At 45.5% G+C, this 139,640-nt stretch overlaps 4 protein-coding genes across 7 annotated transcripts; 3 read left to right on the forward strand and 1 right to left on the reverse strand.

Moving 5' to 3' along the window:
• Window positions 1–9,794: 9,794 nt before the first annotated feature.
• TOR1AIP2 (torsin 1A interacting protein 2) lies at window positions 9,795–14,514 on the reverse strand. The gene is made up of 5 exons (XM_086463439.1): window positions 14,481–14,514; window positions 12,440–12,742; window positions 11,961–12,281; window positions 11,393–11,557; window positions 9,795–10,561 (listed from the first exon to the last, which is right to left on the reverse strand). Exons 1-5 carry the CDS (start codon window positions 14,512–14,514, stop codon window positions 9,795–9,797), a joined length of 1,590 nt encoding a protein of 529 aa, XP_086319565.1.
• A 6,190-nt stretch (window positions 14,515–20,704) lies between these two features.
• LOC104354347 (uncharacterized) lies at window positions 20,705–33,106 on the forward strand. Its single transcript, XM_086462821.1, has 6 exons — window positions 20,705–21,110; window positions 21,408–21,476; window positions 25,434–25,553; window positions 26,898–26,954; window positions 29,463–29,522; window positions 30,615–33,106. Exons 1-6 carry the CDS (start codon window positions 20,705–20,707, stop codon window positions 31,415–31,417), a joined length of 1,515 nt encoding a protein of 504 aa, XP_086318947.1. The 3' UTR covers window positions 31,418–33,106.
• Window positions 33,107–49,454: 16,348 nt separating this feature from the next.
• CEP350 (centrosomal protein 350) lies at window positions 49,455–116,646 on the forward strand. Of its 4 annotated transcripts, none has more exons than XM_086463442.1 (38): window positions 49,455–49,527; window positions 51,133–51,176; window positions 52,110–52,224; window positions 52,996–53,128; window positions 55,375–55,988; window positions 56,523–56,633; window positions 60,387–60,500; window positions 64,430–64,573; window positions 65,404–66,059; window positions 66,737–66,858; window positions 68,357–69,420; window positions 70,730–70,883; window positions 72,048–72,211; window positions 72,288–72,477; window positions 74,042–74,262; window positions 74,371–74,534; window positions 75,199–75,309; window positions 75,555–75,686; window positions 77,889–78,025; window positions 78,398–78,517; window positions 80,266–80,432; window positions 80,971–81,167; window positions 81,717–81,901; window positions 82,778–82,865; window positions 83,272–83,418; window positions 84,224–84,381; window positions 88,035–88,157; window positions 91,787–91,986; window positions 93,548–93,759; window positions 95,040–95,184; window positions 98,450–98,610; window positions 99,091–99,230; window positions 100,025–100,107; window positions 100,802–102,885; window positions 103,910–104,308; window positions 104,396–104,542; window positions 105,713–105,835; window positions 112,531–116,646. In XM_086463442.1, the coding sequence occupies exons 1-38, from the start codon at window positions 49,455–49,457 to the stop codon at window positions 112,693–112,695; spliced, it is 9,507 nt and encodes a 3,168-aa protein (XP_086319568.1). In that variant the 3' UTR covers window positions 112,696–116,646. The 4 variants fall into 4 exon arrangements, with proteins under 4 accessions (XP_086319568.1, XP_086319567.1, XP_086319569.1 ...); XM_086463441.1 differs by having other exon boundaries at window positions 65,407–66,059; window positions 75,199–75,357; XM_086463443.1 differs by lacking the exon at window positions 88,035–88,157 and having other exon boundaries at window positions 65,407–66,059.
• Window positions 116,647–123,509: 6,863 nt separating this feature from the next.
• QSOX1 (quiescin sulfhydryl oxidase 1) lies at window positions 123,510–134,047 on the forward strand. The gene is made up of 12 exons (XM_086463206.1): window positions 123,510–123,774; window positions 125,977–126,077; window positions 127,423–127,471; window positions 127,652–127,754; window positions 128,546–128,636; window positions 128,879–129,024; window positions 129,492–129,626; window positions 129,821–129,950; window positions 132,116–132,238; window positions 132,352–132,496; window positions 132,730–132,909; window positions 133,311–134,047. Exons 1-12 carry the CDS (start codon window positions 123,510–123,512, stop codon window positions 134,045–134,047), a joined length of 2,205 nt encoding a protein of 734 aa, XP_086319332.1.
• Window positions 134,048–139,640: the final 5,593 nt, after the last annotated feature.

The following is a 139,640-nucleotide window of genomic DNA, read 5'->3' on the forward strand; positions in this document are numbered from 1 at the left end:
GCTCCATCCTGGGACGGGTGGGAGGGAAACATCTCGCAGGACGTGGAGAGCTGCGCTTGCTGGCGCGGTAGGTGAATCGTGCCCGCACGGTGAGCCAGCCTGCTGACCTGGCCCTTGCCAAGAGAGGATATAGTTGCCTAGAGGCCACGGTTTGTTAAGGCACATACCAAAGCCCAGCTTAAGCCTCACGTGAAAGTTGTTCCCCACCACCTCCGTTCGTGCATCCTGTCTTTACGCTGCAAAATCAAACCGTTTCAACCTACTTGCACACTTCTTTGCTCAAGGGAAGCCCTCTCAGAGGACGCAATGGCACTTCAGGAGGCGCCATAAGCTCCCTGAGACCTTCCAGGCTAAAAAAAATCTGACAATCCCTGTCTTCAGGTGCTGCTTTCAGGCTGGCACACTGTCAACTGTGCAACTTAAAAGGGATGAATTTGCTTGCTGGTACCTTCCCCCCTCCTTTCTGGATCCCCGCTTGCTGTGCTTGTGAGCAGAAGTCAGGTCTTGGCGAGATGCTGTGAGTTGCTGTGTTGGCACACCTTGGCCCTCCCAGGAGCTGGCTGCTGTGAGCCACGGACAGAGGCTGTGCAAAAATGGCATCAGGTGTCCCCAGCCTGGGGCGGGCACCTGGGGAGCTGCGGTTCCTGCCTGCCAGATGTGCGGTAATTAGTGTGGGAAGGTGATCTGAGCCCTCTGCCTCTCCCCCACCGAGGGTTTCAGCCTCAAGGTGAAGGGAGGAGAGAAGAATGATGGAGGGGTGTCAGCAGGGGGGAGCGACTGGGGACTCCTGATCAAAGCTGTTTGCTAGCAGGCAGGGGGCAAGGGGAGGAGGGGGGTGATCTGCTTCTGACCCGTCCAGAGAAAATGAGGGTGAGGAGCACTGACAAATAATGTGGTTGCGCCATGAGCTGCCTTCTAAAAGGCTGGGGGAAAAAAGCTTCAGAGTCAGTTCTTGGCTTTCCTGCCCTGCTGCAGCCCTGTGTAATGTTCCTCTGGAGCCAGCTCCTGCCTTGTACATAAGCAAAGCTGCGGAGAGGCACAGAGGTGGGGGACAGGCTGTGCTTAAGAAGAAAAGGGGGACTGGGTCCAGCTGAGTGAGGGAGTCAGTACCAGCGTGGGTCCCACACAACATTCAGTGTGTCTTATCTTCTTCAGCCCTTCTCAAAACCAGTGTCTGAGCTGGAGCCCTGGGAGTCAAAAGCAGGCTGTTGAGTGCTGCTCAGTGCAGTGACAATTTGGGGAGAGGGATCTGCATGTGAGGCATTAAGGGAGCATGACGGGGCAAATTCAGGTGGCCGCAATGGTCTCCTCTCCAGGGTCCCTCTGTGCCCCCTCTCCTCTGACCTTTCTTGCTAGTCCTGCTCCCCTCCTGCAAGCACAACTCCTGAGCTTCCTCTGCTCACAGGGGTGATGCAAATGCAGTGCAGAAGGCAGCAAAAGAATGTTAAAATGATCCTTGCCATTTTACATCCCAAGTTTAAGCAGTGTGTTTTGTTGATGTTCAGAGACTTTTAATACTCTCAGTATTTCAATACTCTGTCTCTCAATGTGGCAGCAAGGGTATGGGAGACAAAGATTCCCTCATAGTCTTGAGACCCCCCCCCCAGGTAACCAGTGTATGGAAAGGTTTGATAGTGCTGTTGAACTAATTAATACACATAAAACCATCACCAGGCAGCATAACCAGCTTTGTCTTGTAATCGTTTGTAATCCACCTCTCCCAATTTGTATTTTTTATTTAGACCGTAAAGTTGTCACTTTCTAATTGGGCCAACTGATTCTGCTGTGGGCTGTATTATGTGCATGAGCAGGCTGAGCTCTGCATATGCAGCAGCGCTTTGTGGTTTTGCATTTAGGCCTACCTCTACGAGGGGCTTTTCCCCTGTTGCTTCCCAGTTTCATGTGCCCTGTTAACAGAAAGTGGTCTGTGATACCACCAGGGAATGTTTAAAAGATTCACAAAGGTTGAACATCTTTTCTTTATTACTGTCCGAGCGCCAGAGCCACGTGGTTTCATCCTAACAGTGTCTCCATAACCAGAACTGAGCCGGGGCCAGCCAGCGTGTTTCGTTGTAGGTGCCAGCCACGTTGAGACAGCGGGCTGCTTGCAGGGGACTGGTTCGTACTTATCCACTGCCCTTTGGAAGTTGCATAGGATTATTGCAATTATTGAATTGGGTTTCATAAGTCAAGCGTTTCTCTGAAAAGCTTCCAAACACAGTCAGGAGGGGAATCAAAGCATATTGCCTCTAGAAAGGAGGACTGGTGTTTGTGGCTGCTGTTGCAGAAGGTCCTGCAGGACTGGAGTAGACCATCCTCTAACATGATCTGAAAGGATTTATTCTGCTCACAACTCACTTGCAGATGTCACAGATGGCAGCTGTCTTCCTGTGGGCGAAGTCCTGGGATCGTAATTAGAGAGGCTGAGAGTTTAGAAAAACGCATGTGAGAGACTGGCCTGGAGTGTAAAGGTCTTTGGACACCTCTTTATTTGTGTGTGTGGAGCGAGCCCATCTTTTATAGCAGTCTTGCAGAATGTTGCACTGGTTTTTCAATCCATCCCTCTGGCTGAACAGTCCCAGTGACTCAGGCAGCTTTAGCCAGTGCTTGTCCCAGCACAAACGCCCCTTCCTGGCCCTGGGAGCAGAAACAACAACTGGACTTTGCTCTCCATATGAGAAGTAACCTGTGTGGTCCAAGGCTCTGCCCTGCTGATACAAGCTCTGACCAGGGAAATGGCTGGTCCTTCTTTCTAGTGCTCTGAGCAGCTCCAGGAGTTCAGCTCCATTAATGCAGAGAAAACAGTGGCTTCGTTCAGCTCAAGCTGTAATTGTGGGAAGAGGCCAGGTCTGCTCCTCTGTGGGGATCACCATGACCAGAAACTGCTTCCCGGACATGTCTAAGTGGTCCCTGGGCTGCTGGGGCAGAGGATGGAGCAGATGTCAAAGGACATGTGGTGTGGGGAGGCTGTTTCCATCCCTCCTGTTGACCCATCCTGCTGCCTCTGCCCTGGCTCTGAGGGGATCCTCGGTTCTCGAGTGCCCTCGCGAAGGATCTGCAGAGCCCTCTCCTCGGCCTGAGCATAACCGTGCTGCCTGGCCAGAGCGGGGAGAGGCCAGCGGGAGCTGACAGCTTTGCCCCCTCCCCGTGCAGGGAACACACTTGCAAGCTGTGTTCTTTGAGCCTTTTCATGGCAGGCTCTTGGATCTGTGTCCCGCAGGCTGAGGCCAAGCTCCTTTGTGCAATTCATTGTACGGCTGCTTCCCCTGCAGAGGCGAAGGAGGGAAATAAAAAAAGTTTTAATCTCCCAATATCTGCAAATCTCTCTTACAATGGAGGTTTTGTAGGCCTGAAAGTGACCCCTTGGGGATCAGCCCTCCAGCAGCGGAGCCTGCCCATGCATGGAGCTGCAGGAGGGTTGAGCTGTGGACGAGTTCCCAGAGGTTAAAGCTCAAGAGGAGAGACGTGGCTCAGCTGGGTTCACTACCAGTCTCTTTGCGTCCTGCCTTCTTCCAGCTTTACTCCGTGCTGGTGCAAAGGGGTAAAAAGAGATGTGGCACGATGTGCCTGTCGCAGGGACAGGGATGCTGCAGGCAGAGCAGGGTGGCATGCCAAGCCTGTGCAGCACCGGCTGGGCCACTCGCCTTTAAATGCTGGTGATGACAAGTTATGTCAGCTTGCAAGGCAGCAGCACACTCGCACATATAATCAGAACTAATTTTGTGGTGGAGCAGTCCAGGCTGGCCTTCCAGAACTGGTTTTGTCTGTCAGCTGAGCTGCTGTGTAACTTTCAAGGTAATTTTTAGGGTTGTTGAGCGCCCTGTGGCAGCACATCCTTCCCTGCAGAACTACTGCGGCAGAGAGCAGGACTAAAAAAAAAACGGAAAGGTAGTTGGGGAGGGGGAATGCATTGTTTAATAGGCCAAGTAGAACAATATTTTTTTTTTTTTTGTAGATGAGGAATTGAAAAATAATTTAGTTTTAGCATTGACGTAAAAGCAGGCAACTGATAAGCTCTAGTCAAACCCATGCTGTGCCACACTTGGGCAAAGTGTGTATCTGCAGGAAGAGATGCACCCGGAGACATTATGAACTAGGTGTGGGGGACAGTTGATGAGTGCCTGGGAGGATAATTTACCTATGATGCCGCAGACCTGGACCGCGTCCTGCTCCATCCTGGTCTTGCTCTGACCTGTCACAGCCATCAGAGAGCTGGTGGGAAGGGGGAGCTTTAGTTCCTCCATAGCTACTGTAGGTGCATCCATTCTCGGCAGTGCCCCACGTCCTCTGCAGCGGTGTCCCTCGCTGGGGTCTCTGCAGGTGCTGCACCCGTGCCCTGGGGAAGCACACACTGGAGAGCAGCTGTGGTGGGTTGACCCTGGCTGGAAGCCAGATGCCCACTAAAGCTGCTCTATCACTCCTTAGCTGGACAGGGGAGAGAAAATATAGTGACAGACTCATGGGTCAAGATAAGGACAGGGAGATCACTCAGCAATTACCGTCATGGGCAAAACAGACTCAACTTGGGGAAATTAATTTAATTTATTACCAATCAAATCAGAGAAGGGTAAAGAGAAATAAAATGAAATCTTAAAAACACCTTCCCCCCCACCCCTCCCTTCTTCCTGGGCTGAACTGTATTCCTTATTTCTCTACCTTCTCCCCCCAAGCAGCGCAGTCGGACAGGGAATGGGCGTTGCAGTCAGTTTGTCACACGTTGTTTCTGCTGCTCCTTCCTCCTCAAGGCCTCCCCTCCTCTTTCCCTGCTCCAGCGTGGGGTTCCTCCATGAACTTCTCTAATGTCAGCAGTGTGCCCAAGTGGACAAAAAAGCCAATGGCATCCTGGCTTGTATTAAGAATAGTGTGGCCAGCAGGAGTAGGGAGGTGATCATCTCCCTGTACTCAGCACTAGTCAGGCCACACGTCGAGTACTGTTTTGGGCACCTCAGTGCAAAAAAGACATTGAGGTGCTGGAGAGAGTGCAGAGAAGGGCAACAAAGCTGGTGAAAGGCCTAGAGAACAACTCTTATGAAGAGTGGCTGAGGGAACTGGGGCTATTTAGTCTTAAGAACAGGAGGCTGAGGGGAGACCTTACTGCTGTCTACAACTATCTGAGAGGATACTGTTGAGAGGAAGGTGCTGGTCCCTTGTCACAGGTAATTAATAATAGAACAAGAGGGAACAGACTTAAGCTGCACCAGGATGGGTTTAGGTTAGACATTAGGAAAAAATTTTTCACTGAAAGGGTTGTCAGACACTGCAATAGGCTGCTCAGGGAGGGGGTGGAGTCGCCATCCCTTAACATGTTTAAAGGTTGCTTAGATGTGGTGCTTGGAGATATGGTTTAGGGGTGTACTTGGTAGAGCAGGGTTGATGGTTGGACTTGAGATGATCTCAAAGGTCTTTTCCAACCTGAATAATTCTACGGTTCTATGAATGTGAGTCCTTCCCACAGGCTACAGTTATTCACAAACTGCTCCAGCATGGGGCCCTTCCATGGGGTGCAGTCCTTCAGGAACAGACTGCTCCAGCGTGAGTCCCCTACGGGGTCACAAGTCCTGCCAGCAAACTCACTCCAGTGTGGGCTTCTCTCTTCACAGGGCCACAGGTCCTGCCAGGAGCCTACTCCAGCGCGGGCTTCCCACAGGGTCACAGACTCCTTCGGGCATCCACCTGCTCCAGGATGGGGTCCTCCATGGGGTGTAGGCAGTCATCTGCTCCACCACCCACGGGCTGTAGGGGAACGGCCTGCCTCACCATGGTCTTCACCACAGGCTGCAGGGGAATCGCTGCTTAGGTGCCTGGAGCTCCTCCTCCCGCTACTTCTTCACTGACCTTGGTGTCTGCAGAGTTGTTTCTCTCACGTATTCTCATTCCTCTCTCTGGCTGCGATTGCTCCCGCACAGTAACTTTTCCCTTTCTTAAACACATTATTGCAGAGGCGCTACCACCGTCGCTGATGGACTCAGCCTTGGCCAGTGGCAGGTCCATCTTGGAGCCGGCTGGCATTGGCTCTGTTGGACATAAGGGAAGCTTCTAGCAGCTTCTCACAGAAGCCACCTCTGTAGCCCCCCACCCCCCACCCCCCCCCACCCACCCCCTCCCCGCTACCAAAACCTTGCCATGCAAACCCAGTTCAGAAGTGTTTCTGAATTAACTCACAGTCTAGGAAGAAGAAGGGAACCCAAACCCCTTGCTGGGAGAAACGTTGCCAGAGGTCCGCTGAAGTGACCCTAGGGCTAGCCCCACCAGGGTGTGGGAGGAAGGGGATGGTGTGGAAATGCTACAGCTCAGCACGGCCGGTGGGAAGGTCGGCCTCGTGCCTCTGCATCTGCATCCTTCCCTTTCAGGAAAGCACTGCTCAGCCATTTCAGGACTCAACAAGAGGCTCTTGCTTGGTACATATTAAAGATCCTTTCTCTTAACAGGCTGCAGGTTTAGCCCCAAAGCTTATAGAGAGCCACAGTCACTGCTGAGCAGCCTCTGGACTTGCCTGCCCTGGTTTACTTACCTCTCTTCAACAGCAGGCAGCATTCCAACTGTCAGTTCAACCTGTTTTTTGGAGCAGATACGAGGATGATGATACTGTTCACCAACACAGATCATGGTGAACACATCATCTAGAGGAAAACCACTAGTGCAGCCTTCTGCCTGGAGACACTCTTGGAACTTGTAATTCAGCTGCTCCCTTCAGACTCACTTTTGAATTCATGTACAAGACTGAAAAAACAGCCTGGCTTTGGCATCCAGCAATCACTGTGCCTGGTGACACTGGATTGTCACCTGAATCTTTGGGCTAGGACCAAATCTTATCCTCTCACATCAGACAATAGGAGGTGAGTGATGTTTACTTCTGGCAATCAATCACATGAACACCTATTTGAAGACAGATGCCAATGTTATGACTATTTAGATTGCCAGGACCTGGACAGGGACTGAAGAAAATCCAGACTAAGCAGGTAAATCCTCTTCTTTTCAGCCCTCTCTCTGTTTAGGCCAAATCTTGGCAAAATAATTCACCACAAACATAAAAACTTGTGTGTGCTAAGGTGGTGTGACATTGCGTGGAACTGATCTGATCAAGGGTGTTGAAATTAGAAATATTTCCTTTCTGTATTTCTAAAATATTTCAGTTGTCAGTGGATTTCAGTTTCATTATTATCATGAATTACTATGCAAACCTCAGTATGTTTCAGCCTGTGTTGAATTCATCAGCTGTTTGGGGGGTTGGTTTTAGTTTTGCCTTAGTTGAAAAAGCTGTGAATGTTTGCCCCAAACAACTGAGAAAAAGGTTGTTTAGAGTTATTCTGGAAAAACAAATATTCACTTTGTTTGCACAACTACAGCCCTGACATAATTAAACTCTGCCCAATATGATGCTCTCTTTTGCTTGATGAACTGAAAATAACTAGAAAAAGAACCCCAGAAGCTAAATAGCTAAAAAACCGCAAACAAACCAGTAAGACTCCAGTCTCATCTTGAAGACTTTGCTGTTTTCTTTCACAATCTCATTATGTATTTTTAAATAGAAGTCTTGTTTCAAAAGCAAGAAGATATTTTGTCTTTAAAAGGTCATAAAAATATCTCTGTATTAGAACAGCTTGGGTGGATGATGCTTACAGCTATGCATTACACACACCGTACGTAACACTGAGAGCAAGATAACATTAAAATACAGATTTCCCTCAAGATAATGACATAACATGATTAATGCTTTGCCAGTTCTTACATCAATGTTCATACTGAACTGTGCAGAGCAGAAACAGTGTTTTCTGTTACCAAAGTAGTGTACAGCAATAAAAAAGAGGGTGGAGAAGAAACAATCCATATCTTGTACAAAACCATGCCCTGGACTACCCTGCTGATGCTGGGCTCCAGCAGGTAATTCTCACATCTAGCCCAGTGTTTGTCACAGTTAAAACCCCTGTAGTCTTGTCTTCATGTCCCCTACCCACCAAAAAGTCTGTTCTTTAGTTAGAACATGAACAAATAACCCACTCCTCTTCCTTCATTTTGTCCCCTCCTCCAAGTTAATGGCCATAAATCTGAGAACAGGTCAAGGCACATGGCAGGAAGAATGAAGAGACAGGCTGTGGTTTTAGGGTGCAGGTCTGCGCCTCACTCAGCTGAGCCATCAGTGGGGCAGATCAGCAAGGCACTGTTGGCAGGAGACCCCGCCAATGCCAGGATCCAGCTGCTGTAAGGAGTACACAGGTGCATGGCTTGTAAAAACACCATAGAGTTCTTGATTTGTGTCTTGTTTGGATACACAGCCTGGGTCTGCGAGGCCCCAGCCTGTGCTGCTTCAATGGAAATAAGCCGTGCGCTGCTAACAGCTGCTCCTCCTCTGGCAGGCAGCATCGTAGGCACAAGGGGCTGACACCTGGGGCTGACTGTTGGGTTATTATAAACGCTGTAACCTGCACCTACCCCTGAGGTGTTCCCTGAGTTGGCTCCTCTATCCCAGAGTGTTTGTAGAAACACAGTGCCCAGGGGCACCACAGTGTTTCCACGACTCAGATTTCTCTTCCTGGGATGCAGAAGATGGGGCACGGTAAGAAACCAACCAGCTTCATTGAGGATTTTTAGTGTTAATGCCAGAGATTTTGTCTTTACCAGCTAATCCCAGCCCTGCTCCTAGTTGCTTTAGTATATGCCAGAGCACCAGCTGCCTAGCAGGAAACCAAATGTACCTCTGGAGGGCAAAGACCTGGTGTGCTACCCTATGTGGTTTGAAATAAGTATCAACGTTAACATCTACATTCATCAATAAAAGTTAGCTGGGGAGAGGCAGGCAGCTGGCTCCCTGCCCTACACACTGATCAGAGATCTGGGTGAAGAGCAATCTATCATGTAGGACCAAAACTGATGCACCAGCCCAAAGAGACAGTCATAGCCTTGTTGCAGCAAAGGGATCAAGTGTGGGCTCTTTGAAAGAGGTAGCATTAAGTTAAGTGTATTACTCATACTTTCACCTGTGCAATCCCTTGAGGTTTCACACTATCAGAGCAACAGTAAGGCTGTTTCTGTTTCATTGCTGTCTTTGAAGCTTATTCTCTGGCATATGGGATCCCCCCCCCCTTTAGTGCAGTGTTTAAGTGCTGGCAACCTGAAGTTTCTTGTAGTTGATGTTCAGGGGATTTCTGAATTGCAGGTTTGTTATATACATCCTATATTTAGGATCTGGTCTTTGCTGGGTGTCGTTCGGTCTGTGCAAGTGGGACTTTTATCAGGACTGACTGGTCAAACCCTTGAGTAGCAAACTGGTTTTCTTTTTGAAGCATGCCTTCAAAGTGTTGGGCTTTGGGGAATTTGACCTTCCCGTGTTCCCGCAGCTCTCTGCAAAGAGAGAAATCTTCTAGATAAAGTACATATTGAGATTGATGTACATGACATTGGCAAACTGAGGGACACGGAGAAATGAAAGAGCTACTGAACTGAAGTAGCTTTCTGGCACAATAGTTGTGTATGATGTCATTTGTGTATTTCCTTATAGAAATGCTACCTGAAAAGTCCTGATTTCCCTCCTGCCTCCCCACACAGCAATGTTCTCCTGTGCTATTAACAGTCTAAAATATCCACTCTTCCCATATGCCAGAGGGAAGCGTGTGATGTACCATGTCCAGGATGCAGCTAGGCAAATGGCCTGGATCAACTTGTACCTGTCAAACGCTTCCCAGGAAGATACGAAAAACAAAATGAAGAGAAATAGCACTGTTTGTGTCTCCACCTGCACCAGGAGTCAGCCAGGACCATCTTTCCAACCCTTCCCGGGGTTCTAGCAGCCTTTGCCCCTAGGGTTTGGTATGGACATAGCAGCCCCCCTTCTCGATGGTCTGCACCGGGTGGATCGGTAGGACCAGGTGGGAGATGCGGCTCCATAGCCCACTCAGCTTATCAGAGTCCATGTGGTCATAGGAGCTGGGGGTCCTGGTGTTGGTGAACTTGGCCCAGAGGAAGTCACGGACCCTCTCTTCCACCTGCTGGAGGCTGATGTGGGTCTCCAGTGTCTCCTCCTCCAGCAGCACAGTCAGCAGCAGGGCCACGTCCTTGAAAGCAGCACTTTCATGGTCGCAGTACTTGTAGAAGATGAGGGTGGCTCCTGCTGGCAGCAACTCAAAGCGGTGTATCACTGCAGCACGGCCCCCAGCCTGGAAAGCTAAGCTCAGCTCTGAGTCCAACTCCAGCTTTGCCCGGTCACTCTGGAGCCTGGATTTATCCATGCCATCGATCTGGACCGTGCTGGCCTGCAGGGCAGCTGAGTAGGTGTCAGCCACATGGGTGCTGAGGCATTGCAAGGTCCGCTTGCCCTTGCGGGCAGCTGTGAAGATGATGATGGCTGGCTGCGTGTGGTGGGATGCATTGAGGTGCTTCTGCAGGAACTTGCGCCCACGAAGCCACAGGTGGGGACTCTGCCCTGGAAACCGGTCCTGCAGCTGGTTGAACTGGGACAGGAATGCCTCCACTGTGGGGTTCCTGGGGACTTGCTGGGACTTGGAGGTCAGGTGGCCGAAGCAGAATATGCAGAAGCTAAGCAATACAAGGCTCACAACGACAAGCCCTGTTCAACAGGGGAGAGACCCAAGACAGGGAACATAAGTCAGTCCCAAGTGACCTGCAGTGATACACTGGAAAGTAGCTATAAGGGCTCTTTTTCTGCTCTCAGACCTTCCCCCCTATGCTAGGAAAGTGGTACAGGTTGGCATGTTCTCTGGGGGCCCAGGAATGGCGAAGAGGCTGCTTGCTCCATCTTGTGAGACCCATGCTCCTACACACCAGACGGGGGGGCTACAGCGCCAGAGATGGAGGCAAGGCTACAGCTTTGTTGCCGAGGTGCAAAATTTCCTGAGGAAATCGCAGCTGGCCACAAGTTTTCTTTTCTTTCCCCCTCCTCTGTTTTATTTAAGGTTTGTGGCCATTCGGAGCACCCACCTCCACTTACGGAGGCGTCTGACCTAGCTAAAGTGTTGTGTTCACGGCCTTCCTCCTAGCTATGCTGGGTGAACAAAGGCTACTGTGCTTCTGGCCAGAAAAGGAAGACAGTGAGGTCCAGACACAACTGTTTGCATCCCTCTCCATGGCAAAGTGGGGTCTCTTTATACCAGGAGAAATGTGTGGTGCAGATCAGCATCACAGCTCCTGCTTGAGGCCCTATGACATAGAGAGGGACTGGGAAGGGGGACCACCAGTATAAGACCTCCCAGGGCACGCCAGGGTACTCCCAGCATGCTGAACGTGATGTGCCTGCTTTAGAGGCTGAAGTGCTGGAGGGACGCCTGCTACTATAGGCTCAAACTGAGCCTATTTTTAAGGGGATGGGTTTTCCCTCAAACCCTCAGAAAAGGCTGTGAAAGGTCCTGAGAGAGAAAAGGAATTAAATGTGCTTCATTACTTGTTCCTGGAGGATCAGTGCCTTCTGGTCGATGAGTAACGTGCAAGGGAAGCTTCTTTTCCTCACCTTTCAGCAAAAGAGACTTTTTGGCCTTCTCCTGGTCTGTGTTTTGGGTGGTGGCATTCTGCAAGCAGGACTGAGCCTCTGGCTTTGGGGCTGTGTGCCCTACAGTAAGAGAAAAAAATGTGCCACTCACTGTTGAGGGAACAGGTAAATTGAGCTGTAATAAGAAAAGCAACAGAGCTGTCAGGAGCTCCCAGCGGAGGGAGAGTTAAAGTGAGTACTGCTTTGCATTAATACTGCTTTGAGTCTTGGCTCTCTCTGCACTTTGGGCAGGGGAAGGAGGAAGATGATGCAGACTGCAGTGTGGTTTCATACCTTTCAAAGCTGGACAGTAGTCAAAGGAGAAAGAAAGAGAGAAACCAGTTAATTTCTTATACCTTCTTTCCTGCTCGACTCTGGAAAACTGACAACAGGCACTAGAGGTCTCACACCATTTTTCTAATGCTTATGGAAAGTGTAGGCATGTGCACAGTGGAAAAGCAGCAGTCTGCAGCCACCAGCTCACCTGCGGTCCCGTGTCTGTTCCTTAACATGCCTTGGGACCCGCTCTCCTGTATTTCTTGCTCTATGTGCTCTTCTGGCTCCTGATCTAGGAGAGGGGCACTGGTGCTCTTCTCTGCCGAGAGGCTCTTGGTGACATCTTCTGTGGCAGTCAGATCCAAATGTGTCATTTTACTGTCAGAGCTCACCGACTTGCTTCTTGATGAAGCATCTTGCTCTGCTGTGTAGGAGTTTCCATGTTGCTTGCTTGTCTCCTCGTCCTCCTGTATTTCCTGGTGGACAGGGCTGTCTCCTTTGCTGTCTGTTTTATCATGGGCCAGCCTGGCTGTAGGGAATAAAATTCACAGACCTATGCTTAGTCTCTTTCAGCACAAGAACCAACAACCCTTTCTCCTGCTCTGCCTCCTCTAAGCAAAGGTCCAGGTTATCAGCATTTTGGAAACAAATGTATACATTTGTATACACAGAAGGGAAGAGACTCACCTTCATCCAAGTCATCTTCTTCCTGGGATCTTTCTGAGACACCATCTCTCGTCTTCCCAGATTCTTCCAGTGATACTTCAGTTTCCTGAAGAACCTTCTCCTCTACTGTAGGGCCAGCTAAATCTGACAGTGTTGTCTCTCCTTCATCAGCAGTTGGTGATTTACACACCGAAGAGTCCTCCTCTGGTTTGCAGGAGGTCTCAGGCCATCTGCTTGTCACTTGGTGCTCAAGTGTTTCTTGGATAGGCTCTTGGTTCACAGGATGCTCTGCTGTGCTCTCCACCGCATCTTGAGCTGGGCTGGCTGTTGGGATCAGAGTTCAGAAGATCAGCTAGCCATGCAGGAGTCAAGAATACCCAGTGCTTTACCACCATCCTGTAAAACTCACAGTTCTGGCATTTCGGAAACATCTACCCCCAGTGACACGGAGAGAGAATAGGGTGGCCAAAAGTGAGAAAACTCATGGGTCGAGATCAAGACATCTGAATAGGTGAAGGAAAGGAGGGGAAATCACAAGCGATGCAAAGGCAACCGCTCACCACCTCCCACAAGCAGACTGATGCCAGGCCAGTTTCCAAGCAATGGCCACCTCAGAAGCCAACCCTCCCCCCTTCTTCTTCCTGTACCCCAGTTTGTGTTGCTGAGCATGATGTTATACTGTATGCAATAGCCCATTGCTCACCTTGGGTCCCCACACAATCTTCTGCCCACCCCAGTTTATTTGCTTGGTGGGGGGAAGTGGGGAAAAAGAGAAAGCCTTGACACACTGTGCCAGCACTGTTCAGGAACAGCCAAAACACTGCCGTGTTATCAACACCTTTTTTTTTTTTTTTTTTTTTTTTTTAATCCAAAACACAGCACTGTACAGAGTGCTATGAGGAAAGTTAACTCAATCCCAGCCTATGTCCCATGCTGTCCTGTGTGGGGTGGATAGGCAAATCTTTCATCAAGTGGTAGGATATGAACCACATTTCCACAGATAGTGGGTTTTCCTAGGCTGGTAAATTAAGGTGATGGACTAGAAGAATTTCTAAGGCTGATGCTGAGTACTGGCCAGAACAGTTATGCCAACGTACTTCAAGTATCTGTCTGAATATAAATGTTGTGTCTGCTTGCGCTCCTTCTCTGCTCCTGTTCTGGAGCTGCTCCTCCAAACAGCTGTGGTAATGTGTAATAAAAAGCCAACACTGGAGCATAACTCAATAGAGAAATTCTGAGGGTGAACATAAGCATTTGCAACCTATTCTGAATCTTACAAAACAAAACAGTGCGGCTCAAATTTCAGGCACTATTTGTGAAAAATTGCTTATGAACGATCAAGCACTACAATGACATAGAAATGATTATGCTAAAATTAGAATAAAGATAAAAATGACAAGGAACTCCCTACTAATTTGAAAGCAGAGAAAAAGCTGCACTTGCCACATGTTGGAACATGCTGTCTTTTGGAGCATGATTTTTACATTCCTTGTTGCTGATTATTACGGGGACACCTCTGACCACATTGGAAGATCTGAGCTGGCTACAGCATCATGATATCACTGAAATACTCATATGTAGAAGTCATGATAAGGCACTTGGAGAATGTAAGTACATGGTAGAAACGTAAATATGAGGAACCTGGAGGTATCCTGCTGTTCAAGCTGGGCACAAACAGTACTCCTTGCCCTGCCTCCTCCAGAGGTTTCCCATCCACAGGTGGTGGAAAACTGGCTTATTATTTAGGCTTCTGTAGATGAGAAGCACTTAGATTCAGGGAAGAAAGCTCTCCCAGTCTGGAGCTCCATCTTTAGCCTTCCTTGTGCTTTCTTGCTTCCCATAAGCAACACAGAGTCTAAACCTGTTGCTTACGGGAAACCCAAACTGGAAGTAACTAGTTAATCTTTCAGCCTTGAAAAAAAAGATAGCAACTTGCTTTTCTTGGCCTGGAAAAGACAGGATTCTTTTATTTTTCATTTTATTTTGCCTAGGTTTACCACTCTTGAAATCTTCTTGCAAAGGGATTTTCCTAGTAGATGGAGTAAGTTTAGGATTCACTTACCTCCAGAGAGATCCATGCTTGGATTCTCTTCCATTTTCTTTCTCCCCTGGAGCTCTGGCTTCTGCACCCGTTTTCTTTCACTTTCTCCTTCGGTCATGAGAAGTATCTGCCCACTGTTTGAGTGGCTGACCAAATCCTACCGCCCCTCACAGACACCATCCCGTCTTGGTCTTGGGAGTTGCAACTGAACGCCCGTAAACCTGATAAGCAGACACACAGGAGCAGTGATTCATGGTGGAGAAGGAGGCTCCTCCCTCCATGACTACCAAGGTGGTGTGAGAATGGATGGATGCCACTGATAACCACCAACCTTCAGCCCACGGGCTATTAGCTATTTTGCTTCCCGGCAGGCTACAAGCAGTCCAAGGGCTAACGCAAACCGCAGCTCTCTCGGGACATGCCGGTGGGGTGAGGCACTGGTTTCTCACCCGGATGGGCCTTGCGGGGCTCCGAGATGGCAGGCCTGGAAGGCTGGGGCTCGGCAGGCTGCCCCGTGTGCTTTTGGGCACCCGGTGTCTCACGGCCAGGCCCATACGGAGCGGTGAGCCTGCTCCACCTTACCTTCCCACCTCCGGCATACCGGATCGGCGGACGGCGGTGTCGGAAGAAGCCGCTGTCAGAAACACGGCGGGCCCCTGTGCACAGCGCTACCCGCGTCCGACCTCGGGCCCGTCCGAGGGGGCCGAGCAGTGCCCTGGCGGGGTGCTCTGACCTGGAGCCGCAGGCTGCCCCCCCCCCCCGCCCGCCCGCCTTCCCCCGCTAAAGCGCTCTGGGACCAGACGGCCCCGCAGCACCCGCGGAAAACTCCCGAGAAACTTTCCCCGCTGGCGAGCGGCCGGTGCGGAATTCCGTACCCCAATCTCAAGCCCAGCCTTCCCAGCAGCTCTGCTAGCCTAGGGGGGCACCTTCCCCCACCCGCGCCGTCCCTACAGATGAGTTTTCTCGCGAAATTCAATTCCTGGAGGCGCGGGGGGCACAACTGCTGCCCTGCCCTTCCCGCCCGGCTCCCGGCTCCCGTCCCCCTCCTGCCCGTCCCCTGTCCCCGCGCTGCTCCTGCTGGCGACGCTCCAACAGAAAGAAATTAGCGGAACGAAGGGGCTGCGGGAGCCGGACGCTTACCCGGGCAGGCTCGGAGCCGTACGAAGCAGAGGGGTGGCAAGAGGAGGCCAAGGGCGACGCCTCCGCCCGCCCTCCGCAGGCGCCCGCCGGCTGTGGGGGCGGCGGGGCAGCCGGGGCCCAGCGCACGGCCCGGCCCGCCGCAGCCTGCCCGCCAACCGTGCCCTGCCCCGGGCGGCCGCAGGCTGCTGGGAGCTGTAGTTTGCCTTCCCTCCCGCTCGCCGAAGGCGTTCTGGGAACCGTTGAGGGAACGAGAGCTTCTTTTTTTTCGGTCTGTATTTCTGAAACTCTGCGGTCGTGCAGGCAAAGTGGCTGACTGGCTTCTTCCTGCGCCAAGTAACAGCGTTGCGGGTTTAAACAGCTAAATGGCAGCGAGGAGGGAACTGTTTTGAGAGCTGGTTTCTGAAGATGAAAAGCACCGCAAAGAAAAACGATCCGAACACGCAGCAGGCAAACCCCAGGCTCTGGAAATGTCCTGCTGTGCTAGTGCAGGGAGGCTGGGGAGCTGCGTGCTGGGAAACGGGGTGTCTTTAGCATCGGCCGGGGGGGGGGAAGGGGTGGGGAGCTCCCCAGTGCTCCCCTTCCAGTGTGGTCCACAGACTGCAACAGGGGGAAGGTCAGAGTGTGTATAGCTGCTCCTGGCCTCATTTGGGCAATGGTTTTCCAAAAAATGATGATCTGCCTTGCTGTGCCCACACCAGGGAACAGGTGTGGTTCAAGCCCTTCCCTGTTCCCCCCGCTGAGGACATATTTCATGGGAAGCAGCAGCATGGAGCAGGGCATGCCAGGGGAAAAGCATCAGCACAAGGAGCAGCAGCGTGGAGACTGCAACCCCTCTCAAACTCGGCTTACAGCCTTTTCACTCACATCCACAGAGGAGCCCAGTGGGAAACGGGAAACGGCTGAGAGGCAGCACAGGGAAAAGCAGCTGAAGTGGTGCCTGTAGGGAGCAGGCACTAAGTGGCTGAGTCTCCTCAATTTGGAAAGCAGAAAGCTGAAGGGGGGCATTTGACTAATGTGTTCACTAAATCCCCCAATAACGGGACTTGAGACACTTGTAAAACAGGTAAGCAGTTGGGTTCAAACAGGCAGAAAAAGTTATTCTTTATGCTGTGTGCAGGAAACCTTACAGGCACAGGGGCCACAGAGGCAGAGTGTCAGAACGTTCAAAAAAGGATGACTCTCATTTGTGGACAGCAGGTCGATAAGCATTTTGTACAGGACCAGGCAGGGCTGTACCTGGCAATGGGAGATGCCATTTAGGTGAAGTGCGTGAGCCCAGCCCCGTCCCGTGCTCTGTTCAACTTATGCTCCTGCAACACCCAGCGCTGTCCCAGTGGGGATGCTAAAGCTGAAAGGGTCTGTGTGTGCTGCCTTGTTTGTGCCCCCCTGGGCAGGACTGGCCAGAGGGTGCCCTACTTTCTCTCTGTCTCTCCCCAGACCTCCAGGAGCTGCCCCCTGCCTTATGGCCAACTTTGCATCCGTCCCTTCACTATATTGTAACTGCTCAGTTATGAGTGTTGTGGTTTAAGCCCACCCACCCAGCAACAAAGCATCATACAGCCGCTCACTTACTCCTACACACAACCCCCACACCCCTCCACGGGTGGGATGGGGAGGAGAAAGTATAACCAAAAGGCTTGAAGGTCGAGACAAAGGACAGGGAGGTCTCACTCACCCATTATGGTCACAGGCAAAAGACAGACTCGGCTTGGGAAATGAACATCAGTTTCATTTAAACACCACCACCAATTTATCAACCAAATCAGAGTATGATAATGAGAAATACAAGCGTATCTTTAAAAAACCACCTTCCCCCCACTCCTCCCTTCTTCCCCGGCTCAGCCTTGCTCCTGAGTTCTCTACCTCCTCACCCCAGCAGCGCAAGGGGATGGGGAATGGGTGTTGCGGTCAGTTTGTCATGCATTGTTTCTGCTGCTCCTTCCTCCGCAGGGAGAGGGGTCCTCACAGTGCTCCCCTGCTCCAGCGTGGGATCCCTCCCACGGCAGACAGTCCTCCACAAATTTCTCCAAAGTGAGTCCTTCCCACGAGCTGCAGCTGCTCACGAACTGCTCTAGTGCAGGTCCCTTCTGCTGGGTGCCGTCCTCCCAGCAATGGACTGCTCCAGCACAGGCCTCCCTTGAGTCACAGCCTTCTACAGGTGCAGTCACCTGCTCCGGTCTGGGATCCTCCACAGGGCTGCAGATGGGCATCTGCTCTGCCACTGATCTCCATGGGCTGCAGGGGCTCAGCCTGCCATCCCACCATGGGCTACAGGGGAATCTCTGCTCCGGCACAGCTCCCCCTCTCCTTCCTCACTGCTTTGGGTGTCCGCAGGGCTGTCTCTCTCACATCCCCCTCCTCTCTGCTTTCAAAACAAAGAGACTTGCCCAACAGGTTTTCCCCTCTTAAATACGTTTATTTGAAGAGGTGCTGACTGGCTTGGTCAGAGGCGGGTCAGAATTGGATCTGGGGGAGCTTCCAGAAGCTTCTTACAGGAGCCACCCTCGTAGCCTCTCTCTCACTACCAAAACCCCACCAGACACCAACCCACCACAGTGTGTCAGGCTACACAAGGGGTGAGCATGTGCATGAGTATTGGTACCAACGCTGGTCCTATCAGGAAGGTGAGAAGGTGTGAGGTGTGCACGGGCAGATCAAGTCAAATGCTTCTTTGGCCTGGATGGGAGATGGACGGCAACCAAGAGCACAGCGTGTGTGGCCATAGCAGGACTGCACCTTCTCTCTAGCAGTGCAGAACGGCAGCAGCTTCCTCTGTGACCTGCAGAGCCACCCTGCTGGTGGTGGCTGGGAGGGGACAGAGTCCACCTCCCTCCCTGGCAGATTCAGCACATTCCTTTGTCTTGGCCAAACTCTCGCCAGGAGCAGAAGAGGCTGTAAAACCAGGGAGAATGGCAAAGCAGTAAGGAAAAAGTCCAAGCAGCTGATGGACAGAGGCCAAGATCTCCCTGAGGGCCCTGCTCTTGGTTGCCATCCATCTCACATCCTGGCCAAAGGCACATTTGACTTCATCTGCTTCTAGCCATGAGTAAGGAACAGCTGAGATGGCCAAAGTGGACAGAAGCTGCAGGCGTCAAGGGCTTTGTGAAAATCAAAGTATTTTACATCCCTCTGTCCCCACAACCAGGCCCAAGGCAATCAGGAGTGGGCAGAGGGACTACCCTGTCCACAGAGCACAAGTGTCGTGAAACTGATGGTGGAACTCCAGCTCAGCAAGTGAAAGAGGTGTGACAGAACCTGGAGGTAGCTTCAGCCTGCACAGTTGAGAACCTGGCTATCAAAAAGCGGCTTGGCAGGAGAATCGGCTGTTCGATCTAGGACATGAAGTCATCCACCATGACAAAACTGTTACAAATCCCATCGTGACATTTTGTAACGATGTTTTTCTTCCTTTAGCATTCACAAAGTCACAGGATATGAGCTGGGATGTAGGACTGTAACTTAACAAATCTGGTCTTTTCTAACTCAAGTTTGAGGCAGGATTTTATTTAAATAAGAATAACATTTTCTCTCAATCTGCAGAAGAATCATCAGTGACTAGGTGAATTACAAAGGACGCGCTATGTAAATATTTACACAAGGTAATCATTCGGGAACTTTCTTTGCAAACTTGCAGACAGAGCGACCGCTACTTGTAGCTGTAGTTCTACCGGGTCAGAAATCACAAGCCAGTCACTGGCAGGTCTTTTTTTACTCGATTTGAGCAGAACAGATGGGTCGGCTGTATTTTGCAACCCTGTGATGTGGTGTTTGTTACATCCTCTTTTATTTTTGCTTTAGAAAACATTGCTCAATGTCTGCGTTCTGCTTTTACATCTCAAAAGAATGACAATATTTACTCTACTGCTGGTGCGGGAGGAGGCATGCATAATTTATCTCACAAATATTCACTAGCTTCTGGATGAAACTAGAACATTTGCGGTATGCTAGTATAGTGTTAAAATCGTTTTTATTTTTAAATATATGTACAGACATGTATTTTAAATAGATGTGCAGAAGTGAAGACTGAATGGCACTTCCCTCACCCAGCCTTCTTGTTTGGGTGCCCGGAACACACACACACACCTACCCCGTTTACAACCCTGTAAAACAAACAGCATCACACACACGAGCACACATGTTCTGAAGCATTGTAAATTAAGATATGTCATTACAGATGTTGGCATCATCTTGTCTCAATCTTGTCTTCTTCAGTGTGTAGAAACCCTTTAGAAAGTTTAAAAGGCCTCCATTTGCTCAGACTTGTTTCCAAACTGGCCCTAAACCGTTCACTGCCCTGGTAAGCATCTGCATGGCAGCCACAGAAAATGTCTGTCCGCTGACGAAAGATAGGAAAACCAGGCACACATCGCCGTGAGACAGGTCCAAGCGCAACCCTTGTGCGTGCCATGTTGCAGCAAATAGCGACCGTACAGCGCGGGCGCTTTTCACTTGGAGCACAGGGCACCCCTCTGACCGCTGCGGGAGAGAGCCCCGGGCGGGCGGCCTGCAGAGCGGGGCCAACGGCGATGTCCCTCCAGTGGCCCCCTCCCGGCTCGGGGCTCAGCGCACCCGCCCGCCCGCCCGCAGCAGGCAGCGCCCGGGACCTCGCGGAGGGTGACCCGAGGCGGGGGGACTCCGCCGGCTGCCCGAGCCCTCGCCCGGCCCGGCCCCTCAGGTGCGGGAAGACAAACCGCCTGCCGCGGCCGCCGCGCCTCGCCCTGCCCCGGGCGGCCGGGCCACCTGCGGGAGCGCGGCAGCGGGCCGAGGCCCGTCCGGAGGGCTCGCCGGGCCCGGCCTTCCCTCGGGGGCCGCCCCCGCGGGGCCCCGCCGGGCTGGGGCGGGGGAGGCCGCGGCCGAGGGGGAGGCTCGGCGCGCCGGGCGCTCCCTCATTTTTTTCACTGGAGGGCAGCCTCGGCGCAGCCGGGCCGCGGGACGGCCGCTCCCCGGCGCTCCCCCGGCCTCCTCCCGCTGGGAGGCGGCGCGGCGGCGGCAGGCTCCGACGGTCCCGCTCCCTCAGCGGGGCGGCGGGCGGGCAGGCGGGGCGGGGGGTTGCGGGGCGGGGGGGGGGGGGGGTGGTGATCTTGGGGGGCAGCGGCGTGCGGGCCATGGCGGGCCGGCCGCTGTACCACGTGACGCCGCGGCGCCCCCTGCGCGCGCAGGCGGGGGAAGGCGGCGACGCGGCGGAAGCTGCAGGGGCTGGGACCGCCCCGCGGCGGGGCCGGCGGGAAGTGAGGTTTGCGGAGACGCCCCCGCCGCGGGAAGGCGGCAGCTTCAGTCCCGCGCGGCGCGGAGAGGCGGCAGCGGCCGGCCGGGGCAGGGGACGGCGGCGGCGGCGCCGCGGGGCGGCAGCGGGCAGGATGGTGGGGGGCAGCGACGGGCAAGCTCCGCCGGACGCCACCGAGCTGAAGCGCAGGCGGAAGAGCCCGCGGTTGGCGGCGGCGCGGGCGGAGGAGGCTGAGGCCGCTGAGGCAGAGGCCGCGGCCGAGCTGGGCCCCGGAGGAGCGCTGGAGGGTGAGCGGCGTGGGCGGGCCCGCGCAGCGCCCCGCGGTTGAGGGCGCGGTGGGGCGGTGCGAAGTGGGACGGGCGGTCCAGTTCTCCTTCCCTGCGGCCGCGCAGCCTGCGGGGTAGAGGCAGCCCGGGGGGGGGCGTTCGGACTCGGGGGTGGGCGTGTGTTCTCCCGGACAGCCCCGCTGGAAACACTGGGCTGTCCCAGTGAGCCTGAAAGGGGTGCTTGGTGCTCCTGAAGGCCGTCGGGCTTGCGGTGAGCTGCCCGGCCTTGCCGTGCCCTTCACCTGTTTCTCGTTTCAGGTGATGAGCGTCACTTTGGGAACCCAGACTCCCTGACTCGACCCCCTATCAAAGCTTGTAGGTCGCCAGGTAGGTTTTCAGCTCAGAGAGGTTATTGTGCACACTGCTGGCAAAGGTGCTGAAATGCACAAGAACTGAGGAAATGGAGTTTCTTGGCTTTTAGCTCCTTCGCAGGTTTTACCGTGGGTCTGGCATACAGGTGAGGAAATCCTGCTGTGGTTTCTAGTCCGTACGTAAGAGATGAGGAATGCTTCCAAAAGGATCGATATGTGTAGAGGGTGCTGAAGCCCTTAGGTGGCAGTTTTCCCTATTGCATCACTGAAATATATTTTGTTGGGATGTTAAAATGGGGAGTAACTGATTTTGCTAACACTGCCTGGTTTTTAAAGGCTGAATTTAAATGAAGTCTCTTGAGCTGCAAAAATAGATCAGTGTGAGACTGCTCTGTGCAGTGAGCAATGCTGCTTATGAGGAAGTGCATAATTGGGGCTCGCTTGTTCTTTGAGGCACCAAGCATACATTGGTGGTGTTGGTGGATGCTGGGCTGGACAAGCTGTTGTGTTAGCTCTGTGTGGCAGCATCTTGTTTCTTTAGTTAATCAAAACTGTATCCTTCAGAGAAGTGCTAACTGTGTTAATATGGTCACGGGGCTTTAGCCTGTGTTTCCATCAGAAAACTGCAAGCAAATTGTCCATATTTCCTTCCTTTTTAGTTTGTTCATCTATTTTGAGTTGGACTGTATACGTTATTAGTATGTGGCAATTCTCAGATGGATGAGGGTGGCAGTACTGGAACAGGCTGCCCAGAGAGGCTGTGGAGTCTCCTTCTAGGAGACATTCAAAACCCACCTGGACGCGTTCCTGTGTGACCTACTCTAGGTACTCCTGCTCTGGCAGGGGAGTTGGACTAGATGATCTTTCGAGGTCCCTTCCAACCCCTAACGTTCTGTGATTCTGTGGTGAGTTGGGTAGCCCGAGACTATTCTCCATTCCTGTCTATTCTTGCAACAGAGCTGTCACCAAGCTCTTGTTACAGCCGCAGTGAGTGGCCTCAATTAGGTGGCACTGCCCTTAAAAAGGGATGCCAATATTATGCTTTAGAAGCAGAATTTTCCAGGAGGTGTGGAAAAAAAATCTTACCTTGAGGCAGGAAGTGAAGAGGTTATGAGCATTTCTCTGGGAAAGTACAAAGATTTATCTGTGAAATAAAGCCATGGGAAGCTATTACTCCCAAATGATGGCTAACAGGGTATTAACATGCTTAGTACTTTAAATGTGACTGGGCTGCTTTAGGAGGTACAGCTGAGTGTTTGGGGTTTTTTAATGTCAACATCTCTAAAAATGAGGCTGGGGGTGAGATGTCCTCCCCCCACTTCCCTGAGCTCTTCACAGTGATATTTGGTTATAGTCACAACAGGCCTAAAAGTATGATGTTAAAGAGACCTTAATGCTTTATATAGAAACAAAGGAGGAATTTCCCCCCTCACAGTCGTGCTACCTGTTGGGTTTTTTTCTGCAGAGTTTAGCGGAATTCAAGGTCTGTGAGGCAGTGGGACAAGCAGGGTGGATTTTTATAAGGATGTAATTGTTATGCTTCCCTGAGAGCAAAATGGCAGCAAAACCACAGCTTGAGAAACTGGTTTCTGGCTTCTGCTTAGAGGTTTTAAATATAGATTAGGCAACTTGCTTCTAGAGCTAAAAAGCTTTAAGAGCCCACAAACCCTGCTTGGAATCAGGCATCTAGATCAGCGAGCTAAAGATACATAATAGCAATCTCTGTTGGAGTTGTCTTAAAATATGCAAGTAGAGCGTACGACTGTGTGAGTTAAAGGCAGGCACTAGGTGGCTTTGGCGCTTGAGTTTGTGCTGTCTGCAGTTGCTGTGCAACATTACAGCAAGTGTCGCAGGCTTATCTCTGTGTTGAAAAAGATTGAACCCATGGGGATAGGTACGTACTAGGCTTAGAAGAAAAAGTTCCACTATGTGGCTTTATATTTTGGTTTATAAACCTCTAGTTTATGAACTCACAGATTTCTAATCCCTTTGATTAAACTGGTGTATGAAATGGGGATAGTAAGAAGATCAGTCTCTCTTGGCAGGTGACTCTGCAGTAGGTGGCTGGCTAGCAGATTTAAGGTAGATTGGAAAATCCTCAGTAGCTGCCTGGGTGGCAGGAATGATCCTTTGGGTAGGAGGCTTAAGGCCTTGTAAGGAAAGAACAGGCATGTCTGGACTGGAATTTATATTCATATATATTTCTAGGCAAGTTAAACTTCATAAAGGGGGAGTTTACTTTTCCCTGTAGGAGACCATGTATGCTGTCTGCTTGCACTAATACTCTTCCTGTTGGTGATACCTGCAGTTACAGAAGGTGCTGCTTCACAAGCTGTCTTCATGTGAGAAATGAAGTAGTGTATATTTAAGTCTTTCCTTTTTGGAACAACTTTTAAGAACGCTTTGAGAGACATAGAGTACTGATGGATGCAAAGAAGGGGAGAGGAGTTAAAAAGTGTGGACTGCATGAGTAGCCCTCTTTAGATTCATAGATCTTTCTGGCCTTGTGATTATTAGCCACTGTTACTAGTGAGATTTGTCCTTGCAAAACCTCAGTACATGGTGAAATACTAGGGTATGTTGTTTGGCATTCCTGAAGATCAAGTGATTTGTTGGTGAGTATCTTCATTCTTGGCTTGGTAGGAAATAGGTCACTTAACAGCTTTTTAAGATGGTTTTGAAAACATAGTATCCCACTCACTGTGTTCAAATACTTTACTTTTGTACCTGTGACTTAATATCATAGTTTAAAACTTAGGGTTTTCTCCCTTGTTTGTATTTTGGGTTTGTTTTTTCCTCCTTTGTATGCTTCACATACACTGGCATGTTAAAGCTGCCAGAACATATTAGAAAAAGGCTAGGTTTTCTTTTCTTGAAGTAAGACTAATAAACGCTAGGTGGCAAGCTTATGGTAAAAGAGCTTTAGAAGTACATTAAACTGGGAGAACCCAGTACTGTTAAGAAAATAAAAAGGCCTGGTGTGGATGTTGCAGAGAAAAAGTTTTACCGATTGTATTCTTCCCTCTGCTGTTTCCTCTGCTTATGCCCTTCAGCTTCATCGCTGAGTCACGGCCTCTGTTCCGCAGCTGCACTACAGCTTTCATTCCATACCTGGACTTACCCCCTGCCCTCCCTTGAATCTGGGCAACCATGTGGTTGCACTTTATCCTTTCAAACCTCTTTTCCTGGTGTTCTGCTTTTGACTGGCTTTCCAGCCCTGACCTTTGCTTTGTGACTCCTGTCATCTTACAGGGCTTTATTCTTTCTAGTTAGTAACATTAACTGAGTTTGGTTCCAGTGCCTGAATGGCTGTGTAATTCGGCAAACAATCTAAAGGTGTTGGTTTAGATTCTTCCCAGCTACTTGAGGGGATTAAGTTAGGAGCATGGGTTCACTAGATTGCTGTTGTGGTTAATGTGTGAGAGAAAGAGACCCAACTAAAAGATGGCTTGGACTACATTAGAAGGGGACTTAGGTTCTACATTTGCTTCGTTCTCTTTTCCCCTCTGCCTAATGCTATGGAAGACAGCACAATTATTGTAAGTTCCCAAACCTGTAGGAAAAGTTCTCTTCATTCCCATGTTTGTGTATTTAATAGTTTACACTGAATCCCTTTAATGTAAGGCATTTCTTGGCTCTTAGCATTTGGTGTCTTGATGTCTGGGTTGTTTTTTTTCCAAGTGTTTTTTAAGCCAAGGACTCCTAAAAATAGGAAGAAAAAAGAAAAGCATATGGTGGTGTAGACACCTATATTTGTAGTGAACTCAAATTTACCATAAGCTTTTCAAGTCTTAGTTGCTTTTGGTTACATTTTAAGAAAATAACTCTTGGGAGATCACAACTTGAAAATCACTGATTTAGATCACCTATGTTCTGAAACTGTGTCTTGTCCTTCAGTTTTGTGATGTTACGAGCATAGATGTTATTGCACCTATACCAACCCCTTTTTTTTGCCTCTTTTGCCTCCTGACAGGCAGTTCTCAAATCTACGTTCTTGAAGAGAATCCAATAAAGGAAAAAGCAAAGGCTTATGACAGTAATGAACCTGAAAATCCAGTAGGGTATCAACCAAACCTTTATACACCATTAAAAGGTAACAACACTAGTTTTATCATTATCTTTTCCATGATGTAACAAATGATTGCTTAAATGTGCTAAAATGACATTTTTTTCAGTTCTATTACAAAAAGGGAAGTCGTTGAGTTGAAATCTGAGTGGATGAAGAAGTTTAAAAAACAATAACAAATTTTCAGGGTATACTCCTGCCCATGAGTCATATTAAAACTGACTGTAGTATGACAGTCATCTGCTTTGGTGTAAAACCTTAAAGTTCAAGAAAGCGTAGGTTTAAACTTTGATAAATACATAACTGTCTGGTTTTTGAAAAGCAAACAAAAAAGAATGAGTGGTATCATACCTGCTTCAAAAACTGTTGTGAGAGTAGATCTTTAATTGCCTCAGGCAAAGCAAAACAATCCTTTTTTTTTTTTTTTTTTTTTCAAAAAAGATGTGTTACTTTTGACTTTAGCAGAGGGAAGCTGACTATACCAAGTGATTTCAGAGTGAGGGAGCACTTTTTCTGTTGATTGCTTAGAGGTTTTTCTTGCTGTGTTACAAAAGCAGTAGGGAAATTCAATGAGGAAGAAAATGCGGCATACTTTTTAGCCCAGCAGAAGGTAGTTATGTTACTACAAGTAGTCTGAATACATCCAAATAGGTAAGCTGTGTAAGGGAGGCTTTTAGGAGAGCTGGTAGCCGGCTGGAGAGAGTGAGGTAGTGGCTTGCATTCATTCAGGCAGTGACATCCCTAATCACACAGTGTTCAGGGGAGAGCACTGAAAGCAATTGTGAGGGCAGACTGACAAAACACAGACATGAGCCAGGTAGCGGAGGTGGGCACAGGCACACTTCTGTGTCAGCCCGCTGTTTCCCAGGAGCATGGGCAGGCGGTTTGCTGAGGCAGCTGAGAACGTGCCCGTGTTTGCTGGAGTCTGTCCGTACCCCCCCCACACCCCAGCTGACAGCTGTGTTGTTAAGGTGGTAGCTTTACACTGTTTATTTTTGGTTTTCCCTCTTGCTGAATTGTTTTGGTTTCAGAAGTGACAAACCCTCCATTAGCAATCAATTAATTTCCCATCCTTTGTATTTTATCATTATTGCATCGTTACTTTTTTAAAGAAAAAATAGGAAGGATAATTTTATGTCGTATGGGAAAAAGCAAGGCAAAGGGCCAAATTAAGCCCTTTCTGTTAGATGATGGTAGCTTTCTCCCTCTACAGAGGGTCCCAAGAGGCTGTCATATGGTGCAAGCTTGGTTCAGCAGCACAGCATATACTCCTTCCCTAACAGCCTTTGGAGATTCATGTGTATGGCTCGTCTGTCTTATTCTGACCTCTGATGTGATAACCAAGTTCTTTCATTTGTGCTTTGATTTCAGAAAGAAAGGTTGACTTCCTTGAGAGAAATCACGAGCACCACTCAACTACATCACAGAGTAAGTTGAAAAATAGATACCTCATCTTCCCCTGTAATTAAGTGAAAAGTACAGAATTCTTTTCTCTTCTTCTGCTTATGGTTTTTCTTGTGCCCTGGGACACTCTGGGAAAGTGGAAAGGGACCCAGGAGGCAGATCCAGATGGAAGCTGGAGAAGGCAGCACATTCAAGAGCCTGAGCCCTTCTATGAGGTTATGCAACTTGCCGACCACAGAAAATAACCCACTTTTTTTTTTTTTTTGTGCTGGGTTAGGAAATGGAGTGGGCTTATGGGACAATCAGTAAGTGCAGAGCATGTACTAGTGGTGTTGTGGGGGTGAGCAGAGGAAGGGAACAAAACCTTCACCTTCTGGTAGCAGCGAATGTTTATTTAGTTTATACACATCACCTTCCCTTCTAGCCTTTCCTTGAGTAATGGTGGTCTGCTATGATTGAATTAGTTGTTGTATACTCCTGGAGAGGAGCAGCATTCTTTGCTGGCAAACTCCAGTCTGTTCATCTAATGACCAATTCCTTCTGTTTCAGATTTTTGTCTTTGGTTGTTTTTGTGGATTTGTTGGTTTGGTTTTTTTTTTTTTAACTCTTGGAAGAGTACTTGGAAGAAGAGGAAACAAAGTTCTGAATTCTTAGTAACCATCTGTTGTTTAATGTCTCTGCACTTGTTTCTATCCTGAACGGGTATAGATAAACAAAGTGTAAATCAGAGAACCTGGGGGGGTTGTTTGGGTTTTTTTTGAAAACCACAGTGCCTTTTGGAGGAGAAGCTCGTGTTGTGATAGCTGCACATCTATGAAACACCTTTGAAAAATTAATTCATGCAGAGTGGTCTTGTTTGTCTGATATGTTTTCTTTCCTCTGCCAGAGGTAGTAGGTGCTGCAGGAGTGACCAGTTGTGTGTTGGGTGAAGAGCTTTGGAAAATCACTTGAAATTCTGAAAGCTGTAAGGTGTCTGCAGAAGTTACGCCTATTAAGTTAGGCAAGACAAATAATCTGCTTGGCCTTCATGCAAATTGTGTTGTAAATAAGGCAAGATTCGTAGGTAGGGTAGGATCTGGTTTTAGACTGTTTATTGAAATATTTTTTCCTTTAGAGTATGAATCACAGCTGCCTCCTAAACCTAGCCTCTGCAAAGAGGGCTACATTGTAAACCGTTGCAGAACTGAGGTCATTTTGATCTGTTAACTGTTAGAAGACTTAATATAAGCTTAGCCAGCTACAAGCTCCATGGCCATGCCGTATTAGGGTGGGGGGTTGAAATTACAGAATACTGCAGCTCGTTAAGCCAGTTAAGCTCTGGCTTAAACCAGAGCTGCTTTTAGCACTTTCTGCAATTACATTCATACAGAAACAAGGTTATAGAATATTTTAGTGGTTTTGAAATAACTTCTGTAGGATGTGTTTGTTCAATTTATTCTCAATAGTGTCATTGACAGTATCCTGATTTGGTTATATATTACTAAAGAGCCTTCAGCTCTGAACCAGTTGCTGTAGTTCATAAGGAGCCAGAAATTCTCGTGTCTTTTTAATTAACTGACTAAAAGCAGAAAACATGCTGACCAATAATTGCACTGTATATATTCATACCGGTCTCCTGGGAAAGTTGTTCATAACGCTCTTTTGTGGATAATGTCTCTTGTACTTTGCTGTCTGAGCCCATTTAAATAAATAGACCAAAAGTATATTTTGAAGTTGAAAGCTTGCATTTTGCTTTAAAAGTATAATTCATCCCAAGAAACTGACTGCTGACGAAGCAGGCCTCTGAACAGAGCTAGACGGAGAGGGGATATGAGGCTATGCCTTTAACATATTGCTTTGCTTTTGCTACTTACGTTGTTTTCCTAATATGTGTGCTAATTGAGCTTCCATTTTCCTGTCCCTCAAACTCTTGAGCAAAATCAGAAACTTAGGACATGGGATCCTTATGCAGAAAATAACAGGTTGTTAAATCTCTGCCATTTTGTCATTGTGTACTTGAAATGCGTCTGTGTTTATTTGTGTAACTTCAAGGGTTAAAAATCTTTGGGGGTGATTTATTATAGGTTGGGGACTTGGGCTTTTTATGCAAGATTGTCAAGATGGCTTAAGAACGGACATTTGGCAAATAGCATAGATGGGGAGTTGGTCTGCCAGTTGAATGAGACTTCTCAGGCTAGTAAGTGCAGTGAATGGGTCATTTTCCTTGTTCGAGACTAGCTTTGCTTGAGCACAGGGTGAAAAGAACAGAAAGCCCCTTGCTTGATACAGCCCTACCCAGGATGAGGTCACAGCCTTGCCTTTGCTGCTACTTAGCAGGACTGTGCTCGCTTCAACAAGGTGTTACACAAGGGTGCTTTGTTAACCTTCCTGTAAGCTTCGTAGATTTTTGTGTGTAAAAGCATAACTAATAACAGCTTTTCACTGAAAAGAGCGCAGTTTGGTGATTTCAACTCCCTGCTAAATTCCCTGCTGGAAGATTGATTATAATTGCCTTGGTGTTTTTGTCATGTTCTGTTCTTAATCTCTTAACAGGCAGAAGTAAATTTCAAGATCAGTCCAGTATAAAGCAGCGGTCACAGCCTTTGGCCAAAAGTAAGACTTCTGCTTTCACTTCTGTTTTGTGCTTGTGTTACATTTAACCATTTTCATGCATGTCCAAGTATTAGATTTCCTGGTAGCTGGTGTTAAACTGAGGGTCTTTGCCAGAACAGATGACCTGCTTGCTGGGGCATGTGTTTTCAGCACTAAGGAAGGAAGGATGTTGTATAATAGGTAACGTTTCCACCTGGATTTAAGGTCTTACATCTGTAGCGTTTACAAGATTGCTGCAGGATTAAAACTGAGGCAGGCCTAGTGGTGCTCTTATTTAACAGTTGTTGTGTTGCTGTCCTGATAAAAGTTAGGATATGACAGGGTATACATACATATACAGCACAAGGTATACAGTTCTGACCTGTTTCCAGGGAGGTTGGTATATTTTTGTCACTAATTTTACTGGAAACAAAATTGAGCCTTATGCTTGTAGTAGGTCAAGCAAGTTAATTGTTCAAACACAAACTCAAATCAAAATATCTGTTATTCTATATGCTTCCTGTGCACTGTTTGCTGTGGGTACTTTTTGTGAGGCTGACTGATCCAAAGGCCACAAACTTTTCTGATAGAGTTGATCACCAGTGTTTGGGATGCAAATACTGCTGCAGAAACTATTTTTCTCCTTATGGGGATAGGGAGGAGAAAAAACAACACAGAAACCGTTCTGGTGATGCCAGGTTTTGTATAGGGCTTTTTCTGCAGAGCCTAAATGTAGGAAAAAGCTTGACCTTTTTCAGAACCGTTTTAAGCTCTTGGTTTGGATTTGATTAAATGGAATGGAGTATTGATAAACTTTCAAAAGAGCTTCTTTTTAAGAAGAATGTTCTTAGTCAATCTGGAAGTGCATGAAAATGTCCTTTTTTTAATGCTGTGACTTCACTAAGTTGCTAAAGAAGTTCAAAGTGGGTTTTTTGGGGTTTTTTGTTTGTTTTAACTAGGATCATCTTTATGCTCTTCAACTATTATACCAGTTGCTTGGGAGTGGGATGAGTTCACTGAATCTTACTATTTCCTCTTATTTTCCTCTCACTTCTTGACTTCTGATACCTTTTAAAACATTGTTCTCTTCCTCTTTGCTGCTCCTTTCTGTAGATGATGGTGAATCTCAGAGTGGATTTCACAAGAGCTGTACTTTGTTACTGGTTCTGTTAATCGGTGTCTCATTGCTTTACATCCTGTGGAGTGGAATGCCAAGTCTTCTAGATAAAACTTTGTCAACTAGAGATACTCAAATTCTGCAAGCATTTCGGGCCCGGATGAGGAAACTAAAAACTACCTACCAAAGTCAGGACCCCAATCTGTGGAAAAGAACCCATGTGTTCCTTGAGAAACACCTTAATGCTTCCCATCTGCATTTGGAGCCAGCCATCTTACTGTTCACAGCTGGCCAAGAAGCTGAGAAAGCACTGAGGTGCCTAAGTAACGAGATTGCCGAGGCTTTTGCGTTCTCCCAGAATGCTACTACAATCAAAATTGATGGGGCAGACAAAGCCATATTGGATAGTGACATTGTCAAGCTGGAGGTAGACAATGAGCTCAGCTCTGGGTTCAGAGAAGGCAAGAAGGTAGCAGTGGTGCATCGATTCGAGTTGCTGCCTGCAGGCTCCACCTTGATCTTTTACAAGTACTGTGACCATGAAAATGCAGCATTTAAGGATGTGGCTCTCCTGCTGACAGTTCTCCTAGACGAGCAATCGCTAAGAAAGAGCCTCACCTTGCCAGAAGTTGAGGAGAAAGTCAGGGATTTCCTCTGGGAGAAGTTTACCAGTTCGGATGTTCCTGCTTCTTACAATAGCATGGACACAGATAAGCTGAGTGGACTATGGAGCCGTATATCTCATCTTGTGTTGCCTGTTTGGCCTGAAAAGGGCCTCCCTGTGGAGGGATGCACATAAAAGTTACTGGAGAGGACTTGGGAAAGGAAGAAGACAGAAAATGTATGTTGCAACGGCTGAACAGGAAAGAATTTGCTGTGGCTGCTGAGCTCAGGCAGCATACAGTCCTTTCTGTGCAGAGAAATTCCGTGAACTGGCAGGGTGGTTTCTGCTAAAGTAACTGGGACTTCTCTAAATCAACTGCAGAGTGTAAGCAAGGAACTTGCTGGTTGTTGGTAAGTTGTGTTCGATGACTTAAGGCTTGGTGTCATGGATCTGGAAGTAAGTGTCCACTAGTGCAGAACCACTCATCTGCTTCTGAACCTGCCTTGGTGCACTATTGGCTTTGCTACGAGGATCCTTTCCTGGTGGTGCAGAAAGCTGGTATCGTGTTTGGCAAGGTAATAGGATGCAAAAACCTCACCTTCATCTGCTGTAATTGCTTACTTCTAACATAAGAAAATATTAACTGAAAATGATGATAAAGTGATGTGAGGCTAAGCACATGATCCGTCTGATCACAACATAGATGTTGGCTGTCTCTGGTGACTTCTAGAAATGGCAAAATTGCTTTAAAGACTTGTGGCTTGTAGAGAACCTTTCAGCAAGCATTTCTTCCTTAAATGAGCCTGCCTCAAACAGTTCTGGAAAATGAGAAAAGCTGAGGTATGAAGGATTGCCTGACATTAGTAGTACTGATGTCAGTTAAATAATCCTTTAGCACCTCTTTGCCTCGCTGCTTCCAGGAATTGTCTGCTCTTTGACAAAGTTCTGCAAGTCTTAAAATTTAGGGGGGGAGTGATAAAATGTCAGCCATGTGCATGTACTAAAGACCTGTTGCATCTCCTTTCCAAACAAAAGTTTAGGAAGACATAGGTTATTTCTCATTTTAGTAAGATAATTATTTTTTCATCAGGAGAATTTATTTATTTGTGGTACTTGGTATTATAGAAAAATAACCTTTCTTCATGTGTCTGCTGCTTGCCATATGAGCTTCTAGTGAAGAACAGATTAGCCATGCTTGCTTTTAAAATAATTTTTTTAGAGTGCCTCATGCTGAGAATCCTTTACACCAGACTAAAAACATGTACTTGTTTCTACTGAAAGTATTTTGTGCTTTTAAAAAAAAAAAAAAAAAAGAGAGAGAGAGAGAATCACAGCACTTCCATTTCATTGCTGTTAGTGCTCTTGAACTACTGGTCCACACGCATTTGGTTTTATTGAGTATGAAGGAACGTGTGAAGACTGCTCTCAAATTCATAGGACATTTTCTTGCAATGGCTGAGAGATTAGTGGCTCTTGGACCCATCCTTTATTCATAAGCCCCTTGAGCTGTCCTGTTGCAAAAAGCCCTCCTTAACCAGGAAAACCTCTTGAGGTGCTGGAGCTTCTGGCTCCTTTGTGCACGCAAAGGTTTGGGGTGTTAAGAGGAATGGACCAAAATCACCTTAAGCATATAAAAGAACACGGTTTGAGAGACAGAGCTGTGGTCACTTGAACCAGAGGTGGATTTGTTCTAACCACTGAGAGCCAGCAATGGATAGTGATTTTTATTTTAATGGGAAGAAATATAAACAGTAAAAAGACATGGACGTGCTGCTGTTCTGCATGTTTTAAGAATAGCTCAGGAAGGAAGAGAAGGCATTTACATTTTGGACATTTCACTGGACGAATGTGTTTGTTTTTTTTTAAAAACAACTGTGACTTATTTCCAAGTGTGTCCTGATAGCATATTTGTTTGTATATTATGTAAACTATTTTAGTAATCATTAAAAATAAATATACTTGTTTGTTTTATAAGCTGTTTTAAGATTTGCCCATTGAATTTTAAGTGGTCAGACTTTTTTTTTTTACATGTTTAAGGTTTCCTTTTACCTTTGACCAAATACAGATGCCTAAATTACAACCTTTTGCAAAATGCAGAACTCTTAAGAAACTTGAGTGGAGTGGAATGCACTTGGTAATACCAGGGTTTTTCTCTAACAGGGAACATTTCAGGAAATTGTAGTAGCTGTCTTTTACTTGGTGTTCTTGTACTAGTTCCTCAGTGCTGATTTCAGCTGGAACTAATGATAAGATATGGTTCACTTGTTTCATTAGTCCAATATAAGAGTCAGCAGCTGACAAAAGGGATGACTTCATTCTTGTTCCACTCCTAGCTGCGTGTTCCTGTACCTCTGCTGTTGCAAACTAGTGCACTGTGAACTGACTGGAGGGACAGTCTTACTGGAAACTAGCTTATTAAAATGAAGTGTATAATTAGAAGAATTGGCAACCACAAAAAAGACTTAAGTTATGACATGAAGGCAGTAGATTCCATGCTCTTACACAAATTAAAAAATATGTATTTTATTATTTCTAAATACAGTATTTAGAAACAGAAAAAATATTTTGTTTCTAAAACTGCCTCCCTCCCCAGTTATGGGATATTAAAGAGCTATACGTCCCTGTTTCAAGATGAAATAGGAAGGTATCTGGAAACTAAAGACTTAATGTTCTACTTAATGTTGTGCCAGACAAAGGAGAATGGCTTTTTTGTTAACTGTAGGGGAAGTGAGGTGTATTTCCAAATACATGGTGTGCTGCTTAGTCTGGAAAAATAAATCAAAAGGAAGATGGTATAGAGTAGCCTCTTCTGGAGGAGGGGAAAGGCTCTGGATTAGAAGACCGTTCCTGGTCTTGAAGTACTAGGTCCTTTTAGTAGCTGTTTGTGGCTTTGACCTTAAAAGGCTCTCATTAAATATCCACAGGTACTTAATGCAGATCTCATCAAGTAACTCCTCCTCAGCCAGAGGTGAGCTGTAATGTCTGTCTGTGTTGCTCACAGGCAGCTGATCACTATCCTCCTTGTACAATTACTTCATTGCCTGCAGCAAACATAGCCATTTGATGTTTCCCAAACTGTGAAATACTTCGGCTTCCTCTAGAGAAATCTCACTTCTGCAGGTGAACTCTCCCTAACTGTCAGCAGATCAGCAAATTAGTCTGTGACAGCAAGAACGTGCTTATATAGACCAAAGACGTCGGGTCTGGCCTTGGGACTGAGAAGGGGATGTTTCTTGTTCTGTGGGCTTACAGCATACAACCTTTGGGCAGAAGACGATCTTTGGGGAGCTGAAACAGCTACGCACCAATTTGCAGACAAAATTTCCAGCACTCTGCAAATTGGACTGGAAAACGCAGTCAAACTGCTCCTTGGGTTGCAGACACCTGCAGCTGGCAAGAGCCCCCTTGCCGGTAGCCAGCCCAGACGGAAGGTGGAGGGTGTCCCCTCTTCTGCTACTCCTGCTGTCGCCTTTGAGTGCCTGGAGGATGGCAATGCCAGTATTGCCTTCAGCAGCGGATGTTGTCAAAGGGACCCGCAACAACGCGCAGCCCTGTCGTTACCTTGTCTCTCACACCCTGCTCTGAGTCACGTCACGCTCAGCAGTGGAGTTTGGAGCGTGCTAAGCAGGTTCGTTAAAAGGACTAATTTTTTCCACCGCTTTTTCACACTAACAAAAGCATTTTCTCATTTTTCACAAATTAAAAAAAAAAAAAGTAATGGTTTTCATATCCTATTTTTGAAAAATTTATTTGTTTTTAACTAACGATTGATTCAGCTCAAACTCAGTCCAAAAGGCAAGGTGAGCTCCATGTTAAGGCAGGTATAGCTGCATTGTGTACAGCGAATACTTCTATACGCAGTGCCATCGCCAGCGTGCTGTATTTAGGAAAAAAGAATGTGGTTTTGAGTGTGTGTAATGATCTATGAACAACTTGCCAGATTCTGTGCTAAGACCCTGTAGCGCAGCTGGAAAACTATGAGAACAAATCGGAAGTGATCCCTTTATAAGCCCAACTCACGCAGAGAACAATTTTTCATGCATTGTTTCTGCTGTAAGACAAACTGCAAAACTGTAGGAGTACGGAGAAGGTGTGGAGGGGGTTCCTGTAGCCCTCACAGCTGTCCTGTGTCCTGTTTCATTGTCAGCTCCTGACAGTTGGATTTATAATTGAATGCCTGGACAACCTCATTCCATGTCCAACAGGTGGAAGCACCCTTCCCCAAATTCCTCCATGGCTCTTGGAAGCCATGTCAGTCAAGGAAAAGGGGGAGGGAGTCTGCGGGGCTTGAGCCGATCTTTCTGCTGTAGTAGCCAGCTGCCCCTTTCTAATTTTAGAAGGGGTGTGCAAGAGTAGTATGGAGTGGAAAACTTTCCAAACCTCTCTCTTAAAGCTGCAATAACCAAGTTAGCCCAAGATGAGATGGTGGCTCTTTGCTTTTCACTTACTATCTGTGTCCATCCACCACTTTCAGTGCTTGGGCGGTGCTTGGTGTGGCTGTCTCCATTGCCTCGCAGTTTAGTGAGCTGTTCATCAAACTGGAGTGATTTCAATTCTTCCTTTTCCCTCAGCTGTGGCTGTTTGCAGGTAAATAGTTTCTTTATTTCTCATCTTCGAGAATTTCACGATTGTGTTTTCTGTAAGAATGTCTTTTTCTCTTTTCTTGTGATGTTTTTGCCTGTCAGAGCTTTCCACTCATTGGTAGGGAATCTTTGGAAATAATTTAAAATTTCAGTTAAGTTCCACTGTCAGATTCAGAGAATAAATAGACGCCATATAGAAGCAAAACCAGTAGACAAACATTGCCTTTTATTTGAAAAAAATTATTTTCATGATGTGATGCCTTGTTTGGCTGAAGATGAAAAGGAGGAGCATGAAACTAGATTAACTGCTTCCAACCAGAAAAGAGAAACTGTGTTTAAAAGCATAATTAAAGAGGTAGTGCATTACAAAAGTGCTGAATAATAGGCTGCCAATCCAGCAATATTAAGCAGTAAATTTAAGCAAACATGAGGTGATGACAGGGAATGTAATAATTTAATTTGCCCTAGTCTGCCATCAGGGCTCCCGTACACTGTAGCAATATTGTTTTCATTAACTGAAGTTGTCGTCATTATTATTATTACTTACTATCTTCTGCATTTGGGAGGAGCAGGTTTGCTCTTTGAGGACTCAGGTGGGAATTGGATACTACTTAACCACTTTTTCCCATTGAAGCTGTGATTGTCTTTCACTGTTCACATATTTTTCCCTCATCTGGCAAAAGAAAATAATTTTCAAAGGTTTAACCACTGACATCTCAAGCTTACCGCTTATTTCAAAGAAGGTATGCTTACACAGGAAAATACACTCTGTAATTAGTTTGTGTATGTAAAAGAGGCAAATTGAGGTTAAATGTGTATCCTGTAATTGTGACATGATTAAGTTATGTGTTGCCTAAGCTTTGCAACTGTAATGGTCTCTCGGTGTTCAGGGTGTTTTCATATGGTGTTTCCATACTGGAATTATTTCTGTGTAAAATGTTGGCCATTCACAAGAGGAGAGGCTATGCAAAAAATAGCTTAATCCTTTTTCGTTAAGGAAAAAAAAGAAAAGAAAAGAATCTCCAGTAGCTTTAGTGATCCTTTGGTAGTTGGGGTAGATCACTGTCCACCCCCATGCTCCCCCAAGAAATTTGGCATCCGTAGTCAAACAATCATAGTAATGACTGAAAACCAGACTTGGGTGAAGTTGTAGACAAGCCCTGAAGGAGACATTCCCAAAATAACTGTAGGAAGAATTTCTTTTTTCCTATTCTAACAACTTTCCTTCTTCAGTGGAGGTAATTTTGTTATAGCTGGATAACAGACCTATTTTTGAAACATGGGGGGTTTTAATGCATCTTTGGGGTGGAATGTGAGCAATAGAAGATAGTACACTAACATACTCTGCCGGGTTCCTAATGACTGTTGGAAGTGAAATTAAGCCAGTGATATTCGGTCATCTCCTGTGAAGTTTGGAAGTGTTGTTTATTTAAACTTAGATTTGGCGACTGGAGACTGTAATCAGAGCTGCTTTCATTTTGGGGGAAAAAAAAAAGTTAAATTATTTTTATAAAGATGACTTAGCTGTGAACACAAATGACTAAAAAGTGGTGCCCTAGTTTCGGCTGGAGCTGCTTCAGGAATGCCAGCATCAGCGCTGGCACCGCGCTGCAGCGGCGGTTTAGCCCACACTGCGAAGCCCTGTTCTTGCATCAAACCCGGCGGCTCTGCCGCAGCTCTTGATTTTTGCACGATTTGCATGGGGACCGAACCGGCAAGTCAAGCCTGCACAGCCGGGCGGGGGCGGGGAGAAGCTGTGAGGAAAATACTAAAACCCGACACTTTTCTGAGGTCCAGGGAGGGCCTGGCGCCCGCCGAAGTGTGAGGACTCGAACCTCCCCGGGCCCGTGGGGTGGCGGGAGGCCCGGCCGTTCCGAGGCCGGGAGCCGCCGGCGGCCGCCTCGCCCGGGGCCAGGCGCGCCGCTGCGTGGGCTTCCCGGGCACCATGAAAGGTGCACTCGGCCGGCGCCGCCCTCAGCCCTTCCCGCCGCCCGGGGTGCACCTGCAGCGCGGCGCCGGGGCGGAGGTGCGCCTGACTCCGCGCCTCGCTTCAGTCCGACCCGGGCCTCAGCAAGGTAGGCGGGCTGCGGGGCCGCCGCGGCGCGGCTCGGCTCGCTGAGGCGCCCCTGGGCAGCGCCGCCCCGCTGCTCGGCTGGGGCAGGGCGGGGAGGCCGCGCCGTGGCTAACATGGCCGCGGGCGGCGGGGAAGGGGAGCGGCTGCACGCCGCCATGTTGGGAAGGTCGGCGTCAGGCCGGTTCTCGCGAGTTTGGCCGTTAGCTCCCGCCCTGCCCCGCGCCGCCGATCTCGCCGCTGCCGCCGCTCCGTGTCAGTCGTTGGCCGGTAATGGCGGCGGGCTGGCGCCGCTGAGGGGGCTGCGCGCCGGCGGGCAGCGGAGCTGAGCCGGGGTTGCCGCCAGCTCCCGCCGCCCTTCTCTCTGCTTCTGCGGGATGCGCCGGGACCTGCCCCCGGGGCGGCGGGCGTCGATCGCCGCCGCCGCGACCAGGTGAGGAGGCGCCGGGAGCGGCCCGTGCCGCCGCCCCAGGCCGTGCTTGGCCCGGGGCCGGGGCGCCGAACGAGGTGGAGCCGGGGCGGAGCCGGCGGTGGGGGCCGGGTTCGGTCGCTGGCGGGGCCTCGGCGGGCCCGGCCGGTGGCGCGGCGGTGCTGCCGGCTGTCACTGGGCTCGGCCTCTGCTGCGCTGCCGCCGGGCTCTGGCGTCCTCCGCCTTACCCGCCTTCTCTGTTAAGTCTCTCTTTCTTCGTCTAGTTTTAATTTGGTTTCTACTGCTTATTGTATCGGAGGAAGGGAGAGGGGAGGGGAGGGGAGCGGAGCTCTAGTTTCACTGTTGTCTTTTCGCCTTGTATGGGAAAACCGTCGAAACCGGGATTTTCTGCGAAGCTGCGCTGGCTGCGGCTCGCTGTCCGCCTCCCGAGCTGCTTCCCGGGCCGGGTAGAGCTCGGCCGGCGCCGCTGCCCTCGGAGGCCGCCCCGCTGTACGGGGCTGGGCTTGTGACGGGACGGCGCTTTTAAAGTTTAAATGTACGCTCTGCTTGTGCTGGGGCCGTCCTGCCCCTGGGCTGGGGCTTGTCGGGCCGGGGGAAGAGGACCGGGGTCGCTCCGTGCCTGCCCACTGAACGTGCTTCTTACGTCCCTGGGTTACAGCTGCCCGAAGCGTTTTCTGACTTCGTTGGTGCGATTCATTTGGGCTGTTGTGGGCATAAAGGTTTTGATACTACTATGGCTGTGGCTTTCTGTTTCTGTGGATGCAGTTTTCTGTGATATAATGTCTACTGTTGATGTAGTTTTTCTGGAATAGTTTCTCCCTTTCTGTCTTTGGATAGAAGCTGTATCTCAGCGCCCAGGCGTCTCCTGGCACATTGCGTACATACGTCCATGTAGAGGTTTTTGTGTCAAATAGCTTCATTGTGTAGATGAACGCTCCAGTGTCTTGCAGCTGGAAATTTATGACTTGACTGGTCAGTTCTGTGTTTTTGTCATCTTAAACTACTTTACACAGCTACAGAGTGTACAGGCTTGAAAGCTCGTCCAGGAGTCTGCTGTGCCCAGAAGTGTAGTACTTGTGGGGCAAACGTGTGTGGAGCTATAGGTGGTCGGGTGCTTGTTTGTTGTTTTGCACGTGAACTCAAAATGTTCTGTCAGAGTGTCTGCATGGACAGGCGAAGTTATTTGAACTGCTCGCTCTTTTGTACAGTTCTGGTTGCTACAACAGTTTCGTTAGGTAATGCTTTAGGTAATTAAATGCGACTGAGGGTGTGGCCACGCGAACACTGTAAACTGTCGAAGGCTTCAGTTTCTGCGAGTGATGCTGCCTTAAACAAAGGTATGCTGCATCCACTAAATAGAGCAGCATAATTTATGTAGTAATGACACATTTCTACAATGGGCTAGGGTACTGCGGAAATTATACTGCTGATAGGGGTCAGTCTTGGTAGACTCTAGGCTAGGTGTGGTGGTAGCTGAACGTGATTTTGAAACTGTAAAACACTTTATTTGCATGGATTTGTTTTGCTAAGCTTACTAAGCTTTGGTGCATGGCTTAAGTTTGCCACTGTAGTACAGTCAGATGAGCACCGCACCTATCCCAGAGGAGTGGCCAGATTGGTAGGGAAGGTAGGCAGGAATATATGCATTCCTTCATCACTCTACCTTTAGAATTTTACTTCAGGAGTGGGATCTTTTTATAATACAGCAGTGCTGTTCGAACTGTGCTACTGATATACTTAAATATAATTCATGCTGTGTTAGTATGAGACAGGTATAGTGGTACGTTAATGATAACAGAAGGGTTTTGATAGTTGAGTGCAGAGAGAAAACTTTCCCAGCACAGTTAATATATGTGACTGGATCAGAACATCTGAGTGTAAAATTTATCCATAGATATAAGTGCTTGGAAGATACATGTGTATCATTGTGCTAATGATATAATAGACTTTAATGAACTACTCGATTGAGAATGAAATTACTTGTATGTGTAAGTCTGAAACCTTTGTCAATATACTGGAGAAAGAATACAGCAAATAAATTAACTAATCAATTATACTAGGTCAATTGAAACTTAGTGAATGCTGACAAATTCTGGCTGTGCTTTAGCTTTGTAAGAACACTCCTCACTGATAGCAGAGTTTCACACTAAGTCAGATCCATGGCAGCATAAAAATTTAAAAAACAGTTACACTTTTCTCTGATATTTTCCAGTCATATAGACAGGATGTGTTATGTTTGCTAATAACAAAATACATTGGGTGGAACTGTCATGCTGAAACAGAACAGTCTGGTTTATGGTTTAGGCACTTAAAGCATTTTATAGGATGGAATTATTTAAATATGAGAAAATATTTTATTGCTTTTTTTTAGCAAGAAAAAGTGTTTCCAGCAGAGTCCTGGTACCAGTCTTTGTAATACCAAGTCAGAGACAGCGCTGATGGTCAGCGTTCTGTGTGTCATGGGGTTTGGGGTTTTCTGGAGGGGTTTTGGGTTTGTTTTCTTTTTCGTCTCTTGTTGTTGTTGAGACTTTTTCGGACACTACTTTCGAATGCAATTTCAGAGCAAAGGCATTGAACTTGAGAAAATGACATTTGGAACGTTTTCCCTCAAGTTTACATGCACTTTATTCTGCTTTGAAAGAAAATAGCTATCAGTCTGCAGTTCACACAGCTGTAGATGAAGTTGCTGCTCTGCTCATGTCCTTGGTATTGCTGAGCTGTTGAAAGCTGTTGTCTTAGACTCTCAAAATTGGTCTGGTACTTGTACTTGGCCAAGAGGATTCCCTGTAAGTTCTAAGGTGACTCTGTCACAGTGGAGTGTTCCTTGTGAGATGAGACGGGACTTGTTGAAGAATTTGAGCATATTCTGCTGAACAGATTTAAGTCTTCGAATGTGCGGTTTCTAGTAACTGGTGATGGAACAAGTGAACTTTTGTTATGAAGGCCAAGGAAACAAATGCAGGAGTATTTTATTTGTTCTTGAGACTAGGGTATGTCGCTTAGTTTCCTTTCTGTCATAAATGCAGAGATCTTTGAAGTAAAAAAAAAAACAACAAAAACCCCACAACAAAAAAACCCCACCAAAACCCAAAAAAAACGCCAAAACTTCTGAATGGATCAGCAAACCCTCTTGTGCATCTCCTTAATAAATGGATGCATTCTCTGTGCCTTTGTACTCTGATTTCTTCATGAACAATGAATCAAGTTACACTAGCTGTCACAACATTCATTTCAATAGATTTCCTCAGAGTACCTCCTAGCATGTGATGGCAGCAGGGTAAGATATTCAATGGATTTTACTTTCAGTAAAAAGGCTAATCCATTTTTTAGTGCCAGGTTTTTTTTTCTATCATTTTTACATCACTTGTGATGAAGCAGAGACGCTTTTGTGAGTTGCCATGTTTTCTTATGGCAGAAGGGCATTCTGAATGTCCATCCTCAGTGTTCAGTTGGAGGGAATCCGATTCAGTAGTGTTTCATTTATAGAAGAATCTTCACTATAGTTTGGATGCAAATTTAGTAGCTGACTGATGCCAGTGATTTAATCTTAGAGCTCCTGAAACATTCATATTTTTCTACTCTATCTTCTGACATGTGATGGATGTATGACTGTTGATGTCATTTATCTTCCTGGTTAACAGTTAGAGCTAGTGACATATGCTTTCAAATTCTTTACTGCTTTTCTAACTGCAAGGGTGTGGTATATCTTGATTGCTCATTTTTTTGTACTGCCTTAATAACTCTAAAAGCCTTTTTATGTTTTTCTAGCTTAAGACAGATCAAATGTTATTGGTGTATTTATTTTACTTTTGAAGCTTTTTTTGTTTTAATTATTATTTTACAAAGTCATAATGATTGGAATGTGAGTTCTAGTATATTTACTGTTTGCATTGCAAGACAAAATACCAAATATTATCTAAAAATGTGCTCATTCAGAGCAGCTAGTGCTCACAAGCTCCTTGGACGTTGTTGGTGTGCGTTACTTCCAGCTTTTTCTTCCATCCACTTTACATAATTGTGTCCATTGTCATTATATACAGCCTCGCTCTTGGGGTGCAGTGCAATCTGGACCGGTAAAATATCTCTAAGACAAATAGTATTGGCAGCTGGTCAGATTAAATACCAGCAAAACTACCTATGAAGGCACTCTGAATAGTATGAACCTATAGACTCTAGCTCAGCACCACTTAAAAATCGTGAGAAGAAAAATCCCCAACTTTGTAGCAGAAATAATTTTGGAGGAGCAAAGCAGAGAGTAGAGACTTGATAATATGGTGGAGTGTTAAGATGAAGTTTGTATCTGTGAAGCATCGTGCAATTGGAGTTGTACTTGGCTTTTGAATATTAACTTCCTTTCAGAACGTTTGCCCCTGAAATACATTGCATTTGAAGTCTTACTATATAAATGAGCATTGAAAGAAGGTGGGAGGAGGACCTCTCTGATTCTGTAGAGTCAGCTATAGTTTCTGGAGATGTGGTGCTTTTTTGACAAACACATCATGCAGTTGTTCGTTGCGCTGGAACTTGTCCTTAGTCCTGAGGAAGGCCAGTAAATCACCTGCATCTGATTGCTTTGAGAGACAAAATTTTCTCAAAATATGTTGAGGCCAAAAAAAAAAAAAAGTATGTTACTCTTATATCAATAACCATTTTAAAAGCCCATAAACGTACAAAAAAAAAAAAGTCTTAAACCAATGTATTATGGATATTTTTAGCTCTTTGTTAAATGGGATAATGCAATATGGTAAAAGCTCAGATTCCAGAAAAACGAGTAGATAAAGGTATTTGTATTCCAGATTCAAACATACAATCGTAAATTGTGTTCTGTGGTATTTGAGGAGACATGGAAAGTGTTTCTGGCCTCTTTAAATAGAAATTCCATCACTTTCAGTGGGCTGGCTCAGAAAAACAGTTTGCTTGACTGGGTGTGATTGTGTCTGTCCACCTGCGTGTGTCTGTTATTGTCAGTAATGCAGAACTGTAGCTGCACAGACAGGAGCTCCAGACGGTCTTCAGGCTTCAGAAGTCAACTTTCAATTATTTGTACTCAACTTTCAATTATTTGTACGTGAAAACTTAAAATGTTTTTGTAAACAGGAAAAAACATCCCTAAACCCTTTTATTTGTCTCTGTGCCCGTTTCTCCCATGGACTCTGCACTATGTGAGGCGTGGGTGCAGTGAGACACAGGGGGCAGGGCATGCAGGCGCTGGTGCTATCTCCACAGGTAAGAAGGTGGTGAAGGGTATGGCTCTCGTTTTCCCCAGTCCCACTCACTCTCCGGGAGGTACAGGCAATAGCAACTTCAAGCATTTGCTCTTGGGGAACAACTGTAGGTCATGGTACGCTACAGCAGCTAGTACAGGACTGGGACTGAGCCGGCTGTTCCTCAAGGTTTCCATTACTTCTCATTCTTCAACCTTCAAAGGGAGGTTGTAGCTTATGGTGTGACATAGCTAAAACTAGTAAAGCAAAAAGAACAACAACAACAACAAAATCTACTTTCAGACCGTACCAGATTCCCAGTCTGCTTCACTTTACCACATAATCCCGTTGACCTCCTGCCTGAATGAGGCAAGAGAGACTAAGGTGTAAAGAAAGGAAAAGATGGCTTCTTTTATTGGCACTGCTGCCTTACTGTAGCTTAAACTGTGTGAATGGCTGGTGTCATGCACTGTATACCCCGTTTGTAGCAAAACTTGCCACTTTGGGGATTAAACATTAAAGAATATTACATAGAAGTCAATATTAATAATTTGTTTCTTTCTCTGCTCTTAACAAAGCTTCATCTTTTCTTTTGTGGTATCGCTTTTGTTTTGATATTCCTTGTGTTTTTATAAGAAACAAAGTCTCATGGAATACTGTTCCCTATGCATACTGGGTTTTTTTTTTGCATAACCTCTGAATGTTAGTGAAAATAGCAGTGGGTGATCTCTTGCTCACATTCTCTGCCTTCTCTGAATCCGTGTGATTCAGTTTCCTCTCCCATTTCCTCATTTCAGTGCCATGACTTCTGAGTTTCCTCTGTCTTTTTCTTATCAAGGTGGTGCTACTAAGGAAAAAAAACCATGCTGAGGGTCCTTGAAAAATTTTACAGTTGGACCAATATACCAGTTTATTTTCTTCCTTTTTGCTGCTCTCTGTGCTGGTTCTTCAAAAGTTCATTCAATTTCTCTCTCCTTCCCATCTTTCTTAATTCTTTTCCTTTTTGTATCCGTCTTCTCTCACCACTTCTCTTTCTCTTTTCGCAGACCAGGTTTTTATCTCTTGACATTTTTGTGTACTTTTGCTAAGCATATTCTACTTTCATGTCTCCCATTCCTTTTGAAATGCTGTCCTCTTACTTGTTGACTTGTTATGTTGTTATCTTTCAATGCCATCCTTGGTATGTTGGTAGTAAATATAGTACTAGTTTCTAATCTTTTTTATTTGGCAGTGGTTTTCTCTTCGTTTTTATTTCCTCCTTTCTGGTGTCTTCTCATGTGCTTTTTGACCTGTCAGTTCTCTTCAGCGTCTTCCTGTAGGAACAGTGTTTGTAGAAGAGAGTGGTTGTCGTGTCCCGTGTCCGTCCACCTCCCAGTTTCTTCCAGGAGTTTGGAGGATATCCTTTCCTTGCTCATTGCCTCTCAAGTCCTTATCTGCAGCAGTTCTGCTGTGCCTTCTCTTGTGTATTTTTTTTTTGTCTTGGACAAATGAGTAAAGAATGAGATGGGCACTTGACATGGGATTGAAATGTCAGAACACAATGGTGTTTGTATCTTAACCATTCACCCAAGACAAGGCTTGGCAAAGCAGCCTTGAGTGAACCTATGTGGGATGTCTGTGTCTACCAGAGCAATCAAATAATCAGGAGATAAGTCCTGCTGATTCTGCAGTCTTCCACCTTATTTCAACGAACTTTTAAGGTCCTCATAGCCTTATCCAACCTGCAGGTAACCTTTTGCCATCACTGCTGTTGCCTCAGAAGTTCTTTGGCATTTCATCTGTTGAGCTCAGTCTCTTGAAGCTGTGTATTAAATAGTGATGGATCATTTAGTTGAGCAAAAAAAATATCTCTTGAAGCAGCCATTTCAGAACGTAATTTTTCTTAAAGTTGTTCATGGAACATTGAGACAACTTGTGTATTGATGTATTTTAAAATAATTTAAACTTCCTTTGCATAATTTTTTTAGTTTAGTGTTATTCTCTGATCAATATTGATTTCAACGCGTTTTAGTGTTTAACTGGTCCACTACCCTACATGCAAGTCCTATAAATAGACATGGCAACTGTGTCTTGATTTATTTCTTTTTTTCTCCCCCACCCCCTAGCTGCAGTCTTGATAGCATTAAAGTGTCTTCTCTGTCTGCTTTAACTTCTTGCAGAGACAGGGTATTGAATTATACAAGTACTTGGTTTTTTGTAGGGTGTTGCTTGTCATGTAAGCATATCTATGGCAATAGAAAGAAGTTATTTTAGTAATTGATAGGAATTCAAAGGTTTATGGGAAGCAACATAATTTGTAGGTAGGTTTTGAAGAGCTGATAAATTTCTCCAGCCCTTCCAAAGGAGAGGGAGAAGGACCTCTAAAACTCAAACCCTTATAGTTACGAAGATTACATCATAACTGAAAACTACTGCAGCATTGCCTTCCTGAAACTGTAGACAGCTCCAGAATGCTCCGTTCTTACATGTCTTTTTTTTTTTTTGTCTTTTTTTTTTTCTCTTTCTTTCTTTCCCCGAAACAGCAGCAACCTGAGTTAAGTGAAGCTGCTTGGTGGGTCTCAGCAGGCTGTACTGAAGCCAGTAAGAGTCATACTGTACACTTGGAGCTGGCACTGCAGGTATTTGTTAGGAGAAATATATCAGGATGCTTTGTGATTACTTCCCGGCTTGTACAGAAAGGAGGAGAGGTTGAGTGGCCTTTTAGAGAGGGGCATCATATGCTTTTGAACCAAGGCATTGAGACAGAGTTATTTGCCAGTAGTGATCATCAGCACACATCTGTGTTCTGTTCAGCTCAGGTAAAGGACCAACAGCTTTTACTCAAGTGTCAGGATGAAAGATGTAACAAGCAATTTCAGACTTTTTTTTAATCAATCTGGTACTTTTCATAGAGAATTAAGGAATACATATACTATATTACAGTACTACATTCACAGAGCATCATAAAATAAACTATATAGATTTGTGTGTAGAATAACAAGAACAATTCTAGTCCTAAAGTTCTCCTATCTATACTAGTAATTCTAATGATAAGAACAAATCCCAAGCCATCACGTGAAGAGGGATACTTAATCCCTTAAGAAATGGTTGCTTGTCCAGAAGTTCTCTTGTGCTAAATTTACATACTGAGTAGGATTTGTTATGTTTGTGTTTGGGCAGGAAACTGGTAATGGTATGGTAAGACATTTTCAACAGCTCTCAAAATTGGTTCTTTATGGAAAATTCCCCCTTTTTTGTTAATATTTGTTTTCTACATTTCTAACACAGCAGCTCTTTGCTGCAGTGATGGAGTTGAATTAGGTGATTTCCAGGGCAGAGCAGTGTTATGATTTGCAGCATGAATGATGTGAGGCACAAAGCTGCAGTTCTGCATGAATGAGCTCTGCAGCACTTGTCCCAGAAGCAGAATTTCCTGACTTCACTTGGCTCACTGCCCATAACTAGATACTTAACCAAAACACCCCCTACTTCTTTCTTGAATTTCTGCATTGTTATTTGTGTGTTTTTCTGTACCTACATATATAAGTTCATATGCATTTTCCACGCTCTTTAGAACATCTATTTGGATTCTTTAAAGAAAGTCAGAACTAAAGATCTTTTAAAGAATAAGAAGTTTCTTATTAGTGATAGTCTTTCTTGAGGCATAAGAACAGTTTTGTGGGATAACTTGGGATACTGCCATAAATAGGAGCTATATGACTGAATGTGAGAACCAAACTTCACTGTTGGTCACTGTGAGTATCCTTAAAACCGTATATGATAAAAATGCTTGTCACAAAATACAGAGGCAATGATCTGTTCCAGTAAGTTACTACTAATATTCTTAATTTTGTGGGATGTTTGGTCACCTTTATCAGAAGAATGACCTTTATATTTGAATACCCTTTTATGTGGCACACTATGTAGAGAAGTGAAAGCAAAAGAAATTTTCAGAAATTAAGAAAGTAAGAAAAATGATACCTGGGAGTGCATTAGAGAAGAGAGTATGACTCTCTTCAGAGGTCCAGAACTTCCTGTCTGAATTCTGTGGTCACCCATTTTTTTCTTTCCATAACAGAAGTGTCCTCAGTCTGTTGCGAAGACAGCTCAGGAAGCGTGCGCTAGCAGATGTGAGGTCCTTGGTGAGAGGGTAGCGGCATTACTGACTAATTGAAGTTCTTGTTGGCTGTATGAGCTCCTCTTAGATGTCTTAAACTTACTTTTTTTTTCTTGTATAGCACTTCTTCAAAGTCTATTACAACTTTACATATGACAGCCCATCTATTGCAATGAAAGTAATGACAAATAACTTTGAATAAATTGCCTGCCTTTTGTTTTTAAAATTACTTTTCTTGCTTGAGTAGCGCTTTTTTGTCTCCTTTATTAAAAACTATGATTAGAATCCTAGAATCACAGAATGGTTTGGGTTGGAAGGGACCTTAATCCCATCTAGTTCCAACCCCCCTGCCATGGACAGGGACATCTTCCACTACATCAGGTTGTTCAAAGTCCCCTCCAACCTGGCCTTGAACACTGCCAGGGAGGGGGCAGCCACAGCTGCTCTGCACAACCTGTTCCAGTGCCTCACCACCCTCACAGTGAAGAGTTTCTTCCTAATATCTAGTCTAAGTCTACCCTCTTTCAGGCCGAAACCATTACCCCTCATCCTATCACTACACTTCCTGATAAAGGATGCTTCCCCACCTTTCCCATAGGCCCCCTTTAAGCACTGGAAGGCCGCTAGAAGGTCTCCCTGGAGCCTTCTCTTTTCCAGGCTGAACAACCCCAACTCTCTCAGCCTGTCCTCACAGGGGAGGTGCTCCAGCCCCCTGATCATCTTCATGGCCTCCTCTGGACCTGCTCAAGCAGGTCCATATCTGTCTCATACTGGGAGCCCCAGAGCTGGGCACAGCACTGCAGGTTGGGTCTCGCCAGAGCAGAGCAGAGGGGCAGAATCCCCTCCCTCGACCTGCTGGGCACACTTCTCTTGACTCAGCCCAGGATGCAATTGGCTTTCTGGGCTGCGAGCGCGCGTTGCTGCTCATGTTGTTTTTCATCCACCACCACCCTGAAGTCCTCCTCCCTAGGGCTGCTCTTGATCCACTCCTTGCCCAGCCTGTGTTTGCGCTTGGGATTGCCCCGAGCCAGGTGCAGGACCTTGCCCTTGGCCTTGTTGAACTTCATGAGATTTGCACGGGCCCACCTCTCCAGCCTGTCAAGGTCCCTCTGGATGGCATTCCTCTCCCTCAGTGTGTCGACAGCACCACACAGCTTGGTGGTGTCGGCAAACTTGCTGAGAATGCACTTGTTCCCACTGTCCATGTCGCTGACAAAGATAGTGGCTGCTTGGTCTGTTACTCAGAGTTGACGCTTTTTTAGGTTCACTGTGAGTCTTGCCTTTCAAGTTCACAGGAAAACCACAGCGGCTCCAGTCTTGCCTTTTTTTTTTTTTTTTTTTGGCTCTAGTGTCCTGCTGCGTAGTTCTGTTCCGCCTTTTCCTTTAACAGAGTTAGGTGACACTTTCCTCTGTCATTGGCTGAATTGGGTGTTTTTACTAAAAGTTTATAGGTTCAAGCCATGTAGTGCTGCCTCTGTTACCCCTTCATGTACAATATTTTAGTGGGGTCATCTTCAGACTTGCTGGAATACTTATTGCTATGATATAAACTGTGTGACCTCTGGGTTTCCTTTTATCATGTTCATTCCTTGTAACAAATAAGAACAAAAGCAAAACCTTCTTTATCCACAGAATTGCGTGATTTCTGAAAAACTGCAAGCTGTAAACACAGTTGTGATTTGGTGCTGATTTTCTGATCTTGCTCATGATGTGAATTTGCAATCATCATGAGGTCAACATTGATCATACTGATCAAGTTTATATTCTCTTTAGCATAAGAGACATTTGTTCTTACTTTATCCTCTTCCATTCTTACATGATTTTTTTTTTTGTAGATAAATTGACACGATGTGGAGCAACAAGTCAAATGAGGTGCCTCTGCAAAATCTGAGGCATAACCAAAGCAAGGATTCTACCAGAGGTATGGATTTTCTCTGTTTTATTACCTTGTTTTGGAAGATGTTTTATCATGAGTTGGGGAGTTTTTATAGAAGGCGTTCTCCTGCCTCAGTTTGGAAGCTAAGACCAAGTATTACATGGCTTGGGCTTCATTTTTGCAGAGATAGCAATTTCCTACTTTGATCTGCTGAGTATTTAGTGATCTGCATTAGGAATTGCTAGTCTTTGATATGGTTGCCAAGATGGCACAGGAACAGATTTTTTTGAGTGCTGTAGAGGAGAAGCGGTGCAGGAACAGGAATTGGAAACTGTAGGCTCTTGAAAGAAGTGAAGAAGAGCCTGAGGCAGTTGCTCCGGACTCTTGCTCAGTTCCAAAGCTCAACAGCAGCAGTACATCGCTACTAGGATGACTTGCAGCACTTTTGTCTCCCTGAACTGGAGAAATTCTGTTAGCTTTATACTGGCATGATTACTCTGTAATTTAGAAAAGGAGGGGGGAAAAAAATTACAGTACACCCCTGAGAGGAAGAAAGCTCGTGTCTGTAGAGCAGCTGAGACGCATGTTAAGTCTGTGGTTCAAGATCAGTCTTATGATCTCCACTGTGACAGAATTGGAGTCCAGAAGTTATTTTGAAAGTAGAGACAGATTATTATTTTATCTGTAAGAGGACATTATTGCTGATTGCTTCCTGTGATAAGTTCAGTTTCTTTTAAAATTATGTACTTTGTGAAACTGAGATGTTCTGTACACATAAAGCACGATCTCTCAAAGTCAAAGCAAAGTTGTTTCTGTGCTGCTTCCTTAACCCTCTTCCTTTGTGTTGTTGCGTCTTACCTGAAATGAAACTAGCAGCTTTTTTACTGTAAGGAAAAGATTTTATTTTTTTTAAACTCTCTAATACTACTACTCTCCATGGTTCTGATGCACAGTAAGGTTTTGGATGTTGTGTTGTGTAAACCATTAGACAGAAGACAACCATTAGAAACCAAAAGAAGAGGGGGTCTGAGGAAATAAATATTTTTAGAGGAAAATACTACTGCATCCTACTGAACTGGATTGTGTCTAGAGCATGTGCTATCAGTTTAGATTAAAAGGCTGAAGTTGTTTAGTGCCTTCTGCTTATTCCTCACAAATGCTGCTTCTATTTTATTTGTAGGGTATACAGTTCAAAAACATTACTATTAAAAATTCACATGTTCGAACTTTTTTTTTTGAGTAGAGTCTTCCAGTGACCATATATTCATGCTTAGTTTACTGAAGAAGAAAATGTAAGGGGAAAAAAAAGTAGTTGAACTATACTGTAATGGAAAAATGTAAGATATTTGTATTGGGGTAGATAACCAGCTTTATTTTGTTGTCTAAACATCTTCTATAACGTGTGGTAGATTTGATTTGCATTCAACCTTACTTAGTGAACTCGTACAATTTTACATTAAATACTTCATTGCTCTCTTAAGATGAGTCTTGACTTATAACAGCCTCTCATAGAGGAGATTGACAGGCTGGAATTGAGTCATTAAAAGAACTTGATTAGTGACCCCATGAAAATTGTTTTGAAGCAACATTTTATTTCGTTGTTTGCTGTGTACTAATGAGAAATTTATTTCCTTATTTCTGTCCTGTAAGATCTAACTGCAGCATGGGCTACTTTTTCTCAGACTAAGGCTGCTGTAAGTACTGCTTATTTTCTATTTTTTTCTTACCCCTTTTCAAATCAGTTAATGGCTACAAAAGCTTTAACCGAAGTATTCTTTTGCGGAGTGATTGTCTGTTAAACAAGTTGAAAATAGGGCAAGCAGTTGGAGTACATGCATGTTGAACATTGTTGTATCTTTGAAAAAGTTTACCACACACAGTAGGTAATTGTTGACCCAGCAAGCTTAGTCTTTAGTATAGCAATACCTGCTAAGCCTAAGGGTAGTATATTACCTTTCTATTTGAGAAAGTGGTGACTTCTCATTTTCCTGAAAACTTGAAAAAATAGCTCTCCTCTGCTTACCCAAACCAGTCGGAAACTGGAGCACCAGCAGTGTATTTCATAATTTTCCACCTTTGAGCACTGGAATTGCTGTCTTTCTGTGGGAACTTAGGTGCTTAAGGTATCACACTAGTTTCTAAAACCTGGCTTCAGTTTAGCCAAACAGCTTTTTTTGGGGGGGAATTCAGCTCTTTCCCATAGCCTTGTCCCTCTTTTTTTTTTTTTTTTTTTTAATAGCTGAGTGTCAGTGTGGTGGTTTACATGTGGAATCTTGTATCATGCTCCATTTTGAAGAGAGTATTATAGAATTTATTCCAAGTGGAATTAATATTTCATTCAGGCCAAGCATTAAGACTCTGAATAGCATGTTATTAATTTTTTCACAACAGCCTACTTACGGAAACAAAACCTAATTTAGATAATATTTTTAAATAAAACTTAAAAATCTGATGTAGTTTCTGGCCATAAGACTATACAGTTTTGCAACAGCAGCCTTATGAAGTTGCTTTTCCCTGCAGTTTTATTCTTTATGAACATGAGGAAAAATTTGTTAAGTTAGGGGAAAAAACCCTATAGCTTAAAAATTGAAAATGATATTCTAATATGTATTATCTTCAAATTCTAGCTGCGTCATATAGAGAACAAATTGGAAGTAGCTCCCACCAGCACGGCTGTATTCGATTCTGTCATGGATGCCAAGAAGCCCTCTGCTAGTGCTAGCAGGAAAATAAGCAGAAAGGGTATGTATTATTGAGGGCGTAGTGTGTAAGGCAGGGTAAAGCCACTGCATTCTGGGAAAACTTGATTTCTTCTCCCTGTCCCCAGGTTGTCTCCTGCTAATGATCTTTGTTCATGGAACTTCACTTGGCCAAGAGAAACTAATGTTTTCTTCCCATAGCTTAGGAAGGGAGGTGTGCTATCATAGTCACTGGGTTAGAGGGAGTGGCAGGACTTTCCCCACACTGTGAGTGAGCAGCACTTACCTCATTCTGATACCGTGTCTTTGGGGGGGGTTTGGATAACAACTGTATATGCCTATGTTTACACTGGACTACATGTTTATATTTCTTAATGGTTGTCAACTGTTAACACCCTGATAGTATGCTAAATCTGATGCTTCCTTTATTTCATTTAAGGAGATGATTTGCTTGTAAGAAATAAGCCCTCATGTTAAATACTAACTATTTAGAGCATTCTGGTAGTGTGCCACTGGAGAAGAACAGACAGCTCGACCTCTAGTGGCAACACAATCAACTTTCACAGATTTGTTTACTTATAATTAATGTTTAAGCATTATTGTCTCTCTTTAAATATTGTCATTGTTTCAAGCACTTATCACCTTGCTCCTAGTTGTTGAAATTAGCTTGTTGAAAAAGAGAGGGAGTACATTAAATGCTATTTTGGAGTGCAGCTGGAATCCAAGAAAAACTGTGTTCTTAATTGTTCAGCCCCAAGAGCTTTCTCTTCCTGGAGAGATAGGTATATAGAGGATTCTTTGGTTTTTGTTTCAGCTTCGCGGTCTTCCAGCCAAAATAAATTAAGCAAGGAGAAGTCCTCACGCAGCCCTCTTCGAGCAACCACTCTTGAAAGCAATGTGAAAAAAAGCAATCGTGTGGAATTTCGTGAACCATTGGCTTCATACAGGTTAGTGCTGGGACAGTTGACTGTTAAAGAAAAATGTGCTAAGAACAAAATTAAGCTAATGGTGATGTTTTTGACAACTCCTCAAAAACTGATTTTCTTCCTCCCCTCACTCACCAACATGAGTAGTAGCATGTGGTGTTGGGCACAACTGTCTTCCTTTTCAAAAAATGTTACAAATGTTTTGGGTTTTTTTTTTTGAGTTTAAAGTCAAATGTGTTGAAATGGGGACAGATCATCAAGTTGGTGTGGCTGTGGCCTCAGTGGCCTGATAGGTTTGATAGGTATTTAGTTTCAGTAATAAGGGCCAAAAAAAGTATTTCCTCATGCTTTTCCAACTTTGTTTCATTTAGTTCTTCAGCACGTGTTCCCAAATATATTATCATAAGACAGTGTAGAGCAAGAACGTCTAGTACTAAAGATGCCTTCAGTTTTTGTGTGTGTGAGAAACCCAAATAGGAACGGTTGTATCAAGGAGAAAAAATGGCACAGAATATTGCAGGCCACAGAACGTGGTGGGGTGTGAGGAATAAAGGAAAATATGGAAAATCTGTTTTTCCTAGCCTATGTTAAGTACCATAGTGAATATAAGATGCCTCAAAAACTTTCAAAAAGAAAGAGAACCTGCAGCAGAACTAAAACTTGCTGTAATATCAGAGCCTGCAAGACTTTACCATAACTTCTTCAATTCCTTAGGTTTTATAAGTAGTGTGTGTTCTTTGCACAGGCATCCCTGATGAATAGTTTGGTTGGGTTGGTGATAGTTTTTTATTGGATCCTAACACATACTTTCCATTTTTTCCTAAATATTCTCTCAGTGAAGTCAAATTGCCGTTGACTGATTGGAGTGGAGTTGGGACAGTGGTTTGTTTGTGGTTTTTTTTTTTTAATTCCACTACATCTCTATTAATACTTGTTATCCTAACACCTAAGTTTTGGTCTCCCTTTCCACTTCTTGTGTCAGCTGTGAGGTTCTTCTCCTTGTTGTGTGGCAGGCTGATTTGGATCAGTTGTGTAATCTTGGGTTAGTTTTGTTAATTGAACAGCTCTGTTGTCTACCCTATCTGGAATAACTTACATACATCGGTTATTTGTTTTAAAGACATGTAATAAATTTAACAGACTTCAGGGAAAAGAATAAAATGAGAGCGGCTAGGTTCATGCCATTATATCCAATTGAAAAGAATAGCTTTCTTACAGTAAGAAGTCTGTGTGACATTGGTGGGATTAATTAGGGAGTTAACACCAGAGCTGCTACCTTAACACTTTACTCCTTTTCTGAGAACAGCCTCTAGTCAATGCTTAAAGGGCACATAGGAAAACAAAACCAGAATAATGGGTAGAACAGTCTATGTGTGGGTCTATTTGTATGCGCTTTTGGTGAAATTCTGTGCAACTAACTGCTCAGCTTTCACTTTGTAATGATTACTTCACTATACAACAAAGGCGTGCTACTAGAGAAACAAAGGTGGACAATTTCACAAGTACCGTGTTCTGACCTGGCTTAAGTGAGTTCTTTAAACGTACTTGCTGAAGAAGCACACCAGGTAGCTTAGGTCCTGGCTTTTCACATCTTCAGCCCTTACTAAAAATGTTAAATACATTTTTGTTCTGACAACGCATGTGTCGTAAGGCTATTCAAATGTAGATAGAGTCTGTTTTTCTGTGAAAAAATGTTAAGAGATCCTTAGGTTTTTTTAATTTCTGAGCTCTCGGTAAGTTTTACATTCATTGCAATACAGCCAGTTCACTCTGAAGTTCTCGTCAGGGGCTTGCTTTTTTGATGCTCAAATACAGGGAAGGATATTTTGCTGCAATATATTTGTTTTCTCATCTAATGAATGTGCTGTTGAGGAGCTGTGCATATGTGCATTGTTTTGTTTTAGAGGATATATATTAATTTTGCTTCTCTTAAGTTTTACACTTGGTTTTTATTTAAAGCTTTTTTAAATTGAAGGGCAACATTACTGCTCGCTGATTTTCTAAATGCCCTAATTTCAGCTCTTCAACTTTATGTATAGTCCTGTTTGGACAGAGTGCAGAAAATTAAATTTTGAACCGAAACCTCTTTCAGTTCCGTCAGACTTCTATTAAATGTGCGGTAATCAAACTTTAAAGAACTTGACTTTAAAGTGGAGGCAAGGTATAAGAAGTCATTCTTTTAGTTAATGAACATGCTGGTTGCTGGGTTGGAAGGTCCTACAGTTGTGTTTCTGATGGTGACTTTTTTTTTCTTTCTGTTACATCAGGGATACCTATAGTTCTCTGGCTTATCACAGTTCTAGCCAGCTTGAGGCCAAACAACTGCTCTCTGGTTTGGACTTCAGTGAAGCGGAAGGGAAGGCTGAAATAACAGGCCGTATGCTACATGACCGAGATGGACGAGATCTACACAGCAGAGATTTTGAAAGCCCATGTTCTTCTGCTGCAGATGAGACTGTTGTTAGGTATTTGAATGACCGACCAGCAATTGATGCCTTGCAGAATAATGAGGCTTTTCTTAAGGTTGCAACACCTCCAAGACTGGAAGAGGAAAAAACTAATGGCTCCAGAGGAGATGAAAGTAGCACTAAAACTCAGAGTAACACATCCCAGGACAGTGATCTGAAAGTGTCTTCCCCTTCTGCCGTGAGTACTTCTAGTGCTCATCGGCTGGAAATCTTGAAACGGCGACAGCATGATGCTAAGTTGGAGAAGCTGAAGGAGAGGATTCGAAAGCAGTGGGAGCATTCTGAAGAGCTAGGTGGCAGAGGGCAGCACTCGGGATCTGCTGACCAACCTGTTGTGATTACAAACGTGGAGAATGCGGTGACTCCCAAAGTTAGGAAAGTGGCAGCTGCACCTGCTGCCCCATCATACCGAGGTACGGAGGTGCAGGATCCCTCCCTGTTGGTTAATACATGGTGAAGGAGTGGAGTTGAGTTCACTGAGCCACATGTCAAAGCGTGGATATAACTCATAGCTGCGTTTGGGCCACACAGGAGTGGACAGCACAGTTTGATTGCAATATGGACAAGAAAGAAAAGAAATTCTTGCCAATTTACACAAGTGTGAATTATTTTGAAATTCCTCCTGTCTCTTCTTACAATTACTACAAAAAAGAAGCTCACTGTACTAGCATTTGGGTTTATTTCAGTATGGTTTTTATGGTCCCAGAGCTTAGTAACATTGTATTGATTGAGAAAGCCTTTCACATTTTTAATAATCTTTTCTTCACCCAGTTTGCTATTTTTCAACCGTGAGCAAGTGGCAGGCTCAGTATTTCTTTCTGCTAATGTAGCATGAGAAATTTGAGTAGTTCTTTTTTTGTTTGTCAGTTTCCCACCTCTTCCACCCTGAAAAAGCTTTATTTACATTTTATGGAGTTATTTTAAACTCTGAAATTGTTTACTTTCAGGTTTCAACCCTGCTGAAACAAAGATTCGCGCTCCAGATGGCAAGATCTGGCATGAGGAAGAATTTCGTGTTAGTCGGGAGCTGTATAGAGATATAGCACTCCAGTTAACAGGTGAGGCACAAACTGAATTGATTAAGCCACACAACCTTCTTTAAGAGACAGCAAAATTTTGTACCAGTCTACAAAGTCACGGAAACAACAAATTGAAGCAATGAGTGTTAAGTACATGGTATCTCTGCCCACAGGAGCAGTAACTTGAATGAATAAAAACCTTTCTCCCCATTCTCTCATTAAAATACTTTTAATGGAAAACCAATACTGAGAAGAATCAAATGATGACTTTTCCTTGAAACAGAAAAAAAGAAAGTCTTCATTAGAACAATTTTTGTTTAATTTTATAACTTCTTTGTACATGTTTGCATGAATGAATGCAATTTTGTGTTTAAAAGGACAAAACCAAACCACTTTTGGTTTTGATGAAACCTATGTTATTTCATGGGAACAATTTAGATTTGATTTTTTTTGCCATTTTTAACACCATTAAAGTGATATGTGCACCACATACGGTATGTTGAAGCCTGAATCCTGCTTCCTTCAGTATGGTATTAACAAATTGTTGGTCTTGAAGCTGCTGTGGGAATTGTTAGCAGTTTAGTTGGAAAGTATAGATAGCTAAAGGGGAGATGGGGGGGCATCTGCTGTGGAAAGTCTCTGGGAATACTTATTTAAAGTGGAATAGGTAGCCTGCAGCAAAGGAGTATGCCTTCAGCTATGTGTGGTGGTGAGACCTTATGGCATTATGTTGGTTTACTATCTCTGAACTTGTGGAACTTTATTGCTTTATGTCAGAATTATCCAAGTCTTGAAGTTCTTGGAGAAATTTGTGTCCCAGAGAATTGTACACATGGACATTTTTAGAGGATTCCCTGAGGATGGGGGGAGCAGGTGGACCAGAAGATGATTTAAGAAACCTTTTAAATAATCTAGATTTTATTTCATCTACATCTCTTTTACCTTCAGTGTTATAAGGCTTCAATAGGATATGGGAGGAGAGACTGTGTAACTTTGCAGTGGTAAATGAACAGAACATTACCTTTGGGGTTTGTTCTGTGTGAAGGAAATGTTGAATGCTAAAAGCTTAGAAAAAACTTACTCGTTCCTCTTTGCTTGATGGTCTTTTGAAAAATTTTAAATATTGTTGTTGCAAAATGGCAACACAGGAGAAAAGATCTTTTTTAGGTGATGAACTCATTTAGCAACACAGTATTCTGATGCTTAAAACTGAGCAAAGATGATAAAAAATGCTGCATGTTTACTTAACAGTTACACTGCTAAAGGACCAAACCAGTAATATGTGCTTTATGTTTTCAAATGCACTACTCCAAGAACCAGTCTTTATTAATTTTTCACTCTGGAAAACTGCAGTGCCATTGGTAGCTCTTTTCTCTGGGTGATCTAGGGTAGGATGCTCAAGTGTGCTTTTTGATTTGCTAGTTACAGTGGAGCACTGTAAGGTTGAATTGCTTTTGACTGAGTTGGGGGAGGGGGAAGAGATGAATAAAAGGGAAGGGAATGGAAAATAAAATCCTCTGAGAACCTCTGCTTCTGCAGCTTAAGCGTTTGCTTATTACGTATTGGAAATATTTTTTCTCATTGGTCAAAGCATATTTAAGACTGGAGGAAATGTAGTGTGGTTGTGAACTACTTAGTATGTTGATGGTATAGTGACTGGTATGGAAAGTATTAGATTCTTGTATGGCTTGATGAGGCATTGAGGAATTTTTCTGGAATCACTCAAAAAAGTTCAGAAAGGACAGCAGCTTCTTTTCCATAAAATTGTTTTGCAAATAACCTGTTCAGTATCAATCCCTGCATTTAATGCCAAATCCTTGAAGACTTTTCATCTGCACTAGCATTTTTTTAGTTTTGACAAGCATAATATGAATGATTCACAAGGTCTCTACAGAAATCCAAATTTTTGAGAAGTTTCATTGAAGAGATGCAATTAAAAAGGCGTTTGGATCATGTGTTCAGTGGACTTCTGACTGCAAAAGAAAGGAGCTGTGTGTGTGTTCAGCCATATGCCTGTCCTGATGCTGTACATAGAACAGCTGTCATGGAACGTGTCTCCTTTCTGACCTGAAAAGATGATATTGAATAGCTGATTCCCAGTAAACAAATGCTGGTGCTGCACATAATATATACTGTAAATGTATTTTTAGGTTGTCAGGTTATCGATCCATGTGTTAATTCAGTATTAAAGTTACAGCATGTGGAGTTTGGGGTGTGTACGGTCAGTTGTATCGAAACTGTTCCATGCTCTCTAGTGCTGAAATAAGCTATAAGATCCCTAATGCCTACAGAAGCGTTGTTCTTTACTGCAACAAGGTTTTGATATGTAAGCGTAGACCATACAGAGTGTATGGTCTTTATCTTGGTTTAGCAGTTAGGCTAAAGGATATGGTATGGACCCCAAGCTTCCAGTAATTCTGTCTTAAAGATATTTAGGATTTGCCATACTAGAACAAAATTGCTGTAATATGAATACAGCGAGTGGGAAGCAGCCTGCGGTTTCTTGGTATGAGGAAGGAACTGTTTGTCACTGAAAGAGGCGAGAAGACAAGCTAGATTTCTGCAAATGCAATCACTGAGGACTCTGGTATTTGACACGTTGGTTCTGTCTTCCCTGCACTGCTTGTCAGCCTCCAAGATGACTGGAAAGTTTGTAAGGAAAGGATATTAAGGGGGGGAAGACCCTTGAAATTTTATTCCCACATCCTTTAATATGACCTGTTGTTCTGTGTCTGGTACTTCCTATGGGCATCCGTCAGAGAGTGGATTCAGCTAAAATTAGGGGCTGTAAAAGTTAGTATTGATATCTAAATAAAGCTTCAGATCTATCCATGAAGAGGGTTGCATCCTGGTTGTTTTAGGTTGTCTGATGACATTCTTTAAAGAGGAGGAACAAGAAAACAGTGGTAATAGTGGGCATGGGGTTCTTGTCTACAGTTCACTTTTGGGATTAGGAAAAGAGCACCTTCAAGCCGTATAAACTAAAGTGCTTTAACAGATCTTTGAAAATGGCCAGTGTAGCTGCTGAGACTGAATATACAGCTTGCCTGTCCTTGAGAAATGCTTGTCTCTGCTTTGGGTTTCCCAGCTGCCTAAGGTACACTCAGTGGTGTGGTGATTGAGCCACATCTCAGGTTTCCTTTTTGTTCTTTGACCTAAGTGAGAACATGGTAAAATATGACTTTATCTTTGGTAAATGTTCCTGGCATCTCTAAAGCCTAAAACCTAATTGTATTGTAAATGAGGGCTTAAGTGATAACAGAATAGTTCTGCATCACTGGGTGAATTCCTCGACAGGTTTTGCAGAAAGTAGAGCGCATGGGTATCCTGTCTTTTGTGCTCCTGCATGGAGGCAATGAATGAATGTGCTGCCATGTGTTAATGTGGAAGCAGCAGCCTGTGTGTTTCAGGAGTGAAGGAACTACGTGTTCTTGTGGAACATTAATACCGTAAAAGTGTAATATCTATAGTAGAAGAGAATGAACCATTGTTCCTGTCAAACTGTCAATGTTTCTTTTAAAATTGAACTTTGTAAAGATTTATTATGGCATTTCCATTACTTTGCTGTGTTCCAGTGTGTAGGTAAACAGCACTTCATTCAAAACTCTTGTGCTATAAGGATTTTAAAATGCTGGACTGGGAGTAATTGATCTCAATATATAATCTGTGAGAGTCAGTGAATTTTATTGTGTTTCTCTGAGTTCTATTTTTTCAAGGTGAATGTTGAAGAAAGCTTATTATTCTATGTTCTTTCCTGTGGGATACCACTGAACAGCTTTTGTTTGTCTTTAGAGGATTCAAGAGTGAAAGGAAAACCTAGTGAGAGAACCAGAGAGAAAAAAGCAACCAGACCAGTGCGGAAAGTGCAAAAACTGACACGGTTGTCAAGTCCAGAGTCCAAACAAGGTGATTAACTCTGTTGTAGAGGGAGGATTGTCACATGTCCTTCAGAGATGAGTTTTTGTCTCAAGAAATAAAGAAAAATTAAAGCATATGGCTTTCAAAGTCTTCTCAGATGTGCAACAATGCTGTTGTAGTGTGTTTATAGACTGTATGCTGCATTGGGGATGTGTATGTTTTTGTTGTTGGTTGGCTGTCTGTGTGTGCTTTTTCTGGTTTATTTTAATGTTCTGCCTTTCCGCTTGCTGTGTACACCTTATGGAAACTGCTGAAGAGGGTGTGTTTCTTGGGGAGGTGCAGGGGCGACTAGGGTGTCCTTAGGTATCTGTCAGGCCAACACAAACAAAAAGTAGCAACAGTAGATCCTGCTGCTGTTTTGCTTGTGTTGAAGCTGGTTAATGTCTGGCCTACAGCTCAGTGAATGATGCTGAAAGGAGGAATGGGCATGATATTAAAATCAGGACCAGCAGGACTTGCTGAGTTGCCCTCCTCTGCAAGGAGGGGCTGCAGCAAAAGCTGCTCTTGTGTATGATTTGTGTAAAAACCAAAAAAAAAACCAAACCAAAACAAAACTAAACAAAAAAACCCCAAACAAACAACTGGCTGGACAGCCAAGCACAGAGAGTTGTGGTGAACAGAGTTAAATCCAGCTGGCGGCTGTTCACAAGCGGTGTCCCCCAGGGCTCAGTATTGGGGCCACTTTGTTTAATATCTCTGTTGATGATCTGGATGAGGGGATTGGGTGCTCCCTCAGTAAGTTTGCAGATGAAACTAAATTGGGTGGGAGTGTTGATTTGCTCGAGGGTAGGAAGGGTCTGCAGAGGGATCTGGACAGGCTGGATCGATGGGCTGAGGTCAATTCTATGAGGTTGAACAAGGCCAAGTGCCGGGTCCTGCACTTGGGTCACAACAACCCCATGCAGTGCTACAGGCTTGGGGATGAGTGGCTGGAAAGGTGCCTGGCAGAAAAGGACCTGGGGGTGCTGGTCGACAGCCGGCTGAACATGAGCCGGCAGTGTGCCCAGGTGGCCAAGAAGGCCAACGGCATCCTGGCCGGTATCAGAAATGGTGTGGCCAGCAGGAGCAGGGAGGTGATCGTGCCCCTGTACTCGGCACTGGTGAGGCTGCACCTCGAATACTGTGTGCAGTTTTGGGCCCCTCACTGCAAGAAAGATGTTGAGGTGCTGGAGCGTGTCCAGAGAAGGGCAATGAAGCTGGTGAAGGGTCTGGAGAACAGGTCTTACGAGGAGCAGCTGAGGGACCTGGGGCTGTTTAGTCTGGAGGAGAGGAGGCTGAGGGGAGACCTGATCGCTCTCTACAACTACCTGAGAGGAGGTTGTGGTGAGGTGGGGGTCGGTCTCTTCTCCCAAGTAACTAGTCATAGGATGAGAGGGAACGGCCTCAGGTTGTGCCAAGGAAGGATTAGATTGGACATTAGGAAAAACTTCGTTACTGAAAAGGGTTGTCAAATGTTGGAACAGGCTGCCCAAGGAAGTGGAGTCACTGTGCCTGGGGGCGTTCAAAAAACGCGTAGACGTGGCACTTTAGGACGTGGCTTAGTGGGCCTGGTGGTGTTGGGTTGACGGTTGGACTTTATGATCTTAGAGCTCCATTCCAACCTTATGATTCTGTGATTTCTGAATGGGGAAGCAGAGAGCAGGATATTCTTTTGGCTCTTCTTGGCTGTTGTTCTTCTAAGTCCTGTGTCAAGTTGTTGCTGTCCTGCACCTTCAGTTCTGGCTTGACCCATTCCTGGCTTTTTCAGTTAGTGAAAGAATGTAAAAACACATCCCTGACAAGTCTTAAAGGTGTTGATATTTATAAAGGAATATTTATTCCTTTTACAAATTAAGATTTTTTTTTTTTTTTAATTTTCACTCTTGTCTGACATTTCCACTGTCTATTACATAAAAGTAAAATATTTAGAGGAGATGATGTGAGCAGGTAGAACTGTAGAACTACATGTAGAATTCTGTCAGTGCTTCTTAGTTTTCCAGTAATGTTAATCTTTGATATTGTCTGTAGCAAAAGGATTAGAAAGACTTCCACATCTGCTTCATATTTGATTTTAATTTTCATACAAAGTAAGTAGTTATGACTGCAGTCACACTACAGAGCAATTTTTTCTTCTTTAAATACATGCAAGGTTAGACATCTCTTGCACCTTTTAAGGTTTTATATTTATCCTTATATACGGTGACCCATAATCAGTAAACACTTTGAAGAAAAAAAAGCTGCTTTAAAAAATTATTAAAAAGCATTTTTTAGAGTGAATATGTGCTTCTGCCTGCTATAAATCATGAAGCTGTACGTGAGTATTTTGTGGTAATGAATGCTCATACTTAAAAGTAAGTGATAAGTATGCATTTTCTCCTTCTTATGCTGATCAATTCATACTCAAGGAACTATAATCTAAACTAACTTACATATTTGTAACAGTTCCAAGTGAGGGACAAGCACAGAAATTGCTGCAAGTTTTAATGGCAGTGGTTATTCTCCGTAATAGATTAAATGTGAGGAGAATGATGGCCTGAAATCCCTAGAAGATAAGAGCCAGATTTAAATGGCATATCTGTGATGGTCCATCCTCCTACAGTCATAGCAACAAGAAACGGCTTAACATAGCCAAGGCTATAAATAGCCACAGCTCATGTTCTGCTCTGTTGGCATGTTTTAGTTCAAACAGCTGACTGGAAATGGAAGATGAGACTTTACACTGCCTTTTTAAATGCCCACAGTAGTAATTGAGAACAGTGAGTTCAGCAAGAGAACCCCTTTGGCTAATACCTCTGTTTCAAAAAGGCTTGTAGTGACATGGTTCAGGTGACATTTATAAAATACTTGGATAATTTACAGGGCAAGCAAGGAGTACTGTTAGTAAATGAATGAATAGTGGGCTATGGACTTGTGACTGAACAGGTTTCCTCCTTTTGGTTCAAAATAACAGAAAGAAAACGGGGGGGCAGTTATGGAGGGCTGGGATTGCCGAAACACTGTTGGTCTGCTGTCCTGGATTTCACTTGAAGTTGCTTTGGTACCGTGTCTTCAAAGTCCTGTTGGGCCCAGAGTACAACCCCTCTTTGTGTGGGTGTGTTGTTTTCACGCTGCGGTGTCCAGGTTTGTTTAGGCAGTGCTGTCAGAGGTAGAACCTGAAATTGGTTAGAAATCAGCCGCGAATGGGGTATTCAAGTTAGGTACTTTTCTGGCAATAAAACGCTGCTAAATGGTCCAAATTAGGTTATTAATAATTTTCTTTTTTATATAATGCTTTTCTCCAAAGCTCTTTAAGGTGATTTCAAAAAAGTGATTAATAATATTGGAAGCTAGTGGGATGAAAGGTGATTTGAATAAACGTAGCATTTAATCTAATGTGTCTCCTCACAAGACACCTATCTCAACAATTAATTATCTGTAAAAATCTCTAAAGTGTTTTTTTCTGGAATATCAGCTAATATTCTTTTAATACAAAGGTGAATAGTTTTTTTATCTCCCACCTTAATTTTTTTTCTTTTTATGACAACATTTTAGATTCTTTTACATTTATTCTTATTTTCCTTATTTAACTGAACAGCTGCTTCTCAGTCCTCTACAAATATTTCCCTTCTCCCCAGTAATGTTTGCTTATATGTTTTACACCTGCATAACCCTTTTCTTTTTTTTACATCAATTTTTGTAGGACTTTAATGTGCTACATTAAAAATTTTGGATTTTTACATTGAATTATGTGTAGGCATGAAGCACTGGTAGTTGCGAGAGTCAGCTGTTGAGTGTCTTCACGGTACATCACCGTTACAACTGTTTAGTGTAACTGCAGCCATACCACTTATGCAGAGCTAAATGGTATAGAAATGATTAATGGTTGCAATAAATACTACTTCTTGATACATTGGTAAATCCATCTAGTGCTTGACTTTTATTTATTACTTATCGTGCAGGTGGAAACTATGTAATAAGTGCATCCTCCTGGCGGGAGGGACAAAAGCTAGTAAAAAAGATACTGGGTCCAGCCCCCAGAATAGAACAAGACAGAAGAGCTATATCTAGTGACAGAACAGGACGTGAGAGAGCTGCCAAGTCTGGTAAGTTGTACTTTTATCACTGGACTTTTAAAATTTTACTTAATTTATTACATAACGCTGCATGTCTTCAGAATAAAGCAGACTTCTGAGATAGAATGTAATCAGTCCCTTATTTTAATAACTCCTATTTTTAACCTGGGATTCGAGGTGGAAGACATTTTGCTTACATCCATGGTTGGGATGCATAACCTCTCTTCCTGGGTGGATTATGAACTTGTCTTGGTGTCATGGAAAGCCTGCCCTGCGCATGTGACTTGAGGGGCAGTACATGCTGCAAAGGTGCTCAGGAGCTCTGGAAAAGATGGGAAATAGGTTGCAACTGAAAAAAAATGGATCACCTGCAATCTGTCTTTGCCTCTTGAGGTTAGTGGGGGAAGGAATGGCTAGAAGTGGTCCACAGGCCAGGTAAATTTTCCAGATGTGCTGCATATAATATGTAAGTTATGGTTGAGCATCCCTGTTTTACAGGAATGTTGGTTCTTCCAGATACTATATGTCATCCACGTGCATCATAAATCTTCATTGATCCCTCCACCAGCCCCTTTCAGAACTTACCCAGAATCTCAGACAGGGCAAGTAAGGGACGATGGTAGCTGCTGTGCTGCCTGTGCCTGTGAGGTGGTGAGGCTGGTAAGACTGTCAAGGGTGTGAACTCAGTCTAAGCAAAGGCTGCTGTATTCAGACTTCGTTCAGACTGAATGAACCAAAAACACGTTTACAGTGAGGTCTGCACTCCTCCCTCACCCTCACTCTTGCAGCTGTTTCAGTGATGACATGTGGTTCCAAAACTTGATTTTTACCTGAAATATTTGACAAGTCTTATTCTTTAGCAGGCTGTATTGGAAGGACAGGTTCAGATTCTAGACTGGATGTTAACCATAAGACCTCTTTAAGAAGTTCTGAAAGGTCAAGGAGTAAAGTACGATCTGAGAATAACCTGAAGAAACTGGAAGCAGCTCTTCCAGGTGATAACCAAGAAGATCATGGCTCTGTAAATAAGGACTTCCTGCCTGTGGAGATACGTGGAATTCTCGATGACTTGCAGTTGGATTCCATGAGTACAAAGCAAGAGAAAGATGTGGAAAAGCAGAATCAGAAATCTGTTTTGCCTACTCAAAATGCCAGGAGCCACAGTCCAACCAAAAGGAAACCGGACAAGATAGCTGCCAGTGAGGAGCCTCAGGTGATCTCGAAGAAACGTCACTATGATACAGATGAGGTTCGTCAGTACATCATCAGGCAGCAAGAGGAGAGGAAGAAGAAGCAGAATGAAGAGAAGAAAGCACAGAAGGAGGCAACAGAACAGAAGAACAAAAGGCTCCAGGAGCTCTACAGAAAGCAGAAGGAGGCTTTTACTAAAGTGAAGAACATGCCTCCTCCTGAACCTTCAGCAGCCAAACGGTTACAGGAAACATATTCTAAACTATTGCTGGAACATACGTTTTTAGAAGAGCCACCTCAGCTGCCTCTGGTGCAGGAAACACAGGTATAGCTGATTCACTAACTTAATGTGTTGCAGTTATTTGCAGGAATAGGAGGTCATATGTTCAGGAAGGTCATGACTTGTCCTGGTCTGGTTATCAGTTAAGAGAAAGGATACCAAGAAAACTGTGTAGCTTTTGCTTAAAAAATAGTGGTTTTGATCCAGAACCTCTTTGCTAGTGGCTGCTTTTCAGCACAGCAAGCCCTACCAGAAAGATGAATGGAAATCCTTTTTTCTATTATAAATAGAAGAAGAGTTCAGGCTGTTAGCTAACAGCTGCTGTAATGGTTGGCTCTTAAGAAAATTGTAAGCATCAGTCAAACTGTGAATTGAAGGGCTTGCTCTGAAGTTGCTTTCGGTCAGAGAACAAACTTAATCACCAATGAGTTAAATGAGTTTGCTACTCAGAAACTGAATATGAAAGAAGATTAATAGATACTAAAAGACTAATATTGATTCATGTTCAGTTAAACTAGTTCAGTATGTAAGCAAAACTCGCTTCCCAGTACGTTCTGCTGAGACAAAAACATAACCATCTTGTGTTGTTAAGTCTTTGTGTGGTAGGAAAAATGTGATACTACACAAAGAAATGTAAGCCTCTTCAATTTTAATGAGAGAAGAGCTTCCAAACACCTACAGACTTTTGAAAATGTGTTTTTTCTGGTTGTCTTCATTTCTAGCCCAGGCCTGGCTATCAACCATCTGGGGAATCTGACAAAGAAAACAAGGCTCAAGAGCGTCCTCCTAGTGCATCTTCAAGTAGTGACATGTCGCTTTCAGAACCGCAGCAGCCGCTACTGAGGTGAGCCATTGTGGGCCTTTTGAGAGAAAAATACTAGTTTTCATCTCCGAGAGGTGAAAATAGACTAGACTCTTACATTCATGTTCTAACAAGAGTAATTTTCTTTATGGCAATTATAATGTTTCCTCACAGTAGAGAGGAAGCTGATACAGGAAAGCATATGAAAATTTTGGCTATAGGTATTTAGTGAGTTTAAATAAATAAAGTGAGTGGCGGTTGCTGTTGATCTTTTGCTGACGTCAAGGAGATGTGCATTTCATATCGGGAGACTGTATTTCCTCTGCCATTGCCATGGGACAAGAGAAGCTGATCATATGAATATGTCTGGTTTTTTCATATTTGGTTTGTTCAATGTTTCTATTTAATCTATTGTCTGGGATTCAGACCTTTAGTTACTGTCTCTAAAGTACCGAAAAACCTCTGCTTCTGCTTGGAACTAGCCTTTCCGTGTTTCCTTTCATGCTGCTTTCCCCATTTTTAATTGTTCAGTGCATTATCAAAGTTTGTCTTACTGTAAGTCAAGGTGCCTAACCAGACACTTAAATATAAGGAACTAAAAATCATGAAGTTTCTTGCATATCTTTAATATCCCTGTTGTGCAAGTGTGTCTTCATTTTTAATTACATAATGGATGTCTGCTTCTTAAATATATGCTTGCTTCATTGCCTGTACCTCTACTTGGTCGTATCCACACTGACTTTGTAAATTCAATGAGACCTGTTCCCTTTGTAGAAAAGTTCAAGGAAGCACTAGGAATGCTGTGTAGTACTGTGTATAGAATAGGCTGCTAAACCATATGGTAGTACATGCTGTTGGTGTCACATCGTAAGGAAAAAATGTAAGTACTAGTAGTAGGGGAGAGATGAGACTTAAAGGGCCACCTGAGTTATTTGGAGAGCTTCACAGTAGGCAGAGAAGCAGGTTTTTTGGGGGGTCTTTCCAGATTTCCTAGTATTCAGAATATGTGCAAGTGATATTAGCGAAGGAAGGTCTTTACAGAGCTCCTGTCATGCAAATGTGAGCTATCTGGAGATCAAAAAGATGTCTTACAAAGCTTTAAACACCCTTGTATTTCCAGTTCTCCTTTTCTTTTAGTGTTCTTCATGCCTACCCTAAGTGACAGCTTTAGTGAAACATGGGCTGGGTTCAGCTGGAAAGGGAACGCTGGGGCTAAGAAATTTTAAAAAAAAGAAAGTTTCCTCCCTTTTGAAGTCAGGAAACTTTTCCAAAAGACTTACTGATGATGAAAACACTCAGCCTGTTACAACTCTAAAGCACACAGCACACCATTAATGGCAGTTCAAATTTGGAAGGTGCTGTATTGTTTGTTGTTTATTTTAAATAACATTCTGTAACTGTTTACTGTCCCATTCCCTGCCCTTCTTAATCCACCAAAAAGTATCTCTTCCTGAAAAATAAATTTGTAGCAATGGTACTTTCATTTAAAACAACAGCACTTGTGTAAGTCATCAACTTAAATGTTGACTTTTCATTTTAGGAGCGATTTGATGGAGCCTCCGTGGGTACAGCCAGACAGGCTGAGCCCAAGAGTCCAGCTCCCTCACCCGCAAGCTCTCATGGGCCCAAGTGTAGGCCCTTGCTCGCAACATTGGAGTCTGGAGCAGGTGGATCTTTTGTCAAAGGAGTGTGATGCGATGTTGGCAGGCAGGAGGAGCCATGCTGCACCCGTGGGATCTCTGACCTTGGTGCCTCAGCCATACCTGAATTCACCTAGTGCACAGCAAAATCTCTTAGTAAAACCTACTGCTAACCAATATAAGAGCAAATTAGATCGGATTGAAGCTTTGAAAGCTACAGCTGCTTCCCTTTCTAGCAGGATCGAATGTGAAGCCAAAAAGTTGGCTGGGGCTGGTATCAATTATGGTACTATGTGGAGCTCAGACCATGAATTTATGCAAGAAAATCAGGATGATGGGCGATGGGCAAAGGCTGTGAGTCCTCCTGTGAGAGAGGAAAATGAAGACGCTTTTTCGGCCAGAATTCAAAAGATGTTAGGTACCTGTGTCTCTCATACAGCCTTTGATGACAGCCTTCCTGGGGTAGGCAACCTTAGTGAATTTAAAAAGCTTCCAGAGGTGATTAGGCCTCATACTGCTGCAGTCAGCCTTGGAATGAGGTCCCCTGCTGCTAACAGGCACGAGGGGATACTAGGACATTTATCTAAGAGGCAGACTGACTCCCTGGGGCGTGAAAACCAGGCTTATGCTCCGAACAAAGCTGTAGTTCCTCATGAGTCCAGCATTGACTCCATCAGCGAAGGACCTCTCCTGAGTGACGGAAGCCTCTCTGAAGAGGAAGGAGGCCAGCACAAACAGTTGCCACTGAAGATGCTGGAGAAGTTAAAAGAGAAGGATTTCTGCATTCGGGAAAGAAATGCTTTTGAGCCCATAAAGGAGTTTCAGAAAGAAGCTGAGAAGTATTTGCCACTTTTCACTCAGACAAGTGGCGCACACAGCAAGGGGCCATGGGAGGAACTGGCGAAGGGGAGTCCCCACAGTGTCATCAACATCTTTGCAAAAAGTTATCAGCTTCATGGAAAAGGTAAAAATGGAAAAATTTCTCAAAGCTCTTGAGTTACTGTTTTCCTGGTCTTACTACTCCTTTCACTTTATACTTCACAGGTAAGGAATGTGCTTTTAGATTTCTTAAACATGAATCTGTATAAGGCTTTCTCACTTTACTTTTGGATGATAAATTATTTCCTCTGCCTTCTTTTGCCTACTTTTCTAAGGAAAAAAAGAAGACAAAAAACCTCCACAATTTCGGGCTGGAATAAGATTACTTTTGTATTAGATTACTCTGTATTTCTAGGTCAGTAACTTAATTCATATGCTGGGTTAGTGTATTAAGGACACCCGTAGTTACAGAATTGTGAATGTAAAGTTTACATTTATTCAATCCAAAATTGCATACTAAATCTAAATTGTCCAGAGCTTGTTGGAAATGGTTCTCTCCACCATGGAGAACAGACCCTCTGGGTTGGAATATGCATCCTCCTACTGTATATGCACTCCAGATCATATGTAATAAGGCATCATTCCTGTTTCAGTTAAGGCAGAAAGATGAAATTCATGCTTTATTCAGCACTTACTTCATGTCACAAACGTGAATGCTGGCACGTATCCTGGGTTCTTACTACAAGAATAATATAGCTTTACTATATTATTAGCAACAAGTAAATTTGGTGGGTGAATGGTGTGGACTTTTGCATCTTTGCTTGTATGAGTTATTCAATAATGTCTCAAAGCAGTGCAGCAATTACAGCTCTGGTAACAATACCAAATTTTGAGATGGTAAGGTTTTAGTTCATTGGTAGGGAAAGTCTCTTTCTTAAACGAGCCCATTTCAAGTGTTAGTGTCTTAGGACATGCGTGAAAATGTCTCATGCAGGACGCTTCGTTTGATTTTCATTGTTTTTGTCCAAATTCATTCTTTATTTTATGAGTACTGTTTCTCTTGCCTTGAGTTCCTCATTTTGAGGAGGAAAGTTTTCTAAGAAGTTGATTTTTATCTTGTGGTTTTTCTTTTTTCCTTCAATTTATTTCCCTTAATGATGATTGCATTTAAATTTTCTGCAGATTGCTTTACTCTCAAGCACTGTGCTTCTCAAGAATGTTTTAGCTGGAGTGTGTAAATGAAGTAGAGTATTCAATAATTTATAAAAAGAAGGCATCTGTGCTTGTTATGTTGTGTTAAAACTGCCATGGGGTGGCTATACTGTTGTTTCCCTGATGTTTTTTTGTTTGAAAAGAAGCCTTTGTAACTAATGATTGGGAGCATTTTAGTTCTTGCAGCTTTATTACCCGTTTGGTATCATTTTTGTCTTTTTCTTTCTTTGTCCACACTTTAGTGTTTGATGAAAGGTCGAATGGAGGGTCTCCCCTTCTGCGCCCTTTGCTCCCTGCCATGAGCCCTCCAGAGAGCATGGTTTCTTATGAAGATGATTTTGCCTCGTCGCAGGGAAGTGGCACTTTAACAGACAAAAAGATTGCACGTGACCTCAGGTAACTGTGTGTGAGACTTCCTTTAAAAATAAAATGAGGAATTTGACAGAAAACAGTTAATGCAAAATTTGTTTCGTAGTATGCTGGATATCTTTTCTGTTATGCTGTGTTGTAATACTAGTCAAAGTGATGAGGACCTTGCAGTTAATATAGCAACCAGCATGGTTAAGATGTAAAGATTAAAGTATTCCTGTTCTCGGTCTAATTTTTATTCGTTAGTGTTTAGACAAGGTTTATAGTGAGGTCAAAATTAGTTCTCCAGCTTGTGTGACTGCTATAATGCTCAGTTGGTTAGTCTTTGTAATTTAGAAAAAGGAAATTTGAAAGTGTTAAAATACCTTCAGTAATTCAAAATTTTTTAAAAAGCCTGTAATTGCTTTCAGTAAGGGTTCAGTAATGCTTAGTAATGGATACATAAATTGGTTGTAAGAACTTATAAAACCTTTTGTTCAGACTAAAATTTGAAGCCTGTAAATACTAGACTCTCCATGTTACTACTGAATTCATGTGGCTTCCTGAATTTCCTAAGACCTCTTTTTTTCTAAGGAAATGTATTTACATCTTTTGGGCACCCTGAGGGAGGCCACAAGTATTGTGTTTTATACTGGTGATACCAGTAGGTAAGAAAGGAAGGAAGGTAGGGTAGAAAGGAAGGTAAAAGGCCCTTGCACACTGAAAATGTTGGCTGCAAAAAATACTTTCTTCCCGATTAAACTTCTTGCTAGGTCTTCTGTTGGTATTATTTAGAATATGATGCATTGTCCCCTTTATTAGCAAATCTTTTGTAATCCTTTATTGAAAATCACTCATATTCCTGTCTGATATCTGCACGCTCGGAGATTATCTAAAATGCAGTCGTATTTGGGGTCATTCTTACATTGTTGAAGTCTGTAGTCAGTTAGCTCTTAGGAGTTAGCATTGGAAAGGATGGTTGTTACCCATCTTTTACTGTTTCATATTATTGGAAGCATATTTCAATATGTTCAATATAATGTCAGGCTTCCTACTGTTTTAGCTATCGTAGTTTTTAGTCTCAGTGCTTTTCAAGAGCTAATTAGTGCAGTTTTAGCCATCTGTCTCTAAAGTGTGGTGGATTTCTTGTGCACAGTGTAATGTGGGAGTTAGAAGCCCTTACTTAATCACTGTCAATGTGCTCCTTTTTAGTGTTGCTGGCAGCAGTAATTCTAGCATTCAGGAAGAGTTTCCTAGTAGAAAGTCTCCCCATGAACCTCGATCTGTAGAGCTTGCTTCTCAGCATTCATCTGGACCACGGTCTGCAGCATCTTCTCACTCATCTGCTTCCTCTAAAAAGAGAGGGAAAAAGGAACGTAAGTGCAGTACTGATGGCTAATGTATTCATACTTAGAATACCAAACATAAACTTTTTGCAATGTTGCTACTTAGGGTTGGACTCTTTCGATGGAAATTCACACCACTTTCCTGTGGAAGAAGATAAAATGCTATCTGAATTGGAGTGGGGATCCCAACAGACAAAGAAGTCCTTATCAAGTAGCAGAATTACTAGTAAAGATCATGAGCAGAACCCAGATACAGACAGCACATTAGAAAACTTGTCTGGACACTCCCTAATGAGGTAACATGAACCTTATACAAGACTGTATGCAAATATAACTAAGCTTGGAAGTGTTATGGCATGTTGTAAAAAAAAGGCTGCGTCTTTTTTTGGTAAAGGAAAGTAACAGAAATGATCAAATGTTGGTAAGATGGGCATGCAGGAAAACAGGTTTTTCCCCTGTATTTTAAATATGAAAGCCCAAAGTAGATGGCTGTAGTAAGAGAAAATACGAAACAGTGGTTCCTCCCCAAATGACCCCTCTGTTTTTGTAGGTATAATTGGCCAATAATAGTATCCTGTCAGGTTTAGTACCTTAAGAATTGAAATACAATTTTCATTTTTCCACTTCTACAAATGGACTGTAAGAAGTGGGGGGGGGCTAAAAACAGCTAGTCAACCTGTGCAGGCACCTTCCTCTTTTCAGTAGGATCCACAGACATTTTTGGCTAGACTTGCGTTTGGCTAGAACTCATAAGCCTATCCAGCTCTGTGAATTGATACTTAGATGAGAGTGTAGAAAAAGAGGAAAAAATTTTAACTATTAACTATTTAACAACTAATTTTCTGTTGCATCCTCTGCCTGTCTAGCTATGAATGCAGTTTTTCTGCTAATTGTGCAATGAAGATGGTTATGAAATAGCTCAGTTTTCACTGCACTTTTTTTTCTAAAAAGCAACAAATGATACGAATGGTCTCTCATTCTGTGTGGGTATAGAGTGGTTCTGAGGTATTGACTTACATTGGTGATGCTCACTGATAACCAGTATTGGGTTTGAAAGTTCCTATGCCAAGTAAAGCAGAACATCTTCTTAAGGGATTTAAGCAGCCACTGTTAATCCTCTTTGACTTAATAAAATTGGAAGAGTGAATTTAAGAAGTGTCTGCACAGTTTTCTGTATGTTTGGAAAGCAATGTCTTCAACTCTCTCTTAAGAAGAAATGTTTCTGTAGTATTTTACTCTTTAAGTCAACATTTGGCCTTGAAGCATTTAATTGTATTTTGATGAAAGATGGAGACTCAGGGCAGTGGCTTATCACGTTCAGATGTATCCATATGCTGATATTAACCTATTTACTTCTTAGAAATACTGTTCATTGTATTCTGATATCAAAATACTGCCCTAATTTCCTGGGAGTAAAACAAACTTCTTCACTCAGACTCTCAAAACAGATGTGTAAATGCAGATGAGTGCATCCTGCAATGCCAAGCTCCTAACAGGAGGCATTGAAACTGCTTGTCTGGCCATGTAGAACAAGTAGATATTATGTTAAATTTTTTTTAAAAATATTTTTGTGTATGTGTGTGCCAGCTAGGTTTAATACTTGCAGGGGAGGGGTGGGGGGAGGGGGGAAATAGGGTGCTCTGGAAACCTAACCCTGAACTGGAATATGGGTACAAAACCCATCTCATGAGGCCATTCCCTAAAGACAGACTGGGCCTGTGCAAACTGTAAAAGACTGAGCCTTCTACGTGGATCTGTTTGGTGTATATAAATGGAAGAACTATGTTATCACTTCATTGTCTTATCAAATGGCTGCACTTAGGAGAATGCTGACTTGTCGTTTTTTCATTTCGCTGTCAGTTTCTCAGACAAGGGAAGATCCCAGAAGACGCCGACTTCTTCCCCATCTTCCGGTTCCCAAAAACTGTTGCAGTTTGATTCTGTAGGCAATACAGCAGAAAGAGTCAAGTCACCTGCTGGCTTTTCTGGAAGTACAGTGACAGGGCTGAAGCCTAGCGTAGCCTTCCCTGACTTGAGTCTGGGAACTAGTAGGTCTGTAGCAGGAGCAGCCTCAGCAAGTGGTGAGTTGTTTTGTTAAAACTATACTAATCCCAGAGCAGTTTATATCTTTATTTTTTGATGTGGGCACTGAAGTCTGTGGAGGCTGACTAGTAAGTCTTATCCTGCAGGGTGTATGCGCTTCTCCCCTGCTGCTCTTCAGCATCGTTTGTCAGCAGAATTGAACTACCTTAGTGCTACTGAGGAGTCTGTGCGACAGCTTTCAGATGTAGAACGAGTACGAGGCATATCACTTGCCCAGCAGGAGAGCGTTTCTTTGGCTCAGATTCTAAAGGTAATGGAAAAATACTTCCTTGTCTTAACGTTCCTTTTATTTTTTGCATTGCAAGAAAATTAATCAAATTAGGATAAGTTATGCTTTTGTTAGCAATGCAGAGAAACCGTAATGGGCCTGATGGAGCACCTCTGATAATGTCCATTTTTTAGAATTCATTTCTGTTATCTTTCTTATTTTAAGTTGACACCAAGGAACTGGTGACTCTAGAATATGTTCATTAATATAGCGTTAGCTGCAATCACTGCTTTGGTTGTGTACTTCAGTAAAATAAAAAATTGATTATTTACTGGGTTTGATGTTGGGTCCCAGTGCCGTGCAGTGTAGTTGTACAGGCTGGACCATTTGTCTTATTCCATGAAAAGGATATTTTTGATTGAAATTTCCTTATGTTGACAAGATTGCTTGTTCTAGTTTGTTGAATTAATTAGTCTCCTAAATCCTCTTTCTTTCTACACTGTGGTGAAAGAATATGGGGAATGTGTGTTATCTGTCTACTTAAAAAGGGAGAGAGTCAGTCAGGCTGAAAATTTTACTTTAGCAGAAAAGTTACCGCCAGTAGAGTAGAAGTAGATCTTTCAGAGGTAGTTGCAGACAGTGGCTAAGGCAAAACAGGTCTTTATGTTTAACTTGCATAATTAAAACTTGTTTTCCTGATCTGTAGGCACAGCAGCAGCGGCATGAACGGGACTTGGCTCTTTTGAAAATCAAGGCTGAACAAGAAGCTTTAGAAAGTCAGAGACAACTGGACGAGGCAAGGCAGAAGGCAGCTCAGGTAATGCTGCCCTTCAAAAAATGTGGAGTGTGTAAGAGGCAAAATGCTGTAAGTAAATCCGTGCCTACGAGTATTCTTAATTTGAAGCTGTGAACATATGGAAGCGGGGAAGGAGTCTGATATAACTGAAAAAAGCTCTTAGGGGGCAATTTCAAACTTCTTTCCCTCAGATTTTGAGAAATAAAACTGTAGTAGTTATAGCCAGAAAATTTTGAAGAGCTGAACTGGGTGTGTTTTGTACACAGGTCCATGCAGAGTCACTGCAGCATCTGGTCCAGTCACGGCAGGAGGCTCTACAAGAGACCCCATGCAAGGCTGCAGCCAAGCAGGCAGAAACTGCACTTCTGACTACAGATGCAGCTCACCAGATCCGTGAGGTGAGGTCCAGAGTAAAAGGAAAAAGCTATTCTAATTTTAGTATTATTCTGAATATTTTTTTTTGCCTCTAGGTTATTCTGTTTAGTGTCATTCTCAGTGCAGCTTCTTCACCTTCATAAAGTGACAAATGACAGGACTTTAAAGGAGCTTTTCTGGCATCGTTATTTGGAAGTCAGTTGGCATCCTTAAATCCCTGTTCGCTTTTCTTATGATCTTCCAGTTAACAAACTGTTAAGAAGTTCTTGTATTTCCAGGACAGATTGATGATAGTGAACACAACATCTTTAATTTGTTAGTTATACTCCATCAGGAATTGATCCTGTATCTGTTTCATGGCAAATTATATTAGAAAAGCAGGGAAATTGCAATTTTGCTTACTTTTGAAGGTAGGAGACAACAAATAAAATAATTAAAAAAAAGGAGGGAGGAGGGTCTTCAGCAGAGCCTTTAACTTGATACAGGGTTTGAAGTTTTCTTTTTCTGAGTCTCTTTTCATTCTTGTGGTGACCAGAATTTTTATCAGTTTTTATACGTGTTGTTCCCAACATGTAGCAGCTGTTTCCCACACATAGGTAGGAAACACAGTAACCATGAAATGCTTTTGCTGCTTCATAGTTTAGCAAACACAGCGACTGTGGATTGGGGTTATGGGATGGAGTGCAGAAGGCTGATGAGTATGGATGTAACTGTTTCTTCACAGCTTATGCACATGTTGGTGCTCAGCAAGGCTGTCTTTATGATGGGTAATGGGACTGTGGACTAATACTGATGTACTTGTTCTGGGCTTTGCCAAATACGTGAAGTTTAAATAATTTTTGAATAGACAGGAGTGGGTTAGGTGAAAGGAGCAGAAAAGCTCAGGCATCTCAAATGCTTGCAGTGGTTGTTGATAGTAGGTAGTGAAGTCTTGAATAAAGACAAAGAAACGTTTGTAGTTTATAGAGCTAAAGTGGGTGGAAACCAGTTAAGAAACAAGGAAGAAGAAACAGGAGACATTTTATTTGGTGTAGGGTTTTAATCTCTTGTCTTGCTTTAAGTTTGAGGTTTGAGAGTAAGAGGTGCTAGTGGAGAGGTTGATGGGGACGACCTGGTCAGTGATGACGGGCTAGCAGAGTAGCTTTTCCATCCATGTTCACAAGTGACTCCTGATACTCAGTTGAGCAACCATTTATTTTAAGTGGAATGCAGCAATGGAAATGCCAGTCACCAATGTGCTGGGTATATTTTTGGATGTACACTATAATTTCTTATGTGTAGAGGAATGGAGTTAATTTTCTGCATTGCTTTCAATTACAAGTTTGTCTTATGCAAAAGAGAGAATGCAGCATGCTACTATACAAAAGTTTGCTTAGAGTTGGCTGTCATACTAATGAAGGATGAAACAGTGGGTGATGTATACAGACAATCCAATTAAAAAAAATCTTTCACTTATTTCTATAAAATTTGTTTACATTAATTGAAGAATTAACAAAGAAACTCAATATGTGTATTTTAAGTTACTGAAATACAGCTTATTCCTGCCCTGCTCTGCAAGAGGCAGACCTTTAAATAAGAAGAAAAATGGTAAATTCTAAAGCTTCTAAAAACCAGTGTTACCTGCTCTGATTTCTGAAGAAGTTCTTATTTCTAGTGAGGTACACAGTGACTGCCATACATTAAAAAGGTTAATTTGTGGCTATCTGTTGATTTAATGCTGCTAATTTTAGACCTGTTAGTTTGCATGATATTGGAACTTAAACCTGTTGCTTCTGTTGGAGTGAAAAGAATATTTCTTGCTCTTTGGGCAAGATGCACTTTCAAATGAAAAATTAAACATTGTTTCTGGTGTTTTGGGGGGGGTTGTTTTGTTTTTTAAAAAATAATTCTAATGGTAAGTCTGGAATGTTTTATTATGTCGGGATCATTTTACTGATCAGAGTTTGGTTAAGCTGATTCGAATGATATGATAAGTAGTATCTTGCTTGTCTGTAGTTTCAGATCGATAATTCCACTCTGTATAAATTAAAGAGTATGTATTTATGGAGCAGTATGCACCTCCTACAAGCAAAATTGACACCTATGTAATTACAAACGATCTCAAAACTCTGTCTTACATATTAGTTCAATAAATCAGTGAATTGCCTGTGAGAATGGCTATTTTCTCTTTCAAAAACATTTTGATGCGAAGTGCACTGTATTCCTTTGTTTTTTATCGTACTCAGATGGCGGAGTTAGCACAAACACAGATGTCGGATACTGTCAGCACTCCAGCTGCTCCAGTCACCACCTTGTTTGACCACCAGCGGCAGCATCATTCACAGTTCATGAAACAACTGAGAGCCCGAACTGATGCAAACAGGTTTTGTCTAATATTTCACATCTTGGGAAGCGGGAAGTAAGATCTGTTAGGTTTTGCTTCACCTATTGAAGAAAATTTTAAAATGTCATAATGAGTGAGTGTTTAAGGAGAAGAATTTAGATTCTGTCTTTATGCCCTTAGTAGTGTACACCAAAGGGAACACTAACTGATTCTGTGAAGCTTTATATAAAAAGTGCAGAAAAAGATGCTCTAAGTGTTTTGTGGAATGGTTTACCTGCTCTGACCTTTAAATGATCTTTTCAGAAATTTTAGCTGTTACTACTTCCAGTAAACTGATGAAAGCTTGTGAAAACTGTATTATTCTTTGGTTTAAGACAATGCAAATTTACCCAAAACACTTCCCTTTCTCAGGAAATGTGAGTCTGTTGCCATATCACAAGGTAAAGAGGAGGCAGGTGACTCAAAACAGACATACTCACCGATGTTTGATAGTTATTCAGAGTCATCAAGATCAAAGGTTCATGATCAGAGGTAAGAAGAGTTTAGATTACATAGGGTTTTTTTTTTCTGTAAATAAGAACTAAAGGACAAAGGAGTATCAAGATAGCTCCTTCAATATATTTTTTTAAAAGAGGGAAAGTCAGTATTAAGCCTTCAACGGGTAAACCTGTCTTATATTCCAAAGCTTGAAGGTTTACATGCCTAACAGAATTTGCTTTGTCTTTAATTAAATATTATTATCATACTACACAGTGTAATAGTATGTTATGTGTTAATATCTTCAGTTTTAAATTTGCTGTATTTGTGCTAATTGGATGCTTTTCTCTTTCCTGACTTAAGAATAATTGAGTTCCACATCTGCTTTCTCATTCAGCTGAATTAACAGGAGTCTAGCAAGCAGTGGAAGGGAAATGATTATGCCTCTCTGTTCAGCTCTTTTGAGACTGTATCTGGAATACAGTGTCTAGTTTTGGCTCCCTGGTGAAGAGAAGACATTGACATACTGATGCAAGTCTAGTGGTGAACCACCAGGATGGTTAGGAGGCTGGAGTACGTGATGTAAAAGAGAGGCTGAAAGAACTGAGCTAACTTAACCTAGAAAAGAGAAGGCTAAGGGGAGAGGGATCTAGTTGCAATATCTTGAATGAGGGCTTGTTAGGTAACATAAGGCTAGACTTTTCTTGGAGGTGCATAGTGAGATGACAAGAGACAATGGTTGCAGATTGCAGAAAGGGGAAGATCATTGGTAAAAAAAAAATTCTTCTTGTGAGAGTGGTCAAACACTGGAATGGGGACATAGGGAGGTTGTCGGATGCTCTGTCCTTGCAAGTGTTCAGAACTTGAACATGGCCTTTACTTTAGTTGGATGAAATACTGTCAGAAATTGTTGAGCTGAGATTATTCTGATTTCTGTGCTGTGGCCTACTTGCATATTTCTGTTGCATCACCTTTGTAACCTAAAAGTCACTTTAAGTCTCTGTTTATTTTGAGTCTTTTTCCCCATCCTAAATATTTGCATTTTGTGCCCTTCTCATTTTGCTCTGTGTCTTTTTGAAATGGACTAGAACATAGACTGGAGCATATGTTCTGAAAATGCAGTGCAGGGACCGGTAGAACTGCCTGCTCTGCAATGTGCGTTACGTTCTCTTCTGTCGTCTGTGTATCTGGACATTTTGTTAGGGTGTTTTTTGGGTTTGTTTTCGCTGCTGCTTTGCACTGGCTTGAGAGTTTTTCCATCAGGTGCCTGGAGTGCTGCTTGCCTGAGGTTTAGATTTGACTCATTTCTGGTGTTACTTTTCAGTATCTTGCCTGTGTGTTTTACTGGATTTTGGCTTCTTGTTCACTTACCTGATCTAGTGAGGTCCCTTGAAGTTTCTCACAACCCTTTTCTGATTTTGACCAACTCGAATGATTTTGTCCTCTGTGGTTCTTCTAATTTAAAACAGTATCAGTGACTCGCTCATCCTTTTAAAAAAACTGTAAGGAGAGGTGTTTGCAATGGTTTATTGTCAGTGCTCATGGGCAGGTAGAGGGTGTGCATACCTACAAAACACTTGCATTCTAAGGTAGAATAAAAATACCAAGTTCTGCTGTCGGTCAGCAGCTTGATGAGTCTTGGAAATCTGAAGCAGCCGGGCTGCATTTTGAAAACAAAACCAAACCCTCTGCGTGTTGATTATTGCTGAGATATTATGCATGGTGTGTACAGTAGTAATGTAATATAAATATTTTGAAATGTGCAAAGTAATTGAAAAAAAAAAAATCTCTTGTTAACACAGTAGTACCAGCAGCCGCCAAGAGAGTCCTTCAGTTCCATCTTCTAAGGAGAATGAGAAAAAGCTTTCCCGTCGTGAAAAGTTAACTAGCAGTATTGAAGAGCAGGCTCATACTGGTGTGGATGATTCCTTGCCGAGTGACAGTATTTTATCACTGCCAGATGAAAAAGGTTAGCTGTGTTGTTTGTATGTGATGACTCTGAAAGTGATAAGGGGGGGAGAGAGGGAGGTGCTGTTTCAGAATTAGTTTCTGAAATAAATGAAGGAATGGGTGTGAAGAAAGCTGAGCTCCAGGTGAACTGATAGGCTCTTAAGTGGTAACAGATGATGGCACAGTGAGATGGGAACCTTTGAAATGCTGCACGTTAGAGTGATGGAGCCTGTGGGCCGTTCTACTTTCTGCTGTGCTAGCTGTAGCCAGATGTTCACTTGCTGAATGTGCAGACTGAAAGCCGAATGTTTCAGCATCCCCAGAAGTGTGTTTGTATCTGTGTACAGAAGTCTGATAGGACTTTTGGAGCTGGGTAGCACTATTTAATGATGTCTTCTAACTCAAGGTTAGTCTTTTCTAAACATCCTTTTTTCTGCATTAGAGTAGTTATCTCCCTGTCTTTCCTGCTCCGCTGACTTTACTGAGATGAGACAGAGTAAAACTGCATTCATGATACATACCTGAGCATAAAGACACTTCACTGATTTCTCCCTCAGATTCAGTTTCTGTTGCAACAGAGTATTCCCTGAAGTTTGATGAGTCCATGACAGAGGATGAGATTGAAGAAAAGTCTTTTCGGTCTCTGCTGCCCTCTGAAAGTCATCGCAGAAATAACTTGGAGAAGAAGCGGGGTAATCGTGATGATTCTGATGAGGAAGTCTCCCCAGAAAAAACAGCTCTGTCATCTATCAAGGTACGTCAAGCAACCATAGTTAAGGTAAATTAACTGAACTGAAATGGTGAAGCTGATGAGCTTCAAGTGAGCCATTCTTAGTTGTATTTGCAAACTTTAGGGTTCTTTTCCTCCCTGTGGTTTTTTGAGCATCTCAAAACATCTCAAAAATAAATCGTGCTGTATGTCACTGTTGTACAAATGCGATGACTTGACTTATGGAACACTCCATCCAGGCCTCTACCTGTTCTCTTGTGGCTTTGGAGGAGTGACTTTTTGAGGTAGGTTATAAAAGCCCAGTGGATTAAGTCTTTCTACTATGTCTACACACAGCTGGGAATTACAAGAGGATGCTTCAACTCTCTGGCCCAAGAGGGGACATCCCAAAACTGACACGCAACCCAGGGCAGAAAAAGCTGGCCTGCACAAAGCTCAGAGGAAAACCAGTGTCCCTTTTTACATCTGACTTTGCGTGTGTGTATCTGTGTATACACACACATGCTTTGTAACTTGAATAGGCTTTGGAATTTCTGTTTTATCAAATCATGCCAACTTTGTCTTGCCTTCTAGGAGCTAAGCATGCCATTCTCAGGGGGGCAAGATAGTTTCTCTAAATTTACCATGGAGATGGTAAGACAGTACATGAAAGAGGAGGAAATGCGAGCAGCTCATCAGTCCTCACTGCTTCGGCTCCGGGAGAAGGCTCTGAAAGAGAAGACCAAGGCTGAATTAGCTTGGCTGGAACACCAGAAGAAGTAAGGCAGCTCTGAATATACACTGTTGGTGACTGACCATTTTCTTGTACTACTTCTTGAATTTTTTTTTGTAAGATTTTGCTTCCACCCCTCCCTTATTAAGTATCAGTGGTTGAACTAGTCTTCTGACATCAGTGATCTATACAAATGTTATTGTCGCTTGGAAAGAACAGAACCCAGTTTGTAAATATGCTTTGATGTTTACATTGAATGCGGTTTGATAAAAGACAATTTCATTGAAAAAGTAGAACATCAGATGTATGTTGTCAGTCAGAGAAGGTAGTTCCCAACTGTTACAAGTTTTAATTCAAGAAGGTATAAAACTGTCAAACAGTTAGACCTTTATTTGCTTGATATGAGGTCATTTTAGTTGCCTGGGGCTAAATTTTGTGAATCTGAATACCTGTTGTCTTTAATGATTTGTTTCCAACTTAACATGTGCTTTGTCCTGGAGTGCCACTTGAAGTACCTAGAGATACTATTAAGCAGCGGTTGCCAAATTTAATAAATACTACTTTTCCGTGGTCACTCTCTGCACAAGAGTGCCAATGTTCACCAAATGTTTTGTTCCACTATCTTGTAATTGTGGATTTGTCAAAGGATCATGAGACAGTGACCCAAGTGTCCTTCCTTTTGTCTTTCTCAAATGGTGAGTAGAGCTTCTGGCCATTCATGTGAGATCTCTTATTACCTCCACTGGCCTTTTAAATGTGCATGTCTGACTAAACAGTGCAAAATGTTCCACCATAGAGCATGCCAAGAAGCATACGGTCTTCTGCAGGTTAGGAAAAAACTTTTTTTTTTTTCACTTTAAAGAGTAAAAGGCTCATTGTTGTGCACTCTTTTATTTAATCCTTTCTTCCAATCTATTTGCAGACATTTGCGAGACAAGGGAGAGGATGATAAGATGCCTCCTATTCGAAAGAGGCAGCGTGGTCTGTTGCTGAGATTACAGCAGGAAAAGGTAGCTGGTGCCCTCTAGGAAAATCCTGTTGAAAACCCTGTGTTAGCTGTTAAATGTTTCAGACACTGTAAAAGCTAAGACTTGAGAAAACTCTGTACCAGGGTTTTAGATAGGAAGCTAGCAGTATTTCTCACCAGTAAGTTTTATTTGCATTTCAGAAATATTTGACACATTGTTTAAAAGGGTCCTTCTCAGGACTGGTAATGGTCCTCCAACCTCACTGGTTAAGACTTAGATGTATGAATTGATTGCCTGGTTTTTGCTGCTGAAGTTCAGGCTAGTTGCTTCATCATGTAGTTTCCGTTATTTTAAGCCCATAGCATGGGCACTGTGTGGCAGCTTTAGAATGGTGTTCTTGAGAGCTGTCTCTCACAGTTCTTATGCTTAAATCTTTTATACCTAAAAGGCAGAAATTAAGCGTCTTCAAGAGGCTAACAAGGCTGCTCGGAAAGAGAGGCAACTGATCCTTAAACAGCAGGCAGAAATAGAACGAATCCGTCATACGACAATGAAATTACAGGAAAAACTAAAGTCTGCAGGAGAAAACAAGCTGGTAAGTGTTCAGTACAAGGCTGGACCCTTCCCTTGTTGGCCACGCAACTGCGATTTGACTTCAGTGTTTATTTATAGGAATGGAAAGCTACTAGATTGGACCTATCACTTGGAAGTTTTGCCTGCTTCATACCCTTTATCTCAGCAATTTTATGTTTAATTTATTTAAAGCATTGTTTAAGGAAATGCATTTGTAGAAGTTATAAAATGTTTTGTTTTAACTGCATAGTAGATGGTGTTGGTTAGTTCTCAGGCTTAATTAATGACTTTGGGAATATCAGTTTTTTGATGCTTAGATCTCTCAGGGTCTGACTTCGTTTGATTATTTGTAAAACCCCGGAGTGCCAAATGTAAGTGCTAAACCCAAAACTTGCTGCTTTGTGTGTGTGTAGTGTCATTACACTAAGTTTCTTGCATCTGCTTTATGAGATAGCAGGATGGGATTTTGGTAACTGTCTGTCTCCTTACAAAATTTTGAGAGACAAGTTTAGTAATAGTAGTATAGAAAGGATTGGTTTTCTGTTTGGGTAACTGAATTCTGGTGGTTTTTCTTTTGTTCTAGATGCAGTTAGTGGAGAACTTAAATTATGGAGAAAAAAGGTGTACTAAAAACTTTGTGTCAAATAAAAATGAAGCTGAAAAATTAAGTTAAATCTTCAGATACAGAGACTTATCTGAAGTAGTATTTGATGTAATCTGGGAAGAAGTAAGCAAAATGTAACACTTCTTAAAAATATTGTAGAATAACTGTTCTTACTTTTAACACTGCCTTTTTTTTTTTTTTTTTTTTTTACACTTAATTGCAGGAACTTCACAGCGAGGATGACATCAAGCAGAGCAATCGTTCTAGCCCGCTTCCAACTGATGCAGAAACACGCAGCCCTTCCCCAATCTCAATCTCCAGCAGTGAGACTAGTAGCATTATGCAGAAACTTAAAAAAATGCGCAGCAGAATGGATGAAAAGTAACTAATTTCCGTTTCTTATACAAAAATTTACTATATTAAGGGAACAAGTTGATTTGGCCAGTATCTGCGCTAAAAATGGCTATCGGAAAATTTGGAGGTGTTGATACTGCATACACCTTGATCTGAGTTGCCTGAAAAATAGCTGATTGGAAGCATCAATGGAACTACATTAATCTTCGAATATAGTATTTTAAGGGCTACAATTCTTGCATGAATACTGAGGTTCAAACATAGTTAGCTGGCAGACCATGTGATCAAGCTTTTATTACAGAAGATTGGTTTTAATATTCTTTGTACTTGGTAGAGTCAGTGAAAGCACATCAGTTTAAGAGATTTTGATGTTTGTACATACAAGGAACTCGGATGGGCTCCAGCTTGACAGTACATCTTGTCAGAGTTCCTCTTGCAACGAGAGACCTGAAGTTAAATGGTCAAGATGGTGCCTGTATTTTCTCCCCTTTTATTTTAAAGGGAACAAATATAGGGAGTGAGACTCTGGAATTGCAGTACCAATTTTTATCTTTAATTGAAGCATAAGTTATAAATAGTAATAGTCTTAGGCAAAAACTAGTAACTGAGTTTGAGATGTGGCTCACAGAAAGTCATTGAGCTTGTTGGGCTTGTGATTACTACCTTATTATCCAGCTGCTGAATTTTGATTCTAATTGCACTAAAATCAGCTAGGGATGAAGTCTGTAAGTATTTTCTTAATTAGTGGAGGTGGTATGTGTGTGACTGAGAAGACAGGAAGTTAATAAACCTTTCTTTTCCTCCTGTGTGGTCCACAGGTTGGAAAAAGATTGAAAACAATTGTTAGTCTTCAGAGGAAATAATGCAGTATATGTGTAGTTCCTGGGTCTGAAAACTAAGACTGAGTCTGTTGATTTCACCTGTTAAATAGTTTTGAGTCAAAAATTGTTTCTGCATTTTTTCAGTGTAGGAATTAATTTGTCTGCACTAAACATCCCAAATGCTTTCCTAGCATGCGCTCATTAGTTTGAAGCCTTAAATTCTTATTGGCGACTAATCCATTAAAAGTCTGGCCTCTGCCAGTCACCACAAGTAGTCTTCTCTTAAAAAAATATTTTTTTTTAACTTATAACCAAGGTAGGTCACTGTATTTTAGTCCATATGGATGATCTTTGTAATGTTTTTTCTCTTGAGACTCTAACACAGCTGGATAAAACACCAAAAAGCAAGCACTGCCATTTGTAAGGGCAAGCTGTGTGTGACACCTTAGCACCGTATTTCTTGTAATCATTTGAGAAGCACATTTTTTCCCCCACTTGCATGTATTTGTATATGATGAAGAGAAAAAACCAGCAGTAGTAAGTAAGGATTTGGTGTAAGTAGGAAAAAAACAAAACCAAAAACGTGTTCTAGTTACATGGTCTTCATGTGCTAGGCTTAATTGATTGCTATGTTATTCAGACTCTTGTGGTAGAATCTGGTAAACTGAACAGCTGGAATCACAAATGATTTCAAGTTTCTGAAGTGTCATATTTCCAAAACTAAACTCTTGACAATCTAAGTCGTGTGAAAACCACCCCATCATTGTAGCAGCAAGCTCTTTCTTGGAGTATGTTTTGAGGTTGGCAAATGGCTTAAGATGGGGACTTGAAAAGGATCTGCTCTGCAGGCCATGTTGACTTCTAGGGTTTCAAGAAAATAAGATTTTTCTTCTGATCCTATTTTTTTGTTAAAAAGAGGATCTTTATCTTTTTTCACCTGAGGTTCAACATACAAAATTTCAAATGGTGATACAAAACCAAGTTACAGCTTATGAATTTTGAGATACAGTAGTAATACTATAAGAGATGAGAAATACATGTTTATATTCAAGAATTCCTTTGCCACTCTTTATCAGGTAGTGGTTTTGTCAATGTTGTTTTTGAAACCTCATTTTTTCAAAGTACCTTCCTTTCTAAGCAACAGTTATGATTGCAGAAAGAATTATGTGTTTATAAATAATTGTACTTATTATTACAAGTGATAGTAGTAGATACTTTGTATGTTCTACCCTTAAAGATCAGCCCAAAATATTGCTGACCTGGAGAACACTCTTCAAAAGGTGGATAGCAGGATGGGAGTTGAAACAATTGCTTTTAGGTGGAACAAGTGGAAATTGTGTGTGATGTAATGTATGTGGTCATATATTTTTGTGTTTATGGTTTTGTCTTGGATTGCTATATATGTGCGAAGGAAGTAGTATTTTGTGTAAACATAAATTATGCTCTGGAACTTGATCTTCCTAATTGCATAGCTTTTGCACACCTTTTGCAGGCATTTTGATAGTGATAGCAGTGCTTATAGATTGGAAACTGGTACTGACTTGTTTTTTTTTTTTTTAATGTACTTACTTGTAAAACACATAGGAATAACATTAACGTAATAGAGTGAGACATTTGGTTTGGGGTGTAATCACAGGAAGCTACCATTTGAAGGGAATCAATCAGATTGTGAGCTATGGCAAAAGGAAAGAAGCTGAATGATGAGTAAAGTACAAAGGAAGTAGAGGAAGGAATTGGGAAAGCCTGCTATGCTGGATTTGCTGTACTCCGTAGCGAGGCGGAAATCCTTTGGCTTCCTTACTTATGAGGCAGCTTTAATATTTCTCTTCTGCGAAAAGGGGAATGACAGAACAGTTCTGTTTTAATTGATGAGTCTGTGTAGCCTGCATGTGAACAAGAGCATGCTCTGTCAAAGAGAACTAATCATTTTCCCCTTGCTTTCCTTGCATATGCAATTTTAATGATAATCTGTGCAATAGAAGAACTCATTAAATGCTTATTTTCTTTTGCTTTTCCTTAATATGCTTCTTAGCTTGCACTGTAGTTGATAGAGCTATATGGAGCATGGTATTTTTCTATAAATATGATAATTCATTAGGAATTAGCTTAAAATGGTAATTCATTAGGAAATACCATTTTAAGCACAGCTTTATGTAGATTTACAATAGGCTTTATCTTTCTACAGTTAGTACTTCAAATGAAAGAGGCAATACGTGAGTATTCTGAGACCAAGTCTGTGCTTTGTTGCAAAAAAAAAAAAAAAGCCCAAACCCAAAATAGCAGCTAGAAGATAAATTGCAGGAATATCTCAAACTTTTCCTGGAATTGCTCTTGTTTTAAAAATACTTTATTTAGTCTCTTTTTTTTTTTTTTTCCCTTTCACTGGTGCTTACCTTCGGAGAAGTAATTTTACTGAGGTTTCGCCAGGTGAATGCAAATGTGTTTAGAGTTTCAGACTAGCAAAGTCCTTCATATGACAAAACCAGCATGCTATTTAATGCTAATAATATACTCAATCAACAGAATAGCAGGAGTTACAAAAAGATCAGGTTGATATATGTTAACCAATGCATGTGGAAGTCTGCATCAAAGTAATAAAACTCCTTCTGAAATTTAAAGAAAAACATAGCAGTGTGAAAGTAGCTTGCCTTTAATTAACAGAAAATGAAGTGTTTTAAGTGTATGTGTTCTATTACCTTCTGCATAACAGCATAGTTTTTTCTACTTCAGATGTTGTGTAATAACTATATAATGTTAAACGCAATTAATTTTAAAGTTCTTTGCTAGATGCTATCCTTTTCTCATTCTTTCTGCCTTTTTTGCTATCTTAGTTTTAAACTCTTCCTCCTTATTTTGTAGACACTGCTCTCCTGTTCACTACTTCTTCTCTGTCTTTACGTCTCACCACTGGGCCTCTCTCAGTGTCTGTTTTCCCAACCTCCACCCCAAATTCCAGCTGTATATCTACAACCAATTGGTCAGGTAACTGCATCTTTCTCAAGTGATATGACTCTTTGATAGAGCATGCTCTGTTCAGTCCTAGAAAGTCAAGAGGTGGTTCATCAGTGAAAATTTTTGACGCTTTGCTCACTGTCTCCAGATCTTTATTAATGACATAAACAGTGGGATCGGGTGCACCCTCAGCAAATTTGCAGACAACACCAAGCTGAGTGGTGCGGTTGATTAGCTAGAGGGACAGGAGGCCATCCAGAGTGACCTGGACAGGCTTGAGGAGTGGGCCAGTGTGAACCTTATGAAGGTCAGCAAGGCCAAGTGCAAGGTCCTGCATCTGGTCCAGGCAGGGATGAATGGATTGGGAGCAGCCATGCAGAGAAGGACTTGGGGATGCTGGTGGACAAAAATTGGATATGAGCTGGCAACGTGCACTTGCAGCCCAGAAAGCCAAACATATCCTGAGTTCCATAAAAAGCAAGTGGAGGGAGGTGATGCTCCTCCTCTACTCTGGTGAGACCCCACCTGGAGTACTGTGTCCAGTTCTGGGGTCCCCAGTATAAGAACGACATGGACTTGTTGGAGCAGGTCCAGAGGAGGCCACAAAAATGATCAGAGGGAACACCTCTCCTGTGAGGACAGGCTGAGAAGATTGGTATTGTTCAGCCTAGAGAAGAGAAGGCTCCAGGGAGACATTATTTAAGGCTTTTCAATACACAAGCAGGTCTACAAGAAAAATGGAGAGAGACTTTTTGCTAGGGCCTGTAGTGATAGGACAAGGGGTAAAAAGTTTTAAAGTAAAAGAGGGTAGCTCTAGATTAAATATAAGGAAGAAAATTTTTATTATTATTATGAGGGTGGTGAGACACTGGAACAGGTTGCCCAGAGAAGTTGTGGATACCCCACAGTATAGTAGTGTTCGAGGTCAGGCTGGATGGGGCTTCGAACAATGTGACCTAGTAAAAGGTGTCCTAGCCCATGTCAGGGGGGTTGGACTAGATAATCTTCAAGGTCCCTTCCAACCCAAGCCATTCTGTGATTCTAATCTTGTTCCTACAGGGTTCCGAGTAGCAGGCAGACAGTTCACTTTGCTCCCGCTGTCTGGTCACTACTTCAGAATAGATGCTGAAACTGTCTGGTTTGGGCTTAAAGTCAGTATGCCTTGGTCACAAATGTACAAGTACAGGTTAGAGCAGTGGGTTAGTGCTTCTGGGTTAGTATCTGGAATGCACAGATAAAATGTGTGATGTTAGCACCAGAGAAATAGTTAGTCTTTGAAATCAGGTGTAGTCTGTGCTGCTTCCTCTTTGCTCCCTGAGATTTCCAGCTTCGTAGATGCCAGATGTCATTTTACTTTTTTTTTTTTTTTTCTGTGAAGGTGCCCCTGCTTTTGAGGATAAACACGTACCCTTGGTGTTGCAACTGGAACCCTCTAGATTGTAGTAAATATTAAGGCAGCGTGTATGCTGTCTTGTGGCTCTGACCTTTTAAACCCCAGGCTTATAAAAGTGTCTGCATCTTTAGCCATGCTGCTTTAATCCTCCTCTTCCTATAGGTTGAATATTGGAACCCTCTTTCTCTCCCGTCACTTCTTCTGACATAATCTTTCTTATTAAGTAGTCTTCATGTGGTGATTAATTTAATGGTCATTTAGTTACTTTTTCTCCTATTTGTGGTCTTCTGGGTTAATTCATTTGACATCTGCTTTTGAGGAGTGCTGCTCTTTGAAATCAGTTTATTTCAGCCTTTCTCTTGCATTTTATTTTGAACTGGACTTGCCTCCCTCAAGATCCAATAAACTGTGAAGATCCAGACATTCTGATGAAATCAAACAGTGGGTGAAGGAAGAAGAAAAAGTTGCCTTTTGCATTGAGGTCATTGTAATAATGACCTCTATAATGAGTTCCAAATACACGACCTGCTAAAATATAATCGGAACTGATATGTGTCTGAAAGTAAGAGTTGATAAATCTGATCGTGCTGGTGAAAGATATAACATAAGCATGACTGTCTGTGTCATGTTTGTAATGCAATTATGGTTGGTAGTCTAGTTTCTTAATTATATTAATCTGTCAGTTTTGCCTAAGAATGGTGATGTTTGATGTTCATCTATAGAAGGTGATAAAGTAGTGCACAAAGTCATGGAATCTGTCAGCTTGAAGGTGGCAGATGTTCCAGAGACTCGGAGGTGCTTCTGTTTTTCCTCTGCTCTTGTTTTGACCATAGGAAAGAAGACTGTGGGGGTGTCTTACTGACTTTTGAACCTTCTATCTTCATATCGTAATTTGTCCACCTTATCTGAATCTGTCTTAGAAGGACTTATCTGAATCTTAACCTTTCTGATCAACTGCCAGCTCACTCTTCCAGGGGTCAGAATGAATGCTAAGTGAGCAAAATGTCCCTTAGGAGGCGAGACCTGCAGATTAGCCAGTTGGTCATTCCAGTCCCTGTAAATAAAAGGGGGGTTTGAAACATGAGAGATTAAAAAGCACAAATGAAATTATTATCTGCTTTGCAGCTTAAAAACTTTGATGCTGTTTGGCTTGAAAAATACAAATTATAAAGGCATTTGCAAAGCAAATATCACAAGTCTTTGAAGAATGCCCTTTAGGTACCACACCTTTTGTACCAATGACAAACTCTCACTCTAGCTGGCAAACCATATATTTTCTACAGAGTGATTCTGTGACATCTTAAAAATTTCAGTGTAGGAGTTGAATGAATTGATACACACTCTTCTCTGGACTTGGTGTGTCAGAGGAAGTGTGTGCAACTGATGTTGAACTTGCTTTCATTTACTAACTTAAAGGTTAAATGCTATGGTCTTGGTTACTTCAATATTTAGAAATAAGACCAGAGATGCTGTTTTCAAGAGCTGTCAAAGAGAACTAGTTTGTGCACACAAACCTGTTCATACATACAAAGTTCTATAAAAATTTCCTCATTTCTGATGTTTTGTGGATCACCTAGGAAATCTTTGTCAGAAAGAAAATATCTGCTAATTTTCAAGCATGAGCTTTACTTTTTACCTATTCTTGAACTAGCAGCCAGATGTGTAAGCTGGGAAAAAACAGTCCTACACCCTTATTCTCTTGATGTTGTCAGCTCATGATTAACGTTACGAGTGTGGCGATCCATAGAGTTGATGCTTAAAGAGAAGAGGATGAAAGCTCCAGGAATTCAGAACTATTAATACAGACTCACCTTCTCTTATAATTACGTATTTGGAAAGAACTGTGGGGTTACAATTTTTCTGTCATTGGGATTAGCAAGAAGGGTTCATTTCTCAAACAGTCACTGCTTTCTTGAGGGTTCCGGTTCGACACCACAGGTACTTTTCATGTCCTGAAATTGGGAACTTGTCCTGTTCGTTTTAGTGAATAGTTAGCACTTTTAGTGGTTTTGAAGACCTTAAAAATGTGAGCAGCATGTTTACAGTATGTTGTAGACTTCGCTTACTGCAAAGAAAAACTCTTGTCTGCTTGCATGTTTTTTCAGCAGCACATCAGAAGTCTTAAGAGGTAGTAGTTAGTGTGGTTATTTTCCTAGAAAACAATTTGAATAGCTGTAATTCTGGGAATTGTGGCAATAGAGCATCTGGGTATTGGGACCTTTGAGTGTGGTTGGCTGTTTTCCCATTGTCTTCTGCTCTCTGTCAGGTTCCTAACTAAGCGAGAACAGAAGCTGATGCAGCGTCGACAACATGCTGAAGAATTGTTGGAGTGGAAACGTCGCCTGGATGCAGAGGAAGCAGAAATACGGCGAATAGAAAAACAGGCTCTAGCTGCCTGGGACAAAGAGCTGCTCAAAACCAAAATAGCCAAGAAGGATTTGGGGGATCAGAGAACTGAGCCCAAAGGTAATAGGAAGAGGAGGGAAGTGATACAAGTGACAAGAGTAAAGCATAATTTGACACAACAGTTGCTTTGGTTTGCACTTTCTTCTTTATTTGTTGTTTTGGTGGTGATCGTTCTCCAGACACTCTTAGAATCTCAACTTCTGCATTCTTGGCTACCTTTTGTTGCCTTGTTCTTTTAGCCGTATTTTATACCTTAGTTAAATGTGTATTCCTCCTCTGCTGTATATCTTCTCAAGTGAACAGTGCAGCATAGGCCCATCAGACATTCCTATGTAAATTTAAACTGTATTTCTGTCTTTCAAAACAAAAATCTTTTGCTAATCATCTTCTGAAACTACTCTGTTAAAACCATTTTCCCTTGTAATGCTCCAAGTGTCTATCCTGTTAGTGAAGTTGGCTCTCACCAGGAGCTGCTTTCCCCTTGTCTGTGTTTTCAAAAAATTAAAAGCGTTTTTTTTCTTCCCTCTGTTAATGCAATAATGGTTTGAAATCCACAACTGTGCTAAAGTGTGCTACAATGTGTAAGTGATGCTGTTGTGAGGAAGAATAACTTCTCAGATGTTGGGAGCTGCAGCTTTTACTGTTCTGTCTTAAGTGGGCCATACTTTCAGCATGAAGCACAGAGAACTGGATTACAGTGGGAGAAAATAATGAAACTTCAGGGATTGTTCCAGAAACAATCAATTTTCCTTTTTTCTCCACTTTGCTGAAAGCAGGCAGCACATCCTTTGAATGTGCAAAGGGAATTCAGAATTATGCCTAATTATACTTGTTACTGAAAACAGTCGTGTGGATTTTAGGCATTGTAAGACATTTTGAAGATAATTTATGCATGATTCAGTAAGTTCCAATGAACAAAAATTCAGCATGAATGTTGAATTCTCACCAACAGATGAGAAAATGCACTTGCTTTCTATTAATTGTATCTACCAGTAAGCACTGGAGCACAACCCTGCTTCAGAAGAAGTTCCTCTCCCCAGCCTTTGCTCAAATACTGAATAGTTCTCCATGGCTGCTTCAGTAATGCTGTGACTCCTGCAGAATTTAGTAAACAGGAATATTGAAAACCCAACTTATTATTTTACTTGTTGCCAGTTGAGAGACTCATGATGAAATCATAACATTGAAATGTTTTCTACAACTACTGTAAAGGAAGCAATCAATTCTAAATTCAAGATCTGGCTTGCAGATTATATGCTCCTCCATGACTTCTTCAGACTAATAGTGACTCTTGCTGGTGTATGGTCAACTGGAAGGACAGGTTTCCCTAATAATCTTTTTGGAGTGTGTTGTCTGGAAAATGTTAGAATATCCTTTATTTCAGACATTCAGCAATCGCTAAGAATGTTTGGCAGTGTTAAATCCTAGTTCTCTGATAAACATGCTTGTTCTTGCTAAATATTCCACCCTCAGTGTCTAGGTAAGTGAAATAACACTTATCAATTTGACATGTGTTGGTAGCAGTTACACGCCTTCAGAGATACTACTGTCTGCATATAAAGTAGTAAGTCAGTGCAAATTCTTAGGCACTTTGTTTTCTTCTCTCATTATTTTATCTCAGAAACAGCTAGTGAAGAAGAGTCTCCGGTGCCTTCTTGCTCTCATCTGAACAGTGAAAGCTCTATCCCAGAAGATCTTGGCAGTCTAGCTGCTGAGTCTGTCCCATCAGAGACTATGGGCCATGGACAGCCAGAAAGTCCAGATCAGAGTACAGCTAATGAAGAAATGGTTTATTCTGAAGAGTTCAAGTCTTCTACCTCACCTGGAAAACTTGTGAGTCAGCTTTTTATGCTATATATTTATTTGGTTTTTTCTTACACTTGTAAAAGGCTATCAGAGAAGGAGTAAGTGTAGCCTTCCCAGTTGTCAAAGCAGAGATTAAACTATTCTCTGTGTTTTCAATACCATTTTACATTACTATGAATAGTGTGATAGATATGTTCTTTGAACTCTTGAGGAAAAATGGCTTCAGCACGGACTTTAGATATTTTTAAACTTGTGAGTAGTCTTGCAAAATGTTTTGCATGTGTCACATAGGTATGCAGTACGAAGTGGTGGAATACTGACCCAGTTTACCACTGTGGATTAGCTGTAGGCTAGCTTGTTACCACTTATACCATTGTATAAATTCTTTGAGCCCATGGAAACTATGCTCTGTTTTTCCGCTTTGCTTTATTTGCAAGTGATGTATCCCAAAACATAGCTATAGAAAGCAGAGCTGTAACCTCATGCACAATCCTTTGGGTTTCAAATTATGTCTGCTTGCTAGCTAATGCTGCCTTGTTGTTCTGTTCTGTTCTAACTGCTATTTCTGCTTGGTTGATAATTTTTGTTCAGTTTTATCGTAGTAACTTTGCCCTGTGCTCAGTGTGACAGAAAATACAGTGTCTGCAGGGTGAAGAACTGCTCATCTAGACTTATTACAAATACTTTATTGGAAAGGTTGCTGAGAAGATAGTGAGGTAGAATGTGTAATATGTACCAGAAGTTATGTTCAAGGTGTGTTAAAAGTTTGTGGTATAATGTTGAAGCAGTAAAGCAGCATTTTGGAAGAATATTTGCACTTAGATTTTTTTTTTTTTTTTTTGGCCTGGCCTCAGAACAATAGTGGTGTGTTGTTTTACTGATTTAGAATGTTGTCTTATACCCTTTCATGAAATAGTCCTTTTGATTTCACAGATTTATTTGCTAGGAGTTCTTGTTGCCGTGGTTGTTGGCAAATAAGATTACATATAAACTGTATTGAACACCTGTGAGTCAGAACCATGTCAGTTCACTTAAGTGGTAATAGAGTAGCCTAAGCAAGTTTACTGAAATCTCGTCTTGAAGTAAGCAGTCAGCTATTGCTGCTTTTGGTATATTTGTTCTATTGTCTAGCAAACTAAGATGAAATTCTTCTTAAGATAGCTGGATATCTTAAGAATATCCAGCTTATGAGATGTTCCTTAGTCATGCTGTTCTTTCCTTGTAACTAGCTCCTGATGACAATGATCTCCTGCTTTCAAACTGAGCTTTACAAGCAATTACTTATTTGTCCTTTTCTTCTCCTGTAGTCTCCTCCCAAAAGCAGCATATCTGTATCAAAGCAAGAGTCCAGCAAAGGCAGCCATAGAACTGGAGGACAGCTACGTTCACCTGTGAAGTCTCATCAGATATCTCACAACTGGTCTGATGAATCTTTATCTATGACACAGTCAGGTAAGTGTAATATCTGCTTGGTTTAAATTGTTTTTTTAGAGCTTTTTTGTTTTAATGACTAAACTGGAAATGCAGATGTAGATGTGGGGAGATGGGCAGAAATTCCTGGCAGTTGCCAAGGTTTGAGATTCTGTGACGTGTTTTCCTGCGATGTAATTTGATCACTTCAGCTTAAGAAGATCTTAATGTAAAAAGATCTATATATTACCTCTTCTTTTAGAAAGCAATGTAGATTCTTGCAGACAGATATGAAGAAGATAAGAGTCAATAGTTAAGGTGGTCCTAGGATTTAAAAATACCAAGGTTAGCTGTGCTTTTAACAGGTGACACTGCTCCACCCCTCATGTTGTAAGAAAGAATAAGGTTCAGCAGCATACAAACAGTATCGTCCTCCTGAATACATCCTGGTCCAGAAGCAGTGTAGCTCTGTTATCATGGCAGTATGAGTGAGGACCTGCATTGGCATGAGCAGAATGATTGGATACTTCGGGACATATGTTGGGGTTTTTTTGAAGGAGGGGTGCAGTAAAATAGGATCTAAGATTGCATTTTGAGCTATGAAATACAAGGTCTACTGTATGGACTCTTTATCACAGGTCTTTTATTCAGTATCTGAAGCTGGCTACCAGTAAATGCTGAGGGAGAGAATATTAGAAATGAACTGGTACAGAGCAGTCTTTTCCCTAGTGTGCTCTCGCAGTGTGAGTGTCTTGTGGATTCCAGGACTTCCTGAGACACCATTCAGTGGGTCACCAGCATCAGCTCTGTTAAACTGTGAAGTCTGTTTTGAACCTTCCTGTGCTATTAGTCTCTAAAATGTCTTGTATTCCACACTTACTAGCAAATGAGATAGCATTTTCTTGCTTTTTTTTTAATTCCCTAAATGATCAGTAAGTCTTTAGTGGAAATAGAATTAGGTGGTTCTATTGTATATGCTGGCTGTTGTTTGTGGTAGATGGATAACTTAACTGGTGTGGCATACATATCCAGTCTTTGTGGTGCTTGATGCAGGAAGCTTAATCTTTTATGTTGGGGTTTGGGTTTTTTTTTAATATGTATGTAAGTGCAATAGAAACAGTAATTTTGAGGCAGCTGTTCTCCTGCTGGATAGAGAAATGAATATGTAACACCTAGGTATTTGCACTGAGTAATTTGTATTTGGATTCTGTCTGGAGAGCAGTTTGCAACACACTGAAGCATTCAGCAACTTGATAAAGTTATTTTCAAGTTCTGCCTGAGCAACCACATAAAGAAGCCATTATGAAAAGTAGAGCAGGCAACAGAGATCATGCAAACACTTTATTTCACAGAAGTTCATTTGCAATCTTTGATTTCAAATGCTGAAGAAAGGTATAAGAGGTGAGAAGCCGATCAGGATGGTGCTGGTTTCACAATAAATCGTTCCATTGTAAAGAGACAAATCTTCAAAGCTGCTGAGTAGTAATGAAGTCATTGCTATGTCAATCCGATGCATGCGTAGACAAGATCGTCAGAGATGAAAGCATGTGCAGATCTTTCCCTTATGAGTTGATCAAGAAAAGCTATAATTACATAGTGGTCACTTACTATTCGGGAGGAGTTGTTAATTACAGTGGCATCATAAAGTACTCATGATTAGCAAGTGAGATTCCATTCTTTGTGCTGGGTCGGGTTTGATTTTTTTTTAAAAAAAGTCTCCAAATGATTAACAACAGTTGTTAATGGAAGAAGAATATGGCAGTTTGATTGTATTTATTGGCTGTTGATGATGAAATCCTTCATTATGGTGGTTTGTTGTCTTGAGAAATGAGATTGATTAGCGAAATGTCCATCTGTTCATGCTAGCTGACCAAATAGTACTGGTGACTTACTCTTTAGGATGTTCAGTAAAGTAATTGGCATTTATGAGCATCCAAGCCTTTTGGTCCAGAAGACATTATAGGTAATCTTGAGCGTTAGAAAAGCAAACCAGCCGAGATCCTTCTCTTAGGAGCTGCAGCTACTGCTATAGAAGAGGAAGGGGGACATCAGCTGCAGGGAGAAGCTCCAGTAAGACTGTCAGATAAATATTTTGATGAGTGTTTGATACTCAATTATGGTAGCACCAATCTAGGACAGGGATCTTGTTTTGTACTATGTTGGTATACATTTAAAACCAGAGGACATAATCAGGTGGGAGGAAAAGAATAAGTAATGAGGCACTGAGGCAATCTCTTTATAAAGTCTGAGAGGTCTGAGAGACTAAGAGGTTCTTAGAGCAGAAATAATGAAAGCAGAGTTACTGGTAGAATGGGGTTATCATGCAGAGAATGGATCAAAGTATCTGAGGACAGTGTCCCAAGGGAAAAGAGGTAGAAAATCATCAGAAGGACTGGAAGATGAGGTTGCAGGGAGTTCTGGGGATGGAGAGGAATGCAGGAGAATTTATTAAAATTACTAAGGGTAATGATTAAGAAAAAAATTGTTAGGTGGAAAATAACTACAGTTGGTAATGGCGTTGTAGGAGAATCTATAAAATAGAACTTGGAGCAAAGATGTAACAAGTAGCTTTGGATAAGCTACCACTGTATACTGTACTTTGTGTAAGCCATTATTGAGTAGTCCTCAACATTATTTAGTTGTCTAAGCTCAACACTACCCCCATTCACCATGAATACATTGTCATCCTGAGGCCTGACAACAGTGAAAATCTCTACATTCTTCAAATTGACTTTCCTTCCAACTGTTGACCAGTCAGCTCTCCGTTTCATAGGTGTATTTAGTCTAGGTGGCAGAAAATCTAAACAGACCAGAAACATAAAATCTTCTTGGAGTCCACTGTTCCAAGTGAAATTCTCATCAATGAAGTGTACCCTGTAGTGTGAAACTGTATCTTGTGATTGTAAACAAATATTTCAGTACATTTTTGGCATGCATCTTTGAGTTGTCATATTTTTAAATATGTCAGAACAAAATAATTTCTGCAACAGCTGACATGATAAGCAGTTAATGAGTCAGCACAAATACGGGCGGTTGATGTGAACAAGTTTGGTAACAAGTGACTGTATCAGAGCCTTTATCTTCTAAATGTAGTAAAATGCAACACTTTTGTATGTTATATAGTAGCGTTGTGAATCTGAGATCCCACTTTAAGTGTTATCTTATGTTAAGATTAACATGTTGTCATTAAACTCTTTCATATTTTGCTTGGACCGTACTTTGTATTTACTAAGTGACTGTTTATGGCTTTGTGTAAAACTGTTTTGTGAGGTGCAAGCTTACAAAGACTAAAACTAAACTTTTGCAGAAACCACATCTGATCAAAGTGACATTGAAGGACGGATCAGAGCCCTGAAGGATGAACTACGGAAAAGAAAATCTGTGGTTTACCAGCTGAAAAAGGAACAGAAAAAGAGACAAAAGGAGAGACTGAAGGCCCAGGAAGCCAGTTTGATCAAACAACTGGAGGTTAGGAAGAGTTGGAAGAAGGGCGAAGTAAAAGATTGTTAGCCTTGGATAAATTGCTCTAGAATGGATGTTGTTGGCAGAATATTGTGTCAACAACTGTGAAAGACGTTATTATGATAGAAATATGACTGTGTTCTGGCTATTTAACTGTTTTCAATAATGAACCAGAGCCTTGAGACAAAAACGCCGTTCCCTTTTAAAATTTATATCTTGAATGAGTTACTAGCAGCATTTTTGGGGCTTATGTATGTTTATACACATTAGTATCCTAGCTTGGATTAGAGAGTGATGCTTGTGTAATTTGTTTTAGAAAGTGAAGTATTAGCATTTCTAGGATTCGCAACTGTAGAGCTTTAGGGAGTTAAATAGACTGCTTTACAGAGAAACCAAGTGTATCCTTCGCTCACTCAGTCGGTTTTGATTGCTGAGTTGTAGCTGTGGTTTAGTACACTAACAGCCATAACTGTTTTGCATGTGCAGTCGTATGATGAGTTTATCAAGAAGACTGAAGCAGAGCTGAGCCAAGATCTGGAGGCATCGCCAACAGCCAAACCTCAGATTAAAACGCTATCCTCAGCCACTGCTGAAAAACCTAAGATCAAGGCACCACCGCTTCATAGGTAACTGGGATTTTGTCGTCTTTTTGAGATTATTCTGAAACTGTGGTGAATGCTATTTTAGCAGAAACCATGAGTGCAAGGAAAGCTGGTAACTGCTCTTCCTTAAAGCACTGAACAGTGGCAGTGTCCTGTTGACCTATTTGCTGGACTCGTTGGAGCCAAAGCAGATAAGATGTACTGTCCTTGTAGTCGTATGCGTCTCTCACACTTCGGTCCTGCCCAGCCTGTCAGGTCCTATTTTCAAGTTCCTCCTGAACAATAATTTTCAGTTGTGCAAGAATTGTGCCAAATGGTTGTATGGATTACAGACCTGAAGGAATTTTTTCCCATTTTGGTCACTCATTATGCCTGCCACACTGTGTGAGGCAAAGTGTTCATCTTTGCAACTTAAATCTCATTTAGATCTTTGGTTTTAAAAGGTAGAGAATTCAACTGATTTCTGCACTTCCTAATGTATTTTTAAGTGTTTTGGTTTCTCCAGCAGATGGTGCAATTTTAGTGCATGCAAGTAAAAAAGTTAGTTGGTGTTTTGGGTTTTTTTGTCTGCAAAGAAGGCTAAAGTTTGATTAGTCTTTTAAAAAATGACTTTCCAGGACTGGCCAAACTCTCCTCTCTGTCCTCGTTCCTATTTTCTGAGGTCACAGTGCGTTGACAAAGCAAACTGTTTGTTGTCATTGGTGTGGTATTATAATTATAGAAATTTATATTTTCATTTTTATCTATTAAAAGAAAAACACCGAAACAACACACTCTGATGTAACCATGACTAATGCAATTTGATTTTTCAAATTTAGGTCTGAGACAGCTAAAAACTGGAAATCACTGGCTGAATCAGAGCGATCCAGAGCATCTTTGGAATCCATTTCAGAGCATGCAGGTATGTGACTGGAAGAATCTATAGAGCTGAAAATCTTGAAGACTTTGACTGTTTTAAACTTCTTTAATCTTTTTGTTCTTGACTCAAGAAGAGGTTTTAAGAGAACATGCGGACCCTAATGGTCCAGCCATGGTTTTTACTATTTTTATTTAGTGGGCTTCTGCTTTTGCTGTTTCCTGTCTATGCGGTATTTGGTTTTATTCTTGCTGAGGTTTGAGCGAAACCATAATTACGTGACAACCTTTTCCCTTTCTTTTGTTTTGTTCCTTGATCACTTGAGGAGAGTAAGGAAACCAAAGATAATGAGAAATTTAGGAGTAGGGGTTTAGTTTTTTGAGATGCCTTTCAGTGTTTTGCTGTTCATCATCTAATCATTATCTGCCATTTTAATCTTGGTTGTACTTGTGGCTTGCAAACAAAGAACAGAGCCCTTACCTTGGGCTCAGTATTGTGTGGCATTATGAAATACTGGTACAAGGAACAGAGTTGGAAAGAAAGCATTAGAACGCTGGAACTGAAAGAATGTTGCTCGTGTTCATAGGACAGCTTGAAATACATGTTTCCAAGGCATCAGTTTGTATCTTCATTTAGCATAGAAACCTTGATGTTAATTTTGTTGCCTATGGTTGCGGTTTTCAATAAAACAGGGCAAACTGTACTATCTCCTGTAATTCACTTTTTATTTCCCTTCAAGATGCTGTGTCATTGAAAACTGAAAAATCTGTGTCTGTGCGCAGCAAGAAGGCGGCTGTGACAGGTGTTCATGCAGAAGAACTTTCTGGCACACCTTCCTCTGTTTTAATGTCACCAAGGAGTTCCGGAGCAGGATCTGGTGATTCCTTAGATAACGTCTCATCATCATCTCTTTTCAAAGACGAGAAACACGTTAGCAGGATATCCCATGGGTCAACGAACAGTGCGGTAAAAGCATCCGGTGATGAGGCTGTCTTCAGTCATAAATCTGAGATACAGGAAGACTTGGAATACATGAAGTCTGAGGAATATAAGACTGAAGGTTCTCATGTTAAGCCTTTAGAGAGTTCTGATGTCCTACTGACATTAGATAAAGAACAGGAGAACTCACTGGACATCCTTGCAGAGGAAGTCCTCTGTTCTGACAACAAACACCCTCAGAAGAAACTCTTTGGTTTGGCTGTGGAAAGTCTTCATGGTACAGAAGAAATCTTGGAACAGAGACTGGCAGATAAAGATGCTGTAACTGGCCCAAGTGTAGAGGAGTCTTCTCGTAAACTGAGCAAATCAACAGAGCAAAAAGGTTATCTGCTTTCAGAACAACTCTCTAGCCCAAAGGAGCCATCATACCTTGAAGATTTTGAAGGATTCTCTTCTAGAAAACAAGCTTCCCTTGAAGAAACACTTCCTGGGGAATGTTACAAAGATGACTTTGAAGCATCTCTTCTCTCTCCTAACGGGGATGCTCAGTCACGGACAGAGCAGTCACAGCACACACAGACCAGCAGAAGCAGATCGACGAGCCTTGGCAGTGATGGTGAAATCAGTGAATACCTCAGTGACAGGTCTCTCTCTCTCTCTGGCAGCATGCATTCAGAGAGGTTGTTAGAACTTAAGTCCCCAACAGAACTTATAAAAAATACCGAACGCAGAGATGTGGAGCGAGAAAAGGCCCCTACCGAATCACCGCTCTGGGCCTCTGTTTTGGTCACAGAAGAAATGGATGGTTTGCCGAATTTCAGCGTTGGTGATAGAGTACTTGTGAGTAAAGTCCAGCCTGGAACATTGCGATTCAAAGGTCTGACTAACTTTGCCAAAGGATTTTGGGCTGGTGTGGAGTTGGATAAACCTGAAGGGAACAATAATGGAACTTATGATGGTGTTAAATATTTTGATTGCAAAGAAAAGCATGGTATTTTTGCTCCTCCTCAAAAAATCTCTCACATTACAGAAAGTATTGATAGCCATTTAGACACAAATAAGGATGAGGACTCGTTCTTCGATGATAGACTGGAGAAGCAATGCAAAGCTGAGCAGAAAGACAGAGGAAGTTCCAAACCTGGCAAAGAGCATGAAAGCCAGAGCAGAGATGCAACAGAGAACTATTCCCAAGACAAAGGTCCTGCAGACAGAGCTGTTTCAGAAGCCTCAGCTGAGGAAAGGGTTGATGAGGAATCATCTTCTAAAGCAAACAGCATAAAAGAGATTTCTGTAGCTACTGAATCACTCGACCAAGAACAGTCAGTGGTGGATTATCTGAAACATGGTGTAAAAGAGGAGGCCAGCCTTGCTCCTCTCATTTCTGGTGATGTGGGTGAGATTTCTACTGTTCAGTTGGATGACATCTCAGATTTCCTTTCTGAAAAACTGGAGAGGCAGAAGACACTGGGGGAAGAATGTGCTGAAAAGTTAGATGATCTCTCTCCTGGAGCTGTGGAGAAGCCTGCAACTCCACTCCTGGATTTGCTGACAAAAGAAAAGAACCAGTTAGAAGCCCAGCTTAGGCTACCGCTTAGAGAGGAAGAAAAGTCAAAAGACCAACTGGAAAAGGTCAGCTTGCTGACAGACAGTCTTCTGAGAGATTTTGTGAAAGACACGGTCAATCAGTTACAGCAGATAAAGAAGGTCAGAAATGAGAAAATCCAGCTCAGCAACCAGGAGCTCTGTGATGTGAAGGATGAATCCAGTACCCCATCTCAGCAAGTAGAAAAGCAGGTTCCTGATGGACTAAATAACTTTTTTCTGAGTCCTGATTTGGAAGATGAAAGAGAAGAACTTTCGTCTCCAGACATGTGTCCCAGACCAGTGAGTAACAGACATCTTGCACTGATTGTAAGAGTTGATTGTTCGTTTGACTGATGATGATTAAATCTGAGGAATGCAGTGTGGCACCAGTTTGTTTTCTCCCGAGTTCTGTTGGATGATGTGGAGATTGCCTGTATGTATATGTATTACATGTGTGTCCTTGTGTATCCCAGTTCATGGCTCGTTTTGGTAGCCCTGCAGGCTGAAAGACACATTTTGGCACATGAAAGTGAAAAATACTTAATTTAGGTTGCATTCTGCTTACATGTTCAATTTGTATTTAATCCTTACCCTCCGTTTTTATTCTAAAAATGGCAAAATACAATAGACTGTAAACTTACCTCTTGTCTATTCTTGATGTGAAATAATCATGCTCAAACTTAATTAATTGCTGTGGAGGTCATTAAGGTGTCAGACTGCTCTATCCACTGAAATAATATATCATGAGTAGTGGAAGTTCAAGCTTCCTCGGAACAACCATTAGTGATACAGATACAGGACTTGGCTTTTCTGCTGAAGATCCCAGTAAACCTGTCTGCTTTGCCGTTGATCTCTATATATTATCATCGCAGAAAGCTTCAGCCTGTTTCACCAGTGTGAGCACTGCTCAGTCACTAAAATGGCCATCACCTGCTAAAAGCTTTTAGGCTGTTGATTTAGATCTGAGACTGCTGGTAAGTGAAGTGAAAAGTTGTATGCCACATTAACAGTTTTAAACCACTCAGCCTTTCATAAACAGTTAAATATTAGGACAGACAGTGGGCAGAATGCACAGTCTTTTAAGATCTGTGGGAACCCTCTGAAAGTATTCATCAAGAGTGGTAGAAACCCCACTGATTTGAACCAAAAACCATTTTTTATTTGAATCAAAACATTTGTAATTTTGTTGTGGGCTCTCTATTATTTTTCTGAGTATTTGTGTATATATTGCCAATTACATCACTAGAGCATTTAAGAAAGTAAGCAGAGTTAGACAACAGTGTGACACTGCTTTTATATTTACTCTGTGGCTCTTAATTCACAGGAGAGTCCAGTTTTTGGTGCCAGTGGTCAGGAAGAGCTTGCCAAGAGACTGGCAGAGCTGGAGCTCAATCGAGAGTTCCTGAGTGTGCTGGGAGATGATCAAGACTGGTTTGATGAGGACTATGGCCTGAGTTCCCGTAAGGTCCAGCAGAAGCAAGCTGAGGAGCCAGCAGTGCTGCCCAAGGTAGAACCACAGAAAGTACCAACAAAGCCGTGTGAGGAGCCTTTGGCAGTCCCTCATACTGCAGTAGAGGTGGAAGGTATGGTGCATGCAGCAGCTGAGGAACTCTGGAAACTGAAAGAGCTGGGTCATGATCTTCAAAGTTTCAGCCTTCGTACAGATCTTACTACCCCCAAAGAGCAGGACACAGACTCAATAAACAAGCAGGTTTATAAAAAGGTACAGTCTTTAGGTATTTTGTTCTCGCCCTTTGAATGTTTACCATGAACAACAGAAGCCTTAACTTTTTCTTCTTTCTTTGTTAAGGTGGTATTTGATTTAACAAGAGAGATCTTTGGGGAAATCTTTGCTGAGGATCCTAATCTAAATCAGCCTATTTGGATGAAACCGTGTAGGATCGCATCTGCTTACTTTCGCCGAGTAAAAGATCCAAATGATCTGGGTGAGATCAAGGTAGGAAGAAATCTTTGTCATGCAGGGAAAGCAAGATGAAAAATACTGTACTTGCACTTGCCTGAGTGTTAAAAAAATTGTAACTGGTGTATCCAGCAAGAGAGGGGTTGAGAAGAGGAATGAGATTACAAACCTGAAAGAGAATTTGTCAAAATGGCCCGTTTTTACTCAACAGGTTTGCCTCCCTCTCCTTTTGCCTGATACTGGTTGCTTTCAAACCTTAGTCCTTTGTGCAGAACTGCTAGGGTGACCTTGATCTTATAAAATTGGTATGCTGTTAGACTGCTGCTTTAGCAGATTTCAGTGGAACTCTGTATGGGTGTATTGGCATGGATCTGATGGTAGGGTTGGGCCAAATGGGATGAGCTGGATTTTTTACTCAGACACACCTGTGCCAGCCTCACTGAGGGCAGCAGGAGTTGTCCAGAGGGACCCAAAATTTGACTGGCGAGGGTACTGTTGTATTTGGCAAGCTGCAGGAGGTCTCTTGTTATTGGTGGTAGCACTCAAGAAAGGACAAAACCCCACAAAACTAGAACCTGACTGGACCTGGGTTAAACTTGCAGGAAAAAAACTGTTTCCCTGAAAGTGCTCAACAAAGAACCTTCCATACAGCTCGTCAGGGCACAAATGAAGACTTCTACCTGTACTGTTTCTTCTGAAATTGGGGGGGTGGGAGTAGGGGGAGAGCTGGCTGTATTTTGATTAACCTGCTGAAGATACAGCATGTTAGCTGTCTAGAAAAGACAGAAATAGTATCTAGATTACTCTGTTTAGTTGAGAAGACTTTCAAAAGCATGTTGGCAGGGGAGAGCAGGGGCACAGGTCAAGGGCATCAAACTCTCACCCTGCTTTTCTTTAATATTCTCCCATAAAATGAATCGTCATAATCTCCTGTGTACTGTACTGTTTAATTGAAAGTTTCTGTTATCAAGATTGTTACAGCAGTGGGTATAATTTTTTTCCCGTTTCTGGATTTGATAATGGTTTTGCCTGTGTAGTGCTGCCTCAAAGACTTTCATTGTAACTTTCTTGCATACATTATCTCTCTCTTAGCTAAACAGAAAGCTGTAATACATTCTATAATGTGGCTTTTTAGGGACGGTACTTTGTGCATACATTTCATTTCTTAGCTCAAATGTGATAAATCTCACTTTTTCTGTTCTGTAGAGCTTCATTGCGGCTGAAGTACTGAAGTTGTTCAGCCTGAGGAAGGAGCCTAATCACAAAACAGACTGGCAGAAGATGATGAAATTTGGGCGGAAGAAACGAGACCGAGTGGATCATATACTGGTCAGTGGATGAAAATAAGCTATCATGTCAGATACTGTCCACCAGACTAAAGCGTGACATACGACTGTATTTTTCAGTATTCGGTCATGATGTTTAAAGGATACAAAGTGTGCATGAGGTCTTGATAGAAGGTGTGTAATTTCAAGAGCACCCTGTTGACAAGAACAGAAGGCCAGTGCCAGTGAAGTAAGGTGCCTTGAGTGAATTCTATGTTCATGCCTCCTGATTGGACTGGAGTATAAATTTGCCCGCTCCCAAAAGTTTAAAACAGGAATTTACAGAAGGAAATATTGAAATATTTGACTGAAAGTAGAGTTAACTTCTTCTTTGGGAAGGAAATATGTTTTTCTTCTTACTTTAATTTAAAATGTTTTTATTTTGAAGTAATGCTGTTTGATAGGGACAGTGATACAGAGAACTTAATAGACCAGATTTCTAACCAGATCCAACTGAAAGGTTGCAAAAGTTGTTGGGTTAGAACAGCAAATACTTTGAAGAGATGGTATGGGAGGTAATAATCCCTAGTACAAGGTCACCAGTCTGCCAGGGGGTACCCACAGCTAAGTGTTTCCTCAGAGCTAAGCAACGAGCAGGGCTTCTGCTCCTGTAGTACTTGACATGAACTAGTCAATGCAGCTGCCACTGGGGCAGAGACAGATCAGTGTTAAAATTGCATAAGGTAGAGCATGTCTGGCTGTGTACTAGTTTTTGAAAGTTACTTGTTGGCTTGTATTGCAGCATGATTAACATCTTTATTGGCTATAATGATAGTGAAGGTTCTGCTTGGGAATCTGAGGCGTCATTAGCACCGCGCTTCACTTAATTGTACCTGAAATTGATTCCACACACGCGCACATATAAGTAACTTCGAGTCATGGGTCGTGTGGTCTTTTAATTGCCCATCAGTGGAAGGTTTCCAACACAGGCTTTTTCCCAGGGGTTTAATTGTATGTAAATAGAGTATCTATATATAGGACCTGCATATCCTAGTACGCTTGGTTCTGGGATATGGGCTGTTAAAGCATGCTCAAAGAAGTCTTGTGTTTAGATCCCTGAGATAATTAATAGTACAACTATAATGCTTGTGTACGAATTTCCTGATTTCTTTGAACCATACCTGGAAAGAAAGATTCCTGACTGGAAAAAATTGTTCTAGTTGAAGGCATCCAAAGTGCTTTAGGTAGAATAAGTTTGAAGTTCAGCTGATCTGGTCTGCGATTTACATGCAGACCCAGACATCAAAGATTAATGGAGCTCTGACAGGTTCAGCTTAATAAATAATGTGTTTAGTTTTATTTTGTTCTCACAAGAATATGGTAATAAAATTTTAGCTGAAGACTGGGAGTAACTCTGTGAAGGTTACAGCATGTCGTGCTTTAGGAATACAGCAGTCTCAGTGGGATTGCTAACAAATTTATGCTGTAATGTGAGATACTGTCAGAGAAACTTCTAACTGAAAACCTAAGGAGATAGCATTCACCTTCTCTTACGTGGTTTTATTAAAATCTCTATAAAATATGAAGTATCTGGATAGCACTTTCTGTCTTATAGTCAGCCTCCAGCTTATGCGTACAGCCACGAGTTCTGCGATAACACAAATGCAAGGTCATAAGTGGACATACAGGGCTGTGCAAAATCCGCTGCCTATTTGCTGGTAACTCATGGTGTAGCCCTAAACTGAGACATCAGTTTTGGAGTTTTCCAAATTTTATTTAAAGTCTATTCAAGTGGTATACCACAATCGTTTCCTGAAAGGGAAATCAAGACTTTTTTGGTAGGCTTAGGTGCTGTAGAAGTTTCTTTGGAAATTCACAGTTGAAAATGCTGTGCTCAAGTTATTCTGAAGATTTAGCCAATGCACACCTCTTGCAATGTGCAGAGGGTGTCATGTGAGGACATATATGAGTTGATTTATTCTCTCTACATTCTTTTCATGCTTATAAAGACAAAGACTGTTAAAATAAAACATGATCTTTTTAAAGCAGAGGTAAACATCTTAGGCTTCTGTTATTTGCGTTTAAACTTTGAGCACGGGTCCTTCCCAGGTTCTTCGTTTCCCCTTCAAGTAAACTAACCTTCAAATGAAAACCTCCTTCGATATTTTCTGTTGAGACAAATATGTATTTTTAGTGACTTCAGTGGGAGGATTGAACACGTCTGTCTGACCCAGGAGCTAGGCCTGACTAAGGGTGAGAGGGGTTTTGATACAGAGGAAGGGGATTCTGTTGTATGCCGCCTTCTCCAGCATATTGGTAACAACTGTCAAGTAACAGCATCGTCTGCCTGGATGGTCGGGTGGCTCTAAAAGCAGGAGCTGTGGCTGTTTGCTGAATTTCCTTTTATTTCTTCTGAAAGCACAGAAGCAAGTGTCAGGCTATTCTGCCCAGCTTACTCTCTCCCTGATTGTCCCTGGATGTGTCCTTCTGGGTTTATCATATTAACCCAAATTCCCTGTGGTTCTGGTCTCCATCAAAGGTTCAGCCTTGTGAGGAAGGGGCACGGCAGCAGAAGCAGCCTGCGCTGCACTGGTACCCTCTGATGCTGGGTCCTCTGGGTGACTGCAGTCAGCCATCACACCTGCTGGGCATTAAGGGAAGAACAGGATGGATTAGTCCTCCACCACCTTGCTCTGCCTTGATCTTTGCTACTTCCACCACTTAGTGCATCTTTGGTTGCATTTTCACTCTCGTCTGCTCTTTTCCAGCGTTGACACTTAACATAGTTAGCCATGTTTTTCTGCCAGTAATAAACCCCTCACCTTCCTCTTCTCCTTTTTCGCAGCACTGTGAACTTTGATCAGGTATCTCTGTCCTCAGAAAGTGTTTGTAATGGGATTTCGTATGAGAGTTCTCTAGTCTGCTGGATAGTTGCTCCAGTCGTTAACAATTACAGCAAATGTTGGCTTTCAGTAAACAAGTACAGGAGATCCACATTTATGAAAAGCTGCTTTGGTTAAAATCAGGTTAAAGGAATGTTTAGGTGTTTGCTTTCTTCTGCTCGTGTCCCTTTCTGTTGCCACCTTTATCACGTGTGTGATGTCTGTGTTTTGTGGGAGAATCTCAGATGTACACAGAGGCTGAGGTGCTGCATTTCAGTACATCAAAACCTCTTTTTAAACTGCATCAAGAACCTTTGTATCTTCTTATTTGAGTTCAGGTGCTAACAATAGACTGTTTCCACTCCTTTTTTTCCGCTTGGGTCTTCAGCCAAAACTCCCTGTGCTGATCTGTTTGCATGGGGTTAGAACAAACTCTGCCGTTGCTTTCCCTGCCACCCCACCTTCCCTTTTATCCAAAGCTTGAGAAAGCAAAGCTCACATGACTGCCAAACCTATGTGTTTAGTTTTCGCACCTGAGAAGCCTGCCAACAGAGTGCTGAAAACTACTTGATCTTCTGACCTGTTCACTTAACGGCTAGAACATTTCTCTTCATGCAGAAACTGCAACAAAGCAAAGCTCTTCCTATCAAGCTGGCTTATTTGGAAAGCCCACTTCTGTGGCATGCGAGTTCTAAACCCAAGGGGAGTGCAGCAGCAAGAAGAGAATCAAAGCCTGTTTGTATGCACAGTCATGTGTCTTGAGATTTCCAGGCACTCTGGGAGCAGAGGGCTGTGAGAATGCACCTGCTTGCCTTCTTCCTAGTGGCGTTCTTCCAAGGCACTAGTTTGTATCTAGATTTTTATTCTTTTCAGTCTCCCAAATGATCTAGTGACTCCTTAAATGGAGTTTATTTTGCAGATATTCATGGTTCTGAATGGGAACCTCCAGAAATCGAAACTTGCCCTTTAAAGTTTCCTTCAGGTTATATTATTTGAAGTGTTGGTTTTGGGTACTTATTACACTAATATGACACTTATTAGATGGCCAGCAGGATCATGCTACCTTGTTATTTCCTGATATTTCTTTTGTGTGCGTGCCCCCTTCTTTCTTCCTGTGCTTGGGGGGAAAAAAAAAGGCGCACGTACAAAAAAACCCATACCACACAGCCTTCTGCGTTGTGTCACTATGTATCTCTTCCTGTAAGATGGATTACGTTTTCGTTAAAACTGTTGTTCTCCTGACTTTGCCCAAATGCAATTTCTCTCTGGCATAGAGAACTTACTTCCTGGTATCAAATATGTGGAATTTTGTTTTTGTCATGAGGATGCACAGGAACTTAAATGCTGTGCGTGTACTGAAGACAGCGCCAAGCCTGCTTTCATGAAAGTCACAGTAGTCGCTGTCCCTGTTTCAGCAGTTTGTAATAATACAACAAATGGATCAAATCTTTCCCAGACAAAGGAGTCACAACTGCCTTGGCTCAGATGTCTGCAGCTAAGGCTGCAAAGCAGCACGGCGGTTTCCACACGTGTTCTGAATACGCTATAAACAAGACTTGCCTGCAGCTGCAAATTGCACCTTCTCTTAGTTTTCCAAAAGTATGCTCGAGGAAGTCCTCCTAATGCCCAAGGAAATTGTGCACTGTGCCTCTTAGAAAGGGGAATGATACAGGCAAGAGAAAACTAATCACTGATACAGTTTTTCTTTCTTCATTTCTTCTTCTTTCCGTGGCTATTTAACATCAAGTTACCTTCTCCTCTCCTGTTTATTTCCATTTCTTCATCCCATGTGTCTCTTTTTCCTTCTGGAGCACAGTAAAGGAACTGTCCCATCACGTTGTTGCAGGTGAGACAGAATAAACAGCAGCTTTGTGTGGATCTGGATGTTGGGGTTTGTTTAAGCGCCAGTGAGACCAGAACTTTTAACCTGCTTGATCATTTTAGTTACTTGCTTTTCCCCCCTCAGTGTTACGTTCACCAGGTCTGACTTCCCTTCCCAGCAGGGAGGTCGCTGCCGGCCTGGGAAGGTTGGGCAGAAAGTCCTGTCAGTTGGGATTGTGCAGCCACTTGAAGTTACCAGTCTTGGATGTCATCGGTCAAGGTCCCTGGGTGTCCTCTGGCATTTGTCTCCACCTACCTCCTTCATCTCCAGCATCTTCCTCCATTTCCAGGACCTTTCCTCCAGCCAGGATCTTTACCTTCTTCCTTTGAGGCCCCTGGTTTCTTTCCCAGACCACCTCTGCTTTTTGGGAACCTTTCTTTTTGGCACCACCTTTTGTTTTCGTGACCCACATCTCTTGCTTTTCCTCATGTAAATAGTCTGTGATGCAGACACACAACACGTGATCAGCCTCCACATTGGTGCTTCTGTCTTATACCTCTTTATTGATGGGAGGACTTGGGACATGCTGCTATTGTTTAGTCCAGAGTTTATCAGAATTTACAACCAGCGCACACCGGTTGCAGGCAGCAAGCTTCTGCTTGAGAGTTCAGAAGTCTGTTTCAGACGTTCACCCCCATACAAACTTACATCCAATTACCTGCCGCTTGTTAGCATTCGATTTAAGTTATTTTTCACCTATGACACTCACTCAAAGTTTGATTGCCAATATTGTTGCTTCTTCCTTGTTAGTAAGAAGCATAATGAAACCATTAGCACCCTGTCTTTGACAGCTGTATGGGAAACAAGGGCTGTACTGAAGAGGAGTGCTCGCTGTTGTAGTGCAGAGATTTGTAAGCACGTAGTGTGACTCTTCCAGAGCTGTCTGCAGGATGAGATCCCTGCCACTCTCCACAGGCTCGCTTAAAAGAGGGAGAAATGAGCTGTCAGACTGAAACCCCATGTATAACTGAGGCCTTATGAATGGCTGCAAACCCTGAAGCAGTGCGGGTTCCCTGGGGTTCCCACAGCAGTCTGTTCTTGGGCTTCACACTGTGTGGGGTTATTGAATCATCATTATGCTACAGCAGCTGTCACCTTCAAAACAGACATGTTTCTGGGCGGTTCAGCTTCAGATGAAAATTGAGCTTTGTTAGGATGTGTTTAATACTGAAATAGTCACTAAGACAAGTTTTTAAGAAGTTTTAAGTGGAGATGTCCAGTTCGGAGAGACTCTTGATAGGACTTGATTTGCTGAATGGAATTACATACTTCTGTCTATTGCTAAAACACTGTTTACCAGTGACCAGTAAAACAGGACTTTGTTTGTCAATAATTTAGGAATAGAAAGAAAGAAACACTCTTTGAGTTACTCTTTTAGCTATAATGGTACAAAATTCCATTTGTAATAATGCTCTCAAATGCAACAAAGAGTGGAGTTTTCCGTGCAAATGAGTTGTAATACTATCATACAACACATGCCAGCATTTTGTCTTTTTATACAGAATTGGAAAAGTTAGTTATTTCCTTTAGGTTTTCTAATTCTTATTCAAATGAACTGAACTGCAGTAAAGTCCTTTCTTTTTCATATTCCCCTGTTCAAGGACTTTGCATGACTTCTTACCAGTTTAAGCCACAGGGAGTCAGCTTCTTGCAGATATGCAATTAGGGACTCTTTTAATGGGGCTTCTGCTGTTGGCCAAGAATATCCCCTTATCTGAGTTCTTCCAAGTGAAAACCTTGTGCAGGAATATGAAATCCCTTGAAATGGATACTACAGTGAAAGGTAGAAAACATTCATACAGTGAAATAGACTAGTTCAAATAGATCTGTATTTATTTTGCTATTCCAAGTATTTCCTGTAGTCTCTTACAAAGACAGATATGTTGTTGGCAGATGCATGCTGTTCTGGACTCTTTCTGGAACTCTGCAGAGGATATTATCCTAGAGCAACAGAATTGTAATGTCTGTCTTGCCTTTTCCTTTCTACCCTCCAAGGTGCAGGAACTTCACGAGGAAGAAGCACAGTGGGTGAACTATGACGAGGATGAACTGTGTGTAAAGATGCAGTTGGCAGACGGGATCTTCGAGGCCTTAATCAGAGACACTGTTGATGTACTGAATGAGATAAATGAGAAACAGCGGAGACTGCTGCTTGTCTGACAGTGCTGACAATAAACTGAGAGCTGTGTTAACCACCGAGTCACAGGCCTTTAGGACTCCTGAGGTACTCTTCTCCCTGCAAGCGCTGCTGCTGGACTTCCACGCGGGGGGTTTAAAGGCCGTTCAGATGTGATGAAAGGAACCTGAATTTGCATCTGCTGCCACTAGAGACCTCACGCTGGATTTATGGTTTGGAACAAGCTGATCCTTCACTGGAGGCTGTATTGTGGAGTGCTCAAGACTGTTTGTGTGCCAGTGCAGTTATGCCACGTAACTGTCAGCAGCTGTCTGGGGCCCCGGCCTGGGGCTTTGACATGTTCAGCTTGTTCTCTGAAAGGGTTGGGTTAAGTTGGGGTATCAGCTGTTTGCTGGAATGGCTGTCAACCGTCAGTACTTGGCTTGTCTTTAGAAATGTGAGTAATTTGGAGAAGAAACGGTTTGGTCAGGTTTTAGTCATAAATGGAGACTTAATGTACTGAACAGTGTTATAATCTTAACACCTCTTCTCCTGCAGCCCTAACAATGTGCATCAGTTTCTTATGCTCCAGAGCCCATTCAATTCCCTTCTCTGTGAAGCTGGTTTTCATCTTTGTTCTGTGATGTGGTACCAAGTATGGTGCCATCCAGTCCAGGGAAATTAGGTGATGTTGCTTCCTGCATTCAAGTAAAGAATTCTTGCTGCTTTTCCAATGTAACTTGCTTCTGTCTCAAGGTGGAGCAAGATAAAGGCCACCTAATGTCAAGCATGAAAGGTGAGCCCATGGACAACTTTCCTCCTATTGTGTAGCACTTCTCTTCCTGGAGCACCAGCTGCTCCCAGATAATGGATACTCAGGATTTTCTCAGGCACAAGACATGCAGGAGTGGAAAACTTTTCCTCACAAAAATTTGGCCTTCAATCCCTCAGCTTCCTCTCTTACTGTCACCTAATAAATTGGAGAAGCTGTTACTTGAACAATTTAGAGAACAGAGTGTATTCACCAAAGAAAGCGGTGTCCAGTGCTTGACTGTCTGCGTGTTTTGTGCTTGTAGGTTTTTTTATTTATTTTCAGGTAATTTATTAAGTGGGTGATAGGAGAATGTCCTGTGCAGTTGGCTGCACTGTCTTCTGTTTTGAGACAGCCAAACTTGAGAAAGCACCTGTTCTGGAAATTTCCAGAGCCCCGTATTTTTAGCACAAAACCTCCAGCTTCTTGAGGCAGATATGGGGTGGGGAAGGTAAAAAGAACCAAACCTCAGTGACCAGGGGTGGGAAGCAAAGGCAGGACTAGGAATGGAGCTTCGCTGCACCTGGTTTGGTGGCAATGAAGAGTTGAGGGAACTGAGCTGAAAAATTAGGTAGAACTTCCCTACTCCATGTGTTTCCTTCCTTTGCCGGAACTTCTAGGCCATGGGCAGCTATTACATAGTTGATTTGGTGCTGGATTCAACTGCAGTGTCCTTCTGCTGAGTGCTTGTTCCTAACCTGTCCCTCCCATTCTTACGTTTTTCTTGGAGGAACACAGTCTGAGGTTAAACGTTGATGCCTTAATAGTGGATGTCCCTGCTTGCTAACTTGGGACAAGACCCAGAGGAGAGTCAGATTCTTCAGGCACACTGGAGTGCAGAAAGACGCTTTGAAGCCCTCCGAGGTGCCCCTAAGATGCTGCAGCCCACAATAGGCATGGCAGGGAGATCTTTATCTCATTCATCTGCTTGGTTCTTGGGCTTCCTGCTATGCATACCTCTGCTACTGCTCCATTTTGTTTTCTCTTTTCCACCTTTTTTTTTTTTTTTTTTTTTTCTTGAGAAAGCTATCATTGGAATATTTGCAGTTTGCACAATGACACACAGCTGGTAATTCTTCAGGGACAGCACTGGGAAATGTTGGATTTGTCAGAGGTCCATGCAGATTCTCAGATGTAGTATTGCCAGCGCCTCACTTGTGAGTTAATGGTGAGACATATTCATGGGAGCTTAATGAGTGGAAGGACGAGGAGGAGGTAATGGTGTATAGGAACACCTCCAACAGGCGTATGCGTGTCTGTCCCGCTGTAGTGGCCCTTCTGACTAGCTGGAAATCAAATGGTCTTGGTGGAGCGTTGTTCCGCTTTTTTTCCCCTGAAGTGATTCACTTGTCCATGTAAAATACATCATGATGCTGAACCAGGAAACTCTTGAATGCTTAAGATAGAAGCAAACTAAAGCTGCTACATTTAACCAGCATGGTGTCACTGTTTGGGTCACCACCTCAGATTCCCTTTCCTGGGTGTATCTGTTTCAATAGCGAGGATTGCAGTTTTTTATAGGTAGCAATTATGGAAAGAAGGCAGAAACCTGCAGCGTAGGTTTGTAGCTGAAGTATCAAAAAAAATTAAGTTTCTGTTCTGTAGATACTATGGCTGGTGTTAAGAAGGTTGCCCTGCATCCCCGAGGCTTTCTGGCTGTTTTGCGGGGCTGGCATGGCTTTTCTGGTCTGTCCACCAGCAGGAAGAAGGTTGTGCAGTTGACCTGCCAAGGTAGCGGGGACCACTGGAGATCATATGCCTGTTGTCTTGCTGGCTTGGATAGCACTAGTTTAGTAGCCTCAACAGAAGCAGGAACTATTTTTATAGCTGTTTGGACAGAAGGAAGCTGTGTCTAAATAATGGCTTTATTCCTTTGCGAACATCACCGTTTGTTTTTGGTAGCAATCCGTACTAGGAGCAACCCTAAAAAGACTTGAACGTATGTGAATTATCTTCTCAAGACCTCAAGTGTGTTGAGTTGCTTTGAGTTGAGTGTATACTCAAAACCTCGAGTGTGTTGAGTACTTGTGGACTGATGATTATGGCGATGAAGCAATGGTCTGTCTGGGTCGCAGCTGGTAACGAAGAGGTATGGGGAAGCCTGGAGTCTCACAAACAGAGGCTGAATTCTCTATTTCTCTCCTCTCCCCAACCTTCCCGTTATAAGAACAAGATAATGTTTCTGGGTCCTGGTTATCTTGGTGCAACCATGTTAGAAGATTCAAGGCTGAGACATTTTTCTGACACCCATAAGCTGTTTGGGGCAGTGGCTGTCATCACTGGGGAGATGCAGTTACCTCTTTGGAAGGATCTCGGTGCCAGATGGGAAAGCCCAGGCTTGTGAGGACAAGGAACGCAAGTACCTCTCTCACAGCAGGATGCTCCCCGAGCCGAGCTGTGGAACATCAGTACTTCTGCCTTTCAGAAAAGGCTTGTTGCTCACAAGGTCGAATGAGGGGTTGAAAAATCCCGTCTTGTTCACTTTCCTTTCTTGAAAAAGTGGCCTTAGCTTTTTGCAATACTTGAATAAGTGTGTACCTGCAGAAGATCTTCAGTAGCACAGTGATAGAGACCTTTTAGGTGACTATTCTGCGAGGAACTGCATGCAGTTCCACTTCCATATCCCTTTGCTACCTTAAGAATATTAGGAAAATAAAGTACTTTTCAGCAGAGAAACAGTTGAATCTTATAAGGTATTTAGTGCATCTGAAGTGTTTACAAATCAACTAAAACGGAGAGAAGCAAACTATTGAACTTATTTGTAATTTAAATGTTAAATGCAAAATTATATACAGATGAAAGAGGAATACTGTAATTAACCTGCATTTACTAGTTTTTTCCTTGACTTTGCAGAGCCTTTTGATACACATTTGCAAAGCCGCCTTTTGGGAGGTTCCGTCTCCCTGTGTGTACTGTGTTGTGGAGATGCTGAAAACAAACCCGTTTACTGTGTATGTGTAAATAACCTGATAACTTGGGTTTTGGGCCAGTTTCAGCTAATGTTCACATCCAGAGCAGCTTTGCACAGTAGACAGACCCAAGGATGTGGAGGGTTGGGTTTTTTTGTAATTAAGAACTGTAAAATAACCAGGGTGATCCCTGTGTACACCACTGTAAATATCTTTGGTAACTGAAATGTACTTTAAGAGAACAAAATCTGTAAATAAACTGATTTATAAATTAATCTTGTTTCGTGGTTCTTTATAAAATGGAGCTTTATAATTACCCAAATGGTTGCTAATTCTGAAGGTGTCCTGAATATTCGTCCCTTGTACGCTCCCCTTTCTGTCTGATGCCGTACTTGGGATGCCAATCACAGTCCACAAAATCCCATTAGAGTTGCCTTAATTATAATCATGATGTTATTAGAATTTCCTTATTGTTAAAGCTGAGCGTCGATAAAAGCAAAACCAGAAAATAGCATTGTGTAGTCATTGCAGGAGTGCACGGCATCATCTGTGGGAGAAAAATTACTCCTTGCACATGTTTATTTAAAAAAGGTTTTAAAAACTCATGGTTTAAAACGTTTGGGGCTGGGAGGGGAAGCTGTTTTATGCTAAACAACAGTCGTGGAATTAAATTCTTCAGAGCCTCAAGTGTTGTTTCAGACCCCTCAATTAGGCTCCTGAATTGGTACAGCTCTCTAGAGCTGCTGTTACCAGCACCCATCGCTTCTTCACCAAGCAGGCAAACGTTGCTCCCTGGGAACTTTATGTATCGGTGGAACTTTCCTAAATCTTTGCTGTTTCCTTTGCAGAAAAAAAAAAAAAAAATAGGAAAACAAACCAAAAAACCAACGCTCTACCATGCGAAAAGTCCCAGAGCTCAGTAAGAGGATGGCTGAACACTCACGGTGCCAAACCACAGATGTGTGGGCACGTGGCGAACGAGTGGCAGCGTGAAATGTGTAGGACCAAGCGTGTTTATCGAGCCTCCTCAGTGCCTACAGCCGCTGCTGCTCCTGTACCTCTGCCATGTTTTGGTGCCACTTACTAACGTACAAAAGGCTTTGCTTTCCAGTTGCTGCAGGTGTCTACAAAACCCAGCTTGGAGGATGCTGTATGGCAGCCTGCTCCTCACCGCTCTGCTCTGCCCGCATCCTACCCGCAGGATGGGGTACCTGCGTGAGCCAAGCGGTTGCAGAAGTGTTGGGTTGTGCTGAGCAGTTACTTGCTCTTTGCTTTTCTGTAACAGAGGTACCCCATCCTGCGGGAGGACTTGCTGCGCTCAGACTTCCATTATGGAAGCAGCTTTGCTGCAGTCCTGTGGTGCCAGCACGCGGCAGGACTAGTCCTCAGCGGAGTGTGCTGGGAATGCCATCCAGCCCTCGTACAGACGGAGAAGCACGTCGCAGCCCTCTGAGCTCGGGGGTTGAACTGGCCAAAGTGTAGTGGTGGGTTGTTTGATGTCCAACGGGCCGAGACAAAGTGGTGCTGCGGCCTCTCTGCTCTCATTACCGAGCAGCAGGACAGCATCTGTGTCACTGCTCTGCTCACCCTGCAGCGATTTTGCTCTGCGAGTCCTGTACTTTTAGACAGTGATCTACTTGCAGCCGTCAGCATCCATCCCTGGAAGTGGCTTAGAGTGCATTTCAAGTTAGAAAAAAAAAATTGATCTGTGCTTCTCTGGCTAAAGAGCTGGCTTCCCTTTAAAACAGCTCGAGCAGTGGGAAGGCTGCCACAATGCTCGGGCGGGTGACACAGCAAACTGCTGCATTGCTACTGCTGTCCTTGCCCAGGATGCCCAATAATCAGCTTGATGAACGCTCTTAATTTCCTCATTTGCAAGTCTATGTTGCTTCACTTTGGCACTGACTTTCTACGGTGGTGTTTGTGCAACTCTTCCCAGAACCCTCGGTGCGCAATTGCCTTTGACAGCCATTTCACCCGCGGACTTGGTGAAACTCCCGGGTTGGGCAATGGCAGGCAGCCACCTTCCCGACAGCGCGCTGGACTGAGTGGGACTGTTTTGGTGCCACCCTTCCCGGGTGTCACCCTCTCTCCCAGGTGCCTCCCTGGGGAGGTGGTGCCAGCTGCAGCCATCCCGTGTCCTAAAATGCCTGGCAGGGTGCTGGAGCACTTGAAATGTTGACTCCGCTCCAGACATCGCTGCGCCCAGCCTAGCACAAGGGCTTCTGCAAGGCCCGGGCTCTCATTAACATGGCTCTCGGAAGAAAAGGAGCCGGTGGGGAGCTGCTGAACGCCAGCAGCTCTCTTCAGCATGCAGGAAGGAGAGGAGGGGGGCTGCCCGGCCACTGGCACCCAGCCCGGAGCACGGGCCGTTGGCGGGCAGGAATGCTGATGAGATGTAATGGAGTTGGAAAGCACAGGGCGCTCCCAGGGATGCAGGTCCTGTGGGGGAGGGTAAGGCACCCTGTGAGGCCTGGAAACTGGAGCAAACAAAACCTGCAGCCCCAGCCCTGTGCTTTCCTGCCTCCTCCTGAATAAGATCCTGCAGAAATTTGGGGAAAAGGAGGAGAATAGAGCTGTTGGGGGGCAGCAGCTCAGTTTGGGATGGTGAGGGTTGGGCAGGAGCGGGGCATAGCGGGGACATTTGCAGTGAAGATGCCTTCTTTTGCCTGCCAAGTGCGCTGTGTGAGGGTGGCTTGGAGCAGGTCTGGTTGGTTTCTGCTCTGAATGTTTCTCTTGGCCCCAGTTTTCCAGCTCTTTGCTCTAGCTGTGCAAGACTTGCCATGTCCACTTGGGCTGCGTTCACTCCCTGGTGTTGGTTTCAGGTGGCTGCTTCTTGCACGCTGGTTTGCCTTGCCACCGCCCCGTGAAGGCTAGGCTGGCTCGAACTACGGTTTTGTCCGTGAATTTGCTGGCGGTGGAATTAACACCAGTTTGGGGGGGTGTCCCAGAGATTTTATTGTCTTTTATTGCATCGAAATAAAGGAGGCTGCAGGGGTTCCTACCCTCTGTGTTGCTTGGCTTGAGAAGATCAGCAAGGAGCCTGGTCCAGTGTCCATGTCCTGCTGCATTTCTCCAGGGAGGCAAGGGAGCCAGTGCTGCTCAGTGAACCTGTGATTGGGCACACCAGTCCTTGGTAGGTGAAACTTTGCTTACGTTGCAGCACTACTGTCACAGCAAGAGAGGAGTGCTCCGTTGTCATCTGTGTGGTATTCTCAGTTTCATGCGCTGCAATTAAACCAGCTGCCAAATTATGATGTGGCAAATCTGGGTGGTGTGGCCTCCTCGATCTGCTCCTGGAAGCTGGGCAGATGAGCTGGAGTGGAAAACATCTGCTCTGTGCATCCTGGGTCATGGTGATGATTTATGACTTTAAGTAGATCCTAAATTTGCAGGTAAAACGTTTCCTACCCAGACATACCAAAGACCAAGTTCCTCCTGGTCCTCCCAGGTCCCTCCAAAAAGAGCAAGGGCAGTGTCACTGCCACCCTTTTGAGCAGGGATGAATCAGCAGAGGGTGAATAGCAGAAAGGGGCTGGTACTGCTGTAGTCTCTCTGCAGACACGAACTACGTGAACACATTCATCACATCCTGAGAATGCACCCCGGATTTTCTTTTGCGTCTGTTGTTATTACAGGCTGGTTGGGCTTGAAATTTAGAAATCATCTGTGTCCAACCAAGCCTGTTTCGCATAGTCGGCAATTCCCAGCTACCAGTGGGGGCTACAAGGGGCTTTCCTGGTCTTCAGAGGTGGGAGCCTGGCAGAGCCAGCGCAGGGTGTGGGAAGCGGTCCAGGTTCACATCCACTCTGTGCATTATTCCCTGTCTCAGCAAAGCCATGGAAGCTGGCAGGTTTATTGCAGGGGTGCTGCCAAAGGCCTCGTCTGAAACCATGTCTCAGTGGAGGCGTGACTGGTGCCACTAGTGGAAAAGTGTCACCTGGATTGGAGTGTCCCAGTTGACTTCAGCTGGCTGGGAGGTGGCAGGTGGCACAATTTTCACTCACTCTCTGAGGCTCTGGGGAGATGCTAATTGGGGAAATGAGGCTTTTCCTTTTATTTAGAGAAGGACTGCAGTTAAAGCACTGTGCGCTCCAGATCAAGGAGCGCTTCACTGATTTCATCAGTCCCATCTTGTGAAGGCTGGAGAGAGAGGAAAACTGTCCATCCTCCCCTGCAACTGGTATTTCCGAAGCACTCGCAGGGAAGTTGGATGCAAACTTCCCTGAACAGCCTCCGAAATGCCAAGGCTGGGTGACGGGGTTGCCATGATTGTATCATGAGTCTTGCGTTGGTTGCGTGTTTTTCTTGGTGTCAGTTCCTGGAATCACACAATTAGGTAGGAACGTGTTCTCTAATTTTCAAGGAAGAAAGTCCATTTCAGACTCCGTGTCCCCCAGCCTTCACAACTAAAGGGAAGTGAGAAGGGCCTGAGTCGGCTTACCTGGCCATATTGAGCTATTGATGTTTTGCAGCCAGAATTGTGCTTTTAAAAATGGACAGTAAATGTGTTTCTCCATTTTCTGAAGCATAGTCCTTTCCAGCACTTCAGGGGTTGAATACATAAAAACCCAACTGCTCTTCCCTTATCTCCTCTCTAGCCCAGCACAGAGGCAACCAGAATAGCTTTTTGTGACTGTGAAAATGATCAATGTTGGGTGTACAAAACAAGTTCTGCAGGACTGAAATTATTTTGGTGAGATCTTAGCGGTCTTTGAGACTCAGCCTGTTGGTGTTGCCCACACCTCATTGACTTCGAGGAGACTCCTGCTGGCTGTTAGTCTGGGAAAGGAGATTGGAAAGCTGATAAGCTTAATGAACTAAAGCCACTGCTCAGCTGCTACACGGGGACTTCTGCAGCGTGGGAACCTCTGTGGTGGTCCTTAGCCCATGGTCTTGCTATGTAGGAGTGAAGCATATCTCTTGCCAAAGTCAAGAACGCCAAGGTGGGCGCTGAAGGCTTTGCTGTGCAGCACAGCTGTAAAGCCAAGTAGGTTCCTAAATGTGCCACGAGAGCCTAAAGCTGGGCTTTAGGGCTGGCTGGGGGCTCAGCAGCCGGGCATCCAGGGTCACCCACCCGCTGTCCTTTACTGCCCACAGACTCTGCTAGCAGTGAAGAAGTGCGACGCAAGAGAGGACAAAATAGGCAGGTACCGCTGGGAGGGCATTTCTATGTAAAACCTCCTCAGAATTCTACCACTGCTTGATTATTTTTTTAAAAATTAATCTTAGTTATTCTCAAATCTATCTTAAAATGGGTTATTTCAAAATCTGTGCTCCATCTTTGTCTTTCCAGGTCCATGCCCTGTCTCAGGGCATTCTGCAATGAAAATCCAGCTCGTCACAGTTTGAGGTGGAAGAAAAGCCTCATCTCTTGCTTTGAAGCAGTGTTAAAAGGGAAAAAGGCTTCTGGGGCAAGTCCGTGCCTGGAAAGCCCCACACCCTGCCACTGAAGGAGGCTGTTGCCGGGGGAGCTGTGGGGACCAGACGTGCCAGCCTGGCAGGCGGGTCACCGGCAGCACCCGCAGCCCCGGCTGCTCCCCAGGCAGCCGGAAGCAGGAGCATCCCCACCCCGGGGCTTCGGGGGATGAGCAATGGCGTGGCTCACCTCAGAAGGAGCCGGAGCCCCGGGCTGCCGGCTCTCGCCCGTTTGCCTTCGGGTTAGGTGATGCTTTTGCATCTAAAAAAGGATTCAAGGAATTTGGGCTCCCTGGAAGGGAGGGGTGAGCTGGAGGGGGAGGATGCTGGCAATTACACTGGTGCTGAGCACCTCTCCTTCACCATGATAACCTAATCAAGCTGATGAGCCCTTAAAACAAGGACTTTAGCCTTGGGTAAAATAACGGTGATGACATCCCTAAGCACAGAGATTTTTGTCTTTTAATCGCCAGCTGGCGGTTAAAGGCAAGTCATGGCAAGATCTCTGGCAATAGTGAGGGACCACCTTTCAGAGCAGTCCTGCATGGGCAGGGCTGCACCTCCCTCCCTCCTAGCTGGACAGCAAGATGTGATAATCCCTTAAGCATTTAATTACAGCTGGCAGGGCTGGAGCAAACCATCACCCGCATCATCCCAGACCCGAAGGAGATGCGTGATAGGAATCCCACAAGGGTCGTGTCCAACAAGCTCTGTCCCCTACAGCTGGGCTGCCTCAGGGAGCCCAGTAGCTACTCTAGAGCCTTGTGGAGGCCCCTGCCTTCTGCTGCCATGGCGAGGCTTGGCTCTGGCAGGCTTGTTTTTCTAGCACGGCAAGTCGGCCTAAAATACCTAGGTGGGGCCCAGCATGGCTAATGGCCTTCTGGGGACGGAGCCAGCAACCAGCCCTCAACAGCAATGGGCACCCCCAGCGCCGGAGGGGGGGGGGGGGCGCCCTGGCCTCAGGGGTGGGGGAGGGAGCGGAGGGCTGGATTTCAGGGCCGTGTCCACCCCGGCAGTGCCCTGGGGCACCAGGCAACGGGCACCTTCCGCCCGGGAGCCAGTGACGTGGGTGCGTGCGTGAGCAGTGGCACGGCCGGGCTGTGGGGAGGCTGTGGCCGGACGTGGGGCTGCTTGGGATGCAGGGCTGCTTTTTTGGGTGGAGGAGCTGGGTTTCGGGGCCTCCTTGGGTATCCTTGTTGGACATGCCTGGCAGGGTTGGAGTGAGGGCAGATGGGTCTCTGGGGTCCCCGTCCTGCGGGGTGTCCCGGCAGACGCTGCCTACTGGCGCTGGCTGACATCAGGGTCTGTGACCCGGGCACTGCCCTCAGGCCAGCGGCTCCCCTCGGGGGTGACCATAATGGCAGCACCACGGGTTTTGGGCCTGAATCAGCCGCCTTCGCCTTTCCTCGCTTTGTCAGAATTTTGTCATTTTGTGCCACCCGTCCCCTCATGGGACGGTACCTCCGTGGCCTCGCCCGCTTGCCCAGCGCGCTGCCTGATGCTGGGGTGTGTGTGTGTGTGTGTGTGTGTGTGTTTTGGGTGGTGCGGGGGTGTCGGGAGGGGGGGGTCGGGGTGCTGCGGGGTGTGCCACTGCGCGTCCGGCAGGGGGCGCTGCCACGCGGGCGGCCTTGGCCCCGCCCCGGGCCCGCCCCCTGGGGGCGGGGCGTGCGGGCGGCCCTAAAGGCGGCGGGCGGCGGGGCGGCGGGCGGCCTGGCGGGCGATGTGGCGGCGGCGGCGGGCGAGGGGCGGCGGCGGGGGGCGGCGCTGGTGGCCGGCGGCAGTGCTGGTGCTGGCGCTGTCGCTGCCGGCGGCGCGGCCCCGCCGGCTGTACTCGGCCGCTGACCCTTTGGAGCTGCTGGGGGCGGGGGCGGAGGGGCGGCTTCTGGGCTCCCCCAGCGCCTGGGCCGTCGAGTTCTTCGCCTCCTGGTGCGGGCACTGCATCCACTTCGCGCCCACATGGCGGGCCCTGGCCCACGACCTCCGCGGTGAGTCCTCGGCCCGGCTGCCCGCCGCTGCCCTCTGCCCCGCTGCCCTGCTTCCCCCCCCCCCCCCTCCTTCCCTGCAACCCTACCTGCCGGCCCCATCAGCACCCGAGATCCTCCCCGTGCCTTTGACCTTGTTCCCCCCCCCCCATATCCCCGTGTCTGTCTTCTCCCATCAGCACCCCTTTTAATCTCCCACGTCTCTGCCCCAGTGTCCTCATCAGCACCCTTAAATCCCCCTTGCATCCCTGTTCTCCTGTCAGCACCCCTAAATCCTCCCTGTGCCCTTACCCCCCTGTCAGTGCTCCTGAACCCCTCATGTGTCCTTGTCCCATCATCCTCCTCTCCATCAGCACTCTTAAATCCGCCCTGCATCCCTGGCCCGGTATCCTCGGCCCCATCAGCACCCCTGCACCCTCCCTATCAGCACCCCTCAATCCCCTCTGCCCCACCCTCCATCAGCACCCTGCCCCAGCCTCCCTGGAGCATCGGCCTGGTGGGAAGGCCCGGGCCCCCCCATGATGCCCAAGGTGTCCCCCTGGCCCACCCCACGGTGGCCAGGCCCGGCTTAATAGCATCCCTGGAGCCCCTTTGACTGGGAGAAGCTCAGGCTAAGCCTGTCGCAGGCATGGGGGGGTGTCCCTCTTCCCACCCCCCCGACCCTCCCTCAGCCCCCCTCCTCCCCGGTGCCCGCAGGGAGGGGCTGGCAGGGCGCCGGGGCCGGGCACTGATCCCAGCGGGTGTGTTCCCGGCTTTGACCTTGGGGCCCGGCCCCGCTTTAGGGACCCGCGCACCCCGCTGCCGGGCCCTTCGCCCCGCCGAGCATCTCCTGCCTCCCCCGCCATCCCGGCCCGCGCGCGGCTTCTCCCCCCTGTTATTGCGCTAATTGATATCGCGCCGTCGCTGCCGGGTGAGTCAGGGCACCGGCCAGGACGGGCATCCCGTCCCGTCCCGTCCCTCCGAGGGGATGCCGTCCCTCCCAGGGGATACCGTCAGCGCTCCCCACCGGGGCAGGATGTGAGGAATGGGGTGCGCGCCCGGGCCCTGCGGGGGAGCGCCGCCTCTCCTGGCCCCTTTCCAGAACAAAGTACCCCCAGGGTTCCCCGCTCGGGAGGCTGGACTGTAGATGGGGGTGCTTGCGGAGGCAGGGCAAGGAAGCCACCCCCGTGCTGGCTTGGCATCCTTGCTGTCATTCCCACGAGTGGGTTTTCGAGGGGGTGGGTGGGCTGGACGGGGAGGATGCCGATGCCGGGGTGGCCTGTGGGCACCACGTGCTGATGAGTCCAGGAGCGTGCCTGGCTGCCTGCGGCAGGGCTTGGCACCGGCCCTCCTGTGCCACTGGTGCCAGGGCAGTGGGAAGCAGCTCGTCTGCCCCGTCACCTGCAGCACAGGAGGGTCCCAGTGGGTCCCCATCTCTGGCAGGCTTCTGCCTAGGGCAGCGTGGGCTCCATCCGTGTGCAGGCACCGCGTCCTTCCTCGTTCTGCTCGAAGGAGAGGCTGGGTGTTCTCCGCCTTGCATCCTTTACACTAAAAAGAAGCCATTTCAGGGCTTTTATCTCCATTTTGCTGCTGATTGTCAGAGCCTGCTATTTGAAATGCTTCCATGCCCTCTTTCCTTCGTCTCTGTTTTACCCCAGGCACCCGCTGGTCCTCCCCAGGGAGGCGGCAGTGGGGAGTCACAGCAGGGGAGTGGATGCTTGGCACCTGGGCGGGCTCAGGGTTTGGGGTTGTTCCCTCTCAGTTATTGACCGTGTCCTTGGTCTGGGGTGAGACAAACTGGAGCCCGTGTTCCCTGCTCTCCTCCAGCTGTGGTTAGCCATCCCTCCCCTTCTCCTGGCGACCTCTTCCCACTGGGGCAGGGGCTGGGCAGGCAGAACCAGACAGGCAGGCAGTTGCGGGCAAAGCTGTCTGCGCGGGCAGGGCGTGCAAAGCCCGGTCCCACCTCACACTGCTTTCCCCACGCTCCTGCTGCACGAAAAGTAGGGCACCAAACACCAGCACAGGCTGTGGCTTTGGATATTTGGGCCTTAGAAACCATCGTTTGGTCTCCTGCAAGGGGCGAGCCGTGATTTCGGGGCCAGGAGAAGCCATGCCACTGTCACAGCAGGAGATCCCTGTCATCTGTACAGCGGTTGTGGGGAGCAGGGTGGGTTTTGGGGCCGCAGAGGGGCTGAGCTGTGCTGACTGCATCCTTTATCCCCACAGAGTGGAGGCCTGCGGTGATGCTGGCAGCCATCGACTGTGCCGACGAGGCCAACCAGCAAGTGTGTGCTGATTTTGGGATAACTGGCTTCCCCACGCTGAAGGTGAGGGCTGTGTGGACCAAGCACTTGCCTGGTTTCACCGTGCTTTGCCTTTTTGCCTGTCTCTTTCTTGCTCAATCAGATCGACAGTGCTATTGCACCAAAATTCTTCCTTTGAGGCTTTACAGGCTGGAGCTGTTTCGCCCTTCCCCAAAACATAGCTGCGGCCGGGCTGTACTGGCACAGCTGCTGGGTGATGTAGCAACAAGCAGGAGGAAAAACAAAATGCTGCTTTGTGGTGAAACGTAGAGGCCGGGTCTCTCCTAGGATGGAGGGGAGTCTGAAACCTGAACTGGAAACCCCATGCCTAGGAAAGGCTGCTGGAGGTCAGAGAGCGGTTGCAGACGCAGGTTTTGGAGGAAGGCACAGGGATGCTGTGGAAGGCTGCACGGGGCTCTCCTGGGAACCTCCTGCGGCAGCTGGCAAGGTGCCGTCCCTCCTCCTGGGCCCGTGCCCGGCCCCTTAACTGTGTCAATACACAGTTTTGCAGTGTTCCCCACTGCAAACAGAGCCTCGCTCCAACACAAGCAATAAAGCCAAAGGACAGCAGGTGCAGGCAGTGAAAGCCAGGGTCACCTTGAGATGGGATGGGGGTGGATAAGGGTTTCCTTAGATCCTTCCTCAGTCCTGGTTGACGGGCTCAGCCAAAGGTGGGTTCAGATTTAGGGGTTTGCCAGGCAGGCTGGCTTGTGCCCGAGCCCTGCCTTGGGATCTCACTGAGCGCCCACTGCCTGTGGGACATTGACTGAAGCGCCTCTTGGGGCAGGGAGGCATGCTGATGTGGCAGTGCGAAGAAGTCACTTGCTTCGCATCCCCTGTCCCCAACAAACACCTTTTGCAAACAGCCTGTGCTCCCAGCCCAGCCTGCAAAGCAAACACTTGTCTGATGCAACCTGATTTCACTGCTCTGGCTATACTGCGGGCACTGGAGCCACTGTGGGAGGCCAGGAGTGGGCAGGAAAAAACCCTTCTCCCACTTTGTGAGAGCTTTGGAGCAAGGAGACAGCAGCTTGCAGGACCAGGGAGGTACTAGCTGCCTCCCTGGGACCCCTGGAGGCACCTGCCCTCCTTTCTGCCAGTGCTCAGCCCTTGGCTGGACAAGGCTTCCAGCCCATGCCTGCATCCCTCCCCTCCAGGGATGCCCCACAAGACAGAGACACGGCCGGGAGCTTCCTCAGCAGTGGCTGGTGTCGCTTGGCGTGCTGTAACATTGTGGGGAAACTGAGGCAGAGCTGGTCCAGGGGGGAGCCTCTGCCTGAGGAGCTACACTGCCTCCCTGTCCCACTCCAAACATTCTCACTCCAGTTTCCACTTGTGGTGTTTGTTGGGTTTTTTTTTACCTTTTCAGTTCTTCCGAGCTTTTAGCAAGAAGGCGGAGGATGGGATCAGGATTACCAGTGAGTATTCTGAGCATGGGGTTCCTTTACCCTGCGTGCCAACAGCCCTGCTGCCCATGCACCCCCATGCATTGGGACCTTCAGGGAGCCCGGGGAGGCATCTATGAGCAGCTCCCCTTGGCTCAGCCCATGGGACTGGCTTCCCCGGGACTGACCCCTTGGCATCCTGTTTACCTGTAGATCCCAGCGCCACCGTCGAGGACCTGCGCCATGCCATCATCACCAACCTTGAGCAGAGCCAGGATGCCTGGCCTCCTGCCTGCCCTCCGCTGGAGCCGGCGAGGTAGAGGTGGTGTGATGGGGGGGTGGTTCTGGCAGCCTCTGTCCCATGGAGAGCAGGTTTCTGGGGAAATCCTAAGTCAAAAATTAACACAGAGCAGCCACTGCGTCACCCACGTCCCAGGGAGGTGCAGAAGACCTGGCTGGGCTAGAGCCACTTATGTGGCCTAGATGAGATAGGCCGCGTTGTTGCATCTCCTAACGAACCTGCTTGTCAGCCTTAATTAGAGCGAGCGGTGCCTGGGCTGGGGACGCGGCAGTGCCGTGCCATGCTGAGTGAGGCCGCTGCCGTTAGCAGCTTTTTCCTGCTCTGAGAAAGGGTTTTCTTGATTTGGTACAAATTTCTTGGGATCTGAGTTGTCTTTGCCGGACACAGTTGGTTGCTCTGCTGTCCTGGGGGGCAGCGTTTGGTGTTCCCAGAGCAGTGGTTGAGCTGGGCACGTGCTTCAGGTCTCTGGTGCCTCCATGTCCTAGCCAAAAAAACCAACAGCCCTGATTCAAGTTCATTGCTGTTTTTTTCCCCTGGGTGAATATGCAGCTCCCTCCTGCCGTGCCCTTTGCTTTGTTTTCTGCCTCCTTGGCTGACCCCAGCGGGTTTTCTCAAAGCTTGTGAACCAGAGCAGAAAATTGGGCTGGAAACTTCAACAGGGAGGAATTGCCTGCTCAGTGGGGCCGAGCCTGCACCAACATCCCCTGCTGAATCACTGGGACAAGGGACAAGCTCCTTTTGGGCAGGAGGGCAGAGCATCAGGCTACTGCCGAGGCACCTGCTGCCATCCCCTTCTCTTTTTGCAGTGCGGAGGAGGTTCGCACCTTCTTCCAGAGGAACAAGGACCAGTACCTGGCGCTGATCTTCGAGAAAAGTGACTCTTTTGTGGGCAGAGAGGTGAGTACAGCTGCATTTATCCCCCATTTCTCTTGAAGCCCGTGTCCCTGGTGCCTGATAACTCCTGGGTGCCTTTGGCAGGGAAGTCCTGTCCCGTCAGCCTCCCTGGTCAGCTTGCACGCTGCCTTGCAGGTGCAAAGTGTTACACAGGGTGCTAAACAGCCCTGATGCACCCCTGGTGGGGCTGGGGATCCTGCTGCCCCCCCCCCCCCCATCTGACCCCAGGGTCACTGGGCTTGCAGGTGGCACTGGACATGCTGCAGTACGAGAACGTGGCGGTGAGGAGGGTGCTGAGCAGCGAGGAGGAGCTCGTGGAGAAGTTCGGTGTCACCACTTTCCCCTCCGGCTACCTGCTCCTCCGCAATGGTTCCTTCTTCCGCCTGCCTGTGTGAGTGCTGGACACAGGGCTGTGGGTCTGGGGACTTTGGTGGGGTGCCAGGCTTGTGCCCCATCTCGCCACTCTCCTTTGTTATTGTGGGAAAGTTCATTAGGAAGGAGGTAGTGGCTGGGTCGGGCAGGCTGGTGGGATGTAGCGGTCTGCTGGTGGGCACTGAACAGGACTGCCAGCCCTGCCTGGAGCTGGCAAGAGGGAAAATGAGTTGTGACTGAGCCATCCCTCTGCCACATCTGCCTGGAGGTGTCATGGTGCAGCTCCTCAGGGCTCAGCTCTGCTCTGGGGTGTGTGCCAGGATACCCACCGCTGGGGTGACCAGAGAGTGTGGAGCATCCCATACTTGTTCCCGAGGTCTAAGTTGCCCATGTGGCCAAGAATTTGGTCTCCTTTGCTTCCTCCTGGGGGCCAGGGGCTGTTTTGGAGGGAAGAGGGTCTTCCTCATGGCTTCTCCTTCCTTGCAGGCACGTGGAGGCGCGCTCCTTCTACACCTACTACCTGCGCATGCTCTCGGGTGTCACCCGTGGCTCCTACAAGCTGAACGCAACCGTTGGTGCTTCCAATGAGACCCACATGTCCCAGCCAAAGCATGCTGACCGGTCAGACCTCCCCCTCCATCGTTCTGGGGCTGGGGGATGCCGGGGCTGGTGCAGGGAGGAGATGCCATGGCCATGGGTGGGCAACAGGCTGGGACTGTGCTTTTCCCCTGGGAAAAACCCCCAAATTGTGGCTGGGTCCCTGGGGGTGGCAATTAATGGGCTGACAGACCACCGTGTTGCGCTGCCCTCCCCAGCTCCAAGGTGTACATGGCCGACCTGGAGTCCACGCTGCACTACTCATTGCGAGTGGAGGCTACCCGTGCTCCCACGCTGTCGGGAGCCCAGCTGGCCGCCTTCAGGTGCTACGTGTCCACGCTGGTGAAGGTGAGGAGCTTTGGGTGTCGGGAGAGGAACTGCCCACGCCTCCATGTAGCTATTTTTAAGGTGAAATGCAAATGCAGGGTGTGGGTCACCACGTCCCAGCACTCACAGGTAGCGAAGCGTGGCGGTCTCAGATGTGAGCCCTGCGTCCTGGTGCTCAGCACGTCCTATGGCCACCGTGGGACTGTCCCCATCCCCGTGGATCTCCAGACTCAGCCTAGAGTCCCAACAGGAGCCAAAAGTGGGTGCTGGAGAGTTTCAGACGAGAATGGGGTGTGCAGGTATTGGTGGGCAGAGCAGGATTGGCACTTGCAGGAGACGTTGGGGCAGTAGGTGTTCTCAGAAGAGACGCTGCCACCCACTAGTGTGGCAGAGATGGTGGGAGGGCTTTGTAACTGATTGCCTGACTGGGATGCTCAGCGCAGGGAGCTGATCTTCTCTGCAGGCTCCTTTGATAGTCCAGGAAAGGGACTCCTGCTCTGAGTCAGACTCAGGAAGAGCCAAATTTAAGGTCGTCTTTTTTTCGTCTCTGTTGGGCTTGGTGAAATTGAAGCATGTAGGAGCTTTGAGGCATCAGAAGCAGGGCAGTTTCATTTCCTGGTGCGATGGAGCTCTGCATTTGGCTGAGTTTTCCACCCTTGCGATTGCAGGAGCCCTATCTCCATCCTCATCCCTGTCCCAGCCAGGGCTCCCGGGCAGAGCTTCCCCTGGCCGTGCCTGCCTTCTTTGCTCCCTCCTTTGTCACCCAGGGTCTCAGGCTCAGTTTGGACCTTGCATAGCCCTCGCTGATGTGTGAGACACCCTGTGCTCCCACCCCTGCCTGCTCTCCCTCAGCAAAGAGCTCCAAATATGAGCCACTGGTGCAACGAGTCTTAAGTCCTCAGCTCAGAGCTTCACGTGGCTCTTCCTCTGCTTGCCCCCAGCTATCACCCTCACTATTTCTCCCTTTAACATCATCCACAGGGTTACGGAAATAAATCCCCCATTGCACCAGCTCCCTGGCCAAGGGTATGAGCTTGCCGGGGTGGTGGGGAGCAGCAGTGGTTTTATTTGATCAGCTTTTAATTCTTCCTGCAATTGGAAGAATTAATGGGACACGGAGGACCCCAGGTTCCCCAGGAGGAGCTGTAGCGCTGGCCCCAGCAAGGAGGCGAAGGTGCATCCCCGCCGCGGGCAGGAGGCAGCGGGGCGACGGGTGCCGGTGCTTCCCCGGGGTGCCGAGCCGGCGGGGCGGTGGGTGCCGGTGCTTCCCCGGGGTGCCGAGCCGGCGGGGCGGTGGGTGCCGGCGCTTCCCCGGGGTGCCGAGCCGGCGGGGCGGTGGGTGCCGGCGCTTCCCCGGGGTGCCGAGCCGGCGGGGCGGTGGGTGCCGGCGCTGCCGTTGCCGCGCACATCCACAGGACGGAGCAGCATCCCCAGGATTGCTGCCAGCCCGGCAGGGCTCTGGCTGCGGGAGCTCAGCCGGCGGGTCCCAGCCTTAACTCTTGCCTTCCCAAGAGGTGTTTGAAGAAAGGAGGGGGGGAAAAGTCCTGACGTGGAAAGAAGCGGTGCCTGGGACAGCAGGGCGTCGTGCAGCAAAGCCTCCCGCTGAAGGAGCTGGCGGGCCACCTGCGTTCTGCAGCAGAAATGTCAGCTCGCAGATGAATTCCCCTGTGAATTTGGGACTTTCTGTGCAATTCCCCACAGGCCCGGGGAGAACAGCTCAGACTTAGCAAAATGCTCCTTCCCTTTGCTTCCCTGACACTTTTCCTGGGTGCTGTTGGTCTCATCCTCCTCATGGGTCAGTTGCTCTATCTGTCCGTCCATCGGTGGCACGCGCTGGTGGGCTGCCCCCTCTCCCCAAAGCGCCTATGGTTTTAAAGTGCTGCTGCTAATCGGCTTTGTGCTGACTTATGGTCAGAGTGGCTTTTTGTCTCCCTCAGATGGGGCCGACGTTCAGAGCCTGAACATGCACGCGGGGGCCTCGCCTCCGTGGGGGGGACACGCTGTGGCCCCCAGCCCCTTGGGGCCAGGCACAGAAATCTTGCTGCGCCCATGCTGCCCTCTGGCACCCGCTGCCGTAGAGGATGCTGGTGCTGCCCGGTGCTGGGGGTGAGCTGGGGGTGCTGTGGGCTGCCCTGCTGTTCCCAGGGGAGGGTCTGGGTTTCCTCACCCCTCTCCCCCCTCTGCAGTACTTCCCCGGGCGCCCCTGCGTGCAGACCTACCTGCAGTCCCTGGATGGATGGCTGAGGAACTGGACGGAGCCTGAGCTGCCTCGCAGCGCCTTGAAGGAGGCCATGAAGAATAACAGAGATGTAAGGCACCCGCAGGGACCGCGGCCCCCGCTCTCCTCTCCTCACCCCTGCCCCTTACCCCCCACCCCACGTTATCTGCCAGCTCCATCACGTTCTGTCCATCTGTCCTCCAGGCCTCCCACCCTGCTGTGCTCCCCACCAACGTGACCTGGGTGGGCTGCCAGGGCAGCGAACCCCACTTCCGCGGCTACCCCTGTGGGCTCTGGACCATCTTCCACCTGCTGACAGTCCAGGCTGCCCAGCGCGGCCCTGACAAAGGTATCGGTGTTCCCAGGGGCGTTTGGGTCTCGGGGAGGGGGCGTCCAGACAGATTGTGGCATGGGTGGGGGTGCTGTGTGCAGGCAAAGGCTTGTCTTGCCCCGAGGCAGGTCTGCAGGGAGGGCAAGTGCTGCAGGGTCAGGGTGCAGGGCTGTCATCTCGGCTGTGGGACTGTGGCACTGTGGGGTCCAGGCTTGCTCTCCCATCCCCTCCTGTCCTCTGCCTCCCCCCAGAGCTGCCACTGGAGGTGCTGGGCACCATGCGCTGCTACGTCCAGCACTTCTTTGGCTGCCAGGAGTGTGCTGAGCACTTTGAGGCCATGGCAGCCAAGTCCATGGACCTGGTGGCGGGCCGGGAGGAGGCTGTCCTCTGGCTCTGGTCCCACCACAACGAGGTCAATGCTCGCCTGGCAGGTAAGGAGGGCTGCGGGGAGGGGAGCTGGGGCGGTTTCCCAAGGGGAAAGGGGAGGCAAGGTGGAGGAGCATTCCTCCTCCTGCGTGGAGCTGGCAAGTGGCTGCATTAACGTGCAGCCGTGGGGACATCCCATTGTCATTGTCCCCTATCACAGGGGACAGCAGCTGGTCACGCAGCATCAGACCACCCCGGAGCTCCAGTTAGGTCTTATGTGCTGCCCACAGAGAGCTTCCCAAAGCTGCTGCGTGCCCTCTGAGGACCCCTCTTCCTGAGACGGCTCCTCCTAATGTCCCCATCGCCATCCCCAGCTGCTGGATGCTCTGGGCTGTTTATACCTGTACAGGGGGAGGGCTGTGTTGCGTGTCCCCTCTAACCCCTGTGCTGGCTCCGGTCCCTGCAGGAGGTGACACAGAGGACCCCAGGTTCCCCAAGCTGCAGTGGCCTCCACCAGACATGTGTCCCCAGTGCCACAAGGAGGAGCGGGGGGTGCACGCCTGGGACGAGCCAGCTGTGGTCACCTTCCTCAAGGCGCACTTCTCCCCGGCCAACATCTACCCGGACTATGTGGAGGCTGACCCCATCCCCATGGCCGGGGAGGGGATAGGCACCAGGCTGAGCACTGAGGGCCCACGAGAGGAGAGGGAGAAGGAGGAGGAAGAGGAGGAAAAGGAGACGGAGGGCGAGATGAGAGCTCTGGGGCGATCAGGCTCCCCCGAGCCACGGCGCCCCAGCATTGTGCAGCTGAACCCCAAGCTGCGGGAGGTGGGCGAGGACATCGTAGACCTGGACTCCTTCAGCAAGCAGCACTTCAAGAGCCAGGCACTGCGAGCAGCAGCCGGCCGGCGCCGGCGGCTCAGCAAACGGGACACCATCGCCCTGCCCCGGGATGCCGGGGTGGGCCGGGAGCGCCGGCGGGCTCCCAGTGTCCTGGTCCGGGAGGAGGAGGAGGAAGAGGCCGGGGAGGGTGTGCGAAGGAGCCCCTGGCTGCGGGTCCTTGGCTTGGGCTTCTCCCGCCTGGACATCAGCCTGTGCGTCGCCCTTTATTTCCTCTCCTCCATGTGCCTCCTGGGCATGTACACCTTCTTCCGCCTCCGCACCCGTGCCCGGAAAGGCCGCACCAGCTTCCCTGTGGCCTGAGAGTGGTTGCTGGGGTCCGAGGGCTGCCCCCAGGGTGGGTGGGCTGCTGAGCTAGGGCACCCCTGGGACAGTCAGTGTTTTGTCCCCCAGCAGGAAGGGGTTGGTGCGTCCCCTCTGGGAGCTGCCCTGCTCGCAGCAGTTGCCTCACCCAGGGTGGGGGCAGAGGGTAGAGGGCTCTTTTTGGGTGAAGCTCCCCTTGGGAGTGCCCCAGCACTGGGCTGATTTCAAACTGGGAACCCCAGTCCCATGCTGGGGAGCAGCCCTTTGGGGTCAAACCACTAGTTGGGTCAGGAGGGTGGGGGTTTAGCTCCCCAAAAAGTGGCCACTGCTGGGCAGGGAGTGGGCAGTGATGGGTTCAGCTGCATTTTGTGCGTCCACCCTCCGAGATGTGGACCGGGCCCCCCTCCCCTGCCTTTCCTTGCCCCTTCCCCATGCTGTTGCTCGCTCTCTGCTTGTCTTAGTGGAATAAATTATTTTTGCTAAGGCCAGCCCCCCTGTGTCGGCTGGTCCCTGCCGCATGGGCACACTGGGATAACGCCTACCCTCCCTGACATCCCCCCACTGGTCTCCCCTGTCACTCCAGGAGGAGCACTGGCTCGGTTTAAATCCTTTAAATATATTTGATTGTTATTGTACATTTTCTCCTGCTTTTTCATTCTGGATGCACCCTTGGCCAGCTGCCCCCCATACAGCCATCATGTCCCCATGGTTCAGTTGGCTCGTGGTTTGTCCTCAAGCAGGGTGTTGGGGAAGGAGCCGGGGGGGGGGGGGGGGGGCGGGGGGGGCAGGAAGCTGCTGGAAAGATGCTGGCAAGATGCTGGCATGAGCCGTGGAGCTGCAGTTCAGTGCTGCCCGTGTCCATGGTCCACAGAGGGGAGACAGGCGTGAGCACCCCTGCATCCCCCTGGGGCCTGAGACTGCTGTGGGTGTGAGCCCCCTGTGCCTGTCCCCGATTCTCTCTGCCCTTTTATCCTTGTTAGGAATCATTAAGGAAAATGGTTGTTTTCCAGAGCCAGGGCCGGAGCCATCTGCTCTCCCGGCGCTGCCTAAATCCCCCTGTAACAAATTCATTGGGATTACGCTGCCCTCCCCTAATCCCGGCCCTTCCCCCTGCGTGGGGGATTTAAAAGGATTAGAGCCCGGCCGATAATAAACTTTATTAAGGGGGAGGGGGGGTGTCAATCCGATTTGGAGCCTTTTTCTTGATATCTTCACTTTGCCCAGGTGGGAGGCGAGGACTGGTGGGATGGGGAAGGAGGGCAGCCGGCTCTGCTGCTGCCCAGGCACCAGGAGCTCTGACTCCTCTGGCCTTTCCTCGCTCATCTGCCCTTGAAATGAATTTTTCTTGCTCCGCCTTTCGTTCTTCGTCGTCTGTTCATGGTCACACCTCCAAGGGACAGCGAGCTGGCACCCCTGCCCTGCCACTGCTGGCACACTTGGCCTTGGCCATGTCCCTTAGTTGGGCCCTGGGTGACCTCATCCCAGCGTGGAGGGGGACTGTGTCCCCCCAGCCGGATGCTGGTCCTGCCCACTGCGGGGTGATGGATGGGCAAGGTCTCATAGCTGCAGCCCTGCTGCCTCCTTCTTGATTTCCCCAGGGGGTTTATCCCCAACATCAATAACCCCCCGTGCACCCCCTCCCCACCAGCTGCTCCCCTGTGTGGGACTGAGGGCTTGCAATGAGGGGCTGCCCGCAGCCACCCCTGGCCCTAAAACAGCTCGGTGGGGCTGCTGAAGCCAAGGACAGGCTGGGGGATGTATTAGGGGGCTGCAGTAGGTGGGTGCATTGGGGGGGGTGCAGCAGCGAGGTGCAGGGGATTAGGGCTGGGGAGGTGGGTGCTGGGTCAAGGGAGGAGGGAGCTGCTGGCAGGGGGTTAGCAGGCAGCCGCAGGCAGGGCTGCCCAGATTAGCATCCCCGACAGGCCCGCCGGGGAGATTTACAGGGCTGGGGAGCTAAAGCCGCCGTGCACGCAGGAGAAAGAGAGTCCAGTAAATAGACTTTCCGTAATCCTGTTTGGTGCAGTCCCAATCCTCCCAGCCTCTGCTCTCCTGGGCTGTGTCCACCCCGCAGCACCTACGGAACCCCAGTGCGAGGCACAAACGGGCCGGTGCAGGCAGCGGTGTGGGCAGGAGGCTGCTGCAGGGCTCAGTGCTGCCCGGGGGGTGTCCCCCACACTGTACTCCACCAGGATGGTGACTTCAGGGCAGGGTCCCACCCGAGCCCTGGCACAGGCGGAGCATCAAAGTGTGCCGTGGCCACGCTCATGGGTGGGACGGACTGTCCTGGGGAGGGAACCCCTGCTCCAAGCCCCCCTGAGGTGCCTTCCCTGGTGGAGGTTACCCCTTGCCAGTGCTGCCACGATCCGGGGCGTCCCCAGGGCTAATTACCCAAATGGCCGCAGGCTAGCGCGAGGCAGCCGCTATTCCCTAATACAATTTCTCCTCAAGTGCAATTTAATTTTCTGCAAGGCTGGTGGCCGGCCCCTCGCGCCCCCCGCACACCCAGCCACCTTCCCACCCCTTCAGCACTTGCTCCCTCCCGCCTCGCCCCTCTTCCCTTTCCCTCCTCGGCATAGGCAAGAGCCTTTCTCTGCCGGCATCCCCTTGTCCGCCTGCACTCAGGCCGTAAAATCACTGGGGGTTCGCTTAACACTGATTAATATTCAGTATCACAATTAGCAACGTCCTGTTCGGCAGTGACTGCGAGGGGAGAGGCTTTCTCCGGCCGCTGGTGAGTACCCCGGTCTTGCCGTGTTTGTCCTTGCTCCAGGCCACCCTGGCAATAAGGGTGTATGTGGGAAGGGGTCACGGGTAGTTAGGAAGTGGGGACTGGTGGGGGCTGCTGGTGGGCTGTGCACATGCAGGCTTGGGATGCTGTGGCCAGCGCTGCCCGGAGGGGAGGTGGCCCCATGCCGAAGGGTGGCTATGGGCAGCTTTGGCCCCGTAAGGATGTTCCTCCCTCGGGCTTGGGGAGCTGGTTTTGTCACATGAGGGAACTCTGAGAGCTGGGCTGACACCTGGCAAACTCGCTGCATGAGTGGTGCAAAGCCTTGCTGTCGACTGAGCTCCCCGGCACCTCTGAGCCCACTTGGGCTTTGCTGTTGGGAGACACATCTCTGTTCACACTCACCCAGGCATGGGCTAGGTGTGGGTTTTCCTTATGCTCCCCCAGTTCTGCCTTGAAACACCCGTGTTGCACCTGGGAATGATGCACTGACGTCCCCATCAGTGACATGCTGCCCAAACCAGCCCAAATCCCTGCATGCCTGGGGCTGGGGCACATGAGGGAAGGCTGGGTCTGGGTCTTGGTAAAGGCTCTGGGGTTTACCTGCTTTTTTATTATTAATTGACACTGGTAGGGAAGGTGCAGGAGCACCATCCCTGCTCGTCTGTGGGGTTTGCATCATAGTGTCGTGCTGGTTGTGTCTTCAACCAGCTGCAGGGGCAGAGGGGGTTCAGGTGATGTGGAGGAGGGAGTGAGGCATCGGTGCGGGGCCAGAGCCCCCCCCCCCCCCCCCCCCCCCAAACTGCCACAGCAGTACAATCTGATGAAAATCATGACATGCACCCTCTGCAGGCTGGTCACCACAGACCCTTAGGTCTGTTTTAGCTGTGCAAAGAGGAGCAAGCCCGGAGGGGGGGCATTTCACACCCATCACGTATAACCTCCCCGTCCTCAGGCTCCACCAGAACCCGGCAGCACCTTTGGTGGCACAAAGGTGGTTTGCTGGACCAGCAGCTCATGCCCATCTCCACCACCCTCTCCTCCCCACATGCCGGGATAATGGGGTGTGCTGGGGAAAGCAAACCAGAAGAGACCAAAAAAACCCAAAAGCAACTAAAAACACCCAAAAGAGGCCAACCCCCCCCCCCCCTATGTGAGGAACAGGTGGACAGCAGAAAGGCTGGAGGGGGACAAAACAATACTGCAACAGTGGGGAAGGGGTGAAGACTCTACTGGGAAGATGTGGTGAGAGGAGAGCGAGCAGGGAGGATGATACTGGTTTGGGTTTTTTTGGTGGACACTCGTGGTGGCAGTTCCCCTGACAGCATAATGCTCCCCCAAGGTGAAGGCTTGGTGCTGCCTCACTCCCTTTGCCCACTGGCTGCTGCCATGAGTGATCCCCAGCAAGGCAGAGGGGGCTGGATCAATCTGGCAAAGCAGAAAAATGAATGAAAATTGAATTCCCCGAGGAGAAGGGGGTGGGGGTAGCTGTTATCCCAGCTGAGAGATAAATCAGAGCGAGCCAGCGAGGGGGGGATGGAGGTGACTCCCAGCAGTGGTGGAATAATTAGGGAAATAGGTTGGAAATGCAAAGTGCTGGGACAGGGAGGCCGTGGGGTAGTGTCTGTCTGTCCACCTGTCCGCACATTGGGCTAAACTTCTCCCATGAATCTGCCTTAGGGACCTGCTTTTCTGCGTCCCCGGGCTGGCAGCCGTGGTCCAGCCCTGCTGGCTGGCTGGGACCCCCTGGGGGGGACGGTGGCCCCTGCCCCAAGGGGCTGGGGAGCGCAGGTGGTTGGGGGTGGCGGGGGCCTGGATGCACTTAATGCACTTAAGAGCTGTCGCTTGATTTAGAGGAGGAGGGGAGGGGATGCAGTGGGAGGGGATGGGATTCACCACCTCCCCCGTGGTGGGAAGTCGATTTCAGGGCTCGGTGGACTGCAGCGGGCGGGCTCACTCCCGCAATGAGTGTGCACTGGTCTCTGCCAGGTGGTTTCAGATGAGCCAGCCAGGGTTTTGCTGGTAAAATGAACCTTTGGGGTCAAAAAACAGCAGCTCATTGGAAAACTATTTTTTTTTTTTCCTAAGGAATCATCAGGCTTAATAAATTTCTTAGATTTTATTACTTTTATTTTTAAACTACTTTTTTTTTTTTTTTCACGATTCCTGGCATGTCCCACCTGCACATTTCCCGAGGGGTCAGTTCAGTTTTTTCAGGTAGGAAAAGCCTCTTCCCAGTTTGCATTTCAGCATGGAAATGAAGACATGGAAAGGGCACCCATGAGCTGGGGGCAGCTGTGCTCTTGGCTGGGCTGAGCGCCCTTCCCTCCCCTCCCAGCACTGCCATGTGTGCCGCCTTGGAGGTTTCACCCCACTCAGGCAGGCTTGGTGCTCCAAGTGCCCCTTAGCCAGGCAGTGCGGGACATCACAGCACATCAGGGCCATTTGGCACCGTTGTCCCCAAGCCAATGACGCAGTGACTATCAGGGAGGGTGATGCTCGAGGCACACACTCTGGCTAACTTCAGCTGCGCCATGGTGAGCTTCCTTGCTCGGCCCTTTGCCGCTGGCTGCTGCCGCCTCTCAACACGCTGGTTCCACTCTGGTGCCACAGGCTGGGTTGCCGCAGGGTTTTCCCTCGGCAAAGCCCTGTGGGGATCCTTCTGGAAGCCGTAGTCATGCCAAGCCCTTTGGTCTGTGCCCTTGGCATCGCCACCCTTGTGCCGTGTCAGTAGTGGCTGTTGAGCTGGGCGTGCTGCAGCGCTGCGGAGCTGGGTTGGCTCTTTCCATGCCCCGATGTGGCCCTGGGGGAGCTGCTGGGGGACGGGCCCTGGGGCACGGGTGCGTTTCGGCAGCCTGTAGAAGCACA

Source organism: Leptosomus discolor, chromosome 3 (assembly GCF_034619465.1).
Source record: "Leptosomus discolor isolate bLepDis1 chromosome 3, bLepDis1.hap2, whole genome shotgun sequence".
NCBI lineage: Eukaryota > Metazoa > Chordata > Aves > Leptosomiformes > Leptosomidae > Leptosomus > Leptosomus discolor.

What these genes read in the sequence shown, in the direction of transcription:
- TOR1AIP2 (XM_086463439.1), bottom strand. Translation starts at nt 14,514, where the DNA reads ATGGAAGAGAATCCAAGCATGGATCTCTCTGGAG. An exon ending in AAGCATGGATCTCTCTGGAG is followed by an intron (nt 12,743 to 14,480) that starts GTAAGTGAATCC and finishes TGATCCCAACAG; the next exon opens with CCAGCCCAGCTCAAGATGCG. An exon ending in AGAAGATGACTTGGATGAAG is followed by an intron (nt 12,282 to 12,439) that starts GTGAGTCTCTTC and finishes TATTCCCTACAG; the next exon opens with CCAGGCTGGCCCATGATAAA.
- LOC104354347 (XM_086462821.1), top strand. Translation starts at nt 20,705, where the DNA reads ATGGCGGGCCGGCCGCTGTACCACGTGACGCCGCGGCGCCCCCTGCGC. An exon ending in CCACTCAACTACATCACAGA is followed by an intron (nt 26,955 to 29,462) that starts GTAAGTTGAAAA and finishes ATCTCTTAACAG; the next exon opens with GCAGAAGTAAATTTCAAGAT. An exon ending in GTCACAGCCTTTGGCCAAAA is followed by an intron (nt 29,523 to 30,614) that starts GTAAGACTTCTG and finishes TCCTTTCTGTAG; the next exon opens with ATGATGGTGAATCTCAGAGT.
- CEP350 (XM_086463441.1), top strand. Translation starts at nt 49,455, where the DNA reads ATGTGGAGCAACAAGTCAAATGAGGTGCCTCTGCAAAATCTGAGGCAT. An exon ending in TTTATCTATGACACAGTCAG is followed by an intron (nt 95,185 to 98,449) that starts GTAAGTGTAATA and finishes AAACTTTTGCAG; the next exon opens with AAACCACATCTGATCAAAGT. An exon ending in ATCCATTTCAGAGCATGCAG is followed by an intron (nt 100,108 to 100,801) that starts GTATGTGACTGG and finishes TTTCCCTTCAAG; the next exon opens with ATGCTGTGTCATTGAAAACT.
- QSOX1 (XM_086463206.1), top strand. Translation starts at nt 123,510, where the DNA reads ATGTGGCGGCGGCGGCGGGCGAGGGGCGGCGGCGGGGGGCGGCGCTGG. An exon ending in GGATGGGATCAGGATTACCA is followed by an intron (nt 127,472 to 127,651) that starts GTGAGTATTCTG and finishes GTTTACCTGTAG; the next exon opens with ATCCCAGCGCCACCGTCGAG. An exon ending in ACGTGTCCACGCTGGTGAAG is followed by an intron (nt 129,951 to 132,115) that starts GTGAGGAGCTTT and finishes CCCCCTCTGCAG; the next exon opens with TACTTCCCCGGGCGCCCCTG.